Source organism: Alosa sapidissima, chromosome 7, assembly GCF_018492685.1.
Source record: "Alosa sapidissima isolate fAloSap1 chromosome 7, fAloSap1.pri, whole genome shotgun sequence".
In the NCBI taxonomy this organism is placed as follows: domain Eukaryota; kingdom Metazoa; phylum Chordata; class Actinopteri; order Clupeiformes; family Clupeidae; genus Alosa; species Alosa sapidissima.
In genome coordinates, this window is record NC_055963.1 from 29639309 (window position 1) to 29783487 (window position 144179).

At 40.9% G+C, this 144179-nt stretch overlaps 4 protein-coding genes and 5 long non-coding RNA genes across 11 annotated transcripts in view; 4 read left to right on the forward strand and 5 right to left on the reverse strand.

The window, feature by feature from the left end:
- The window catches only part of LOC121712850, a 15488-nt gene extending 2959 nt beyond the window's left edge, over window positions 1–12529 (reverse strand). The window contains exon 1 of the long non-coding RNA XR_006032662.1: window positions 12442–12529. This is a non-coding gene — a long non-coding RNA (uncharacterized LOC121712850). The remainder of the gene's footprint in view (window positions 1–12441) is intronic.
- LOC121712847 (dysbindin-like) overlaps window positions 1–17886 on the forward strand; it is a 20763-nt gene extending 2877 nt beyond the window's left edge. The window contains exons 3-5 of the mRNA XM_042096905.1: window positions 12463–12612; window positions 14071–14214; window positions 15500–17886. Coding sequence (XP_041952839.1) covers window positions 12463–12612; window positions 14071–14214; window positions 15500–15783 — 578 coding nt within the window. The 3' untranslated portion in view covers window positions 15784–17886. The remainder of the gene's footprint in view (window positions 1–12462; window positions 12613–14070; window positions 14215–15499) is intronic.
- Window positions 17887–24821: 6935 nt separating this feature from the next.
- LOC121712848 lies at window positions 24822–26892 on the reverse strand. Its single transcript, XR_006032660.1, has 2 exons — window positions 26819–26892; window positions 24822–24939 (listed from the first exon to the last, which is right to left on the reverse strand). It is a non-coding gene; the product is annotated as an uncharacterized LOC121712848 (long non-coding RNA).
- Window positions 26893–30902: 4010 nt separating this feature from the next.
- Window positions 30903–38455, forward strand: LOC121712851. Its single transcript, XR_006032663.1, has 3 exons — window positions 30903–30948; window positions 31859–31970; window positions 38398–38455. It is a non-coding gene; the product is annotated as an uncharacterized LOC121712851 (long non-coding RNA).
- A 10403-nt stretch (window positions 38456–48858) lies between these two features.
- Window positions 48859–70375, forward strand: cdh26.1 (cadherin 26, tandem duplicate 1). Of its 2 annotated transcripts, none has more exons than XM_042096901.1 (19): window positions 48859–49089; window positions 54258–54317; window positions 54419–54511; window positions 54691–54846; window positions 54952–55099; window positions 56720–56889; window positions 57378–57506; window positions 57631–57813; window positions 57898–58172; window positions 58783–58925; window positions 60267–60497; window positions 60775–60996; window positions 61145–61269; window positions 61528–61611; window positions 63055–63123; window positions 67182–67241; window positions 68488–68535; window positions 68754–68813; window positions 69924–70375. In XM_042096901.1, exons 1-19 carry the CDS (start codon window positions 49054–49056, stop codon window positions 70140–70142), a joined length of 2511 nt encoding a protein of 836 aa, XP_041952835.1. In that variant the 5' UTR covers window positions 48859–49053; the 3' UTR covers window positions 70143–70375. The 2 variants fall into 2 exon arrangements, with proteins under 2 accessions (XP_041952835.1, XP_041952836.1); XM_042096902.1 differs by having other exon boundaries at window positions 68491–68535.
- A 97-nt stretch (window positions 70376–70472) lies between these two features.
- On the reverse strand, window positions 70473–79753 carry LOC121712849. The gene is made up of 3 exons (XR_006032661.1): window positions 79646–79753; window positions 71483–71542; window positions 70473–71363 (listed from the first exon to the last, which is right to left on the reverse strand). It is a non-coding gene; the product is annotated as an uncharacterized LOC121712849 (long non-coding RNA).
- On the forward strand, window positions 73949–91826 carry LOC121712844 (cadherin-like protein 26). 2 transcript variants are annotated; one of them, XM_042096899.1, is made up of 18 exons: window positions 73949–74049; window positions 79632–79754; window positions 79875–80024; window positions 80348–80489; window positions 80648–80820; window positions 81126–81257; window positions 81609–81791; window positions 82386–82699; window positions 83093–83235; window positions 83788–84012; window positions 84175–84393; window positions 85248–85369; window positions 85450–85554; window positions 86241–86306; window positions 86400–86447; window positions 86544–86585; window positions 86765–86845; window positions 90956–91826. In XM_042096899.1, exons 1-18 carry the CDS (start codon window positions 74005–74007, stop codon window positions 91181–91183), a joined length of 2541 nt encoding a protein of 846 aa, XP_041952833.1. In that variant the 5' UTR covers window positions 73949–74004; the 3' UTR covers window positions 91184–91826. The 2 variants fall into 2 exon arrangements, with proteins under 2 accessions (XP_041952833.1, XP_041952834.1); XM_042096900.1 differs by lacking the exon at window positions 81126–81257 and having other exon boundaries at window positions 73953–74049.
- Window positions 88281–90278, reverse strand: LOC121712846 (vegetative cell wall protein gp1-like). Its single transcript, XM_042096904.1, has one exon. The coding sequence runs from the start codon at window positions 89670–89672 to the stop codon at window positions 88539–88541; it is 1134 nt and encodes a 377-aa protein (XP_041952838.1). The 5' UTR covers window positions 89673–90278; the 3' UTR covers window positions 88281–88538.
- A 14940-nt stretch (window positions 91827–106766) lies between the features above and the next one.
- On the reverse strand, window positions 106767–119652 carry LOC121712852. The gene is made up of 3 exons (XR_006032664.1): window positions 119567–119652; window positions 118898–118901; window positions 106767–106776 (listed from the first exon to the last, which is right to left on the reverse strand). It is a non-coding gene; the product is annotated as an uncharacterized LOC121712852 (long non-coding RNA).
- Window positions 119653–144179: the final 24527 nt, after the last annotated feature.

A 144179-nucleotide genomic window follows, 5' to 3' on the forward strand; every position in this document is an offset into this window, starting at 1 on the left:
AAGAGGGACAGAGACACAAAAAAGTGAGAGAGGGAGAAAGAGAGACATACATACAGACCTACACAGCAGAGTTTACAAAAAGGATTTGACAGCATTCTCTTAAAAAGAGAAGGCCATTTATTTTCCCCTTAGGATGAAAGGACATTATGTTGATCTGTTTTTTATGGTGACCATAACACTTCATCTCCACACAGACACGCTGATGCGTCAGCTTGCTCTTCACGCCCCAGCGCAGTGCATGCGTCCGTTGGCCATAAGTCACACATGCTGCAGCAAACACACGTGCCCGAGAAGGAGACAGAGAGGGAGAATGTGAGGGAACGAAGAGAAACAGACGCAAAGCCTAAGGCTAAAGGCCATAATCCTGCAACCTAGCGAAAGTGAAGTGAAATCCATCAGAATCCATCAAATTTTATCCATCACAGTCATCAATACAAAGAGAGACTTTTCTTATCGTTGGTCAGTGGTGGTCAGCTTGAATTTCCCCTTGGGGATCAATAAAGTATCAAAGTATCTATCTATCTATCTATCAGTGTGGATGCTTTTATCGGTTATAGTTATCGTTCCTGGTGTGAATGGCCCTTAAGACTGGAAGAATACTAGATGAATGTATCTGCCAGATTTCACTGGCCACTTTATGAACACACACTGAGAAATGCTCCAACTCCTGTCACCATGTGCTGCCTTCTTTCATTAATCCCTGAATAAAGGCAGTCAGGGTGCGAAGAGAATCAGCGAACAATGAAGAGGAAGACGAGGATGAGAGGAAATGATTTCAGGGCTGGCAAGTTGATGAGTTGTTACTGTTTGATGTCCTCCATCAGTTGTGCTATCCCGGTGTTGTTTGACTTAATCTTTTTTTAGCTCTGTACATTCAATATCTCTACGCATTTTAGCGCAATATAAATTCAATTCGGGGAGGTGCAATCTTTCAGCAAGCCATTACGGCCAAGCACTGAGGTCATCCGTCACTGTTTTGGACACGCCAGGCTTTTATAGTGGATTATTCCTCTGCATTGCTCAGAGAACCAGGGTAGTTGAAATATGACTCAGGTAGTAATGCATGCCCGCTTGTAATAAATTCACAAGGGAAATCACGATAGAGCAGATATTACTAAATGTCTTAGCCCTCCAACTTGACCTGATGCAATGAAACAGCTCAGTAGCTCCAATCTGAAGAGTGAACAGATTCCCAGATCCCACAGGTTCTTACCATTCATCTTTCTGTCACTGTCACTCAGTCAAATCATGTTAGACTAAACTAGAGCGCACCTCCCTCTCGGTGATGTTCTGGTAGTAGACATGTTTATAATAGTGTGTAGGTGGGTGACAGGCCTGAGGGGAGACATTTTGAAATGACAACTGAACTATTGTTATTCTGAGTTGAAATATACTGACAATGACCTGTCATGTTATACAGAAGAATTAAGTCAAATATGCAGTAAATGTTTACACAATGTACATATTTATTTGCTAAAACATAGTGTTCACTGTACTTGTTAACAGCTTTAAGCATCAGAGAACTGAGTGGTAAAGGGGTGTACATCTCCCTGGTGCTTGTTGTAAGCTGCCTTAAAGATTACACCATAAATCCACTCACTAGAAAACAGAATGTCACCCAGGACAAGGTTGTCCAGTGGAATAGCATTACATCTGACAGATACAGTATTGACCACGTCAGTCAACCTGAAGGATGGTTTCTGGAAAGATCTTCTAAAAAGGATGACACACTCGGCCATTAAACCAATAACCCAACAATCGCTTAGGGAGAGACCACATTTAAAGAGTAATATTCATTTCAGCCAAGGTCTGTGTCATACGAGGTGTGGCGACTAAATAAAGAAACTGTTATTACAGGTATAATGAGTTATACAAGTTTATGACACGGCTCTTCATAATGCTGCAGAACGCTCCATTCACTTGAATGGGCCTTCCCAACGTTTGGAGGTCTGATATGTCCCGACAGGGCGAACCTGCTTTAATGACCGGCGTTCCATACATTATCCTGTTTATTATTCGGCTATTTGCTAAAACGAAAAAATAAACTTCACTTGATATGTATGTTTACATTTATTTGTCTGATTATTTACTGTAATTGCCACACCTTGTAAATAGTACATTTGGTACACTTTGCAATAACATACTAACAAAATATATTCTGTTATTTAGTAGCATGATGTTGGAGAACTTATTAATGTATTTTATGAGTTCCAAACATATGTATGTGTAGATGAGGCAGTAAGGATATAAAATGTTCATGTATGTTTCTTCTGCTGTAATCAAAGAAGAATTATAATGCAGTCGTACCACCTGCCAGAGACGTTCAAACCCTTTCTGCAAATCAAATTAATCACACATTGCAAAGACAACGCACAGCAGAACAGCCTACATTGTATAACATTGCATTGTATGACACTCTCCAGCAGTTGTGTCACACAAGCACAAACACACATACACATACACATGCACACCTACACACAGACACACGCAATACTCTCCTTCGCAGTCTGTCCAATAAAGCCCTGTGTTGTATTGCGGTGGTCCTGTAATAGCCAATCCTGGTACAGAGAGAGATCAGTGGCCGATTATATAAGGCATCTATGTCTGTGAGGTAATTATGGCAGGCTGTGGCCATGTCTAAGGCAGGCCCCATGGCCTGTGCACTCTCCCCTGAGGTCAGGAAGCCATTGACTCTGAGCCCATCAGATCTGCCCGCCGTAAGCTCCTTACGTGGTCTTAACTCCTACGGCATTCCCGCGCTGCTCTGTGCTGGCATCTCGCACACAAACACCACACATGCAGCTAGGACTCGGCAGCCAATGAGGCCGCTAAAGCCCACTGACTTATATTTGTGTCATAGGCACACACACACACGTTACAGACTGGAGGACCCTGGGTGAAGTAATAGCGAGAGATATGGATCTAGCACCAATCGTAATGTACCAAATTGGGTTTTTGAAAGATCAAGGGTAAGGTCTAACAATACCAGAGTCGATTTTGTGGACCTGGCTTAAAGTAGAAGTGTTATATCAAGACTGTACTGTAAATAACTAGATGTACCGCATAGCGGTACAAAATATGACCGCAGCTCAATCCTGTACATCCGTTCCGCGAACATAAATTACACTAATCAATTTGTATCCATCTTCTACTCCATCCCCCACTCTTGAAACTTTTGTGTATGCTTGTTTGGCATGCCTGTGAGTGTGTGTGCGGGCCGCACAGCAAGTAGCCTACTGGCGCTGCGAAGGTGAATAGATTTGTAGCACTAGCCAAAAAATTTGTAGCATTGTTATAAAACCTCTAAAATCTCTAAACAATCACAAGTAGGGCAGTTCATCACAGTTCATCCATTGCAACTGGACTGATGAAAGGTCATGTACACCTGTAGGCTACATTGTATTTGTGGAAAGCAGAAGGTATCAGTTTTACATTTATTTATTTATTTACAAACAAAACAATCCCTGTCATTTCCATGCAGTTTTCAACAGCTATCAAGAAGAGAGGTCATGCCATGGATTTTTGTTAATGTTTCTTCTTCTACATATGCAAGATTTTAGTCATCTTTAGTTCATATGATATTCAACTTTATTGTCAATGCACAAATTAAATACCTATAGTCTAAAATGAAATCTAACCAGTGGTACAAATAACTGACATGTCCAAAAGGGCCTTCATGAAATGCGTCGCTAGACTGTTCACATTTTAACGGGCCAAGTTGAGAGCTGCGTCCGTTATTGTTCATGGGGAAAATACTGATTTCCACATTGCAACTACTGAATCCATGGTCAGGGACCAGCAGCAATGTCCTCATGGACCACAAGTGGGCCGCGGACCACTGGTTGAAAACACCTGGCTTACAGTATCAAGCAGACTTAAGCTGCCACCTCTTGGCGAAAAGTTGTAATACATTCCACCTCAGCTGCGTGAATCACAGAAAGCGCGAATGAAGTGGCCACTTCTAAATGGGACCTACTGTACAGTAGCTGAAGGTCTGTGGCTAAAGCAGCCATAATGAAGTGTTATCATTGTTTATGTAGCAGGATAGGTCTCCGCCCCTTTTTTCATCTTAATTGCTGACTTAGCTGAAGACCATCTTGCTAATTACCAGGTGGCACCTGCCACCTTATATCTAGGCAGCTGACTGCATGTCTCCCAATTCTCCACCTGTTGTGGAGAACCTACTTTGTGGTAGTGGTGTGGGAGCAGCAGGCTGTTTGGGCTGGTGCTGTCCTGTTGGGTGTTTGAGGAACAATCCTGAGTATGTTTGTCTCGTGGTTCAGCGGTGAGTCATTTGCTCTGATTCGAGCTTCTGCTTAAGGCAGCCTCGTATCCAATTCAGTGTAGAACTGTGGCCGTGCCCCTCCTCCACATGCAGGGGACAACGGTACTTCAGCGAACCCGGAACTGGTGGTTGACCATCTTCAAGCTTGCTGCTCCCACGCCACCTGATGCTGTCGCCCTGTCTTCTACTGCTGCTTATGTTTTATGTTTGTACTGTCTTTGTCCTCGTCTTGAATGTTTGTGAGTGAATGCAACCCCCTCTCTGTGCATACGTGCAGGTTGCGACCTTAAAGCTGACCAGGTGGTTGCGCTCATGCAGCCTGACCTCCAGGAGCTGTTGGGCCAAAGTGGGTGGCAAGCTGATTCCCAGGTGGTGGTTTCCCTTTACTGTCCTTTGTAATTGCTGTGCATCAAGTGTGTGGCGTGTTCACCTGTGTTGTGCTGTGCCTGGATCCTATCCCTTGTTAGCCTCTTGCTAGCCCTGGTGAGCCCACTGCCCTGTTCCCGGCCTATTGGACCTTGTGCAATATCTGTGTGCAACCTGCTTGTATGTGGGTGTATCTTGTATATGATTAGTCTCTTGTGGTTGTATTCCTGTTTGTGTTGTCTTTGTGCAGTCCATAATGGACCTGTTATTGTTATGTGTCAATAACTTGAGAGCCTAACCCTCGTGGTGTAGTCGACTAGCTCCATTCCAACATCTACCTCCGCCCTCCTACATTTGGATACTTCCCACACACACATGCTTTTTAATCGCATAGACTACAACTACCAAGCTGGAATCAAAGCACATCGATTCACCTCTCACACCCTAAACAAGCACTTCAAACAAACAAACAAGCGTCTCAGTCTCACGCATGTAAAGCCATAGGCAAAACTGTAAAGTAACGTTGGTAAATCATCCATCGCACAGAATGATTTTTGTAGCACGTGCAACAGGTACAGTACATACATCTCTCAAAGTGCACTCTAAAACATTTGGTTTAAATGGAGATGTAGCCTAGATCATCACTGGTGCGTTAATAAATCTACATGACGAGTTGACACAAATTATTCACTTTAACGAATTTATGTAGTCTAGTCACGTCGTCTCAGCCCTAGTTACTTGGAACCATGCTCTTACTTAACGAAACACCTTTGAAAATAGTGGATTGTTTGGGAATAACCGTTAGCTCAGATGCTTTTTGAAACTTTTTGTTGTCTTAATGCAACATTTTACACTGAAAGCACTGAAAGGGCCACCAAGGACTGTGAGCGGATCAACAGCATAAAAACCTATTTAGAAAAGCAGAAATGTCCCAGCTTGTTTAGGATGCTTCATAGACAGGTTATCTTTCAGGTAGGCCTATTTTCCAATAGAAAACCATCAGGTTAGCGAGCGCTTTGTGGCTAACTCACTTAGCTCCTGTAGGCTGGTCAGAAAAGAGATGACAGTCGAAAGATACAATTACAGCGTTGATATCAATTTGCTTGGTAATCGCATTTCGTGGTTTTCGCCAATAATCAAATTGGCTCCATCACTCAACCAATGCTAATGGTAGGCCTATTTTACCTAGGTTGTAGGCTATTGATACAATTACATTTCATGTGAAAATCATCCTACCCTTATTAGACGTTCTCTACGGTAAACTACAGTGTTGTCCTTGTAGGAAGCGTCTTGTCTTTCCAACCCACTTTAGATTAACTTCCAACAAAATTACGTCTCACTGCAACGATGCGCCATCTGGTGGACAAACGACTACGTAATGCCGCCAAATGATGAATATTTGGTTTTCCTTTAATCCTACTGAATTTGTAATTATGTATCGGCCGTTCTAATTGCCGATACCGATAGTATGTGCGTGCCTGTGTGTGTGTGTGTGCATGTGTATACGTATGTGTGCACCACCATCTACAGGCCACTGAGTTTAAAGTCACTAAATGTACACATAACTTATTTTTTTAGACCCCCCCCATGGAAGAAATTCTACGAAACTTGGCATACCCCCAGAGAATGTCAGGTTAATCATACACATAACATTTGGTGCAGTTCTGAACATCTTAACTGAAGAGGCGATTAAAGCCGAATGATATTGGGGGGGGGGGGGGACCAGGGGACCAAATTAAATTTTTCCGTAAAAGTCTAGTGGGGCTACATACCCACCAAATTTCATGTGCCCCGGTGTTTCGGTGTCCCGGGTATCGTTGACCAAAAATTCAGGAAGTAGATAAGTAGAAAAAAAAAAAACGTTGACAATCCCTATATGACCGCTTCGCTAGAGGCGGTCATAATAAGACAGGCAGGCAGGCAGACAGACACACAGACAGATACAGTATATGCAGAGACAGATAGAAAGATAGAGAGAGGGAGAGAGAGAAAGTATTTGTCATGCCAGTAAAGCTCACTTGAATTGAAAGAGAGAGATAGAGAGAGAGTGAGAGGGATGGAGGCTAGAGAATGGCAGAGTGATCCTTTGGGTAACTTGGCAAAAGTGGTTGTGACTAGTGGCTGTAAATGGACTGTAAAATATATCCTATTTGTGTGCCTGGTCTTGTATAACTGCATGTCTGAGAGTGAGGGCCTTGTTTGGGCTTGCGTAAGATGGCAAGTGGAGAGGGTACAGAGATGCCTCCAGGAGGAGGAGGCCAGCAGTGCCATTCCTCCCCCCGACCTCCTTCACCTCCTTCAGCCTCACGGCCACCCCTGTCTCACAACGTTTCTATGGGGGAACGGCTAGCTTAGGTTATGTCCACACATAGCCGGGTATTTTTAAGCACAGATAATTCATTTTTGTGGTTGTTTTGGCCTTTCGTCCACAAGAAAAAGGGCAAAGTGGAGATTTTTGAAAACTCAGTTTTGGTGTTTGTGTGTGCAAAAATACATTTTTTTTGCAATATAACAAAAATATTTTTTTTTGATTGTGACATGCCTTTTAACCTTTGTGTGAAATGTTTTAAGAATGTATTTTAAAATACGAGGGAGGAAAAACATCTACTTTTAAAAGTACTCGGCTACATGTGAACACAGCCTTAGAAGCTGTGGGCCAGAGCATGAACATTACTGTGATGACACATGCTACAGTGCTGAAGGGAGCGAAGCCAAACCAAGACAAGCCAAGCCGTCCCTGTACACAAATAAACATGCATCTGAGACAAACATCTTCATAACATGAGGCAGCTTAACTCTCTTCTGTCATGATGACTAATTACTTTATGTACTGTACATTGAAACAAGTTGAGGGTGGTTATGTTACTTAAACAATGCTAACATACATAGCTAAGCTGTCCTAAAAAAAACCTTGATTTCCAAAAGGTGGTATGAAAATACAGTCCAAAACATACACCTACAGTATCAGCAAATTTGGAATGAGTACTTTATTTCTTTGTAGTAAACAAAAGTACTCAACTAAGCAACTAGAGAGTGAGGCATATCATTAGCTGAAAGGATACTCAATTAAACCACAGCTATAATCCTTTGACAAAAAAACTGAAACATTTTGCTGCTGAACCAAGCAAACAGTGATGTCTTTTTTGTCAATATTTTTTTGTGTTTGCTTTCAAAAGCACATAAAAGCACACAGTAAATAAGCAAGCCCGTTGTGTAAGGGGGACTGTGAGAGGGACGCTGGACATTGTGGCCATGGGGCAGAGGAAGGGGTTTATGTAAGCTGTGTTTCTGAATCATCGTCACCGTCCTCCCCCAGTGTGCCCCCCACCCCCCCAGTGCCTGTCACTGCCCCGGCTTGCTTCTTCTTCTGGGTGGGTGGCACGGCTCTCTGCCCACTGCTACAGTATGCAGGGACTGTGAAAAGCCCCAAGTCCTCTCTGAGCCTGCAACAACAGCGGCGCTCGGGGAGCAGTAAGGGGTTAGGTGCCTTGCTCAAGGGCACTTCAGGCGTGACTGGTCACACACACCACTGGTCGGGGTTCAAACCGGCAACCCTCCGGTTACAAGTCCGAATGCGCTAACCAGTAGGCCACGGCTGCCCCACGGCTGTGTGTGTGCGTGTGTGTGTGTGTGTGTGTGTGTGTGTGTGTGTGTGTGTGTGTGTGTGTGTGTGTGTGTGTGTGTGTGTGTGTGTGTGTGTGTGTGTGTGTGTGTGTGTGTGTGTGTGTGTGTGCGTGCGTGTGCGTGCGTGCGTGCGTGTGTCTTTGTTTGTGGATCCTTGGATGGCTGAGCTCTGGACTGTGCTGGGGCTCTGGACTGATGCATGGCAAGATAAAGATATTGGCCACAAGGATGGCCAAGGGGCATGAATCATACAGTAATAACAAACAATGCTGCTGTATGAGTCCCTAGGCCATATATCAAGAATAGGTTGCATATATGCAGTAAAAGCTTACACATGTACTACTTTTTCTTGCGTATAGTATGTACATGAATTGCTTCCACATGCACTACGTTTTCTACTGTACAGTACATTCAACTACATCAACAGTTCCTGTCCACTCTATGGTGTTTTAAGCCTTCACCGTCGACTTCAAGTCAGCGCTGTGACCGTCGACTTCAAGGCACCTAACTCTAACCCTAACCCTAGTGCCTTCCATGCAGCGCTGTCTGGAAGACGACGTTGGGGGCTTAAAACACCAAGTAACTTCCTGTTCCCTGACCTCAACCCCATTGACCTTAAAAATGCAATTTCTGAAGCAGAAACAGGAACTGTGGAAAGTAGTTTGTTCATTCTGGGCGGAAATACCTGTTAATAGGTGCCAGAATTTGGTTGACTCCATGCAACACAGATGCGCAGCACTTATCAAAAGCAATGGTTTTGCAACTAAAAATGTCAACACTCCTACTTTTTAGAACAGACTAATATTCCTTTTCTTTGCTTCCTGTAAAAAATAATGCAGATTTACTGTACATTTGAAATATGTAAATAAAAACTATTAAAACGATTTTGCACTTGCTTTTTATTTGAACACAACTGTAGGCTAAAAGGTTACCAATCAGCCTTGGTTCGGTTGCGTGGCTTCTCATGTCATTTAGTAGGCTAAATCAGCTGATAAGCTTAACATTGCTATTAATTGACATAAAACATGAGGAGGAACACCCGAGGTTACCTGCTGCTGTTCTGCAATTAACCTACACTCTCATAGTTTTTTTTCTTTTCTCATGCTCGGATAGTTCTGCTCCATCTTCTCATCAACAATAAAAATACTCGCTAACTCGATGTAAGGGAGAGGAGCCTTGACTAAGGGGCCGTGCACACGACGCCGGTTTTTGTGAAACCGGTGAGGTTTTGTTAACGGTTACGCCTTGCATGTACACGACGCCGGCAGTTTAGGAGACTGAAACCGACAGCTTTTGAAACCGGCTTCCGAAGTGGGAACTTTTGAAACCGCCGGCTAACTTTCACCATGTAGACGCCTGTAGGTGCGAAGCCGGCAACTTTATGACGACAGAGCCCCACCTCTCAACTCAGCCACGGCACTCGACCTGACATGTTGCTTGTCAAAACAAACCAAACCATTTATTTATCATATTAAAATGTTTTTCTTTCCCCTGTCATGATTTATGTGCACAATGTAGCCTATCAGCCTTTAGTGGCTAAGTTAGAACCACACGTTAGCTTAACTTAGTTAAACATTAGCTTACTGCATGTTAGTGTTTTCTCCATTGGTGCTCAGACCTAATGCAATGCGTAGGCTAAGCATTTGAAATTTCACATAGCAGTCACATACCTTGAAAATGAACTTTATTAGTTTAACAGTTGAATTGAAAACCGAATTGTCTGTAGTCTCCTTATTTCATGCGACTGCTTAACCAGAGCACTTATTAGACATTCTTTGGCTTAACAAACTGTTTCAACAATGTTTTCTTCTACGCGATTCACGCGAAATTATCGTGAAGCTTCTGCACAGCGGCGCCATCGACTGGTCTGGCATATGCACTACAGCACATTTAGCCGGTTACACCTCTGTGTGTACACGCAAGGTTTTTTCTTGCCGAAGTCGTTAAAGGTGTGAAAGCGTTAAGAGAAAATCCACCCGGCGGTGTCGTGTAAACGGCCTCTAATTTGCGGATCCATATGCAACGTGGATAGTGCGCGTATAGGACGATCCGTCTGTGTAGCCTACATGTCAGGTCATCATGTCATTTCCAGGGCTGTTGTGAGGTGCCACGAGGAATCAAAGTGAAGGGCTGTAGTCGCACAGTGCAGGCTGTCTCAGGGCACAGCACAATACATGTAGCTGAGTACTTTTAAAAGCAGATGTTTTTCCTCCCTCATATGTTAACAGTGCACTATTATGTGCACTACTATGTACTGCATTTCGTTGCTGTACTGCATTTTGTTGTTGTACTGCATTTTGTTGTCTCTGTACTTGTACTCTGCACAATGACAATAAAGTTGAATCTAATCTAATCTAATGACAGTATCTTCCTGTTAAATATATAACAGGCCTTTGCTGTAAAGGGTAGGCTGTGGTAGGCTAAAAAGTTTAAAAGTAGAAAGTAGTATGTGTGAGAGCTTTTGACGGGGATGCAAGACAAAATAGGTTTATGTGCAAGCATTTAATTTGCATGCGCAAGAAAAAGTAGTGTGTGTGCAAGCATTTCATGTACATATGCAAGAAAAAGTAGTACATACGTAAGCTTTTAGTGCATACACGCGACTTGATATATGGACTAGGGGGCTCCTCATACTGCTGTGTCGTATACACACACACACACACACACTGACTCAAACACACACAAACAAAAACAGGCACACACTCACACATACAGTATACTGTACACACATGTATACACACAAGAAAACACACACAAACAGAGAGAGTGACACACACACACACACACACACACACACACACACACACACACACATTTTCTGTGTGCATATGACACAGAAAATGGCCCATCATCTTGTGAGCTACTGTGGTTAATGTGGTGAGAAGGACATGAGCACAAAAACACTGGCACTGATTGAGAAACAGACAATTGAGGCAAGACGAGGATCAGGGAGGTGTGGAGTGACAGAAGAAAAAAAGAGTCATGTCATGTATTCAAAACATTATCTAGATTGACAATGTCTTTCAGCATGGTCATCAAAAGGACTTAATTCCCCCCTGTACGTCTCTGCCTGCTCCCCCCCCCATTTCTCTCATGTCATATGAGCAGACTAAGACTCAGGCTGTCAGCTGGCTTAAGCCTCACAGTTCTCTCTCTCTCCCCCTCTAAGCTGCTCTCGCACTGCAACCCCACAGGCCTCCTATTCCTGGAATACCAGCCAACTGTAGTCCAGCCCTATCCACGCCTCAGTGCATCTCACCCTTACACACACCACACACACACACTCAGAAACACACACACACACTCAGAAACACACACACACACACACTTGAGCATGAGCTTGACAAACACAAATTCAAATAAACTCAGTTGCAGGATTACACACACACACACACACACACACACACACACACAACCATCTCATAGTAGCCTCCTGCTAGCCTCCATCACTCTCTGCCCCCCTGGGTTCTGTGTATTGATTTCTGCTCTTTAGTGCTTACTGCCCTTTGAGTCTGAGCAGCACCGACGAGCGCATTACATAAATCACACCCCCACCTCTAGTTACCGCAATGGCTGCTGCTGCCCACCACTAAGCAAGGAATGGCCTTTTTGCTTGAGGGTTTGGGAATGTCTTTACATTTTGAGGCATTTCCATGTATTAGAGTTTGTGCCTGTGTGTCCTGTGTAGGTGGGGGTAGAATGTGCATAAATGTGCATTCGGATTCTGCCATCTGTTAGTGTATATGAGAGGAAATGCTAGAGTGGATGTAGTTAACGCGTTTTTAAAGATAAACAGTCCCACTTCATGCGTTTAAAACTGCAATACATTAAAGAGGTGCTAGGGGCATGCATGCCCATTTTACTGTAAGAGGACAGTGTTCATGCACTGCACACATACCGGCAATAATTACATAACATACTTGCATACATATATAAAGAAACATTTGAATAATCTTTTTTCCTAAATACTTAAAGAGATATGAACAACTTCATACTACTTATTCATGGGTTTCATCAGGTCCCTTTCCACAGGTGTATAAAATCAAGCACCTTAATTATCAATGCAGACTGCATGGTGCTTGATTAATACACCTGTGGAAAGGGACCTGATGAAACCCATGAATACAGGCATGAGAAATGGCCCAATCACTTGTCTGTCCACTGACCTGCATTTCTCTGGTGTACAGCGGAGATGGAGCATGCCCAGAGGGTTTTGGACATGGATGCGGGCCAGCAGCTGAAGCTGAAGGAGAGACAGCGCTTCTTTGAGGAGGTCCTCCAGCACGACGTGGACGTCTACCTGTCCACATCGCACCTCCAGATCGACAACAAGAAACGTCAGTTTCAATCCATCTCCAACAGAACCAATGCTGATAGCGAATGTCTGAAGTGCAGACACACACACACACACACATACACACAGGGATGGGCAGTATTTATAATTCATGTATTTAAAATACATTTCAAATATAAAACATTTTGTAATTTGTATTCACACACACACAGACTCACACACACACAGACTCACACACACACACACACGCCATATTTAGATTAGAATGCCTTTATTGTCACTACACAGTTGTCCAATGAAATATATGAGTGATGCATACAGTGAAGACACAAGAAATAAAATCTTCAAACAGATTCAACACATACATACAAGAGCAGTATTGTGGGGGACATTATGAGCCTCCTTCCTCCCCCTTACCAGTTATTGCGTAATAAGCAGAGCTAACACATAGCTATCCCCTGTGTTATGTCTAAGGTATTTGTTGTGGTTATTCAAGGTATTTGCTGTGTAACTTGCGCCAAGATTGTCTACAATTACAACTTAGCCAACAACCCATAGCACATTGTGAATACCATTCAGTCAGATCTGTTTAAGCAATAAGCCCCGAGAGGCCGTAGGTTACACTGATTTTAGAACAGCTAAGGGTTTCGTCCTTGTTTAGTCCTTTATTCTTTTATACTGTAAAAAGTATAAAAGAACAAGTAAGAGCTAAAAGAGCAATGTGGATGTAGTAGGTTAAACAAGCAAATGTGCACCCAGATATGCACCAATACCTGCACACAGACATACTATATAAATAAGAATAAAGAGCAATGAGTAGTAAGCAAAATTTGTGCTAATTACAATCAGCTGGTTTCAAGTGAATGGTTGGAACAGATCAAGTCATAGCCATGTGTCAACATGGAGGGGTGGGGTGGGATGGGGGGCATTGAGGGTTGAACAAATTACAACCATAAGTATAATCATCATATGAACATTGCATTGGTATAGAAAAATAGGTTCAGAAAGTGTGACCAAAGTAGCAAATATTCAAAAACCTTTGAAGGAAGGACCTTTGTGCAGGGACAGAAGGTGGCATGGGGTGAGTAAGAGAGCAAAAACTAACTTATGTAGTTTAAAAAGTGTCATAGCTTAGTCTAGGGTGCAGTTGTTTTGAATACTGTTTACATGCTCACATACGAGCATGTATGACAACCCCTCCATGACATAAGACAATAGCTACAGTTAATACTTTGTAGTACATCCACCTTTTTCAATCTGTATTTTATAATTCCAATGTATTCTACAATGTTTGAGTGATGGCTCAAAGAAGGATTATTGTGACAAGTCAGTGTTTTCCTGCTAATTCTCTGTAAATCAGGTTTCTTCAGATCATCTCACCACTCTCTTTCAGTTATTTAACCATTTAGCATACCATTTTCCAGTTTGTAACAAGTGACTATTTTGGACAGCGGTGAACAGAATATGATTCTGCGTATGCCATGTGATATGTGAACTGCAGCTCCTATGGGGAGTATCTCATCAATGGAGGTGAATGTGGACCTGTTGGAGCAGATGGACCTGATGGATATCTCCGATCACGAGGCCCTGGATGTGTTCCTCAACTCTGGGAGTGACACCGGCCCGCTGGCCTCGCCCCTACCAGGTATTGTGTAATAAGCGGTGTGTTTGAGACTGATAAAGTAACTGCTCACATAGCTATCCCCTGTGTCACGTCTAAGGTACTTTTTGTGGTTATTATTAATTGCTGTGTAGCATGTGCCAAGATTGTTATGTCTTGAATCACAACATAGCCAACCCACCATAGCACATTGTGAATACCATTCAGTCAGATCTGTTTAAGCAATAAGCCCTGAGAGGCCATAGGTTACACTGATTTCAGAACAGCTAAGGACCGTAATTTAGCATGACGCGCAAGCAGAGTGCCTAACCCCCGAGTGCCTAACCCTCGAAACGGAATTATAACGTTTCTGGTTATGAGTTCCACCAATAAATTGACGTTCCCGAACCGGTTAGAACAAAAAACCGGAACGGTTAATTTCGTTCCTGTCAGCTGTTTAATGCTATAGAATTATGTCACATCTTTCTCATCCAGCTTAAACCAAATGTAATAATATTACAACCATTATTAAATAATAATAATTATATTATTAATAATAATAATAATTAAATAGGCCTACAATTATTTCAAATGTGTAGTTTATTGTTAAAAGAGAAAATGTCCACACAAACATAACAACATGATTAAGACACGTGGTTATGCCACTCGGGCAACATCAAATTCCAACTGTTGGGGGGAAAGGCCATCCAGTAGCCCTAGGCCTACTCATACCGTAACAAGCCATCTGTGCATTAGGCAAACAGAGGTGTTGGCGCCATTTAGCCAAATGTTCGCTAGTCCATCATTAACGTGGAGTCGACAAATATAGCTATTGTTATTGTGTTTGGAATGAGCGTTTTAATTAACGATGGATCGTAATTTACCCCTTATTTAAGATGTGGAGTGGAGACTTTGTAATCCACCGCTCTCTCTCCATAAAGTCAGCGAATGTCTGATGTGATGTCACACAGGAAGTGAACCTCAGTCGTCATGGTAACGTGCGCAGGAAAATAATTACTTTTTTTTTTTAGGCAACGAAAACTTTGAAGAACGAAATAAAACCGGTATTAACCGGTTACCATTATTTTTAAATAAGTGTTCCTGTTCCAGAACATAAAAAATAATAATGTTTCCGGTTTTGTTCCTGTTCCCTGTAAAATACAAAAAGTTCCCGGTTTTCGTTTTCATTCCTTGAACCGGTTCAAAGCCCTGGTAACATTACAGTTTTTACACTGAATATGTATTTGATACACTAGCATTCATAGTAATAAATGCAGCCCTTTCAAGTCGTTCAAGTCGTGTATGCTTTATGCATTGTTCTGTTTGCCAGACGTGTGCGATGAAGAGGATGATGATGATGAGGATGAGAATGAGCTGATTTACAAGGACGGAGTGGGCCCTCAGGGATCCATCAGGCGACGCCCCGGTTCTAAGAACCGAGGGTCATCCGGGTCCACAGGCTCAGCTGACCCAGACAGCCAGGACACAAGTGAGGGCGGGGATTACACACCCGTCATCCAATCAGACGAGGAGGAGGTGCAAGTCGACACGTTCCTCTTCTCCGCTACGTCATCAGGGAAGGAGGAGGAAGAGGAGGAGGAGAATGAGGAATGAGAGATTTTGAATAGGTGTGACGGTTATCCAACTACAGTTAGCAGAGTGTGAGAAGGTCACGTGTGATCCTCGTTAGCTTCCTCCCCTTTCTTTCCCACAGACAGTGTTGTACCCTTGCCAGTCTCTTCAGAGAAACTCCAAGGTCGACCGCAAAAGAACTGGTAGATGCCATGCCTTCTTCTCTAGGCTGGCACAATAGCAGCCCTGTGGGACACAGCAGTCTACTCATGCGCCAAGCTTTTCAAATGCCACTGTTATGTACATGTAATTGCAAATTTCACAAGTTGAAACAAATGATGCCCTTCAACTGCCATGCATATTTTTTTATGGAGTAACACTTTATTATGGGTGTAACAGTTCACAAAAAATAATTGGCTAAACTGACATATGGTCCACCATTTAATATGTTTGTGTGGGAAACAATTCAATGGCAAAAGAACCTGTTGATTGCTGGTAAAGACTGCATCCGGTACACATCTGCATTGAACGTCCTGTACTAAACAGTTCGGTATGAATACGTGTACCTTTACACCCCTACTTAATTAGGTGTCATATTAACGTTTTATGGCCAGAGTAAAAAAAAAAATACATGAAGAGAAGCAGAGTTATGTGTGGTTAATCAATTACCATGAGTGGTTTATTATTTAGTGGTTAAATGTATTATTCAACTCACAAGTAGATCCCAGTGTTGTAACAGCGAAACAAACAGACAGAAATCCTGACAGCTGACTGCCAAATGACATGAAAATATTTTGTCTATCTGAGAGGAGTCTATACTTTTCATTTCCTGAGACATATTTGACCTTAAACAGGAACTCTGTTGACATGACACATGCGAAGTGTGTTAGTCCTTTGAGCCTGCGGGGTGGGAGGCAGAAAACCAGGTACTGTCTCAGCTAGAGGGTGGCAAACTGTGTGGAAGAGCTGAAATGGCTTAAGCATTAAGGGCCGTTCACACCAAGAATGAGAACTGTAATGATAACGGCAAAGTATTGCTCTAGCTAATATGAATGACAATGTCCACACATGAACTATAACATTAGCTGATCCACAATATATGCGGCTCTTTGTCAAGCGGATGTCCGACCCTTTGGGTAATATGCTGCTTATATGCGGACATTATGTGTGAACGACACCGATGCACATGAACAGTGGCTGAACAGATTGAACGTGGTTGAACCCACACATGAACAGAATCTCTGGATGTTCTTCACTTTGTTCAGACATGCACTCATTTACATGGAGAGAGTTATCTACATATATATGAATATATATATAGATATAGATATATGAATACGGCCCAACCGCTTGACATCCACAGAACATGCAGACTTACACCTATGTCTGAAAGCAGCTATTAACAACATGAAGAACAATATTGTCAGGGTCACTTTCATTTCTCGTTATAGTTAACGTTCTTGGTGTGAATAACCCTTTACTTCTTTCATTTTTCTTGGCCTTTCAGCCTCAGTGTTTGTGATTCATTGATTTCTCATTGATTTACTTCCATTTGCATTGAATCATTACACATGCTGTACAGGACTCAAAGCCATTGCTTACAGTACCTCACACACAATTGCTTTACACTCTCAAGACAGCTCTCTCTACTGTATTATGTGATCTACGTGTATCTACATAATATGTGTGGGACAATTTAATGAGCATGGGTCTGAATAACTTTACTTTTGAATGCATGCCATTATGTAAGCATTTCACAGAAAGAGTACTTTCCTTTGTAGCGTATAAGTGCTTGAAGTGAAGCATGTCGCCTTGATAAAGCAGACGGCTCATTCCAACATCATGAAAAAAAAAATTGGCATGGAAAGTGGTTTGGTCAGATTTTGCAGCAAGGATAGTGTGGCATGAGTTTAAGCCTATAACTCCTGTTATAAAAACTGTTTTTGTATTGTCATGTCTTTGTAAGTGTATGTGCGTGTGGATGTGTAGTTGTGTAAATGTTACTGCGTGTGTGTGTGTATGTGTGTGTTTCCAAAAGAACACTGCGTGTATGGTGTGTCGGTGTAAAAAAAAAAACAGTTGTACGTTTCCCTCCCCACCTACCATCTTCAGGATGAAGAAATAAACATGTTCATACATATCCAATATGTGCACTTGTCTTCATCATTCACATTTGTATGAAAGAGAGACCACTTTAGTATGTGACCTAAAATCCTCATTAAAAATAATTTCCCATCGATTACAGGTAAGCAGCTCCTCCAAAACATCACATTAGACATGGTTCTGATCTGGGCCTAACTTGTTTGGATTGTTTCTAATGAAATACTTTACATTTAAGGCAAAAAATATCCAACTTTAATGTCCTTTCTGTTACTGAATTATAAAAAATGTAATAAATCATAGTTCATTATGTTCAGATAATAAACACCTTCCCCCCTTAAAACCAGTTATGGAACAGTGTGCCTTCCACGGCACACCTCCCCCCAACATTCTAAATCAATTTTATGCACCATATTGTTATGTAGCATAGTAATATTATACACCATTTGAAAGCTTTGACTTTTGGGAATACATATTATGACAACCTTTTTCATGTACAATTTGTATGGTGCTTTACATGTTAGATTAATCAAACTATGTCTCACTTAAATTTGATTAAAAATGGCCCCCTCCCCCTCCTCCGCTTTTGGTGCTTCCCTACTTTCTAGCTGTAGTGCAGCTGCAGTGCAATACGTAGATGCCATATATTGGGTCTTGACATATTCACAGGAATCCCTAGAAATGCAATATTCATGTTGTTTTATCCAATATTAGTTGTGCAGATGTATAGTCCATCTTATACACACCCATTGAAGCAACAAAGAAAATGCAAAAAAAAGAGACTTTTGTGTAATTATTCCATATTTTGTGTAGTCATTCTATATCAGAACCCCTGACATATGAGGCGCCAGTGGTGGAGGAAGTACTGAAACTCAGTACTTAAGTAAAAGTACAAATACACAGAGAAATATTTACTTTAGTAAAAGTAAAAGTACCACAATGACAACCCTACTTAAGTAAAAGTAAAAAGTACCTGCTTTTAAATGTACTTTAAGTATTAAAAGTAAAAATATTTGCATAATGATTTATTCTCTTAATATCTATATTCTAAAAGGAAAAATCAGTATGGGCTGTGGCATTTTAATTAAGCTAGTTTTAGGTTATACTCGAGATAGTTTTAAGTTAATGCAATTGTGCTTACCATCTGTGGCGCAGTTTACATTCTGACCTACAATTCTGAGACTGTAATTCTGGTTATCTACTAGGGTGATCTGCTGAGTAATATCATTCAGCAAAACATGAGAGCCTGAAGTTTAACGGGGTAGACAAGGGAAACGTCGGGTGGATCGTAATGCCAATTATGCTGATTGAACAGAAACGTTGCTGAGAAGTGTCTTTATGATTAAGTTCAGTTTCACTTGCGCAGACGCATAGACATTGAATGAGCGCTCACGTTACTACCCCCCAATTGTAGGCTATGCATCTTTATTTAATCACACACAATTAAGGAATATTTCCTAATCTGGAAAATGTTACGTTTTTTCCGGCCACCGGTTCATTAATAGTCTACCATTCATTTGTGCCGCAAATGATCAGACGTGTGACAGAAGCATGGGCATAGCCTGTAACTTCGCTGATCCGCGGATAGCAATCTCATCGGAGAGGAGGGCCTAACGCTGCAGATAACAGACAGAGAAAGGCACAGAACACAGTTGCATGTACAGTGTAGCCATGGGTCTGGTGAATATAGCCTACCGAATGCAGATGGCTACAAGCTCACGCTTTGCCTGGTCTAGACTAGAAGCTTATGTTTCTAAGAATGCACGTAGCGCTCCAGAATCTTTGGTAGCAACCCCCCGGTAAAACAAACGTGTTTGTCAGAGAGAAAAAAAAAACTGATCATAAAATGTATCGTAAAAAGGAACGATGGTGTTGTAGAAATGTAGCGGAGTAAAGGTACAGATAATTGCTGTAAAATGTAACGAAGTAAAAGTCAAAAGTATGCACTATAAATTTTACTTAAGTAAAGTACAAATACGTGGAAAATTTACTTAAGTACAGTAACGAAGTATTTGTACTTCGTTACATTCCACCACTGTGAGGCGCCAAATGTAACATGCCTTATTTCGTGGACAGAATGACTTTCGTGTGACGAAATACATATATTCATTACAAAACCATGTTACATCGTAACACCTTTTGTCCACGGAATGCACAAATTGGTTTGCATTGTGTCCACGAAACACTGAAGAGAGCACATCATTTCGTGGATGAAATTGACTGCTGGCCTTTTCCTTTCGTGGACATAATACTGTATTCACTGTCGTAGACGAAATGTTTGGTCAAAAGTAATTCTGTCTGCGTAAATACGGAATGCAACTACACGCATCATTCTGTGCATCCTATTTCAATTTCGTCCACAGAAGTATTGTGTTGTGTTACAGAAGGCATTCCGTCCACGCAATAGTAACTTAACAACTTACGAAATGCATTCAGTGACATATGCTTTCATTCTGTGGACGGAATGCATAATAGAATCACCTACAATACATTTCGTGAGTCAGCAGTTTACGAAATGAATTATGTGCAGGGGCGTAGCTACCCATTTTTTGAGGGGTATGCAACAATATTGGCGGCGCCCCCCCCCCCCCCCAAAAAAAACAAACAAAAAAAAACAACAAAAAAAACACAAACAACTAAAGCAAAACAAAAGGCCAATAATTTACACTATTACTGTGCATTATTATGTATTGAATATGTTTTTAAAGAAATGCTGCCAATTTGATGTTTAACTTGATAACAATTGATAAATGGTGCATTGTCACTTTAAGAGAGTCTAAACGGTTTTCATAACGTCCTTTTGCCAGCTATTGTTCACAGGCTGATAGGCCTACTAGCCTTGTTTGTTTACACCACATTGACAACACAATATTAAAGGAGAATTCCGGTGTGATATTGACCTAAAGTGTATTGAAACATGATACCGAGTGTGAACGTATGTCTCATAGCCCATCTCGGCTTGTCCCCTGCACTCCAAAATCTGGCGCTAGTTAGCCGATGCTACCAACAGCTTTTTCAATAGTGGTGCTTCGGCATCGGGCTAGCCATGCAAATAAATCACTGTTTTACACCCATTTACGAGGCTCAATGTATCTCCACACTTCATTGGTAGACTTCCGAGGGCCCTGACATTTAAAACGAGACATTGAGAACTTTGAAAAAGCACTGGTAGTTTACTTACAAGACGATTTATACAGACAGTATCTTCACGAAGTTTAGCGTTTGCAGCCATCTTGAATTTAGTCACGATAAGTTGAGCAACGAGTAAGAATGAACCGGTATGATAAGGGATCAGATTCCAAAAATAATTAAGTGGAAATGCATGGATTCCAGTTTCTTCCAGTAGCAGCAACTGGAATCCATGAACTCTAATCCCTACACTTTAGGTCAATATCACACCGGAATTCTCCTTTAAGTTATTACAAGGAGCCTGTTGCCTTTCACTGTCCACTTATTTAACTGCTGTTGCATTCCTTGACATGCCATCTCCTTTTCCCTCTTTCTTTTTCTATTTTTAGCCGCCAGCAACAGCTTTTTTTGCTATATCCATCTTTTTCCATAGACGGCAACTCACTACTCGTAGGCCTATCTGCCCGCTCAGCGCTGACGGCGCCCTCACTCCCTTATCTATGTCAAAATTCTATGATGGAATCTTATGAGATATAGGCGCCTACTCTAGGTTAGTCCTCTAAAATGTTATAGAACATTGAGAAAATGTTGAAATGATTTAGAAACGGACAGCAGTAGCTACATATAGAAAATACCAAATATATATATATATATATATATATATTTTCCATCGCTTTGGCGCCCCCATGGTGCTGCGCCCCTATGCGCCGCATATTCACCCCTTGCAGACACGTGACTTAAGTCACGTGACGGCTCCATGCTGGACGGCAAAAAGATAGGAGACGGACGGCAAATTACATTATGTCATAACGATTATGATGAACTGAACACCATTACTATAACATCTTTGTAGTTCAATGTATTGCTGTTTGGGGTCTGATAGTCAAGGAAAGATGCCAGTGGTGTTGTTAGATGAAATGGGTCATGATCGCAAATGTAAAGTTATTAAAACTGGTGGTAACAGCAAGTGGAGATAACGTTAGGTCATAACGTTAGGCTACTGTAATTAACATTATGGTAAATGAACACCCATAAGTATTTCTAGACTAAAATATTGCAAAGCGATTTGGTTACTTTATTTGTCTTGCTTTTATCAGTTGTAACATAGTCAAAACGTTAAGAATGTCATAACAGAACATGAAATAATAACTTAGCTGCCACACTTAGAAGCTAGCTATTCTAGCTAACGTTTATCGTAGCTCATAGTGCTAGGGCTAATGTAACTCGTCAGTTTGTACGTTGGCCAGCGAATAAACTTACTTAGGCCTACATGTCTTAAGTTAAAGAATTGAAAGAAATAGGAAATAAAAAAAACTTGAACGGTATTATCTGTTTACATTCAGATCTTGCCAAAGACTTTGCCTAAGTGCTATCTGCCGTCCTGTTCAGAGTCTATGGTTGCTATAGCAACCGCTGCTGTGCTTCATACACTGAGGAGATAAGCATGCAATTGTGGTTGAAATACTCCCGAAACACAAAGAAAACAAACCAAAATATATCTATGCAAGAACATGGGATGTTGTATTCCAAACAATAAGCCAACAGTCGTGGAAGGGCATTACTACGGTTAAATCTTACTATAATCTCCTAGCTGTGCGATATGTCCCATTACAACCCATTGATTTGATTCGTGTTCTTGCCGTCCACTATTTTGCTGTGGCGCGAACAAAACGTGACGTCACTTGCAAGGGGTCAATAGCACATACCCACTTTTTGCGCCACTGATTATGTGTCACGATAATTTCATTACGTGGACAAAATGCACAACAGAATCACAAAATCAGTTTTGTGATCTGCTGCAGACGGGCATTGAAACTATGTAGAATCAACATTGCAATGTCAACCATAAATCATTGAATCAATGTCGGATTTCGATGTTGATTTAACATCAGTTTGCACCCTCAGTTAATATTGAAACAATGTTGATTTATTAACTATAGACCAGCAGGATTTCAATTGTATTTCAATTAAAATAAATATTGAAACAATGTTGAAATTACAACCAAACTAAAGATCAATGCGATTTCAATGGTATTTCAATTCATATTAAACCGCAGTAAACCACTATAATCTGGCAAAATATTGGGAAATTCATACCCTGCTTTATCTACAGCCAGGATACATTTGGCTAGGCCTAGGTACGTCTGGTTTAGGCTACACAAGCTTGCATAAATAACCATTGACAACTTGTTATCAGTTTGAAAAGCAAGTGCATTTATTCACTCTTCTTCATTTATAAATTCCCGCTGTGCTTCCCTGCCATCCATTCAGTAGGCCTACGGTTGCAGTCAGCCTGACCATCCAGTTGAGTGAAGCGGCACATAACAGAAATAGAAGAAAGATAGACTGTGTTAGATAAATATGTTCAACTGAAGGCTACTTACAAGTGAAACTTTAGAATAATCATATTCCGTCTATGTACGTAGCCTACTAACTTACAAACTCAAAATGCGAGTCAACTTAGGCTAGCTCACGTTAGCCAGCAGCACATCATCTTCAGCCTATCATTTTGACAGTAAAGTTTAAACTCAAACATTTTATGTAAATCATATGAATATAATAAACTCTAACTTACTGACAACTAACGTTAAGGAAGGCCTAATTATAAGTCAGACTCCCGAATAACGTTAACATAACATTATGATGAACTGCCATAACGTAACGTAAAACATTAATTTGACAACAGCAACGATAAGTTGACTCAAGCATGAATGAGTTTGTAAGTTAGACAGTAGACTACGATGTACATAGACTGTAAACATGCCCGAATTTAATGTAGTACAATTTCACATTGAAACATTATCGTTAGATAAATAAATGTTTGCTTACCATAAAGGTGGAGCGGCGAGAGCTGAACACGGTAGGTCTGACTGAACCATTGCTCTAAATGATGTCCCGCCGGACAGTTCAAACGTCGTCGCGCGGTCAACTAAAAATCCACTACTTTTCAATCACCACGTCAAAATTTCCCAGTAAACCATACATCCATGACTTTTCAATATCTTTTAGTGAACTATCTATCGATGCTCTATCGATTATGGCAATATAAACTATAAACCAATGTTGTTTCGATGTCTCTCTATCTATGCTCATGCACTGTTGGGGTTTTGTCAGGATTGTAATGCTGATTCAATGTCTCCCAGATAGCAAAATGTATTTGGCCCGGATCCGGCCCAGATCCACCTTCAGATCGGTGTCTTTTGGCACAACAGGCCAATACCGTTCCGCATCCGTTTTCATGATCTGGCCCAGCTCTGGGACTGCTCTGAACCGGATGTGTTTTTTATTTGGCGGATCCGGGCCAAATGTGCAAATTATCGTCATGATCTGGGCCAGATCCGGACCAGATAAGTGTTCGATAGTGGCGATTGCGGCCCTTATTTGGGCCAAATGTGCACTTTATCATAATGATCTGGGCCAGATCCGGACCAGATGAGTGTTAGATAGTGGCGATTGCGGCCCTTATTTGGGCCAAATGTGCAATTTATCATAATGATCTGGGCCAGATCCAGACCAGATGAGCATTCGATAGTGCCGATTGCGGCCCTTATTTGGGCCAAATGCGGACCAGCTCATTTTACGTCTGGCACCCATTTGTACTATATAGTCAATGTCCCTAACAAATCAAGGAGTTACAGTATTTGTTCAGAATTTCAAGCTTTAAAAAGTTAAGATTGTCAAATGTATAAAGGATTACTAATAAAGCTTTTTAAACAGTAACATCCAATACCCCTAGTTGAACTCAGTAGCCAGTAGTTTGATCATGTATATTGAGTGTTAAATTATCAACATCTTGGAATGATCTAAAAATCAAAACCTTGTACTAATGTATTTCAGAAAAGAAGCACAAATTCAAAATTTTACTTACTTTATTAAATTTCATTTATCACACACACTTTCCCTCTCAATTTATTACACACACATATGTAGCATGCACTGGGTGGTGGGTGGATCTTGTCCTTACTGCCCCTGTTGAGACAAGAAAGGCAAATCAGCACACATGACAATCCTTGGCTAATGCTTCCTGTACAAAAATGACATTACTCAACATTATCAAGATAGTTAATGATTTGAGTTGAATTTGAGAATGAATGATTTGTGATGCAGTGTGTAATGCTTCCACTAGATTGGAAATGTAAAAATCTTGTTTGAGAAAGATGACAAGTCTTAGTCTTGGAACAAGAAAAATTGAAAAATGTGAAAATGGAGGGTACAAATTAGAAGACAAGTGGAATGTCTATTTCTATCCCTGTTCAAACAATTTAAGCAAAAAAACAGCGTTCCACATTCAGCTTTTAGAGAGACAGTTATCTTTGATTATGAGTGCACCACCGGGGACTCGAATTTCCAAATGACGATTGTCCGTCATACGAACGAGAATTTTAATCCTGATAACACCTTTATGTAATATATTTTGGTTTTTGAGTTTTAAATGTCAGAAACATAGGCATCAGGGCTACAAAAAAAAATAAGTGCTACAAGACTTACACTTACCTTACTGAAAGGCAGGATTGCAGACAGGGGACGCCGAATTCACGCCAGTCATGCCACCTCAACGCCTAGGTCCTGGGGCTGAAGAGACGGGGGAGGAGGGAGAAGGCATGATTCATTCGATACTTGGATACCCGTCTAACAATATAAAATCATTATTTTACCATACAAACACATCTCACAACATAGATAGCTCACCAACATCCAAATTTGTTCCATTGGCAGACGTAATAGAAAGTTTTACAATGATCGAACTTGTCTTAAAGATGGCGCCTATGATTTCAGTTGCCGGAACTCTAATCCCTGATAACTAGGGCTGTAACGATACACCAACCTCACGATTCGGTTTGTATCACGATTTTTGACCCACAGTTCAATACAAATCTCGATTTTTCTTATTTTGGGGGGGGGGCTAGACATTTTATTAAATAACATTTTAATAGTCTCCCTTAGAACACCAGAAGATTACAATATATCTTTTATTTTATATCCTTTATATTTTTCTGAATGACTGATATTTATGAAAGCACACTTTATGCAGATTAGCCTATAGCCTAGGCCTACTATTTTTTTATTACAACTCTACCTCTTTAATTCAGCTGTCTGGTTGAAGCCTGGAAATGTTGTAAACAAAGTAGCATAGTTGGCTAGTTTAGCCTATCATAGTCTACTGATTGGACTGTTCAGTTTCCCCATGTGTGTTTAAGTTTCAAGATAATACTTGTTCTCCTTGGGACAGGCCCTTTTGGGAAACGTTGGTATTGAGATGATCAGTCAACTTCAATGCAAGAGTTTTAAACAAATATGTGCAGCAATGATAGCTAATGATGCTAAGCGGATTTAATAGTAATTTAGCTAGTCGTCTTCTATGCGTCCTTGCTTTCACGATTGTGAATGTTTTATTTCGCGCGTGTTCGCGCGTGTGGTTCATTGAGCAGGAGAGGGAGGGAGAGGGAGAGGGAGGGAGCACGAGAGAGAACGGGGCAAGGAGAGGGGGTTTACTTCTATACTGTTTGGTAAAGTTGCACACATAGTCTACAATGAAAGCAAGGAGAGGTATGAAATTATTATTTATTTATTTGTTTTTGGACAAAGTAGACTACCGATAAGTAAAGCGGGAGATTGCTTTTCGGGCCGTGTAAGCTCCAAAGCAGTGCGTGAAACACTAGAAAGGGTGTGTCACGATTCTGCCTTTTCACACCGCGACACAGTATCGTGGATATGAGTGTCGCGATTTCGGGTTCGAATCGTATATCGTTACAGCCCTACTGATAACACCTTTATGTAATATATTTTGGTTTTTGAGTTTTAAATATCAGAAACATAGGCTAAACAGTGTTACAAGACTTACACTTACCTTACTGAAAGGCAGGATTGCAGACAGGGCACGCCGAATTCACGCCACCTCAACGCCTCGGTCCTGGGGCTGAAGAGACTGGGGATTACTTTAAGTTAGACTCCAGAGGTCTATGTTGGTCGGACGTGATAAACTCGCGTGCAGAAGACTCCTACCAGAAAATGCAGTCTAGATTTGGCGCGCCCAGTGAAACCAAGTGAAACGGTGTGTGGGTATGAAGGATTGTGCAGAACTTGCCACCACGAAAACTCAGAGAAGGTACATAAACATTTTGGTAATTTGCGACGTTCTTGCATATTTTTAGACTCAATATATCATTGAACAACCTGAGGAAGCAGCACATAAAGTTAGCTAGCTATCGTAACTCCCCCTATTTCCACCGGTCCCGTATTTCCACCGTCTTGCGTGTATGTGTCACTTAATATCCATTTCTATACAAACCAAGACAGCGGACTCCTATAGAAACGCAACCACGCACAACATAGGTGTATCTAAATTAGCTATGTACCAAAAATGACATTTTACCGTGACTCGAGGAGCTGTAAACAGTGTTGTAAGGCTGCGTGTACACAACCGCTTGGAGCTCCAGTGGAATTTTAATTTCACGACGAGAATTCTCGGTCTAACCGTCCATGTGCGTAGCAACACTTACAACTAGGCCTGTCAAACTCGATTCCTTTTAAGGATCCGGGTTATTCTGAGTAACTCACTAAACTGATCCGGGTTGAACGAGTCACTTGAGTCACTTGAGTCAGTATTGCAGAAGAAGAAATTCAGTCCTACGTTCAAGCAGTGCAGTGGGGTGCTTCATTTCGTTAAGTGCCTTCTCATGTTGGATGTGGATCCTCCATGATTTGAAACCAGGTTTTTGCAGTACTTGCATTTAGCCTAAGAGTTTTGGTCTCCTGGTCAAAGTGCATCCACACATTGTTCATCTTTTTGGTGCTCATGTTCAGAAACTTTGATCTTATTGACAGGGAGGGTAGCCTATATTATAATAATTAATTATTTGTTGTTGTTTTGTTAACAATAGACAATTTGCCTAGGTCTAATGCTACTCTGCTACAATGTTTATTACCACTACTATATACTAATAGTAGGCTACTAGGAATCTATTCTAATAGGTATTATAGGCAGCTAATAGGCCTACTAGGCAACTAATATTATTAGCCTATTAATCATAGCTATATATATATATATATATATATATATATATATATATATATATATATATATATATATATATATATCTCATGTTAGGTAGCCTAATATAATATCATATATAATATAATATAATATAATATAATAGCATCAAAATCTCCACCCACTCACGGGAAAGAAAGCAGTTTGAGCCAGACTGTTTATTTATTGTCTTAACCTAGCCTAAGCAATTGACTTTCAATGTAGACATAGAAACAGGAACGTAGAAATGCCCTGCAGTGACTAAATTATTATTATTGTTATTATTATTATTATTATTATTATTATTATTACTACTACTACTACTACTACTATTCTCATTAGGCCTATTATTATTATCACCTTGACACGAGTAGAAACTAGGCTACTTGCTCGTCTACAGATCCACTCATGACAATGTAGCCGGCTGATTCGACTGACTCGCACTCATAACAACATAATGTAACCGGTCCGCCCGCGGCTGATCCAAATGACCCAGGTAGGCTAGCCTACTCAAGCAACTCCATACAGAGCTTGCAATGTTTCGGACATTGCAACTGTCTTCGCGACCTAATTGCATTTTAAAGTAGGCTATGCGTGCAGAATATATGTTATTTCAGAAGTGAAAGCATGGCTTTTGTTGTGGATTTTCTTTTAACCTTGACGAGGAGTTACTCGTTCCTCTAAAGATCCACTCATGACAACGTAGCCGGCTGATTCGGCTGACTCGCCCTCATAACAACAACGTAACCGGCCCGCTTGGCTGATCCGACTGGCTAGCCTACTCTCCATACAGAGCTTGCAATGTTTCAGGCTGTCTTCGCGACCTAATTGCATTTTAAAGTAGGCTATGCGTGCAGAATATATGTTATTTCAGAAGTGAACGCATGGCTTTTGTTGTGGATTTTCTTTTAACCTTGACGAGGAGTTACTCGCTCCTCTAAAGATCCACTCATGACAACGTAGCCGGATGATTCGGCTGACTCGCACTCATAACAACGTAACCGGCCCGCCCTGCTGATCCAACTGACCCGGCTAGCCTGAGCAGCTCCATACAGAGCTTGCAATGTTTCGGACTGTCTTCGCGACCTAATTGCATTTTAAAGTAGGCTATGCCTACGTGTAGAACATTGTATGCTATTTCAGAAGTGAAAGAATGGCTTTTGTTGTGGATTTGCTTTTCACCTTGACGAGGAGTTACTCGCTCGTCTACAGATCCACTCATGACAACGTAGCTGGCTGATTCGGCTGACTCGCACTCATAACAACGTAACCGGCCCGCCCTGCTGATCCAACTGACCCGGCTAGCCTGAGCAGCTCCATACAGAGCTTGCAATGTTTCGGACTGTCTTCGCGACCTAATTGCATTTAAAAGTAGGCCTAGGCTATGCCTACGTGTAGAACATTGTATGTTATTTCAGAAGTGAAAGAATGGCTTTTGTTGTGGATTTGCTTTTCACCTTGACGAGGAGTTACTCGCTCGTCTACTGATCCACTCATGACAACGTAGCTGGCTGATTCGGCTAACTCGCACTCATAACGTTACCGCCCGGCCCAGCGATCCGACTAACCCGGGTATACAAAGCAGCTCCATTAAGAGCGTGCAATGTTTCGGACTGTCTGCGCGACCTAATTGCATTTTAATATGCTACATCTATACACCAAATCTAAAGTATGCCTAGGCTACATGCAGAACATTGAATGTTATTTAAGAGGTGAAGAATGGCTTTTGTTGTGGAATTGCTTTTCACTTTGAGGAGGAGCTACTCGCTCGTCTACAGCCACTCATGACAACGTAGCCGTAGCCGACTCGTACTCAATGTAGCCTAACCGGCCGGCTGATCCGACTAACCCGGCTCTGCGGGAAGTTAACCAGTTATCTCAGACTGCCTGCTCACTCAGTCGCTTGAGTTGATTTGTGGAGTTGTGGTTATCCTACTTACGAAATTGTTACATTTTTGGCAGCTATGATGGCTAGTAGGCTAGCTAATGTTGCAAGAGGTTTGTGTGTTTATCGTTTTAGATTGAATTGTAGTAGGACTCAACTGATCCGAGTTAATGATACTAGAGACTCGCGACTCATGGGTTAATTTAAAGATACGGGTGAAAGATCCGAGTGAATCACGACTCAAACAGGCGTACTTACAACAAGTCTTACTGATCCTAGCACTCACCAGCCGTTTTAAACTGACAAGTAACTGTTAAAAACAGCACTCACCGACGCACTTATTCTTACTGTACTCTAATGTTTTTTTAAACTGTCCTAAAATTGTGAGAATTGTTCCAAAACGTACTGTTTACCATGTTGTTAGTCGCTTTGGTTAAAAAGCGTCAGCCAAATGTAATGTAATGTAATGTAATGTGCCGTTGAAACGGTGTAAATAGGCGACCCATCAGGCCAGCACTATAACTCCGAGCGTGGTAAACAAAATCGGATATTTCAGGCAGTAAATGCTCCAGTTAGGAACCAAACCAGATTTTGTTCAAATCTACACAACTATGGCTACTGAAAAATGTAAGGTTCATTTAGTAAATGTTATTTTGAAGTGTTAAAAAACATCGTTGTTTTAGAATTTCTGAACAAAAGTGGTGATAATTGGGGGTGTTACGATAGTTAGCTTCTAATGTTAGCTACTTGTAAGTTACATTACTGTCTGTGCCGCTTGTATATAAAGCTAACGTTAGACAATTTAACGTTGCTAGCTTACTTTGCCTTATACAGCTTTAGTCTGTATGTTTTGAATGGTGTTAAGCCATGCTGTAGCCAAAATGCACGGAATTTTAAAATGTCTTTGGGATGTCAGTCAAGATGAGGAAGCTAACGTTATTGCCACTGGTTTGAACCGGTTCCAGCTCAATTCCACTGAAAAGAGGCAGGCAGCTTCTTAAAAAAATGGAAGACTATGCTAGACCATCAGATCAAATTGCTGAACAAACAGCGTACCAAAATGGTAAGTATATTTTCCCCCACAATATGTTCTCACTTTTGTTTAACCTGCTATAAATTACAGCATATTGTAACAGGAGTGAAAGGGCATTCTTGTAACCCAGGTAAACTAGGAAGTAGCGTTGCTGCGGTCGAGGAATCGAGAAATAGGCAAGTCAGCATAGATGATCTGCAGTCATAACTTACCAGTCAACATTTCTTTTGCAATTAATATAATCTGTAGCATGCAAAACAAACCAGCTATTAGCCTAACTGAAATAAAACCATGATATATCTAGGTATGGTGAAGGGTATGTGATGTGGGGCTATCTATCTATCTTTTAATTACAAAGGCCAAGGGAACTTTATCAGGATGCATAGTATCCTGAGTCCATTCAATAACTGGCCTTTAAAAATAAAAAATCTGCCTGCCTCTATGGGATTTTAACATAGGGGGTTCCTTACTTATGCCTCCTGTATTTTAAGGAATAACATTTATTAATTTACGATACCTGGTTCATTCACAAAGAATATTGGTGTGTTTAAAGGTTGGATTTTTTCCTCATTTTTTAATTGAGGCATTAAGATACATTTCCAACAGATTACTGTATTCCTCTTTTAGTCATTTCAGCCTGGTTGTCTTACCTTATGCACAGTTGATGGTTTTATAAATACACCCCTACACCAATAAATAGTTCATGTAGACTGTCACACAATGGTAAGTGGAACATTGGCCACAGCTTGTAACAACTTCATTTTTTACCATTCTTTGCGTAGGGATGTGTACACAAGGATGTGTATCCTTAACGTAAGGTTAACTTGGGAATAACAACAGAAAGGAACACGTTTCAGCTAATCAAAATCAATGACTGGAACTGTCCGTTTCAGAGCTATTATTACCACGCTGATAGATTGATTTTGCTTTTTATTTGCAGCCTACGTTATGCACTGTGGAACGCTCTGCGGATGGACAGCTGTGGAATCCGCAAAGGTCAAAGAGTCTTTTGTTACGAGGGCTGGAGGTTCCAAAACATCCATGAAGCTGGGGTAATTTTCTCTTATTTTAAATTATTTCCAATTGTGGTGAGCATTATTGGTGGGCTTTTTTATAAAGGGTAGGCCTCTATTGCACTAAAAGTATTCAACTTTTATACAGTTAACGTCAAACTGTGTAGCTACGAAAGCTACAAAATCACATTGTCATAGAAATGATAGAGGCGAAATTTTAAGATATTTTACAGATGGGCTGAACATACATCAAAAGTAAAAAAAAATGACATGGCCAAAATGATTAACTCACCAACAATATTTGTTGTATGGTGTATACTGTATTTTCTGTATTTTGTTTTTGTTCTTGACAATTGTCAGTGTCTCTTGAGTGATCAGAGCTAAATGTTTTGGGCTAATTTAGATGTAATATTGAGTCATTGTCTTTGATTTACCGGATTGACCCTAAAGCACTCCTTACCTACTTGTTTACAAATCACTTAAAGGACAAATCCGGTATGAATTGATCCATAGCTCTTGTTGGAAATCACTGTGTGCTGTTCATAGGAAAAAGAAAATGTGGCACCGGCAATTCTGAGTTATGGACATGGAAGTATAGCCCAGAGCCGTATAGAAGTACTTTTGGTATTCCTGACCTAATGCAGGGTAGCCGCGGGGTCTTAAAAGTCTTTAAACGGTCTTAACCCTTATTTCTTGAGTATAATACATACCATCAATGGGATATACATACCATTGTAATCAGAAGGGTCAGTTCTATCAAATGATGTAAAATACATATGGTAATGTTGATATAGTAATGAACAGTCTTTGAAAATCCTCTCCAAATGTATACCGAAATTCGTTAAAATTGAATTTCATTCTCATAAAAATGAATTTTCATCATATTTCTATACGAGATAGAGACAAATATAGAGTGTATGACATGTTCAGCAAGTTGTGGGCTATTTAACAAAAAAGACTGAATTGGAATATCACTAACCTTTCAAAAGTTATGATAAATTAAGTGATAAGTGTAAAAAAATGCAGGAAACGGGATTTAGAATGTTGACAGAATTCACATTCTCTTTCTCACCAAAAACATAAAAGTATGCATAAAAACTAATAATGAAGTCAGACACAATGGTTTAGATTTATTTGGTCCATAAGAATAAACCATTTATTTGTATATAAGCAAATGCTACAGTCAACAATAATGATATATAAAAGAAAAACATGTACCTTACCAGTAATACAGGATAAGTATACTGTATATTTCTGAATAGAGACATAGAATACATTTGATTCAACAGATACAACTTCCTTATATAAATTAGTGTAATATGAAAATGATATACATCTATAACATTTATTATTTATGAAAAGCTACGAATACAATCAACTTCAACATCACTCAAAAATCAATGTGTCTAAACATTGATTGAAAATTTGAAAGTGGATTACATAGAACAAGCCTGTTGAGAATAAACATATACACACATATACACACAAACTCACACACACACACAGAGGAGGATAGGGAAAGGTGGGGTGGGGAACCTGAAGGTTAAACACAGAAGACCTATGACTCATAACGAAACGCATCCCCTTCTGTAGAATGCCAAATCTGACAGCAATTTTGTTTACCAAAAAAGCAGTCACCTACCGCTAAACTCCAGGCCATACAAGCTACTTTAGTGTTATTATGTATTGTTTTTATAACAAAGCCAACAATTTTTCTTTGGCTCCTGCTGTACAGGAATATGTACTTGATGAAAAGACGACAGAGTAGTAGTTGGAGCAGCTGAAGGCGAGGCTGAAATTTTGACGGAAATGCCTGCCAGCTGTTGTGATAGATTTTCGCCAAAGTCTTTCTGGCTGTAGCTACCAAACCTAGGTTCAACACCAGATTCTGCATTGCCAAACTTGAAATAATAAGAAACTACTGAAACAGCAATGTCAATGGAGAAAAAGTGTACACAATATGTATTTCTCATTTGGTCAACGCTCCCTGATCCCTTCAGAGACTTGGTTCCCCAATAGCAATGGATATTAGGGAGGGAAGTGAAGTCCCATGTCAATGATCAATCCCAGAAAACTGTGAAACTCTTCTGGGGTCTCTTCGTCCCATGCCCCTGCACTGTGTGTTTGCATACGACGGCCTACTAAGCACAACCTTCCACCCGTTCCGGTTGATAAAACCACATATGCCTGGGACAACAACATAAAAATCAACATAACAAGTCTATTTCACAGTGTTTTAGTGGCAGTCTACACCACCCTACGCACGCCACCTAAATCTATACCTTCTTCCTCCATCCTCACATGGTCTTCAACATTGTGAGCACAAGCTCATCAGCAGTCAGCTACCTCTTCAGGCCTGCAAGGAGGTCTGTGTAGGTCTTGTCATCCTCCATCTGAAACAACAGTAAAATCATACAAATGTAATACATTTATTAATTTAAAAAATAAAATCACAAAACTACAGATGTGTGCGTGTGTGCACATACATACACAAGAAGAGGTAGCCTAAACTATTGAAGCATTTTGAGTAATTCAAAAATATTTAGAAGTATGAAAAGTCATTTTATTACACATGGGTTTAGCTACCCTAAATCTGATTGCCTGGCTGGCATTAAGATAAAGACAGATTACATTTCACCTAGTAACTAACTGCTTAAATGCAATAATGACATTTCTGACATAATATGTGATATGTGTTTTCTATAAAACTACATATTGAGAAGAGTAGAATATCAAGTCATGCCATCTTAGAAAATGTTGAGACAAGCACGTCTGATGTTTGTCATTTAGAAGTTAGCAAGGTAAAACAGTTCACTACAAACTGCCTGAGGTAACAACCCGAGGAGAGGCAATACGTTAATTAGCACTACATTTCTGACAGAATCCGTGATTTCACATCTTGTTTTCTACAACTACATATTGAGAGGAGTAAAAATATCGCTCAACCTATTTCATGTAAGAGAACGCAACTTAGAAACGCGGCGCCCATTGATTTATTCAGCTTTGGTATGCTATACTGACTTGCCAATATAATGCTTACTTAACAAGCAAATTGGTACTAGAAAACAAACTTACTTACAGGTTATATACTAACAGGTTTTTAAATGAAGTTGTCAAATGAAAATAACTGATCTCAAAAGCAAACGAGAATACTGCAAGCAGTTCAGAGTAATGCAGCTAGCTAAAGTTACATGAAGATGCACTTAGCCCCCGCTATGCCATAATGTTGACGCTGATGAGAAAGCATATTACTGTCAAATAACATGATTTTATGACTACAAATTAAGATTAACCATAACTAGAAACGATGTAAAATATATATTACCTCAGTTTATCCAGCTGTGTGGTTTCCAGTCGAGGTAAACTCCAACGAAGTGCAGGTGGCATCTGGCGGTCCATGTTAAAATGTACGACTGAAGGGAAAAGTTTTTTTCACGACTCATCTTCAAGTATCCAAAACATTTCGCGCCATAAACCCCTTAACCAATCATATCAAATTGAAGCTTATGTTGTCAGCATTACGGGGAAGATTTCAGAAATAAAATCAGTCATTGGACAGCTGAGATATTAGATGATTGGTCATCGTTAAAATTTTAATGAAATTAGAACGGTCGGGCTTGTAAGGGTTAAATGTCATGTTCCTTAATTAAGGTCTGAAAAAGTCTTAAATTCTGTTGCCGAAGTCTTAATTTTTTAAACGAAGGTCTTAAATTTTAATTATACTAGCCTGCAAGCAAGGAGAAATGGGGGGGGAAACAACAACAATGTGAAAATGGCTGCTAGTTTAGCTTAAGTGATTCTGTGGTAACACATAATAATAGGCTAATATCAAGTTGATTTGCTCACTTGCACCTCTCAACTTTGTGTTGCTAACCTACCTAGGCTATGAGATGTACGTAGGTCTACTATTGGGTTTAATGTCATTTAGAAATAGGCAGCGCAAACTTTTACATCTGGAGAGAGCTCCTTGTTAACTAATTCTGCTAGCTCAGGTCATGTATGTCATTCGTCATTAGTGCTAAAATTATTATTGAACATGATCCCTTCTATGAACTTGATAGTTTTTTATTTACATTTATTTTATCTAATGACAGACAACAATGAATTGCATCCACATATACTTATACATTATGTGCAACTATTATTCACTAGCCTAAAACCGTGAGACTGAAGGCTACAGTAATTACTCACGTATTTCTTAAAGTGACAAGCACTCAATTACACCTAGGCCTACACACCACATTAAAATTTGCCTAGGTGTAATAGTTTAAAAATAAATATTAAGTATTCAAATGACTAAATATGTTTAGCAATTAAGCAGATTAATAGTAATGATGCAGATTAAAAAAATACTATACATTAACTGTACACTTTATATGAATTTGAAGGTATATGAAATAGAAACATATGAAATAAGCCATAATTTTCTGTGTGTGTGGAAAGAGTCAAGCAGAATCTAAGATGCCCACTGGTGTGAATGATAACACTATATTCAATATTACTGATGATGTCAAGGTGGTCTGGGCCCCCAAATTAAATACATTTTTTAAGAATTATCGAAGAAGTATCGAAATTTGTTCGCTATTCTTGATGTGGTATCGGTATCGAAACAATAATTTTGGTATCGTGACAACTACACTAATCTAATTATGACCGCCGCGCAGCAAAGCGGCGGTCATATAGGTTTAGTCAGATTTTTTTTTTTTCTTTTTTTTTTCGCATGCCCAAATTTCCGTCAATGATTCCCGGGACACTGAAAGACCGGGCTACACGAAACTTGGTGGGCATGTAACCCCACATGGATAGCATGGAACCATTGTTTTTCGTTTTGATCTGTAGCCCCCCCGCTGGACTGGACCCCCGAAAGGAGGGTAGGGCAGACACAGTTTTCTGTGAATATCTCGAAAACCGTGGGGTTTAGGAGGACCTTTTTTTTTTTGTATGTTGATCTCAAGGGGCCATGTCTACCCATTCCATAACCACTCATTTCATGTATAGCACCACCTAGTTAAACACAAAAAAGGAAAAATTAGGTGTTGTAATTGAAGGTATCTGTGACCTAACATAGTCGAAATTGGAAGTGTAGGATCATTATGACACCCTCTGTATGCACGCCAAGTTTTGTGGAATTCCGTTCATGGGGGGCCACACAATAAATTAATTTATGTTACTATACAGCAACTGGCCTGTAGGTGGCCGGAGACAGTTTTCTGTGAATATCTCGAGAACCGTAGGGCCTAGGAGGTCCACCTTTTTTATGTATGTTGGTCTTAAGGGGGCATGTCAACCCATCCCATTACCACTTATTTCATGTATAGCGCCACCTAGTTAAAAATTAAAAAGCAAAAAATGAGGTGTTTTCATCACAATATCTCTGGCTGACAAGGTCAAAACTGCACAAAATTAAAAGTGTAGGATCATTATGAGACCCTCCGAATGCATGCCAAGTTTTGTGTACTTTCGTTCATGGGGGGCCTTACAATAAAATAATTTATGTGTACATTTAGTGACGTACACCAACAAGGATTCCCAGGACACTGAAAGACACTGAAGGATTCCCGGGACACTGCTGTTTTACAACCACATAATGGGTGTGATGTAGGTCTTCATTTTCATGTAAGTGGTCTTAAAAAGGTCTAGTCTTATTTGGGGTGGTCAAACCTGGTGAAACCCTGTAATGGAAAGAAGATACCGAAGGCTTTTTTGCCATATTGAGTCAGCTTTACTTTCTTGTCCATAACTTGTCTAGGTTATGACACATTTTATTGTTCTTTGTCCTTTGGACAGTGCCTGGTGAGCTCGAACAACAAGGCTTTGAATCAGTTTACACCAGATTTGCCCTTCAATGAGACTGTGACATGTTCCAGCAATACTCATTACTTAAACCTCACTGATCACAGGAGAAATGTTCCTGTTGAAACCCACTATCAGAACTAAACAAGGCAACGCTGCATTTAGTTGTTATGTGTTCTGACTATGGAGCCAGCTCCCAGATGACAAAAAAAAATTGCCCACATTACTTTTTTGACATCAGGACTCTGAACTAAACTATTTTCAGATGCCCATTTTTTTTTTTACACTGAATAGGCTTAGTCCAACCAAAACAAGGTTTTGCCTAGCGGTAAGCTGGATAGGGGTTAATCCTTGCCTGACAATACAGTTTACTCACTAGATGAGGTGAGGGAATTCAACAAACTTGTTTAAGCTTGACAAATATATCAATAAAATCTGTTTTTCAATTGGGCAACATATAGCAAATGTGAGTGGTAGCTATCACATCCCCCATTCTGTGTTTAAGTGATTAATAAGGTGTGTCTGATCTTTGTGCTGTATCAAAATTCCCACAGTTATGAAAGCAGACGGTCAAACAAATGTCTTACTTTGTATTTTTGAGTGGCTCACAAACTAACAATGTTCTATTTTCTGCTCTTCTCTCCCTTCTCCCTTTGGTTGGTTCCACCACCAGGATAAAAGACGCAGATTGACCAGCCCACGCTTTCATCCACCATTGTACACAGTATGGCACGCTTTGGCACAAGTTCAGTTTGTTTATGTTATTGTTTATTAGTTCATTTCTCCATGTTGTATGATTTATAGATAGTCTTAAATTGTCATTGTGCAGTTGGTCCGTACAATGCAATTTGCTTGTGCAGCTTTTAAAAATAATACTCACATACACACTCACACACAAAAAATAAATAAATAAGAATACACATTATAAAAAGAACATATCAAGGCATTAACATGGTTCCATTGCTTGAAGTCCATTTTTAAGTGCATCTGTGCAAGCTCCCATTGCTTAAAGTCCATTTTTAAAGCACAACTGTTTTGCTTTGTTTTATAAAATAAAAGTTTGAAATGCTATGGAGTGCCCTATTTTTTGACCCTCAAACTGATATCTCAATTGTAACTCCTACTTCTCAACAGTTTCTCATTGCAATGTCTCCTCATTTGCTCTATTATTTCTCCTAAGGAGAAACAAGCTGTAAATGAGACTACACTCAAACATATAAGAGATCTCCTGTATTTCTCCTGCTTCTCAAACTAATATCTCTTATGTGATTCCATCTGCTCTATTATTTCTCCTAAGGAGAAACAAGTTGTAAGTGAGACTACACTCAAACATATAAGAGATCTCCCGTATTTCTCCTGTTTCTCAAACTTATATCTCTTATGTGACTCCTACTTGTCTTATTGGTATGTGTCTCATCTTTTGCTTGTTTTATCTCTCCTAAGGCAAAATTAGGAGAAATAATTGTGACAAAAGTAATACTTAAATGATCCTTAAAAGAGAATCACCATTTTGCCTCTTTAGCAACAGAAGGGATACAAATGAGAAGCAAAAGTTTCCTCTGGGAGGGCTCAGTTGTGTTTGTAAGTCATTTGTAAGTTCAGAGGTACTTGTTATCCGGCAGAAATACTGTATAAAACAGTATTCTAGCCTCTGTACCTCTGTGCCAGTACTTCCCACAGCTATTCTGATTGTTCCCTAAGAAACCGCAAGGTCTCAGCTTTCTAAAGAGACCAAGCATTTGATGGTAGGCCAAACTAGGTGGGAACAGTGGCCTCTGAAGTAGGTACAGTGCAATTTCGAGGGGGAAAAGTCTTAAAATGGCCATCCTATATGAAGTTAAAATAAGCTGCAAATGTATTCTATTCTGCATATTCTAGTTTAAGGATAGGTTACACCCTATATGATAGGCCTACAAAATAATTACTACTCTCTACTACTTTTGTGTAGCACAAAATCTTCTCACACCTTTTCTTTATGATTCAGATCAGGGTGCAGTGTTGGGTGTGGAACTATGGGGAGGCTGCCCAGTACACAAAAGGGTCAACTGTTGTTTAGCACCAGCCTCACAAGCTCGGATAAGCACCCGCCTTCAGCCTTTTAGATAGCTAGCATAGTTAGCTAATCACTGCTAATGTCCAAATGATATTGGCACTGGGTGGCCAGTTATTGTTATTAATATCCAGCTTAAATGATTACAAATGTAATAACCATTCATTGCACTGTGGATGCTAGCACCATCATGCTAGCACCACAGATAGCATGCGGTTCTAGCCAGATCACAAAAAACAAAAAATTCAAATATTTCACAAAGGAAGACCGCCTATACACTGCACACACACACACACACACACACACACACACACATATATTTGAATTCTTTATTTCAATCCACTAATCACATTTTTTACACAAAGGATTTAAATATTTCACAAAGGAAGACCACCTATACAGTGGTGTATACACACACACACACACACACACACACACACACACAGGGGCTTTCAACCGTGGGGTTTAGGAGGACCTTTTTTTTTTTGTATGTTGATCTCAAGGGGCCATGTCTACCCATTCCATAACCACTCATTTCATGTATAGCACCACCTAGTTAAACACAAAAAAGGAAAAATTAGGTGTTGTAATTGAAGGTATCTGTGACCTAACATAGTCGAAATTGGAAGTGTAGGATCATTATGACACCCTCTGTATGCACGCCAAGTTTTGTGGAATTCCGTTCATGGGGGGCCACACAATAAATTAATTTATGTTACTATACAGCAACTGGCCTGTAGGTGGCCGGAGACAGTTTTCTGTGAATATCTCGAGAACCGTAGGGCCTAGGAGGTCCACCTTTTTTATGTATGTTGGTCTTAAGGGGGCATGTCAACCCATCCCATTACCACTTATTTCATGTATAGCGCCACCTAGTTAAAAATTAAAAAGCAAAAAATTAGGTGTTTTCATCACAATATCTCTGGCTGACAAGGTCAAAACTGCACAAAATTAAAAGTGTAGGATCATTATGAGACCCTCCGAATGCATGCCAAGTTTTGTGTACTTTCGTTCATGGGGGGCCTTACAATAAAATAATTTATGTGTACATTTAGTGACGTACACCAACAAGGATTCCCAGGACACTGAAAGACACTGAAGGATTCCCGGGACACTGCTGTTTTACAACCACATAATGGGTGTGATGTAGGTCTTCATTTTCATGTAAGTGGTCTTAAAAAGGTCTAGTCTTATTTGGGGTGGTCAAACCTGGTGAAACCCTGTAATGGAAAGAAGATACCGAAGGCTTTTTTGCCATATTGAGTCAGCTTTACTTTCTTGTCCATAACTTGTCTAGGTTATGACACATTTTATTGTTCTTTGTCCTTTGGACAGTGCCTGGTGAGCTCGAACAACAAGGCTTTGAATCAGTTTACACCAGATTTGCCCTTCAATGAGACTGTGACATGTTCCAGCAATACTCATTACTTAAACCTCACTGATCACAGGAGAAATGTTCCTGTTGAAACCCACTATCAGAACTAAACAAGGCAACGCTGCATTTAGTTGTTATGTGTTCTGACTATGGAGCCAGCTCCCAGATGACAAAAAAAAATTGCCCACATTACTTTTTTGACATCAGGACTCTGAACTAAACTATTTTCAGATGCCCATTTTTTTTTTTACACTGAATAGGCTTAGTCCAACCAAAACAAGGTTTTGCCTAGCGGTAAGCTGGATAGGGGTTAATCCTTGCCTGACAATACAGTTTACTCACTAGATGAGGTGAGGGAATTCAACAAACTTGTTTAAGCTTGACAAATATATCAATAAAATCTGTTTTTCAATTGGGCAACATATAGCAAATGTGAGTGGTAGCTATCACATCCCCCATTCTGTGTTTAAGTGATTAATAAGGTGTGTCTGATCTTTGTGCTGTATCAAAATTCCCACAGTTATGAAAGCAGACGGTCAAACAAATGTCTTACTTTGTATTTTTGAGTGGCTCACAAACTAACAATGTTCTATTTTCTGCTCTTCTCTCCCTTCTCCCTTTGGTTGGTTCCACCACCAGGATAAAAGACGCAGATTGACCAGCCCACGCTTTCATCCACCATTGTACACAGTATGGCACGCTTTGGCACAAGTTCAGTTTGTTTATGTTATTGTTTATTAGTTCATTTCTCCATGTTGTATGATTTATAGATAGTCTTAAATTGTCATTGTGCAGTTGGTCCGTACAATGCAATTTGCTTGTGCAGCTTTTAAAAATAATACTCACATACACACTCACACACAAAAAATAAATAAATAAGAATACACATTATAAAAAGAACATATCAAGGCATTAACATGGTTCCATTGCTTGAAGTCCATTTTTAAGTGCATCTGTGCAAGCTCCCATTGCTTAAAGTCCATTTTTAAAGCACAACTGTTTTGCTTTGTTTTATAAAATAAAAGTTTGAAATGCTATGGAGTGCCCTATTTTTTGACCCTCAAACTGATATCTCAATTGTAACTCCTACTTCTCAACAGTTTCTCATTGCAATGTCTCCTCATTTGCTCTATTATTTCTCCTAAGGAGAAACAAGCTGTAAATGAGACTACACTCAAACATATAAGAGATCTCCTGTATTTCTCCTGCTTCTCAAACTAATATCTCTTATGTGATTCCATCTGCTCTATTATTTCTCCTAAGGAGAAACAAGTTGTAAGTGAGACTACACTCAAACATATAAGAGATCTCCCGTATTTCTCCTGTTTCTCAAACTTATATCTCTTATGTGACTCCTACTTGTCTTATTGGTATGTGTCTCATCTTTTGCTTGTTTTATCTCTCCTAAGGCAAAATTAGGAGAAATAATTGTGACAAAAGTAATACTTAAATGATCCTTAAAAGAGAATCACCATTTTGCCTCTTTAGCAACAGAAGGGATACAAATGAGAAGCAAAAGTTTCCTCTGGGAGGGCTCAGTTGTGTTTGTAAGTCATTTGTAAGTTCAGAGGTACTTGTTATCCGGCAGAAATACTGTATAAAACAGTATTCTAGCCTCTGTACCTCTGTGCCAGTACTTCCCACAGCTATTCTGATTGTTCCCTAAGAAACCGCAAGGTCTCAGCTTTCTAAAGAGACCAAGCATTTGATGGTAGGCCAAACTAGGTGGGAACAGTGGCCTCTGAAGTAGGTACAGTGCAATTTCGAGGGGGAAAAGTCTTAAAATGGCCATCCTATATGAAGTTAAAATAAGCTGCAAATGTATTCTATTCTGCATATTCTAGTTTAAGGATAGGTTACACCCTATATGATAGGCCTACAAAATAATTACTACTCTCTACTACTTTTGTGTAGCACAAAATCTTCTCACACCTTTTCTTTATGATTCAGATCAGGGTGCAGTGTTGGGTGTGGAACTATGGGGAGGCTGCCCAGTACACAAAAGGGTCAACTGTTGTTTAGCACCAGCCTCACAAGCTCGGATAAGCACCCGCCTTCAGCCTTTTAGATAGCTAGCATAGTTAGCTAATCACTGCTAATGTCCAAATGATATTGGCACTGGGTGGCCAGTTATTGTTATTAATATCCAGCTTAAATGATTACAAATGTAATAACCATTCATTGCACTGTGGATGCTAGCACCATCATGCTAGCACCACAGATAGCATGCGGTTCTAGCCAGATCACAAAAAACAAAAAATTCAAATATTTCACAAAGGAAGACCGCCTATACACTGCACACACACACACACACACACACACACACACACATATATTTGAATTCTTTATTTCAATCCACTAATCACATTTTTTACACAAAGGATTTAAATATTTCACAAAGGAAGACCACCTATACAGTGGTGTATACACACACACACACACACACACACACACACACACAGGGGCTTTCAACCGTGGGGTTTAGGAGGACCTTTTTTTTTTTGTATGTTGATCTCAAGGGGCCATGTCTACCCATTCCATAACCACTCATTTCATGTATAGCACCACCTAGTTAAACACAAAAAAGGAAAAATTAGGTGTTGTAATTGAAGGTATCTGTGACCTAACATAGTCGAAATTGGAAGTGTAGGATCATTATGACACCCTCTGTATGCACGCCAAGTTTTGTGGAATTCCGTTCATGGGGGGCCACACAATAAATTAATTTATGTTACTATACAGCAACTGGCCTGTAGGTGGCCGGAGACAGTTTTCTGTGAATATCTCGAGAACCGTAGGGCCTAGGAGGTCCACCTTTTTTATGTATGTTGGTCTTAAGGGGGCATGTCAACCCATCCCATTACCACTTATTTCATGTATAGCGCCACCTAGTTAAAAATTAAAAAGCAAAAAATTAGGTGTTTTCATCACAATATCTCTGGCTGACAAGGTCAAAACTGCACAAAATTAAAAGTGTAGGATCATTATGAGACCCTCCGAATGCATGCCAAGTTTTGTGTACTTTCGTTCATGGGGGGCCTTACAATAAAATAATTTATGTGTACATTTAGTGACGTACACCAACAAGGATTCCCAGGACACTGAAAGACACTGAAGGATTCCCGGGACACTGCTGTTTTACAACCACATAATGGGTGTGATGTAGGTCTTCATTTTCATGTAAGTGGTCTTAAAAAGGTCTAGTCTTATTTGGGGTGGTCAAACCTGGTGAAACCCTGTAATGGAAAGAAGATACCGAAGGCTTTTTTGCCATATTGAGTCAGCTTTACTTTCTTGTCCATAACTTGTCTAGGTTATGACACATTTTATTGTTCTTTGTCCTTTGGACAGTGCCTGGTGAGCTCGAACAACAAGGCTTTGAATCAGTTTACACCAGATTTGCCCTTCAATGAGACTGTGACATGTTCCAGCAATACTCATTACTTAAACCTCACTGATCACAGGAGAAATGTTCCTGTTGAAACCCACTATCAGAACTAAACAAGGCAACGCTGCATTTAGTTGTTATGTGTTCTGACTATGGAGCCAGCTCCCAGATGACAAAAAAAAATTGCCCACATTACTTTTTTGACATCAGGACTCTGAACTAAACTATTTTCAGATGCCCATTTTTTTTTTTACACTGAATAGGCTTAGTCCAACCAAAACAAGGTTTTGCCTAGCGGTAAGCTGGATAGGGGTTAATCCTTGCCTGACAATACAGTTTACTCACTAGATGAGGTGAGGGAATTCAACAAACTTGTTTAAGCTTGACAAATATATCAATAAAATCTGTTTTTCAATTGGGCAACATATAGCAAATGTGAGTGGTAGCTATCACATCCCCCATTCTGTGTTTAAGTGATTAATAAGGTGTGTCTGATCTTTGTGCTGTATCAAAATTCCCACAGTTATGAAAGCAGACGGTCAAACAAATGTCTTACTTTGTATTTTTGAGTGGCTCACAAACTAACAATGTTCTATTTTCTGCTCTTCTCTCCCTTCTCCCTTTGGTTGGTTCCACCACCAGGATAAAAGACGCAGATTGACCAGCCCACGCTTTCATCCACCATTGTACACAGTATGGCACGCTTTGGCACAAGTTCAGTTTGTTTATGTTATTGTTTATTAGTTCATTTCTCCATGTTGTATGATTTATAGATAGTCTTAAATTGTCATTGTGCAGTTGGTCCGTACAATGCAATTTGCTTGTGCAGCTTTTAAAAATAATACTCACATACACACTCACACACAAAAAATAAATAAATAAGAATACACATTATAAAAAGAACATATCAAGGCATTAACATGGTTCCATTGCTTGAAGTCCATTTTTAAGTGCATCTGTGCAAGCTCCCATTGCTTAAAGTCCATTTTTAAAGCACAACTGTTTTGCTTTGTTTTATAAAATAAAAGTTTGAAATGCTATGGAGTGCCCTATTTTTTGACCCTCAAACTGATATCTCAATTGTAACTCCTACTTCTCAACAGTTTCTCATTGCAATGTCTCCTCATTTGCTCTATTATTTCTCCTAAGGAGAAACAAGCTGTAAATGAGACTACACTCAAACATATAAGAGATCTCCTGTATTTCTCCTGCTTCTCAAACTAATATCTCTTATGTGATTCCATCTGCTCTATTATTTCTCCTAAGGAGAAACAAGTTGTAAGTGAGACTACACTCAAACATATAAGAGATCTCCCGTATTTCTCCTGTTTCTCAAACTTATATCTCTTATGTGACTCCTACTTGTCTTATTGGTATGTGTCTCATCTTTTGCTTGTTTTATCTCTCCTAAAGCAAAATTAGGAGAAATAATTGTGACAAAAGTAATACTTAAATGATCCTTAAAAGAGAATCACCATTTTGCCTCTTTAGCAACAGAAGGGATACAAATGAGAAGCAAAAGTTTCCTCTGGGAGGGCTCAGTTGTGTTTGTAAGTCATTTGTAAGTTCAGAGGTACTTGTTATCCGGCAGAAATACTGTATAAAACAGTATTCTAGCCTCTGTACCTCTGTGCCAGTACTTCCCACAGCTATTCTGATTGTTCCCTAAGAAACTGCAAGGTCTCAGCTTTCTAAAGAGACCAAGCATTTGATGGTAGGCCAAACTAGGTGGGAACAGTGGCCTCTGACGTAGGTACAGTGCAATTTCGAGGGGGAAAAGTCTTAAAATGGCCATCCTATATGAAGTTAAAATAAGCTGCAAATGTATTCTATTCTGCATATTCTAGTTTAAGGATAGGTTACACCCTATATGATAGGCCTACAAAATAATTACTACTCTCTACTACTTTTGTGTAGCACAAAATCTTCTCACACCTTTTCTTTATGATTCAGATCAGGGTGCAGTGTTGGGTGTGGAACTATGGGGAGGCTGCCCAGTACACAAAAGGGTCAACTGTTGTTTAGCACCAGCCTCACAAGCTCGGATAAGCACCCGCCTTCAGCCTTTTAGATAGCTAGCATAGTTAGCTAATCACTGCTAATGTCCAAATGATATTGGCACTGGGTGGCCAGTTATTGTTATTAATATCCAGCTTAAATGATTACAAATTTAATATCCATTCATTGCACTGTGGATGCTAGCACCATCATGCTAGCACCACAGATAGCATGCGGTTCTAGCCAGATCCGGTCATGCTTGACCGACATATGACTTTTGAGGACAAAAACTAAAATCTAAAGACTAAATGATATCTGTAATAAAGGGATCAGTGTGATAAAACAAGCCAAACAAGAAACATTTTCAAAGAACTGCAAGCAAGATGAAAGTGTGCAGCGAGCACTTAGGCCTACAAGTTGCTCCCCAATATAAACAATAGCATGGTATGACCTGAGGTGCTGTGCGTGTTCATTTCAACCGTCGGTGATTGCTCTTAGATTGGGAAGCTCAGCCTCCTCTAAAATATCCTGGAAAATCCCATCAAATAACACTATTACATTAGCTTCAAGCCTACTATTCAAACTAGAACATAGAACATTTACTAGTTTGCTTAAAGTATAGTTCTCAGTACTTACAAGTTTACTATTATAAACTGAAAGTGGGCCAATTTAGTCCAAAGAAGTATAAATATAGTACATGTACAAGTGTACCACAAGTACATTTATACTAATAAACTTACTACTTTAGGTAAACTTGGGAATTATACTTAAACTGCACTTCAGTTTACTTGATAAAATTAACTTTAAGTAGGCCTATACCTTTTTTGGTAAGGGTAATTTACACATTTACACAACTCACTAAAAAAAACAAAGTTTTAGAAATTGGTGTGAGGGGATTGTAGGAGATCAGTACAATGCCCAAGAGCAAAAATCTGGTGTGCATGTGTCTTTATTGCAGTTGCTTGAAAAACTTGCATGTTAGCTATCACTTTTGGTTAGCATGTTGTTATGGCTGCAAAGTACTCCCTCATTTTCTGAATGATTTTTCAAACCACTGGCCCCTTGGCCAACTTTGCTTGTGCCAGGCATGAATATAGCCTGAAAGAGAATGTGAGTCATATAATTTGCATATAGGTCCGATCAGATCAAGTCTCAACAGTTTAGCTTTTCTTCAAGGACTGAAGATTGGAACAGACTTTCTCAGGCAATATGATACCTGTGAAGATGGATAATTAACCCCTTGAAACAGAGAGTGTCTATGATGACTAGGCTTATGAATTATGTATGCATTTGTTTTCAGGTTAATCTTGCACAGTGCATGGTATCCTTTCATCCTTTCTGTTTTCGTTGTTTAAACTTGTGATATCCATGATGAGTATTGAGTTAGTGAATTAGCTCAACATTGTGTGCTGATAACCATAGCCTATATAGATAGCCGAGTAAAAGAAAACAACAAGTAGCCTATTGCGTTGCGTGCCTGCGTGCGTATTCTCTCTCCTGCTCAAACAAAATGTGTGCATGTTAATTTTGATAACGTGTTCACTAACTTTACGTAATAGAAAATGGTAAATAGCCTGATGGCATACAGCTAATGGGATACTGTGCATAGTTGGGAAGGTATGGTAGGCCAATTTGGTGTGAATACACACACACACAAGGGACATTTTCTCTCGCTGTTGAGTAGCCTGATGTTACGCACAGTGCGTACGGACGTACACCTGCAGGCGCGCCTGTCACACACACAAACACACACACACACACACATATTAATTCTTTATTTGAATCCACTAATCACATTTTTTACACAAAGGATTTAAATATTTCACAAAGAAAGACCGCCTATACAGTGCACATGCACACACACACACACACATTAATTATTTATTTCAATCCACTAATCACATTTTTTACACAAAAGATTCAAATATTTCACAAAGGAAGACCGCCTATACACTGCACACACACATACACACACACACACACACACACACATATATTTGAATTCTTTATTTCAATCCACTAATCACATTTTTTACACAAAGGATTTAAATATTTCACAAAGGAAGACCACCTATACAGTGGTGTATACACACACACACACACAGGGGCTTTCACTGAGCTCACAAGGTGTTGTGCAGTCCAACAGGTTTTTCTGTCTCAGGCCAGAATGCTAATGAGGTTCATATTTTGCACAGGAGTCTGAGTCTGCCTGAGGCAACATGGCTAGAAATGTCACTGAACACCTGGGATCCATGTAACCACTCCCTCTTTTCACCCCTCCGGGGACGACCAGTTGCCAGAACTCCAAGTGAACACATACACCCACACCAACTCACAGACACACATTCTGCCTCAAATACATTCACATCTCCTCACATACTTGTTCTCCGCCTCAGTCAAGTTAGGGATGGCCCTCTAATATCTTGGCAGAGAGGAAGGTCTCAATAGGTCTTAATCCACTGTGACACTGCCATTGTCTTGACACTCACTCAGAGATTTCGAAGAGGAACGGATCGCAATGAAACGAGGCATCCTTTTCCTGTTCTTCTTGACTGTGAGTAGAGCGCCACTGGGCAACTTTCAGTATGCTTTGCATTTTTGGTCTTCCACTTTGAAGAATATTTGTTTACATTTGTCTTTAAAGCTGGTTTGTTCCACAGGAAGTTAAAAGAGAAAATACATCAAAGGGTTATGTCAGAGAGGAAATAAGTGTTCAGTGATATCCATACACAGCAGAGAGGAGACAAGTAGTAGTTTTTACATTTACTGCATATAATAATAAGAGAAAAGAGAAACTGAACACTGCTTGCTCTACAATGTAACCAGTTTATTAATAGACTGACGTTTCGGTCAGTCAGACTTTCATCAGTTCAGTTAGTCAGACTCTGATGAAGGTCTGACTGACCTAAACGTCAGTCTATTAATAAACTGGTTACAACGTGGAGCAAGCAGTGTTACACTTTTCTTTCCTCTTACTCTTGTGAAATAGCTGTACCTAAAGTATAATATCTCCTTTGTATCTTTTGTTGAACATTTACTGAGCTCATTATTCACAAGCTTAATGCTAAAGAAACATTTCAACCAGTTCGGCAAATAAAGATTTGCTTAAGGCACAGTGTTTTTCTCAGTGCACTGTGTTAAAATTAGGGGTGTGCAAATGGCTCCAAAAGATAAAATTCTAATGAAAAAATCCATAAACATACTGTAAACATAAACATAAACAAACAAATGGACGGACACCCTCTTCCCTCCTACAAGAGAATGTCCCCAGCTGTTTGTGTGATGTGCAAGTAAATGTGTATTTTTGTGTGTTACATTTTACACTTCATTCACATTTGGATGACATTGTATTCTGACAATTACAGTAAAAACACTAAAAAAAAAGAGCTTATATTACCAGCTTATATTAATTTGCACAGATACAGTAGAAAGGATAATTTCTCTAACTACTTCCTTGCCATTCCTTGCCTTTGTCTACTGCTTTTTCTTAGTGTGTTCAATACTTTTTCCCTGTGCCATTCCACTCATAACTCTACTTTTAGACTAGCCTGACGAGCCAGACCCACATTAAAATGTAGGGTCTGGGCACTCACCGTTCGCAGTGCTCAGTCCGAGGGGCGGGATAATCAGTTGTCTTTCAAATTCCCTCTGCACGCAATAGGACAGCGGCAGCGCTATGAGTCCCATGCGTTTCCCACCAGCGGAGCTAGTTGGCTAGTTCAAACGTTTGCCAACTTAATAAAAGCTTAACTCGAGTCACACTGTTCGCCAACAGCAACATCCATCTAATTTTTTTTCAAGTAGCAGGGAATTCAAGCCAAACCGTTGCAACTCTGCCATCAATCATTATGTTAAGCCCACCTAACGACTCTATACACGATTTCATTGGCCTGATTGAGTTTCGATTTCTGGAGCTCACAAGCCAACAGAGAGTTGCTAGACTAGCCCTGGCAGCAAATGTAATTTGCTGCCGCTAGGGGCGCGTCTAGATTTCTAGACTACTTTTAGACATTAATGTTTGGATTTCTATATATGTGTGGATTACCTAAGTTAATACTGGTGAAAATTTCATGTGAATAGCCTCACTGGAAGTATACTTACTGAAAAAAAAGTTGACGTGTTCAATACTTCCCCGCTGTATTCTTTTTGCAAAGCATTTAAAATCAGACAATTTTGTCACAAGTATGATGAAGCTTGAACTGATGTCTGGGTTGAGAATTCACCTGCAGCATAATGCCTGGGTTACGTAATTAATATCAAGGAAATAAAATTCATCATTCATGAACCACAACACAGACAGTCAAGAGTTGATAAAGACTCAACATGTAGACTACACTTTAAAATGTTTTTAAGAGGACAGCGCCACAACTGCCCAATGTCATCTCTGAATTTAAAGATAAATACCCTCGTAATCCTCAGTACAAGAGTAGGATTTAGAGAAGGAGCATTGCCCTGGGTTTTTCCATCTCCACAATGCAACAGCATATGACTTAATGTTTGTTCTCACATAACCTTTACTAAGGGTGCTTCAAGGACAAGGTCTTGACTAATTTGATCTGTTAATGTTGCATTAAAGATATTTAAAGGTGTTGTTCCGAAAGCTCTGTGCGGGTGCATGCGGTATGAGAGAGGTGCGTTTGTGGGAGAAACATAATTCACTGCACTCCCGCCAATAATGTATGCGTAAAATAAAATATAGAAATGATTAAAGTAGTGTACATAATTATAGTTGTGCTATAGCTGTTCTGTTTGGCAGCAATAAAAAACAGGGTTTAAGCAGTTTAATGAATAACTAACTAGATGTACCGCAGAGCGGTATACAAAATATGACCGCCGCCCAGTCCAGCACATTTTTTCCACAAAAATAAGTCACGTTTGTCAAATTGTGTTCATTTCCTGCTTTGTTCCTTTTATGTGTTTGTATTTGAGTGTGTGCAGAGTGTGTGGTTGTTTTTGTGTATATGTGTGCTTATGTGTGTGTTTATTGAGTGTGTGTGCCTGCATGTCAGTTAGTTTTTTTGTGTGTGTTTTTGTGTGTGTGTGTTTGTGTGTGTGTGTGTTTGTTTGTGTATGTAGGTGTGTGAGGGTGTGTGTGTGTGTATGTGGGTTTATGTTTTTGTGTGCGTGTGGGTGTTTGTGCGTGTCGTGTGTGTGCATGTATGTGTGTGCACATGTGTAGTGTGCTATTCAACCACTTTACCGATAACATAGCCCATCTGTTACAATAATGCATACAGAACTGGTTCCTTCCTTTAGAATACTGTAGGGGACTAGTGAATCACCATAATTTAACAATGTTAACAAACATCATCAAGTATTTAGCCAGCAAATCAGGGAACCACCTACTCTTTGCGATAAGTGCCTCTTTAACAACCATGGTGAGTCAGGGCCACAATTTAACATTCATGCAAGGGAAAACATCTCCTGCAGTACAGTGTCCCTGTCACTGCAATAGGGCATTGGGATTGATTTTGTTTGGTGGCTTTTGGCCACAGGGAAGAGTGCCACCTATTGGCCAGCCACCAACACTTCCAGCAGGAACCTACTCTTCCAAGGAGGTTTCTTATCCAAGTACTAACTAAGCCTGCTTAGCTTCAGTAATTCAGCAAAGTCAGGGTATCTGCTGCTCTCGCTGCTGTGTGCGTGTGTATCTGTTTATGCACATGTGTGCATATGGAATGGGTTAACATGGCTCCTGGAGGCAAACATACACAAAAAACTGGTCATCCTAGGCCCTACGGTTCTCAAGATATTCAAAGAAAACTCTGTTGGTGTAGTCACTAAATGTACACATAAATTAATTTATTGTATGGCCCCCCATGAACGAAAGTCCACGAAACTTGGCATGCATTTAGAGGGCATCATAATGATCCTACACTTTCAATTTTGTGCAGTTTTGACCATGTCAGCCAGAGATATTGTGATTACAACAATTTTTTGCTTTTTCATTTTTAACTAGGTGGCGCTATACATGAAAAGAGTGGTTATGGGATGGGTTGACATGGCCCCTTAAGACCAACATACAAAAAAGGTGGTCCTCCTAGGCCCTACGGTTCTTGAGATATTCACAGAAAACTGTGTCCGGTCACCTACAGGCCAGTTGGTGTAAAGCAACATAAATTAATTTATTGTATGGCCCCCCCATGAACGGAATTTCACGAAACTTGGCGTGCATTTAGAGGGTGTCATAATGATCCTACACTTCCAATTTTGTGCAGTTTTGACCATGTCAGGTCACAGATACCTGTGATTACAACACCTCATTTTTACTTTTTAATTTTTAACTAGGTGGCGCTATACATGAAATGAGTGGTTATGGAATGGGTTGACATGGCCCCTTAATATCAACATACAAAAAAAAACGTGGTCCTCCTAAACCCTACGGTTCTCGAGATATTCACAGAAAACTGTGTCCGCCCTACCCTCCTTTCGGGGGTCCAGTCCAGCGGGGGGGCTACAGATAAAAAAACAATGGTTCCATGCTATCCTTGTGGGGCTACATGCCCATCAAGTTTCGTGCACCCTGGTCTTTCAGTGTCCCGGGAATCCTTGATGGAAAATTGCTCATGCGAAAAAGAGTTAAGATTTCCGCACGAGTCTCCGAGTCATTTTCCCTTTATCGGAGGTTGGAATTTCCATTTATCTGATGTGGCATGAAGGCGGCAGTAGTCTATTCTTTCCTCTTGCGCATAGACCTCTGATGTCTGAAGACCTCTGAAGTGCCTGCAAAAAGGAACCAAAGCTGCAATCTTTGACCATATAAGGAGATCCGGGTGTTATTTGAAGCTACCTATGCAAGCTTAACTACCTACAGTATGGCAAGTTGCCTTGCAAGTTAACTCTGATCTAAGTTTGCCGTCTTAATGTACCGAAGGTCCCAGTATCCACTAGAAGGCAGAGGACAAAAGTGTGTAGAGCAAAACGTCTGCATTTCCGATTTCTTTGTCCCTGCGAGAGTTTAACAGGTGCGATAATTCAAAATCCCCATGTTATTTTCCAATAGGTAAAATAGCAAGATACCGGATCTCCTTATATGGGCAAAGATGGTAGCTTTTTTGAAGGCGAACTTCAGAGGTTCCATTGTCGAAACTCAAAGTCGAAAGCGTGACGGAGAAAAACAGCACCACTAGGCTAGGCCTACAGTACCTAGGCTATTTCAGATGTTAGTGCCTTTCTTAAGAAAGGTAGGCTACCCTACATTCAGAACCAAGAAACTTAAAATCAGACATCTGGTCTTTCTCAGTTGTGTGTGTCAAATGCTCATTTTGAGAGACAGAAAGCAGAACTGAATATTCCTCCTGTATATAGGTCTATATCTAGTGCGGGCTTTAAGTGGGCGGAAGCGGGACATATTACAGATGTGACAGGACAGAACAGAGTGGCCGGTAGCAGGACTGAAAAATCTGTCCTGCGCAGTGTAGGCCAGTGTAGGCTGCTCCACTGCACCTGCTGACCCTGATGGACTTGTCAAACTTGACTGTGTCATACCTCACAATGACTATGTAAAAGATTGTGTTTTACATTCTGTTGCAAGGAAGGAACACATTGTTGAAAGTCAAATTTATTATGATGCCTGTAAACCATATGAAAGTCAAATGCACTGGTCAGTCTGGCAAAAACATATTTCTATATAAATCACTGGAACACTACAAAAGCCCTACTCTACAGACCACTCCCCTCCTCTAATTTTACTTGTCCTTTCTAATCTACTATTATTACTAGCTTGCCATGGAGTCAGGACTGGGTCAAAATCACAGCCGCATAATGACCAGAGAAAAGAGGGTATGTACTATATGTCATCTATGGAGCAGAAATCTTGAAATCCCTGACATTATTAATGTTCTCCAACTGTCAACAGTAGAATTTTGCATTCCTCTTCTCAGGAACTACTGTATCGATCTAAGAGAAGATGGGTCCTGTCGACTATTGAAATAGAGGAGGAGAGTCCTGGACCATATCCAAGGGAGGCAACAAAGGTACACTGCGAGTATTCAGATCCATTTGTGTCCAGATCTGACAACAAATTAACACGCAAACTCTTCAGTTGGCTCATATTTTGTGCAAAATGTATTGAGCATGTATGTATTTGAAATTATCTCTTTCTGTGGGATTGCTCTGTGATAAATATATTCTCTTGTCATATCATCAATACTAGTTGCACAATGATAAAAAGCTTTACGACCATCACTATTTCCATATCTCTGGAATGGGTGTGGATGAGGAGCCCGTTGGTGTGTTCACCATTGACAGAAAATCAGGAGTTGTCAGTGTACATAAACCCATCGACAGGGAGCAGCACCAGTACTTTCATGTAAGTCTTTGACCATCTGTCTTAAAACATAATAATCTGTTTCCAGTTCTTGACCTCATTTTGTTCTTGAACTCACTGATTTGTTTTCCTGTTGATGATGAACAGATACGTTTTGATGTTATCGATGAAAAAACGAATATAGAAGTAGACAAGACCTTGGCCTTTGACATTGCGATACAGGACATCAATGACAATGACCCAAGATTTGAGCCGCCTCACATCAGAGTCCCTGTGCGTGAAGACACTCCAGAAGGTATGGTTTAAATGTTCTTTTTGAAGAATATATGATTTTTCTAAAGTATTACAGATTGCCATGAAATTAAATATGTGCTGTTTTAAGAAAGAGGAAGCAAAGCTAAATAATCAAACACAAAATAGAGGAAATCGTATGGTTATGATTACAACCTCGGTTCTCTGAAGGAGAACAGAAGACGTTAACCAATGGGAAGTCACTCTAAGATGATGTCACCTATCTGAACCAATCTCCAACCAGTCTCAGGGACCTTTTGGGTTAATGTCTTGTAACGTCTTCAGTTCTCCTTCAGAGAACCACTGTTATTCATAACCATAGGTTCTCTATCAGTAGAGTTTGTTTACCAATGTGAACACATATACCACAGCACCATATTGGCAATGGTGGACAAGCATGCATTAATGAAACTCACCACCTGGGTGCTGCACACACTTGGTTGGTGGTCGTGAAACAAGCCAACAACATCATACAAGCTGAGCACTGACAAGTACGGGGAGACCGGGGCTGGTTGGAACAGGAGCAGGTTGGAACACTGTTTATATAGGCAACTAAAAGGTGCATCCACAAAATGTTTACACTAAAATAAGTGTCCCCTTAACTGGAGCACACACACACAAATAAGAAAAAATATTTGAAAGTCATTAACCCTTTAGGTGAGGGCAACTTTTTGATTTTGCAGGGTCGAAACTTAGAAATCGCTCTTCCCACTAAATACATTCTAGCATTGTGATGGGTAAGGATATAGAAAAAGTATTCATTTCACTTGGAAGAGACAGGACTCTGAAACTGAAATTTGTAAGCCTGTGGTGACTGGTGCCTGTGGGCTAACGCCATTTCAGTGCTAATGAGTGTCCAAACGTGGATGGGGCAGGTTGGCACACTGATTTTGGGGTTGGTTGGCACATTATACATTCTCTATGCTATTTTGTGACAAATCTATAAACTGTGTATTTTACACATAAAAACTTTATTTTACCATTGTTATTGTAACTACTGAACATAGTTTTACATTTGGAAGCATTTCAGACATTTTTAAACATTTGATTTGAAGTTAAAAAAAAGTCGATAGGGACCAAATTGGTCTTGATAGTGGGTCTTACTGAAGAAAAACATACAGGAAAGACATCACCAAAGCCTTAAAGGCTGTGGGATAGATGAGTACTTCAAACAAAAGCAAAAGTACTGCAAAGTACTGCAAAGGACTATTACATAGGTGTTCTAACCAACCCTGACTACATGTGCCAACCAACACCGTGCCCGCACACCACTTTAAGCATATATAACTCAAAACAAGGAATCATTTGTTGACATTGAATGTAGACATTTTTTAGCTGAGATCCCAATCTTTTAGTTAATCACACTTTGACAGTTCTAATGCATTGGTAAGACGGAGAAATACACCCGAGAGTGAAAAGTGTTCCAACCAGCCCCGGTCTCCCTCCTACTGGTGTCTGGTTGCAGCATTGCCCCAGTGTCAGTAAAATAGTGACTATTCGCTAGCGCAAGCTGAAAGCACAGGGCATCCACTCATAATATTTAAAACCGGGGTGCGGTCTGCAAAACTCCAATAATGGATAATAAACTTCATTGACTGATTTTTTTCCATTCTTAAAACTATAGGTGGCCTGCCTGTCAACCTGCAGGCATTTGACAGTGATGAGGAAGGCAATGACAACTCCCGTGTGACCATGACTATAGTGTCCAAACCAACTTCTCCTAAGTTCTCCTTAAAGGAAGTTCAAAACACCAAGATGCAACAGCTGACCTTCTCTGGATGTTTTGATTTTGATGTGAGTCATAGACATAAATACTTAAAGAATTATTTAGCCTTGTAATATATTTTGTAGACAAACATTTTCCTAATGACCAGAAGTCTTTCCCCCAAAATGCTTCTGTGTCATTATTTAGCTGTGCCATATACTCCAGAATTCATTTTGACGCCAATCATATTTCAAATGACTGTTAACAATGATAGCATTTTATTTTGAAAACATCTAAAATGACAATAAAAACTGATTTCTGTCACATGGTCAGAATGTTGTAGTATGAAGCATCAGTTATTACACTGGTATGGTATACACTAGGCCCTAGTATTTTTACACACCGTGGCGTGCACAGAGCTCTTTAATAATGGACTCGGTGTAGCCAGGCTGTCTGAGTTAGGCTAATAAAAGCAGTCATTATGTCAGTTATCAATGTTACTAAATGCTTACATCAGTCATGATGAAGGGCTCATGTGGGTGTTTTGCACCTAAAGAAATCCATTCCTGTTCTTTAGAAAATCAAAGAGTACAAAGTGATTGTTGAAGGGAGGGATCATGGAGTACCGCCGCGGTCTGCAACGACAACTATCACTCTGGACATCTTAGATGCTAATACTCACCCACCTGTTTTCACCGAAACAACTGTGAGTAGTTTACCATAATCCAAAAACTCCACAAGAAAGCAGCTTTAAAATCATTATAGCTACTTTCGATAGGCTTCATTTTTATGGTAGCAGTGACCTAATAATTGATTTACTTGTGCTTCAGTATTCTACCTCAGTGCAAGAGATGGAAACAAAGGAAATCCTGAGAATGAAGGTGGCAGATAAGGATGAACCCAACACACCAGCCTCGCGGCCTGTTTTTAAGATCCTGAAGGGGAACGAGGACGGGAACTACATGGTTACAACAGACCCTAAAACTAATGAAGGAATTCTAAGTGTGGTTAAGGTAGGCCAAATAATTCGCATTAATCTTTGGTTCCGCTTGAAGCCAGATATCATTCCTGACTTATTTCGTCATCACGCTCTGCAGGGAAAGGATTTTGAGAGGACGGCACTGGTCAAACTGGAGGTGGCTGTGGAAAATGAAGTACCTCTCTTCGTATGTAAAGATGGGGTTCCGGTGGATCCACAGAATATGCCAACTCCACAGAGCGTAACTGTAGAAGTGGTGGTGGTGGACGTTAATGACCCACCGCAGTTTGAGAGAACAGCTGAACGTGCATTTGTGAAAGAAGAGGGGCCACCAGGACTGACACTTTTCAGGCCCAAGGTAACTGATGAGGATTCTGACCTTGACAAAATCAGGTAGGTCACCAAAGCCACATGACATTTGCACAAGGCACAGATGCTTGTAGATTTAAAAGTGGGGTAAGCACTACTGGACAAAGAGGGTTATGCTTAGCATAACTTACCCTTTAAATGTGTCAACTCTGTCACTGTGGTTTACTAGCCACTGGTTAAATTGATAGTTATTGATTAGTTAGGACTGTCTGTCTATATTACACCCCACTGCTGAAATATTGGTGGCACTTTATTTGAAGGGTTAGTGCATAGCACATTTATAAAACCTTACATGAATGCACCATAATAAATTTAGCAATGTTTCATAAAGCATGAATCATACACTTAGACACATAACTCTGGAATACTGATGTATGAAAAACCACATTGATTTGTAGCACAGCACTTGACTGCAGAAATAGTTTGAACATTAAAATATTATTGCATTGCACTGTAGGCTACTGCAGTTTTTGTCTCATAACTGCAGTTATTTTATATAAGGGATATATTGGACATGGAATCACTACATACAACATCACCACTGTTGTCACACATATTTGTCTCCTTTAAACAGGTTGCAATTTCTTCTGTCACTTTCCGAATTTATATTTCCATATTATTTTAATGTTTATAGGTATGAACTGGTAGAAGATCATGCACATTGGTTGTCCATCGATAAGAAGACTGGGGTTGTCACTTCAGTGAAAACGATGGATCGAGAGTCACCATATGTCCATGACAGTGTCTACACAGTGAAAGTCTTGGCCATAGATGATGGTATGTGAACAAAGTTTTGTATTCTTCTGCACTGCCTGATGAATAAATTCATCCCAAGTCAGAATTGCCTGGATGCGGGGAGAAAACAGGTGTTTTCATGCCTCTCTAATTGACCCCCCTGCTCCCCATATGGTCTGCCACTGGGGGCACAAGGTCGATAGCTGGTGCTCGGATCTATTTAGTGTACATCAGTGGTCCCCAAACTTTTTCTTCCGAGGGCCAGCTCACTATGCCTAGCTCCAAGAGAGGGCCAGAGACTTAGTGCTGTGAACAACAGCAGTCTACCTTAGTTGAATATCCCATTACATTTAATCATAGGCAATTTAATACCATTGCTAGCTGTGTTTATGTTGCCATCATACCATATCAGTGTAAAATGTAGCTCACATGAAATAATAACTAATAAAAAGACTCTGTTTCTTTGCATACATAGCTCAAGTTGTGAACAAGCAATATCCTACAAATAATTTAAAGTGATCAAACTATGAGAGTTTTACGAAGTGCTGGCAAAAACATCTGTAATGACCACCATTCTAACTTTCACTCACCTGATGAGAACTTTGTGAACTCTGTATGATCATTTGAACGAGTGAATAAAAAATAGAAATAATTATCCCAGAAATATGACTTGAATAGAGGTTAGTTATTAACAATTAATTGATAAACTTTTAGAATACTTTGTGCACTGATGCAGTCAGCATAGGCTTCTTACTGTACATTGCTTGCAGATAGGCCTACATGTCATTCCGTTTTCGATGGCAAACGTGAAACAGCTCCAAAACAACCACCAGTGGACAAAAAGAGTATTACATGTGTACTGTTAAGACTCGCCATAGAGAATGAATGGGGGAAATTACGGAGGTTATAGTTTGACGATGTCGTAGGCTACTCCCGTGTGGGCCAGATGCTATATACCACGGACATGTTTTGGGGGGCCACCCAAAATGAGGTGGCGGGCCGTAGTTTAGGGACCACTGGTGTAGATGGTTGTCCACTCTAATGATCCACTGAAATGTTTTGAACAGAAGAGAACACGTTTTCTTTAACCTGTTAAATTTGAACGAAAGTGTGCAAATGTGTGCAAATTAAGAATTCTTACACTCCTCTGGACATTTCTCTCATTTTATGTTATTTCACTGTGTATGTATTCATCTTGTTAGGTCTGATGTCTTATGTGTTGGTAAATATACCAATTATAATATCTACTTTCCTGTTGGACAATTGTAGTGTCTTAAAAATATCAATCTCATGGCTTCTATTGTCAGTAATAGCAAGAGTACCTGAAGCATGGTTTGTTTGTATTTCCCTTAATTTGTTTATTTATTTATTTATCATTCTCAGGGAAGCCTCCTGCTACAGGCACATGTCCTCTGAGGATTGTTTTGGGAGATATCAATGATAATAAGCCACACTTGGTCACCAAAAACACAATACTCTGTAATCATATGGACCGTGTACCTGTGAATGGCTGGGACTTTGATATTCCTCCATATTCGGGACCCTTCTCTTACGATTTTGGGGGGGACAATGTGGAAGAGTTGAAGGAATATTGGAAATTGTTCCCCACCACGGGTGAGTAAAGTGGATCCATGTTTTTGCACTTCAGAAAGTCTTGTTGACTTTCCACAGTCTTTTTCGTCAAAGAAAATAATAATCCCAATTAGATGTAAGGTCTCCCAATAGACACACCCTGGCCACAGGAGTATTTACTGAAGGCTTGAAAAGAAGTGTAATTGTCACATGCTTATTACTTGTTAAGAATCAACAATTACTGTGGTACATCACAAACCATTCAATTGGAAAGTTGTAATATCTAACATGTGTCTACCTGTGTTGGCTTCTTGAGCAGGCATAAACATCAGCCTTTTGAGCTTGACATCCTTGTCTTTTGGCAACTACACCATTCCTCTGCTGATAGAGGATCAGCAGGGTGTAGTGGGAGAGGACAAGCTTACTGTGATTGTGTGTGACTGCGCTGGTGGGAGTGAGTGCCGTGGCCCTCTGCCCTCCACCATCCAGCTGGACGGACCAGCCATTGGGACCCTGCTAGCTGGACTGATGCTGCTGTTGTGTGAGTTGCTGTGATAGGTTCCAGTTATGCCCTATTAACATCACATTGGTAATTCACTAAGCGTTATGGCCACTAAGGGGTTGAGCCTTAGCTAAGTGTTCTAAGTCAGTGTGTCTGTTAAGTACTTGCTCCGTTTGTCTTTCGGCAGTGCTGCTGTTGCTAGTCTTCATCTGCGACTGTCAGGGGAGCAGCTTCAAGCCTTTGAACACGCAGGATGAGGGCCACCAAACGCTAATCAAGTACAACGAGGAGGGAGGTGGCACCATCTGCAAGGTGTGTGTGTGTGTGTGTGTGTGTGTGTGTGTGTGTGTGTGTGGTGTTCTTCCTATGCAGGACATGTGACAACTGCTCCAGGCAGTTTCACTCTGGTGCCAGCTGCTGGGGAACCAGCAGAGCCCTGCTAACAGACCTCCAAATGCACGCCTGCGTGTCTCCCACAGGGTGTGGCATTTGCTTTGCAGCAAGGTCGTAAATAACTTCAGTGGTCATTTTTACCACTCTAAATCCCTCCTTTCCTCTCTTTGCCTCCAGGCGGAGCCGACTCAGATCCGCAGCCCCACTACCTATGTCACGACTGTGACAACGGTTGATGGGCTCAAACAAGCAGCCGTACCGGTAAGCAGCATCTGTTGCCACATGCCAGTACAGTGAAGTTTTGTTTTCTTACCCCTGGTTTCATGGAATTGTTCAAGATGATAAAACTTCACTGAGATACAATGCAGATAAACTACAGAAAGTCCGCGTACTACAGATCTACAGTCTTCCCCCATTCCATCAGTCCTCTCAGTCTGCATGTTTAAACATGTGGGTAACCCACTAGCTCAGGTCATGTCTGGCATTCGTACTGTATAGTGCTCACTAACATCATAAATGAACATTGCAAGACACTTATCTCTTCTATGATCCCAGGAAGATTTTCTTCGACACGTTAGTTTTTTGAACATTTATTTTATCCAATGACACAGAAACCACAGAACACCACCAATGCACACTCACACACACTCACACACATTAGACAAGTGTATGTAATAGTTTTAAAATCAATATGAAGTATTCAAATGACTAAATATTTTAGCTACTAGTAATTATGCAGATTATACAATACTAAACATTGTTAACAAAATATATACACTTATATATGAATTCCAAAATATATGACATAGAAACATATGATAAGCCATCATTTTCCGTGTGTGTTTGTGTGTGTGTGTGGAGGGCCGAGCAGAATCTAGTATCGAAACAATAATTTTGCTATCGTGACACTAGTGAATGCTAACTTAACATAGTGTAACTTCACTACTAAGAAGCATTTGTTTAATTGCATTTGTAGCACTTATTACAAATAGTAGATAAGTTAGGACCAGGCTCTAGGTTCGGAGGAGCAGTTTGTAGTTAAATAATAACGATACCACAGACCAAAAACTAAGTTTGAATGCCGGCTTGTTTATATAAAAGAGTAGCACACAGTACTGTCTACCAGCTGGCAAACAGTAGGCCTATATGATGAAGTCTGAATAACATTGAATTGCCAATGAAATAAGTGAGGTATTCACCTAAAGTAACATTGACATAATGTCTAGCTCATTATGAATTCGTCATGTGTTCAGTATGTAAACATAAGGAATTATTAATTAGTTTACTGCTTGTACCTTATGAATTAATCATGAGTTCAGTATGTACACATTAGGAATTATGAGTTAGTTTACAGTTTGTACCTTATGAATTAATTCATCATGAGTTCAGGATGTACACATTAGGGATTCATAATTTATAATAAAGGAAAACACTACTAAATAAGACTCTATTAATGAGGAAAAGCACATGTGTTAATCATTAAGTAATGTTGAAAACATACTTAACAATTATGAATTAAGTGTTTGTTAATGCTTAACTAATACTTAATTAATGCTAAATTGTGTAGGCCTACCCTTATTGTTAAGTGTTATCAACATGTGGAACAGTAGAACCTGGAAGTTAAAAATCTGTTTGGCTACTCATATATTTTCTTGTGAAATGCTGATGCTTACCATTGTTATTATTCTTGGACAACTTCCTCAGGTTTCCTCCAACACCTTCCAGGTTCAAACCCAAAATACCACAACATTGAGAGGTCAGGCAACAGGCATGGTGAGTCCACTTCCCTGTTGCACTTGAATGAACCTGAATTAACACTGAGACAGTAAGAGTAGAGACTTTCTAATTAGGAGACACAGCACTCAAAAAATCCTCCATAGAAGGAATGGGTCACTGCTGGAGCGAGGTTGGTGTTGTGAAGCCTTGCGCTCGCGCAGTTCTGCCTGAAATAGATGCCTGATAAGTGCCCAAAATACGTTGCAATATGGCCGCTGAGTGGAGGGACTTTGGTAACAGTCAAACGTTTAGATACACCAACACACCAACATTGATGGGTTTTTCTTTAATCTGACTATTTTTACATTCTACAAACCTGGAGGTCATATCCTACAGAATAAAATAACAGATACGGTATTATATAGGAAGCGAGGACGAGGACGAACAAGTTTACCTGTGCAAGTTCACCGAGCACAGGCGCCGACAAAGGCAAAAATGTGCCATTCCACCATATCTGTTATCACCGGCCATCGCAGAAAACGGCATCATGCCAAAAGGGGCAGAAATCGCCTTCACCTCCAACAACTTAAACAGTCCTCACCTACAGAAACCTCCTTCTCCATGGGCTTGTGGAACTGTCAATCCGCACTCAACAAAACGGACTTCATAGCTGGCTATGCCAACCACCTTTCTTTGGAACTCCATGCTCTCACTGAGACTTGGATCAAACCTGAGAACACTGCCACCCCGGCTGCACTCTCCACTAACCTTACACTATCCCACACCCCTCGCCCATCTGGACAAGGAGGTGGGACGGGCCTGCTGATCTCCAACAAATGGAAATTCACCCCGCTACTGCCTTCAAACAAATCCATCGATCCAAACACTCTCATCCATGGCTAAATTATACCCTCCAATCGCAGCGCACCAAGCTCAGAGCCGCGGAGAGGAAATGGCACAAATCCAAACTAACTGATGACCTCAAAAACTACCAGACACTCCTGACCTCCTTCTCAGCCAGCATCACTGCTGCTAAGACGGCTTTCTACAATAACAAAATCAACAGTGCTACAGACACTCGAAAACTCTTCTCAACCTTCAAATCGCTACTCAACCCTCAGCTGCCTCCTCCTCCATCCTGCCTTACTGCAGATACCCTCGCCTCATTTTTTACAAACAAAGTGGCGGCAATCAGCAGTCAATTCTCTACATGCCCACTCAACGCATCTGACTCAGATACCGCACTCAGATACCGCACTCTAGGGACTGCTGGAACATCTTTTTCAGCATTCACGCCTCTCTCCGAGAGTGAAGTATCTAGACTCCTGACATGCAGCCGTCCTACCACATGCTCGCTGGACCCTATACCTACGAGCCTACTTCAGTCCATCAGCCCGACCATTGCACCGGCTATCACACATGTGATCAATGCCTCGCTAACCTCCGGCACATTTCCAACAGCGTTCAAAATGGCCTGTGTAACACCGTTACTTAAGAAAGCTTCTCTCAATCCTGCTCGAGAACTACCGCCCTGTCTCACTCCTGCCTTTCCTATCCAAAGGCATTGAACGAGCAGTCTCCAAACAGGTCTCTGACTTCCTTTCACAGAACAACCTTCTGGATCCAAATCAGTCTGGGTTCAAAAGCGGCCACTCTACCGAAACGGCTCTGCTGTCTGTAACAGAAGCCTTAAAAGAAGCCAGGACGACCGCTCGGTCATCAGTACTCATTCTGCTTGATCTATCGGCTGCCTTTGACACGGTTAATCACCGCATCCTTCTCGCTATACTTGCTAACATGGGAATCTCCGGTTCTGCTCTCTCCTGGTTTGAATCCTACCTCACAGGACGCTCGTTTAACGTATGATGGCTTGGTCAGCTATCTGCACCTCACCATCTCACCACAGGGGTCCCCCAGGGCTCAGTGCTGGGCCCCCTTCTCTTTGCTATCTACACCACCTCCTTGGGACAGATTATCCGTTCGCATGGCTTCTCATACCACTGCTATGCAGACGACACACAGCTCTATCTGTCCTTTCCACCTGATGACCCCTTGGTTTCAGCACGGATCTCGGATTGCCTCTCAGACATAGCTACATGGATGAAGGCACACCACCTCCAGCTGAACCTCTCAAAGACTGAACTGCTGGTCCTCCCAGCTAAACCTACCATACACCACAACATCAACATCAAATTTGACTCCCTGTCTGTTTCACCTACCAGGACTGCAAGAAATCTAGGAGTTGTTCTCGACAACCAACTAAACTTCTCAGATCATGTTGCCTCAGTCGCCCGGTCATGCCGTTTCGCACTCTACAACATACGGAAAATCAGGACTTACTTGACTCAAGATGCTACCCAACTTCTGGTTCAGGCAATAGTCATTTCACGACTCGACTACTGCAACGCCCTCCTGACAGGGCTCCCAGCCTGCGCAGTGAAACCACTTCAGATGATCCAGAACGCGGCGGCACGCCTGGTCTACAACCAACCCAAAAGGGCACATGTTACCGCGCTGCTCATCCAGCTACACTGGCTACCTGTACCTGGCGGCCCGCATCAAATTCAAGGCTCTAACACTTGCCCACAAAGTAGTCTCTGGTTCTGCTCCCACATACTTGAATGCCCTCATACAGACATACGCTACCTCCAGACCGCTGCGCTCCTCAGACGAACGACGTCTAGCTCTACAACCAGTACGCTCAGGCTAATCCAAACTTTTCTCATCTGTTGTTCCTCGTTGGTGGAACACACTGCCAGTTCCTACAAGGGCAGGGACATCCCTCTCCATTTTCAAAAAACTCCTGAAGACCCAGCTCTTTAGAGAACATCTCCTCTCATAGCAACACTTACAACAAGTCTTGCTGATCCTAGCACTCACCAGCCGTCTTAAACTGACACGTAACTGTTAAAAACAGCACTCACTGATGCACTTATTTTTACTGTACTCTAATGTTTTTTTAAATTGTCCTAAAATTGTTGAGAATTGCTCTAAAACTTAAACTGTTTACCATGTTGTTAGTCGCTTTGGCTAAAAAAGCGTCAGCCAAATGTAATGTAATGTAATGTAATGTAATGGAAGCAGAAAGTATAAACAAATACAAATAAAAAACAAATATTTGATATTTGTTATAGACACTTCAAAACACTTGGAATGGTTTTACAACAGTCCTGAAAATAGTTGGAGTTACACTCTTTTTGACTGTTACTGTATCTTGAGGATTATCTGTCTCCAGTTGTGACGTGTCCTAAACTATCATGAGTATGGAGGGCTGTGGGTCTGGGGCCCAGTTGAGCCCTCTCGAGGTGTCATGGGTCAAATTTTAAAAAACACCAATAAGGGAGATACCTGCTGGGAAACCCTGGTGAAATGTTTACATAGGCTACTTTGTTGGTGTTTGGTGTATCATGTCAAAGCCTATGATTGGGCATACACAGAGCAATGTAGCCTAGCCTAACTTATACAAACAAAGTGGGGGCAGCCTGTCACCCAAACAAAAACGATGTTTCACTGGGAATACTGAACGGAGGGGTGAGCTACTTTTTTTGGTGTGTTTCGTTTGTTCCTTGGTTAAAATATAATGTACGTTTTGGACAAAAGACATAAAAACATGACTTCCTGTCTGGGGGGTACATGGTTTAGTGACAAACCTGGGTAAGTTAACTCAGAGTAAGCGGTAAACCTCTTAATAGAAGTGCTGTATGGCTTCATTCTCCTAACAAAACAATAGGGCTCTTGTTGTAGGGGGTTTGCCACTTACTCTGAGTTAACTTACCCAGGTTTGTCACTAAACCACATACTTGGAATAACTCCTCGCCCCATGCAATTGCTGACTGCACCTTTAAGCTAGCTATTGTTAATTGGCTGCTGTTAAATAATTTGCTCATTTATATATCAGACCTTGTCTTATGAAATATATTTTTAGTTACATTATTGATATATTGAAGATCACATTAGATCACTTTAAACTCCCCAAACCTAAATTTTCTGTTCCCCTCCCGTTCTTTTTCTCTTCATCCCTTTGTTGCCATCCTTTTCTCTTTCTCTCGCTCCCTTTCTCTGTTCTGTTCTCCTTCCTCTCTTTCTCTCCTCTACCCTCTCTCTCTGGCAAGCAGCAGTACTCTTCAAGTGGGCTCGGGCAAGCCTCTCTACCCAACAACACTACTTTAAAGCGGGTAAGTGCAAGAAAAGAAAAGTTAGGTTTAACACCCATGAAAGTAATTGAGTATTAGAGGAATAATATTGCAGCTGCACCCATACCATACAATGTGTAACTATCGCAAGTCATGAACATTGTGTGCAAATTGTTGTGATGACTCTGTGATGTCGCAGAGGGTACACATGCCATTTCCCATGTCACAGCAGTATTAAGTTGTCATCTCCCTTCTCATCAGGACAGCTAGGTGTGCTCAGAACAAGTTGAGGTGTTAAGCACAGCTGTAAGAACTTGGTAGCCTTGTGAACACTAGAGACAACTCGTGATACCATTTGGGTACTGATTCACTGTGAAGTACAATGATTGTAAGGATAACTTCCTGTTTACTTCCAGCCTCTCATGTGAATCACTACACCACCCCTTTGAGCTCAGCCTCAAAAAGGCAGTAGATTGCTTGGGCCAATATATGTCACTTTCACAATTCAACTAAGCTCTATAAAATGTAACTAGCCTATTATATATAGTTGCAGTTTCTCTATGGTACTGACTAATCCACCCTGCCCTAGAGGCTTGCTGTTTGTCTCCACCTGTAAAGCAAAGATTCTAGAACAGCTCTGTTCTAGAATCTTTGCTGTAAAGTATGGATACATCCAGCCCAACCTAATCTAATGAGGAGTCTATCCAGTGCTATTGGTTTAACTAGCCAATATCACACCCTCTCTCACACACTTATGATATGCATATGATATGCTATGAATAACACACCCTCTCTCACACACCTATGATTTGCCGTTGGGAATGGGCATGTGTTCAGACTGGAACTGAAATGGAACTGAACGGCAGACAGTCTGATAATTTCCTATATTCTATGTCATCGAGATAAAATCTGTCTCTCACTCCATTCCCCACAACAGTCACAAATCATAGCTGATAATAATGAAATATGCCAACTATATGATAAGAATCAATTTCATAAAAATGTGTGGGTGGCGAGAGGTAATTGGCCTTGGGTGTGGCAGGGCAGGTACAGGCATCTCTTGGGAGGGTACTGTTGTGAGAGTATGGGGGAGGGAAGCAAGGGAAACAAACACGGCTTCTTTAAAGCCAAATCTCAAAGGAATACTGACAGGGCAACTGGTTTTGTCTGAAATGAGAACATGCTCCGGGCAAATATATCAAGAGGTGTGACACCCACACACACACTTACATCTTTCTGTCAGGTTGTTTTTGTTTGAATTACAGCAGGTGTTATGTGTTTTTCCCAGCAGCAAATATGGAACTCCAGCACAATGAACAGGAGCGGCACAATGAGAGTAAGCCATAATGTTGTCCACCACCTAAACAACGCCCTCTATGCTACTAATGGCAGTATAGGCCTACATAGGAATGTCCACTGCCAGACATATGAACTAATGTTTTCTAAATATGTACACAAATACAAAATTTACTGTATATTTTATAATGGTGAAATCTTAATATGGGATATTGTATTAATATGGATTACTGTAATTAATGTGTCTTTCATTTACAGACTGGATTTTACAGATCCATTAGCACCACTGATCGCTACATTGCAGACCACATTGACAGAGTAAGATATTATTACCATCCTTAAATAGGTCCTAATCTATTGTTTGCCAAATATGACATTCATTTATAAATGCTGTAGCCTAATGATACAAATTGTTCAAGCTTTCAAGAAGTATTCATTCTTTAACTATGACTTTGAGAAGGTTTAGGGTTGTTTTTCTGCTGTTTTTGACACCTGGAAGATACCCAGGAAACTGTGGTTAACAGGGGTTAGGTGGGAAACCAGTTCCTTCATGTTATGCTGTTGTGCTGACATGAAAATATTTAAATGCATCACTTGTAAAGAGACTAAAAGCTGAGTAATAATTAAATGCCTGAAGCACACACTTTAAAAAAAATATTGTCTCAGCACTGTAACATTATCTCTATATGGTAAGTTAGTACCAGACCTGACACCAAAGTAACAAAACAGCACTCCCTACAGTTCCAAAGTGACATAGCACCTTTAGTTATTCGTTCTGGAAAAAAAAAAATGCTTTCAATGGGGAAGTGGCACTCTACCACCATCTACTGATAAAATTGACACACTGATTTTTCACCTAGTAAGTAGATCAGTTCACCCTGGATAAATAAAGTCTTCCATTTAATCATTTGTTATCTAGAAACATTAATGTATATATTGAATACTGAATAGTATAATGAAACAAGATGTTTAGTGGTAGGCCTACAGTGTATGTATTTTTTGTGTGTGACAAATTCACATATAGGCCTACCAGCAGATACAAGTTTTCTGGATGTCATTTTGCTTAAATAACTAGATGTTAGTAGTTAAAGCAACATAACCCCCCCCCCCCCCCACACACACACACACACAGACACACATACAACAACATACAACATACCTGTTAATGTCAATTCTTGATGCTATTTTATATAATAGTATCAACGTTACAAAGCAGCTTATTGTTCAGGTGACATGGGATTATTTTGGATACTAGTCTTCTTAAACTTGAGGTTTATGAATTATACACCAATCAAATATCACAAAGCCTTTAAAAAGTGGACATCACTGGCAATGATAGTGACATGACTGTGCTTTCACAACATGGATCAAAGAATAGACTAAGTGTGAGTGAATGACAGCATACTCTTCTATTTTTAATGTTTTTAGAGACTCTACGAGATCGGCGAGGAGCAGGTGGATCACCCAGGATGCTCCCTGCAAGTGTTTGCCTACGAGGGGGATGGGAGCAGGTGCCAGTCGCTGGATGAGCTTTCGTTTGACGAGTGGGAGGAAGGCACAGATTTCCTCCAAAACCTGGGGCCTAGCTTTAAAACCCTTGGTGGGATATGCAAAAAGCACATGCAAGAGAAAAACATGGAACACTGAGAAAGATGGTCATTGGAGTTTTCTTTCTTCACCTGAAGGTGGTGATGTGGGGAGGGAATATTCTGGGAGTACAGAAATGGAAAGTCAGAAACCTGCTCTAATTTTTGTTAAGCTTTTTGTACTATGCATTTTGATGCCTGATTCAGGCAACGATGAAATGGAGACTTTGGGAGACTTTGGATTTGCTGTTGCCGGAATGTTCAACCCCCCTGGGGGGGGGGGCACAATAGAGACAATATAATAGTCACATAGCTCCACTGGACTGCAACTACACACCTTGGTAACTTGTCCTTGCGAAATTCCGCTGCATAGTTTTCAAAAGTTTTTTGGCTACACCCAAATGTTTTTGCAAGACACACCTCTCTGTAGAGTGACATGTCTGAACAAACACACCTCTCTTTCATCCTTCTAAATGTTGTTTCTTACATGGAAGGTAACTTGTGCTCTCTGACTACTGGTATGCTTTGCTCATTTAATTCTGTGTATAAAGGTGTAAATGTTTTTGTTACATAAAACATAACATAAAACACAACACAACACAACACAACAACACAACACAAAGTAGAAAAAAGAAGAAAAAGAGAAAAATCTTCTAGATTTAACAGCTATGATGTACATTGAATAGTAAATAAGGATACTTTTCAACACTCTTGTATAGTCTCTGAAGCTTGCATCTTTGTTTTCTTACTTGGATAAATGTACATAGAAAATGCAATACATTGACTTAAAGAAAGACACAAGCTGCATATAATATAGAACAATGCAACAAACCTCCACTATTATGTAAAACTGCAAACTGGAAGCTTTAAAAGTTTTTTCGTTTTACATTTTGAGACAAGCTAAAGAACTTATGAAAGTTGCAGATGACACTCTTTGCCATTATGTCCCTATTCATTCATACAGAACAAAAATAGTGTACAGCATGTTTGGAACTCATTTTCATATCTTTACAGTGTGCTAGCTGGGTGGTAGGGCAGAGGTAGTGGATGATTTATTAAATATTATTTTAAAATGGGTGATTACTCAAAACTGTCATGTTGTTATTACATTTCATCATGAATGTTACAGGGCAATTCCACGTAAAACTGTCCATCTCCACCCTTCCTATGAAAACAATGGGTGCAGTGTGGAAGAACAGGTTTAGCAGTGGAGAGAAAGGGCCGAGGAGTGATTTTTGTTACTGACAACAGAATCGCAAACTGGAATTCAGCAACCCATGAGCTACAGAGGGAGAGAGAGATAGAGAGATCTGTATATAATTTGTTTAATCCATATCTTAGAAACAACTTAAAAAACGTACAGTTTCAGGCTACCCTGAACTGCCATCTTTGATTTTGTACCTTTAATGGGAGAGGCAACACTGCATGAATAACCACATAGATAAAGAGGCCTGCTGGAACCTGGAGAGAGATCAGAGAGAGAGAGAGAGAGAAGAGGGCAGGGAGATTTTGAGGAAAAAAGACAAGGAAGCAGCTGACAACAAGCAGCAAACTTCAAACTTGGAACTTCTTTAATCAAATCAGTTGAATTAAATTTCAATTTTCAATTAAAAACTACAAACTCTGCTAAAAGGTTACAAAGCACATTGATTCATCATGCCCCTTTTATATCAGTTAACTTAAAGCTATGTCAAAGTCTGTGCACATGGCTGTAAGTGTACAAACATTCATTCCAAATTATACGCCAAATCGTCAATCATAGTCATCAATATTTATTCACATTTCATAGTTTGCTTGTCATGTTGTATGATGTAGGCTTGCTGCAAGGGAGAGTGAAGGAAAAGGGCAAGCTCTCTGCAGTACTGAATGCCTCCATATTTTAATCAAAGGAACATGAGAGATGTCCATTTGTTGGCCGGGAGTTGAACTTCTGCTGCTGATGATGATTAATGCCGTCCCGTAACCAGGACAACCACATGTGCAGCTCATCAGCTCATTCTGTAATGGGATTTACTAGCCAGAAGACATTGAGGAGACCACTCTGGATTTCAGCAAGTGGTTGCTACCACCATGAAGTGAGGTGGATGGAACGGATTTGTTTGGAGCCAAGCTTGTGGTCTTGTATTAACAGTACCCTCAAGTTCCATTTAATTGGAAGTAATTTCCTCCATTTTCTTTTTCTGTTTTTAGTGTTTCCTCATGTGAACCCTCGCAAGTCAAGGTGTGTCCCTGTTCTGTTAGTAGATCAGACAAACATGATTTGTGGTGTGGCACATTGTCTTAGCTACTGCACAATAATGTCAGGAAACTATGAAATGGAAAAAGGGTGGCGTGTCCGCCATGTGTTTTATACAAAATGCATTGTTCAGTTAAGATAAATGGAGATTGCAGGTTTGAAAACAAAATACTCAGAGATCATATTACTTATACCATGTAGGTATGTCTTCACGCCAAAATCCTCTATTTTCATTCAACCAAGTTATCTGATTTCTGTACTTCTTGAGAAGTCTGAAAAGACTGATAAGCACTGCTTAGCAACAGTTATGAGAATGCAGAGCAACCGTTTTGAGAGTTTTGAGTTTGTTCAGAGCAGGAATTTGCAGATGATGAGTAAGGATGAGTAAGTTCTAATAGGCAACATCATTTCCTTTTTGTAAGCCACGCAAACAAATTTTATCATGTGACAGAATTTTAAGGGAATCATTCCTTACATGTGGAAAGGTTGCATCTGTAAGATTTTTAAGTTTTAAGTTTAAGTTTTCATAACAGTGTTATGTCACTCTTATGTCGATACTGTCAAGTAAAGTGTAACCAAAAATGTTATAGACCTAAATTCTCAGTTGAATCTATTTGCCAAATTCTCGGTTAAATGTTGCCGTTTGTTACTGTTTGTAGAAATTAAATTATCGTTTTAAGAAAATAAAAATGTTTTACCTGAAATCTTTGTTTTGGACCAACTTACCACACACCTAGGCTCATCTTACCCCAGATATGGGGTAAGTTGTACCAGAAGAACAACTTTTTTGCAGAGAGCATATCTCTTTACCCTTATAAGTTATCAAAGAGTTGTTGGTTACAGAAGTTGTATACCACTTTGGATTTTTGTTTGGTGTGAAAGTTACAAAACAAAGTCTCTTTGACACATTAGAATAATGAAGAATGTAAAAAATGGCCCGTTCTCCCCTATAAATTGATAAGCAAGACATTGGGGCAAGGTTATGCAGGAAGTAAGTCTGTGTGCTTGAATACTGTCTTGTCTGAGCATGTACTTCATCCCCAAGTTCCCTGGAAGTAACTTTGACAATAGTGGTAACCACAGGTCTGCTGACGTCTTAATTCTGTTTAAGTGTGAACATTATGTCAGGACCTACAGGGACAAATCCATGAATTTGATTGTGCCTCTTTTTAATAAGGCCATGTAAATTAAATGAATTCGCAGGATGCCTGAGAAATGTATACACCTTTTTGTTGCTTTTTATTTTACAGAACTGAAATGCCAATGTTCATGAAGGATATCCAACTTAAGAATAGTCACTGTGAAATGTGACATTTACAAATGTTTTTATTTTGCTGCAATTAGGATTACTGTCATATTCCAAACAAAATCATTTATATAAATAATCCATAAGGATTAAATAGAGACACTACACCTTTGAACACCCTCACATTGGATTATATGGTTTCACCCTGTTATTACTGAAGTCTAAAACCACATGCAAAGCGTGTCCACCCACACACTGAGGGTATTGTATTTGCATATGCACTCCGGTATCACTGGAGTAGACTGCATGATGTCATTTTTGAGCGAGCCTTACATTAAAATAGGACAACCCACAAGAGTACAGTCCAGTGGCAGGTAGGCTGTCGTGGAGGAAGGAACCTTTAATGCACTTTGTTGCCCCGGTGTGACTTTCCTGGTATCTATGGCCACAATGGGAGCTTGGACTATTAGCGTGCTACTGATTCTGGTAAGTTTACACACACACTTCTATACTGAATGTCAATGTTAGGATCAAAACAGCATGGACCTTCAAAGACACTCTCTATTTTAGATCAAATACCTTTTGCTTTTTCTTTTTTTTTTTTAAACAATATTTTTTATTCAAGAAAGGTAATACTGTACAGGATGCATATAAATAGAATATCTTGAATTGGTTTAACTTTACTTTGTCAATCAAATCCCACCCACCCACCCACAACAACCACTTACTGCCATTAAAATAATTGGAATTAAGGATAATAATAATAATAATAATAATAATGAAAATAAGTACATAATAATAATAATAATAATAATAATAATACCAACAATAACTTTAACAGTATAAAAAAAATTAAAAAAAATAAAAATAAAGGGGCATTCCACACTCTTACATTTTACATGCCTTTAGCTACACATGGTTGAAAAACACATCAGGGCCCTATTGTCTTACGGGAGAGTATTGAGCTTATCAAAATACAAAATCAACGGGTCCCATATTTTGTGAAATTTACTAATTGATCCTCTGGTGAAGTACTTAATTTTTTCTAATTTCAAGAAAAACATTAGTTCACTGAGCCAGACAGACCCTTTAGGTGGATCAGGAGATTTCCACTGTAAAGCTATTCTTCTACGGGCTAACAAAGAGGCAAAAGCAAAAGCATTCTTCTTATCAGTGGGCAACAAGATCTCATTAATCAAGACTCCAAAGATGGCCATGTCTGCAGAGGGTTTCACTTTGGTATCAAAAGCATCGTTCAAAATGTTGCAAACATATGACCAAAAATCTCTTAGTTTAGAACAGGTCCAAACATATGTGACATATCTGCTGGTGTAGAATTGCAGCGCTCACACCTATCTTGAATGTCAGAATAAATTCTGGATAGTTTAGATTTTGTGTAGTAAATTCTGTGAAAAACCTTGAACTGTATCAAGCTAAGGTGGGCACAGGATGAAGTGCCATTAACTCTAGCCTGAGCGCAGTCCCAGACTGCATCAGAGATTTCCCTCCCTAGTTCTTCAGCCCATTCGGTTTTAAGCCGCTCTAGTGACGTTTTCTGGAGAGAAGTTATTATATTTGAAATGTTTGAGATCAGTCTCTTGTGCTGAACCGGATTCCGCAAAATTTTCTCAAGTCCTGAGTCTGTTGGTAAAGCAGGAAATGATGAACTCTGGCTTTGAATAAAATGACGGACCTGAAAGTATCTAAATAAGTCTGACCGCTGTAAATGAAATTTCTCAGAAAGATCAGTAAAAGTGGCAAAGACACCGTCTATATAAAAGTTGTAGCATATAGTTAGACCATTCCTACGCCACAGTGTGAAGGTATGGTCCATTCTGGATGCAGGAAATAGATGGTTGTCACAAATTGGGCTATACACAGAGAATTCTTTCAGCTTAAATTTTTTTCTGAATTGTGCCAATATTTTAAGAGTGGAAATTACCACAGGGCTAGATGAGAATTTGGATGGTGAGAATGGTAATGTTGCTGTAATTAAAACAGGGAGTGAAGTAGAAAAGCAAGAGTTGGTCTCAATTTTGCACCAATCCAGGTCTGGGGCCTGATACCAGTATGATACTTTTTGTATATTGGACGCCCAGTAATATTTTTCCATATTGGGAAGTGCTAGGCCACCCTGGTCTCTAGGTCTTTCCAAAAGTTCTCTACGGATTCTAGGATTTTTGCCAGCCCACAAAAATGAGGAGATTAATTTATTCAAAGACTGGAAGAAAGATTTAGACAAAAAGACTGGGAAACATTGAAATAGATACAAAAACCTAGGTAAGACGTTCATCTTTATACAATTAACTCTACCTACAAGAGATAAATAAAGGACAGACCATCGCTTTAAATCTGATTCCAATTTGAGTAAGAGAGGTTTGAAATTAATTTCATAAAGATCAGAGAACACACGGGTGATCTGTATCCCTAAGTATTTAAAGCCAGTCCTTGACATACGGAAAGGGAGCGTATTGTCTGATATATGAAGGGCTAGATTATTGACTGGAAAGCATTCGCTTTTGGAGAGGAGGTTTAATTTGTAACCTGAGAACAGCCCAAAGTCATTTAAGATATTAATAATATTAGGAACGCATGACACTGGGTCTGAAATATAAAGAAGCAGGTCATCTGCATATAAAGAAACTCTGTGCTCAGTTTCCAACCTATGAATTCCAAGGATGTTGGGGGCTGTTCTGAACTTAATTGACAGCGGCTCAATAGCTAGTGCAAATAACAAAGGGCTGAGGGGACAACCCTGACGTGTACCCCTTGACAGAGAGAACAGATGGGAAGATAATTTATTTGTAAGTACTGATGCTTTAGGAGCAGTATATAATAAGCGGATCCAAGAAATGAAATTTGAGCCAAAACCAAATTTCCCCAAGACAGCAAATAAATAACACCACTCAACTCTGTCAAATGCTTTTTCAGCATCCAGGGAGACAACAACCTCTGGTGTCTCCCTGGATGCCGGTGAGTGTATAACATTTAGGAGTTTGCGTATATTTGTGAAGGAGTGACGGCCTCTCATGAATCCAGATTGTTCCATTGAGATGATTTGGGATACTACACTATCCAATCTTGAGGAGAGAAATTTAGCTAGAACCTTGACATCTGAATTTAGCAAGGATATAGGTCGGTAGGACCCACAATCAAGTGGGTCCTTGCCTGGCTTTAAAAGAAGTGAGGTGGATGCCTCAGTCAAAGTCTGTGGTAAATGATTCTGATTAAAAGAGTGATTAAACATTTCAAGTAGGATGGGGACAAGTTGAGAAGAGAACTTTTTGTAAAATTCCACAGGATAGCCGTCAAGTCCCGGTGATTTGCCACTTTGCATTTTCTGAATGGCATCAACAATCTCCTGCAGTTGTATGGGCTTATCAAGATTGTCTTTAGCAGCTGCATCTATGTTTGGTATGTCTATACTATCCAAGAAAGTGGTCATGTTTGAGTTATCTTGTGGGGATGTAGACGTATATAGTTCTGAGTAGAATTCTTTAAAAGTATTATTAATTTCTACTGGATCTATGGTCAATGATTGTGAAGTATTGCGAATCTGTGAGATTAAACGAGAAGCGGATCTACATTTCAGATGATAGGCCAGAAGACGGCCTGCATTCTCCCCATGTTCGTAATAATGACCTTTTGACCACAGATGATGTCTCTCAGTCCTTTCTGTTGATAATAAATCATATTCGGTTTTCAGTGCAATCCTCTCTTTATATAACTCTGGAGTAGGGGTGATGGAATATTGCCAGTCTATGCTTCTAATTGACGAAATGAGTTCTTGTTCCTTCTGCTTTCTCTCTTTATTGCGTGAAATAGTGTATGATATAATCTCTCCTCTTACAACTACTTTAAGCGTCTCCCATAAAGTGGATGGAGATATAGAGTCTGACTTATTAAATAGCATAAACTCATCTATTGCCTTAGATATGAGATTGCAAAAGTGACTATCTGTTAGTAGGGCTGTGTTCAATCTCCATGTGCTACGCTGTGTCAGGTTTTGAGCAAACAAAAGATCAAGAGACACTGGAGCATGATTTGACTCAACAATAGCACTGTATTCCGCCTTCTTTACAGCAGGAAGAAGTGTTTTGTCAATTAGGAAAAAGTCTATCCTACTATATGTATGGTGAACGTTTGAAAAATAGGAGAATTCCTTTTTATGTGGATAGAGGAACCTCCACGGATCAACACTACCAGTCTGCTCTGCAAATTCACTAAGAGCTATAGACATCTAAGAGCGTACTAAAGTCTTTGGGTTGGAGCGGTCCATGATCTATGGCTGGGTCCATGACGGTGTTAAAATCACCTGCAAGAATTAGTTTATGTGAATTCAAATTCGGGATAAGAGAGATACGTTTATTTATGAAGCTGACATCATCCCAATTTGGGGCGTATATGCTTGCTAGTACTACTGGAGTGTTAAAGAGTGACCCTGATACTATTATAAATCGTCCTTGGGGATCTGAGATTGTCTGAGATGGAGTAAATAATATTTTTTTATGAATTAAGATCGCCGCCCCCCCCCGTGCTCTAGTGTTGAAATTAGAATGAAAACTCTGCCCCACCCAGTTCTTCTTAAGCCTGACTTGGTCTACTATTTTCAAATGTGTTTCCTGTAAAAATATTATTTCTGCATTTAATTTCTTTAAGTGGGAAAATATTTTTGATCTCTTATTCGGCCCATTCATTCCTTTTACATTCCAAGTAATAAAATGAGTTGATGTTGCACCTACTTCAGCCCTGACATTAGTTATGTCATATGACATGTTCTGTTAAAAAGAAAAAGAAAAGAAGAAAGTGTGCCCCATAATATTTGCCAAAAACCTCCAAAAACATAAGCATCACATAAAACAAAATGAGATACCATTGGGCAGTATACAATCCCCATCCAGTACTAAATATACCATCAATTGCTTTGATGGGCCCCCTCCTAACCCTCAACACTCCTATGTCTGCCGCTAGAACAAGGGCAGACTGCAGGCTCCCTCCTAACTCTTGAACCTTCCGGTACATCCTATCCTACCGTAAACAGTGAAGAGCCTTGACCATTTAGCAATAACATTATGAAACAGAATAGCATAATACAAAGCTCTCATATTATAACCTTAACCACAAAGTACAAATAATCAAATAACCAAAATCCTTCACCAGTCACGTACACCACTATACACACACATGTATAGAGCTACACATATATAGCCGGAGAGGCTATTGCTGTTAGCTTATTAGCAATTGTGTTTCGTGTGGTCACCAAAGCTGTCTGTTTTTGCCTGGTAGAAGCCATTAGTTGCGTGTGGCCATATAACGCAATATAATTCTTATATAACTTCAGTCCTGAGATCTTAAAATTAAATTCGATAAAGTGACATGCAAGTTAGGTCGGAGCTCCTCACATGTGCTGCCTACACCAACATGACCGGAAACCGGAAGTCTACCTCTTGCTTTTTCACATCCTTGAATAAATGAAGTAAATGAAGGAATGAATATTGCTGAACCTATATAAATGTACACCTTGGTGATGGATGGGATTGAGAATGGATCAAATTGATTGTTTCATCAATGAAGTCCTAAGATATAATAACATAACATAAAAAAGGCGCACCTCACTGCAAAAACAGCCTCTTACTGTATCTGATCGCCCCTTAAGGGTGCACAAGTTGTGTGAAAAAGACCAAAGTCAATTTTTTTTTTTTTTAACCATTCAAAATGAAATAATGAAAAACAATACTATACTGATACTGCTGCAGAGGGTCCTTAGTGGCAGCACTGGGCAATTGTCTGGGGTATGTGAACAACAACCTAACATGGTTTAATATCTTTCATGCAGGGGCGGATTTAGCAATTTGGGGGCCCAAGGCGAACACAGCCAAGGGGGCCCTCCATATTCATTCTTTTAGTACAAAAATGCAGGAAGGGCCACCCCTAGTGCATCTGTCAATATATAACCTTGCACCAAATGAAGATGGAGAAGTAAATAAGAAATGAAGTTTCAGTTTAGTGTAGGTGGTCATAACATGGTTTAATATCTTTCATGTGATCTTTGCTCTTACTGACACTAGGCAGTAGTACTTACGGATTCTGCCACGTCAAGGGGTAAGATCCGACAGAAGCGAAACTGGATCATAGACTCCTTTGACATGGAGGAGGAGTACCCAGGTCCTTATCCCTACAAACTGGGGATGGTGAGGATAAGACAACTCTACACACAGACTGATCAGTGGTCCATGAATCTGAAGATTGTACATTATACTGCTTTTTCTTTACATGTGTGTTTGAGTTCAATTGTTTTGTATTTATTTCAGATACAGTTAGATGTTAAATACTTAGTTAACTTACACATCCATGGACAAGGTGTTGACCTAGATCCAAAGGATGTGCTTGAGATAGACCAGAGGGATGGCACCCTGTGGAGTAAACGGAAAGTGAACTTTGAGGAATACAAACTTCTCAAGGTGAATACTCACTATATGCATTTTCTTCACAGTGTGTGGTTGACTGATGCCATGAAGTAGCAGGCCATGTCTCATCAACATAGATCTTGCATTTTGCTGCTAAACTGGATAATTGTAGGCACTTTGTAGCACATCTCATCACTTAACTTGGAACAGTCACCTCAGTAGTTAAGTTCTGAACTAGAAATAAGTTGTGACCCTGATAAGTTGTGAGCACAACACTTAGAGGCAGCTGTGTTCGATTTGTTTGAGGGTCTTGGACAGCTTCTCTTCTCTTTCCTTATACATCTCAATGTTTGTATTCCTTACATGTCGGAATTAAGCTTAATTTTGAAGCCAAAAACGTGTCAAATGGTGAAGTTGACACACGGCTTGGCATTGAGATACAAATCAAAGATGTGAACGATAATGCTCCACAACTAGAAGGGGAATATAAAATCAGCCTGGATGAGTCAGCGAAGCAAGGTTTGTTGTTATGGTAGTTTTGCTTTTATTGACCATAGATGATATGTGATTGATTTTCATAGAGTGTACTTGTTAAGACAATTCTTTATATTATTCATATGAATTCTTAGGTATTTCACAAATATACCATAATATTAAACAGACTGACACATCGACAGGTAAAGACGTTATCACAGTGCGGGCAGATGACCTGGATGATTCAACAACTTCAAATGGAACCTTTGACTTAAGAATTGTGTCTGTTACCCCACAAGATCCTGACATTGATTTTGTCATAGCGCAAGAAGATACCATAGGAAAAATAACTTTCAAGGGATGCCTAAATTATGAGGTGGGTGTGACCAATGCTAAGTCTCTTCTTCTCTTTGCTGTTCAATCTCTTTTGTTGTTCATATTCTATAGCTGACAGAGAATATTACACAATATATTCACTTGGATTTACTGTGGAGAGACAGCTTGCAATAAACATGAGGGGGTTTGCCTATTTACTTTTGAGGACCATGTCTTAGCATTTCGTTCTAAACCCTTGTGGGGTGACTGTGAATTATAGATGGCATAGCTTATAGTTCTTGTACAACTCATATATTTGGCTTATGACATTTAGGAAAGGGTTTTTAATTTCATTTCTCCCCCCAGAAATACCAGAAGTATACTATCTTGGTTGAAGCAAAGGACAGGGGAGAAGTAGTTCAACTTTCCAGCACTGGCACTGTAACAATCAATGTAAACGACCAAAACAACCACCCCCCTATCTTCACCGGTCAAACTGTAAGTTTGGACTAGCACCTATAATTACTTTAGCTCTGAGATGCGCTCACGATGCACCAAAAAATGTAATCTGTCTAAAGTGTAAAAACTTCAGTTACTTCAGTTTCTCACCTCACTGTTTTCAAATAGCTAAAGTAATCTCAGTCTTTGTCTGGTGGGCTTTTTGTAGGAAACACATGAATTTTGTTTATCACAGTATGAGTGAGGCTAACAGGATGCAATCTACTTTTTGGTAGAGAAGTGGCCAACATAAACCTTTTGCTTTTGCCGAACCTAAAAGGTTGTTGGCCTTCTCACAGTCAAGTAGCCTACTAGTCTGTGAGAAGTGATATGTTCTGCTGTCTCTTATAGGGCTCTGGCATAGTCAAAGAAGGAGAGAGTGGGATGACCATTCTACGAATTCAAGTCTCCGATGAAGACACTGAAGGCACGCCTGCCTGGAAGGCCAAGTACATGCTCCATGGAGACCCAGGTGGATATTTCAAGATCACGACTGATCCAGAAACGAATGAAGGAGTTTTGACAGTTGTTAAGGTACATATTTAGCTAAGATTAACAGTCAGCATTAGCTTTTTGAGTATGTATTGAGATTTCATGGTACTTGTAGATCTCTAAAACACACACATAGTGAGCACAACTCAGGTGTTGAATTAGAAAGGATATAAAGGTAATCGTGTAACTGGTTATATAAGAAGGGTTCATTTGAAACTATTTAAACTATTAATTAACTATTAAGAATGTAATGTGTATATTCTGTCAATTTGGGCAAAAGTGTCTCCCAAATACCACAAACATAAACATAAAACTAAACAGAAAATAATTCTAATGATAATAATATTATCATTATAATTAATAATAAATCATTATTTAATTTATATAATTGCAATCCAAAAGTTTTTTTAAGTTTACATGGCACCTTGCATTATGTTTACCTTGTGTAAAGTAAATTATATGGAGTATAAGTATGATGTTAGCCATCACAACATGAATTACTTCCTAGTCATGAATGACATGGAATTGTTGATACAATAAAATAATAAAAATAAAATTGTAATAACATATCACAAAAAAACTTGCCTAAGGAAGTCTGATCTACTTAAATAGCTTAACGTTCTGTTTGTACTTCAGCCCTTAGACTATGAAGATGGTCAGCTGAGAAAACTGTCGGTCACCGTGGAGAATGAAGAGCCTTACTTTACCTGCCAAGTCAATGGTCGCCCTCAGCAGGGACTGTGGGATGTGGCATGGGTAGGAGGGGACTCTGATAACCTCCCTCCTGTAATCTCTCGGCCAATCACCATTACCGTTGAGGACACCAACGACCCTCCTTTCTTCCTTCCTGATGTCAAAAACATAAGGTTGATGGAGAACTCTCCTGTTGGAACGCCCCTGGAGAAATTTACTGCAGATGATCACGATGGGGTCTATGCCAGTAGTTTTGAGTAAGAGCGGGGAAAAAAGAGGGGGGAAATTCAACAAATTATGTGGTATTGAATAAAGGATCAGTAAGCCAAATGTCACATTTTAAATGTAAAATGTAAAGAGTAATCTAGAACATGACAGCATCTAAATGATGAATTCTTTCCGATTCCGCTGTCAGCAAACTCATGAATCTATAACATTACATGTCAATGTCAGTACTAACATTACTCTAACATGTCCTCTGTGTTGCTTGGCCTGCTTAACCCTTTAGCTCTAGTTTTGGTTTTTGGATGAATGGTTGTAGTTCAGTTACATCTACATGCCACAAAACTTTTGGCCTTTTAAAAACCCAAGGGTCTCTCTGCCCTAGCTCTCCCCTTCAGTCTGTTTGTCAACCTTTGTCTCTTCCTCAGATATCAAGTTGGGAAAGATCCAGCTGGTTGGGTTACGGTGGATTCTAAGACAGGCCAAGTCAGCACGACAAAAGTCCTGGACAGAGAGTCACTCTATGTGAATGACAGTCTCTATACTGCAATCATATGGGCAGTGGACCATGGTAAGCAATTAGATGTGTGGCATTTCTGGATTAGTCATAAACCTGGGAATTTTGATTTTAAAGAAGGATACTAACAGAGTTGAGTGATAAACTGTATACCTGTATGCATAAGTACAAGGGAGAATTCCCTGAACATATGCTTCCATTCAAACTAATTTAATGCATTATTAATGTATTCACAGCACACTGGTTGAATGCCACCTTCTTGTAAAGTACATTTCTGTATCTGCATCTTGTTTTTGTACCTGCTGTGGTAGTGTGTGTGGGGGAGGGGGTTAAAAGATTTACATGAGGTGGGTTGTTTGCACAGCAGCTCAGATAGCTATCTACAAATACGGGCATTGCACTGCCCATATGCATTCATGCATGCACTCATCTCCTGTTCCTCCCAGCTTTACTGTTGTGTAATTTTTAACTAGTACATACGCTGCACTTTCTGAGCTGCTGCAACTGTTGACCTTTCATGACAGAATGTTTTAAAAAGACAAGCACATTTAACCATAACTGATTTAAATATTAGGAAATGCCTTTTTCTCTGTCTGTACTTGGCAGGGGAACCCCCTATGACTGGTACTGGAACGCTTAATATTCACCTGATTGATGAGAATGACAATGTGCCTGTCTTGGACGAGAATGCGCTGGCCATGTGTTTGTCCGATGAGCCCATCTCTGCTAGCATCACTGCTCAGGATCTGGACCTACGCCCTTACAGTGACCCCTTCCATTTTGAATTGCTCGGAGATGTCCATGGGAGGTGGAAACTTGACCCTAAATATGGTATGAATCCACATTATCCCAGGCCTTGCCCTATTTTTGTAGATAAGAAAAACAAATTCTAAATATGATTAAGGCAATGCATGAGCATCTGATATTCTCTTAAAAGTCAAAACAAATTTGCTTCACATAGTTGTGTACGGTTTTCTAAATTATTCTGAACAGGAACAAAAGTAAACCTGGTGAAGGACACGGCAGTTTACGCAGGTCACCACGAACTGACTTTGAAGATCTCCGACTCTCAAGGCCAACATTCCCTACAAAATCTGTCTGTCACAGTGTGTGACTGCACAGAGTCACAGGATTGCATATCGCGGAGCAGATCCACTGAAATGGGTGGGAGTGCCATTGGCATTGTTATCCTCGGTCTGTTGCTCCTACTAGGTGAGGCCATGCAGAATTCTTTTTTTTACCTAACATAGTCATTCTAGGTTTTTCATTCACTGACAGAGGTATTCAAACAGACATGAGTGAACAGCGCACAGAAACTTGTAAGAAAGTAAACACAATACACAGTGTGACTGAAGTTCAGAGGGTTGTACCACAGAAGAGCAAATACATGTTCACTGTGTAGCGGTTAGCTATGCCTGCTTACTTAAACGATAATAATATAATAATTAAATAATTAAATAATAATTAATAAACTGGTGGTTTTTGGCATAGACTGATGGCACTTGAGAGGTTCTCTTTGTGTTTTGACGTGACGCGATGACGTGAGTCTGAGGTTAGGCCTGTCATTATAAGAATGAAGTCTATGGCGAAGACAGTGTGGGCCGATGGCGGATGAGTTGCGGCGAGAGAGAAGTTGACTGAGAAGTAAAAAGCTGAACCTGGAAAGGTTGTGTGGATTCTATTATCACTCTAGTGGATTATTCTATACCCTGGGAGCGCTTTTGGACCCCGACACCCTTTTCTGAGAATTCAGCAGGAGTAGGAGTACATTGGAGCTATCTACGAACAAACAACACTGAATGCTGGGTTTGATCCAAACTTTTTCTGTTGCTGTGATCGGCTTCCCTAAGCCTGTTTGTAGCCTCCAAAAACCCTTTCACCTGCCCTCCACACCTACCACTTCCCTAATCCCATTTAAATTCTCACGTCTCACTTCTTTCACCTCTCTGACTGTGATAATAAAAGGTTGTAAGTCTCTGAATCGTATTTATCAACACAGAATTCATCTTCAGTGAGAATATGTTTTGATTGTGTCTGTTTGTCTGTCCGACTTTGTGTGTTTACAGCTTTGCTGTTGCTGGCAAGTCTAATCTCCTGTAAGTCAGAAAAAGTCTTCATCCAACCAGAGGAAAGTCCAGGATGGCATCTACTACCCTCCAATATTGAGACACCTGGAACTGATTGCAAGGTACAATAGAATGTGATAAGATCTTGGCATTTCTGCTGAAATGAGCTTCACTGTGATGAGATACATTTGTGTTTGTTCAGGTTCCTTACCCAGTCGACCAGGTTGATATCGGCAAAGCTGTGAATGTCAAATTGATCAACTCCACAAACCCTGTCATCGTAATGCAGGAGTCTGACATGAAGAGTGTAAGTGTGTGGAAGTTGACCAAATAGACACACAAAACATGCAATTCAGGGTTTCACAATAAACATTGACAAAGTACAGGATAGTCTTTCTGTAAACACCAGGGGCTCTAATTTGAAACTGCAATACGTCCCACAAACAGGCTTTTGGATTGCGAGAACCACACAGTGAGAACAAGCGGTGATACCAATTTAGCTCATTTATTGTCACGGTGCAGGGTGCAATCAAGCATACATGAGTTGATAAATAAGTGATAGAAATAAGTTTCACATTGATTATGGGGCTTTGAAAGACTTGGTTTAGAGAGAACACGCTCATGTGAGTCTGGAGACACAGAGTGTTGTGCTGACCCATCTGTGTCCATGTAGGGTCGGCTGCATGGTATTAAATTAGCAAATGATTTTTCAGCCATGCCTAGTTAAAACACAATGCTCTGACATGTTTTAATTCCCGTGTCTGACCCTGTTGGTGAAGTACAGTTGGGCAAGCACACTTTTGCAGTTTTACAGAAGTGCAGTCTAGGTACATTAGCCTGCTAAATTAGCTTCATGTGCCAATATTGCCTACTGTGTTGCACGTTATACAAATCAGAGGCCCAGGTCTGAAGAGCGCTTTGCTCCAAGTTATTGAGGCATACATATTAATAAAGAACTTCACATAACTTTGATTTAAACCCATTTAAATCCAGAATGTCCCAGGGTTTTCACAGTATGCGAATGGAGTATCTCTCAATCAGCAGTCAACCCAAGAGATAGTAAGTCCAAACTGTCAATATGAAATTTATCCATTGATCCACTAATATCCATCAATATCCAGTTCATCACCTTTTTTCCCCTCTCCAAAACAGGCTTCAAGTAAGAAATCATTCTGGGATATGGGATTTGGATATGAGGAAGTATGTTCACAAATGTTGAATGATATGAATGTGAATGAATGATGAATGAATCGAATGCAGTTTATCACATATATATTTTTTCCTCTCCAAAAACAGGCTTCAACCAGGAAATCATTCCGGGAATTTGGATATGCTGAAGTATGTTCACAAATATTGAATGATATGAATCTGAATGAATGATGAATGAATTGTTTTGCATATTGAATTGGTATGCCTGGATGTCCGTGTGTTGTAATTTAGGTTGTTGTTAAATAAAATGTGAACATTTATTGTAACTGAAAATGTATCATTTACTAATTTGCTAAATTATCAATAAGGGATCCATGATGAACAGAAAGTTTTCCCATCAAGAGTCGTCATCCATAAGACGGGATGTTTTAAATTCTCAACTCATCCAGGTAACAAACTCGCAAATGAACTCACAATCATATTGTTTATGATACATTAATTCCCCAGTATAAACCTCAAGCATTACCTTCTTAACTGAAGAGATAATTTCTGTTATAACTCGCTCATGCTACTTGTAGAATCTCATATTAGGTTTCCTTTTCTATGGACTGTAAATAAGTGAAATATAACTCTTTTTGATAGAAATTGAACAATTATTTTCTTTGACACTGTAATTCTATCTTGTTGTACTAACATGTAAACATCTAATGTGCTAAAAGGGGATTTTTTGCTGACAAGATTAATTTTTGAATGTCTCATATTTGAAAAAATACTCTTTCTGATTATTAACTTAAAGGTGATATGTGATGTTACGCAGTTTCTAAACTAAAACATTTTTTGTCACATACTGCAAACATCACTCACCATCCGCTAGCTGCCTGTGCCCTGAATACACTTTACACCTGGATCATAAAAGCATAACAAACAGTTCCAGCAAATCACCAACGAGATGGTGAGAGTTGAGAGTTTCAATTGCATGGGAGGGAGGTAGCCTGGAGATTCCAGACCCTAATCCGAAAGATTAAGGGTCAGGCCATGAATAATGTAATGGCCCAACTCGAGGGGCGGCACCAAGCATGCATTTGAAAATCTCATCTCACTGAACGCAATTGGATAATACTATACAACCATTGTTTACTGACTGATTCTGGACTTCAACGCAATTGGATAACACTACGACTGTCATCTGCCTATAGGAGAAACACCGATGTGATTGGTGCCCCACAATACAAGGGACATAAGTAATGAGCATCATTACTGATTGCCAGAGTGACTCGCTAAGCAATTTCGAATTGTGGTCCCGCAAGAACTCGCTTTCCAGGGTAGGAGGGAGGGGGAGAGAGTAGCGAGCTAACATCAATAGAAGTGATGTTACCCAACATCGCTTAGAACACCTTTAAAAATTCTCCTCCAAGTCAGTGTTTCCCAAACTTTTTTTCTGGGGACCCACTTTTTAAAAATGACAGACCATCGCGACCTGCATTCACTTCAGAGCAAACAAATCATCCACCAATATTGTTTTAGGCCACAGGTTCTCAAACTTCTATGCCCCCCCCCTCCCCAACTAGATCTGGCCTACTACCACTACTATTACAGGTATTGGTGATGCATCTTCAGTTTCCCACAATCTCAATTACACATGAAACAATGTTAAATACTTTCAAAGCTGTAAAAAGTTTTGTACAAACACACCTCAGCTTTTTCTCATCCTGCTTTGAACACAGTTGTGTTGCATTTTGAGCATCATTATCGTGGTGTCAGGGTTGCAGTATGGAGAGCTGGACCGAGGCGCAGGGCAAGTCGAGAACGAGGCACACTCGAACTTGAAACCCGGAATCTTTAATGCGAATGCACACTACAACCACGAAACAACATCAACAATGACCGACAGGGGACTGAGGGAGACAGAGGGTTTAAATACACAGGGGTTAAACAAGGCTAACAAGGCACAAGTGGACAAGAAACAAGAGACAGGTGAACACAGGGCTGGAAATCATAATTAAACTAGCAGACTAATAATGAGGAACAGGTGAGGGGCGGAGACACTGACAGGTGACAGGCAGGTAAACACAAAGCACATGGGGAACAAACAAAGGAGCACGGACAGGACCCTTACATTACCCCCCCTCCAAGGGCCGGATTCTAGACGGCCCAAACAAAAAAAAGGTCCAAACAGGGTGGGCGGAGGGGGCTAACGGCAGGAGGGTCAGGCGGGCGGCCAGGTGGATGGCCGGACAGGGACAGAGGGTCAGGCGGACGGCCGGGTGGATGGCCGGACAGGGACAGAGGGTCAGGCGGACGGCCGGGTGGATGGCCGGACAGGGACAGAGGGTCAGGCGGACGGCCGGGTGGACGGCCAGTCAGAGACTGAGGGTCAGGTGGACGACCCGGTGGACGGCCGGTCAGAGACGGAAGGTCAGGCGGACGGTTGGCCAGGGACGGAGGATCAGGTGGACGACCCGGTGGACGCCCGGTCAGGCCTGTCCGGTCAGGCGGGCGGCCGGGTGGACGGCCGGACAGGGACAGAGGGTCAGGCGGATGGCCGGTCAGAGACGGAGGGTCAGGCGGACGGTTGGCCAGGGACGGATGATCAGGTGGACGACCCGTTGGGCGGCCGATCAGAGATGGAGGGTCAGGCGGACGGCCGGTCAGAGACGGCGGGTCAGGCGGATGGCCGGTCGGAGACGGCGGGTCAGGCGGACGGCCCGATGGACGACCGGTCAGAGCTGAAGCCCGAGTCGGAGCTGGATCGGGAGCTGGAGCCAGATCTGGAGCGGGAGCCGGAGTCGAAACCGCGACTGGAGCCGGAGTCGAAACCGCGACTGGAGCCGGAGTCGGAGTCGGGACTGGAGCCTGAGCCGGTGTAGGAGTCTGACTCGGGGCCGGAGTCAGAGCAGGATCAGGAGCCGGCACAGGAGCCTCACTCGGGGCTGGAGAGCGAGCTGGAGCCGGAATCGGGGCTGGAGCCGGCGCAGAAGTCTGACTCGGGGCTGGAGAGGGAGCTGGAACCGGAACCGGGACTGGAGCTGGAGCCAGAATAGGGACTGGAGCTGGAGCCAGAATAGGGACTGGAGCCGAAATAGGGACTGGAGCTGGAGCCAGAATCGGGACTGGAGCTGGAATAGGGACTGGAGCTCGAGCTACTGGAAGAACTGCAGGCCCAGGGCGTTGGGGAGCTGGGACTGGAGAGGGACCTGGTCCATCCTCCTCAGAGGACCAGTCGTCCTCAGTGGTTTCCCCCTCCTCTTCATCCTCCCAGAACAGCTCCCAGGGCATTAGGTGCAGTGGCAAGTCGGAATTAAAATAAAAAAAACTTGCCTTCTTCCATGTTTGTGGGTCGGTTATTCTGTCAAGGTTGCAGTATGGAGAGCTGGACCGAGGCGCAGAGCAAGTCGAGAACGAGGCACACTTGAACTTGAAACCCGGAATCTTTAATGCAAATGCACACTACAACCACGAAACAACATCAATGACCGACAGGGGACTGAGGGAGACAGAGGGTTTAAATACACAGGGGTTAAACAAGGCTAACAAGGCACAAGTGGACAAGAAACAAGAGACAGGTGAACACAGGGCTGGAAATCATAATTAAACTAGCAGACTAATAATGAGGAACAGGTGAGGGGCGGAGACACTGACAGGTGACAGGCAGATAAACACAAAGCACATGGGGAACAAACAAAGGAGCACGGACAGGACCCTTACACGTGGAAAGTTGGAAATGACTACCAAAAAAGATATGCCTGTCACAGTATGTTGTGACATGCTATGTTGTAAGAATGGAACAAGAGGCTTATTGTAGGCTAGCTTAGTAGAGTTCACAAGGTGGAAAACGAGAGGAAATAATAGCGTTTAAAATGTTTATTTAAATTGTAGCCTAATATAATGTGCTGTAGTGTGTTTTTAAATCCGAAATTTTAAGGAATGTGAGGAGGTTGCTATTAACTTTAAAGAGTGCATCTACAACTGAAAATATCTACAGCCTATGACGCAAATTGAATAGCCATGTCCGGTATACAGATGTCTGCTTTAGTTGACTAGATTTGAATCGGTGAAGCTGAAGAGATGGTGTCCGTTAATGTTTGTGCAAAAAGGCTGATTCATGTCCCTTGCATTTTGCAACTGCGAGGTCCATGGCAGGCGCCCCACAGAAATGTTTCATTTTGTGAGCGAGATGTCCACGCTGTCCCCTCTGTGACGCGTTCGCCCCCCAGTTTCAGAGCTATTCTAAATGCAAATTTGCACATAGGGCCGTGACTGTAGTTAACAAACTAGATCCTAATAGAAAACTGTTAGCTTTCCTGGCTAAATGGTATAAGTTAGGCCTATTACACAACATAAATTGTGCTGGCGACCCAAATAAAATCTCCTGCGACCCACCCATGGGTCGCGACCCAGTCTTTGGGAACCAATGCTCTAAGTAATTAATAGGTTTGTTTATATTTATTATTTTGTCAAATTTGGTCTAGTCTGTTACTTATTGTATTTTTTAAATTTATGCAGTATAAAGGAACCCTCTGAAAATGGCTACTGTATCACACCTGCTCTTGCCTCTGCAGAGACTCGACATGTTGGAGACGTTTGAAAATGAACTGGGGGACTATGATCCCCATGTCTACGCATATGAAGGGGAGCCAGCATCAGACGCCCAGCTGGATGCCATCTCCATCCCCGGCAGTGAGGTTGACGGCAACCTACTCCAGAATCTGCACCCAAAATTCAGAACTTTGGCCAACATATGTAGACCAGATCTAATGGAGGGAATTTACAGTAATGGTACAGTGTAAAATGTGTGAATGTTCTCTTGATATACTATGGGTTTGGCTGATTAGCTGCTGCTTATGAACATTCAAAACTGATACAGAATGTGATGATGGAATGTGACAACAAACTGTGTCTGGCCAGTACAGGGTATTCTCTTGTGCTTTATGGAATAGCATTATATAGTCGCTTTGGCTAAAAAGCGTCAGCCAAATGTAATGTAATGTAATATGTGACAACAGGTAATCGAGGAAACATTCCAAGCCTTGAGGCAAGCACACACTGACAAACTTCAATTCAATGCCAAATGCAGTATCCCTATTTAGAACTTTGATTAATGCTGGGAAGGCAACATAATGTACTAAAAACATTAGTAACAAAAGAATTCTGTGTTTCCAATATTATTGATATATGATTGAGTCTTGTCCTGTCAATGCAATAATACTGTAGCGTCGGTGGATGTACATGTCTAACGTTGAATGAGTGTCTCCCAGAATGCAGTGCGAGTGAATGCTAGAATGTGTAATGTCGGTTATAATAGTTGTAGTTACGTTTACCATGTTGTGTATTTGTTAGCATGTTAGTCTCTTTAGTTGTACCTCTTGTGTTTATCCTCGTATTGATGTGTGTGGTAAACCCTTATTGTGTGTTACATGTGCAGCTGAGACTACCCCTTAGTGATGGGGACGAGACCGCCTATGCCGAGTCCGAGTCAAGACCGAGTCTTTGAAGGGTCGAGACCGAGTCGAGACCGAGTCTGTTGGTTTTCAAATACAGTCGAGTCCGAGTCAAGACCGAGTCTTTGAGGAAGCAAGTCCGAGTCGAGACCGAGTCCTTTAGGAGTCGAGACCGAGTCGAGACCAAGACCATAAAAGAATTTCAGTTATTTTTATATTCATAATTTAATATCACCCCAGTTAATAATCAACAGTTAGGCCTACAGACTAATGTAACGACCCTCTCTTGTGCAGGTGTTAATTGTGATGATAATGTATGACTCCACACGAACTCTTCTCACTGTTTTTATTTCTCTCCAGCAGACTAGTTCTGACTGCTAGCATTGTCTATGCTATTCCTGAACATAGATAAAATAATGCATAGCTTGTTCAATTCAGTTTAAACAAACATAAAATCATGCAGAAGAAACAACATACAGAGTTGGCACACGTTTCACACGTTGTGATCGTATAGTTTTTTTCCATTGAATTCACAACAAGCAATGATTCATTAACAGTATAAACAACGTACCTGCATTCACAAATAAAACAAAGAATCCACTGAGATTAGACGATGACGACTGCATACCCAAATCTACAGTATAAACGTAAAAAGGAAATCAAGAAATTGCAAGTGTTTTCTTCATAAAGCTAGCTAACATAACGTGGCTGCCGCCAAAAAGACGTAGGCCACAATGGCTCAATTAGATACCATCTTAGACAACACTCTAGCATTACTTGCAGAAATTATCTATTAATACAACTTATGTATATACGTATTTGAACCAGTGTGGAAGACAAACATGTTATTTTATATTAAAACACAAAATTATTCACGGAGCACTCTCTATGCACAGCTTACCTCCAGCAGACTAGTTCTGACTGGAGTACGGGAAGCGCAAATGCTCAAAATATTGAAATGCAAAGTAGAAATGAAAATACAATTGCAGTCGCAATGTCTCATGTTTTAAACTCATGTGAATGGGTACGACATATGAAAACATTTTAAACATAAAAACCAGTGTATATAAAAATAGAGATTACAATAACAATGTAATATCATAATTTTGAAAGAATTCACTTTATGTAGGTGAGGTTATTTTCAACTCTGTTACACTAAGCTAGATTGGGAATTGTTTAGAGGAGCAGTCTTAACGTCTTAATATGGACTATGCTGACCTACAGACACTCACCGGCAGCAGAGCCATAGAGATAAATAAACGGCTCTGACGGCAGTATCTTTGCATTGCACCATGGGATGTCATATTCAAATAATGCCGGTCCAACATTGCATTTTATTATTATTGTTGTTATGTGTTGTCTGTTTTTTTATATGAACATAAAAAATGCGTTGGTCTCGAGGACTCGGTCTGAAATTACGAGTCCTTCTCCTCCCACTGTGGTCCGAGACCGAGTCAAGACCGAGTCTTTGAAGGAACGAGTCCGAGACGAGACCGAGAAAGCAGAAATTGGTCTCGAGACCGGACTCGAGTCCGAGACCGGACTCGAGTACTACATCACTACTACCCCTGTGTTGCCCTATGTAGTTATCCGTTGAGTATGAGTCTTCCTGTTCCAATAAATGGCCGTCCTGGCCAAAGGTGATTCTTGTCTGAGGGTGAGATCACTACAATACTATCAAATGATATATTATTATCTTTATGATAAATATAATATAATTATAATTAAGATGATCAAGGGAAATTTATTCTGAATGCCTAATTTGTTATGAAAATACCACCCTTACAGGGAGGCTACACCAGACACGTAACCGAAGCATTCCGTTCGCGCAGCGTCTGCTGCAACAATTTCCTTCCCCTATATATCAGTAGAGCTGGATACACCAGACGTGATAGCGGCACGAATGTTAAAAAAAAATTAGACCAGTCTTCTAAAACTATTTTTACGCTCTGGGAACGGAGCACTTTATGGCCCCCTTCCACCAAACAACTTTGACAAGATTTGGGAAAGATTCTTGAAAGATTGGAGTCTTTTGAGTAAAGCTGGAATGGGGGGGCATTAGTTAAAAGACTACAATCTTTCAAGAATCTTTACCAAATCTTGCCAAAGTTTCTTGGTGTAAGGTGACCATTAGTTGCGTACCCAGTGTAGCCCGGGTGATATTGTAGGCTATAAACTGGCTCCTTCTAGGAACAGTGTTGCTTACAGTAGGTGTCTATGAAGGTTCATTTAGGCATCCAGGTTATAGTTATTTTAAAAAGTTTAATTTAACACTGGAGTTAAAGGAATAAAAGGTGCAAAAAGTTTTGGTGTTCATCCAAACATCATCAGTTGTAATTAGGGTTGGGCACCGAAACACGGTTCTAATATGGCACCGGTGCCGACGCAAACGGTAGTAACTGCATCGAATAACAACGTGGATTTCGGTGCCTCATTTCGGTGCTTAAATAGCGTTTTTTTTTTTTTTTTTTATTTTTTTTTTATACGAGGCATCACTGCATGTCATGCGCCATCTCTAACGTCTTGCTCTGATAGCAACACATTCAGATACAGTTAGCTAACATAAACACTGGATGTATAAACCAGAGGGGTGCACCACACACAAGTAGACCGTGTTTGACAGCTTGCGTGAGCCCAGGTAGCTTACTTTAAAGCGATATTGCGAGCTCCTGTCAAAATCTAGCAGTGGGCCTAACTACAAGCAAAAGGCTATGAAACAACATCAACAGTAGCCTATATGTTACACAATATCCTTGCTAATGTGCTAACTGGCATTTATTTGAAATGTTATCAGCAAAGTTGTAAGGTGAAAACTTTATTTCACGGTGTGTTATAAACAACATGATGGCATGATATTAATCTTTCATGTGCATGAGGCCCATATAGCATCACAATGAATATGAAGATCATGTTAAAAGTTAGCTGGCAAAAACATAAATATGAAGGTTACATACCTGATGTCATTGAGCTGTCAAAGAGGCTACGAAACCTTCTCCAGTAGCCTACGTTATCGCTAATTAAACTCAGCTGACTGGTTTTAGCGCATAGTTGCTGTTAAAATGCCTACTAGGCTAGCGCTGGGAATCTAAACACTTCAACACCGACATGTAGCCTAACATGTTAAAAACTATTGCGTGTTATGGGTTAAGACATGAAATTTCTTGAAGCATTTGGGAACACACTGAATTAACTGGAAAGTAGAGTCCCTGTTAGATTATCTTGCTTGCAAATGCCGTTGTCCATGACCTGGCAGTTCTATGGCAAGCGGTTTTAACATACCTTATGGCAAACCGCCTACACTGGGTAAACTTGAAAGCAGAGCTTACCATTGTGTGTGCATGCGTGGCAAGCTGTTTTAACATTTAAATGTATTATTCGTAGGAGCAATGAGATATTGATAGTAAATATAACAGTTCAATTTCATGTTCAAATTTGTCTTATCAATAAAAAAAGCAATTCATGCTTTAGACTATTGCTTTATGCTTTAAAACATTTTAAAAACAAAGTACCGGTTCAGGCACCGTTTCGGCACCGGCACCGTTTTAACATAGGTGCCAACTCTCACGCATTGGCCGTGAGACACACGCATTTGATTGGTTTCACACACTCACACGCCACACCCCCGATTTCTCACGCTGAAGTGTCAACCCGGTCGGTCAGATGCCTGAAAAATGAGTTTAGCCTATCTATAGATCTACCTGTTGAGCCACGGTTATGCTTTCAGAGACGGTGAGAGAGTTCAAGAGCACCCCCTGTCTGTGGAATTTTATACATTTTCTCATTTGCGATGCTACTTCAGGAACCGTCCCAGGCACATTCCCCCCGCATTTCCCCGGCTTCAGGTATGCTTTGAGTATTATTGAGTATTTTTCACGCTGAAGTGTCAACCTGGTAGGTCAAATACCTGGCAGATGAGGTTCAACTAAACTAAACCTATACATACGATATCACACATCAGGTGAACGTGCGGAATCTAAGCTATTATTAGCGCCAAGTTGCTGTGATATATGGTTCGCGAGAAAATTAACATTGAACCGACGTGCAATTTAGGCTAATCATATTTGCATTTTGCACACAGTGCACACCCATTACTCTCGTTTTAATATTTCACTAACCCTTCACACAACATGTGGCAAACCCAATATCACAATAAACAGCAAACCGTACCGAATACGAGGATATAAAGCATGCCTTTGTGCAATAAGTGATTCCTGAGTAATCCGGTTTGCAATTGCAACACATTTCTACATAGCCTCATTGGGGCGAAATTCTAATGTATTCTAATGTAAACTATTTGTCAGTAGGCCTACATACATTTTTGTAAATTGCTCAGCCATAGATTATCCCACTATCATGGTTCTTATATTGTCAGGTCCCAGCCAATCCCATTACAGATAAATGAATATATTTATATTGCCATGCTTCCTAGTGACATTAATGCAAAAATATGAAGAAAATCAAATAACGAGACACAAATATTGATATAAAGCCTGACATAAGCCATATGCAAACATTCACATCATGCAGATATGGGTACATCCTGAAAAAGGAATAGCATGTAGGCTATGGTCATTACAATGACCAATATATTATATTAAATAAACTAGCTGAATAACACAGGTGACCACTTCTGCATAATTTCATGGAGTGCTGAAATGTCAACACATTTTTTAACATTTCTGAACTGTGAAATGTAGCATATGTTTTTGTGGTTGTGAACATATTGCAATATCACCACTATTCCACCTGTGTGTGCATGGTTATAATTCTGAAGTGCAAAATAGCTTAGGCTACAGCACAAATATTTCCATAAAAATAAGCAAGTCTGACCTCTTACAAAACACCCACCCACTTTTTAAAATGGTTAGTTTGGACCCCCTCACTTTTGCCGTGCGAAATACCAGTGCTGTTTTCAGCATCTGTTTAGCGCTTCATTGTCATTTTCATTGGATTCACGGTTTAGTTTGATATCTAATTTACTTTTGGACTGTTTAATTATATTGTTAAATGTTGGGACTGATGGGCACTGAAATCTGGGGAGGTATTTGATAATCACTATTACGTTCCATGTAGTTGAAAGAGTGTCGGGATTTCAAACAAACCATCCGCTTTCATGCGTTCATTGAACATCTGCGGTGCTGTAATGGAAACCTTATTGCGTAGCCAAGTAGCCTATTGAGTTATTTTTAAATGATGCATGATTTACTTTTTATTAATTTCGTAGGCTGGCTTTATTTTGTTATATAGAAGTATCTAAATAACCTGTTAAAATGTACCAGAATTCAGGAAATTGCATCTAGTCCAAAAAACAATTTCTGGGGGAGGACCCCCATAGCCCCTCTCTGAAATCAAGCCCTGAAGCCCAAGCCTTTGCATGGAATCATTGCCTCAATATCAACACATCAGGATGTAGGCTATGAATCTGATTGAATTTAGTATTGGCCATCCCCAAAATGCTAGCCTGACGAGCCAGACCCACATTAAAACGTTCGCAGTGCTCAGTCCGAGGGGCGGGATAATCGGTTGTCTTTCAAATTCCCTCTGCATGCAATAGGACAGCACTGAGTCCCATGCGTTTTCCCACCAGTGGAGCTAGTTGGCTAGTTCAAACTTTTGCCATCTCAAAACAAGCTTAACTCGTGTCACACTGTTGGCCAACAGCAATATCCATCTTCTTTGTTTTCAAGTAGCAGGGAATTCAAGCCAAATCGTTGCAACTCTGCCATCAATCATTATGTTATGCCCCCCTAACAAAGTCAAAGTCAAAGTCAAAGTCAGCTTTATTGTCAATTTCTTCACATGTTCCAGACATACAAAGAGATCGAAATTACGTTTCTCACTATCCCACGGTGAAGACAAGACATATTTTACCAATTTAGGTCCACAGACAAACATAACATTCAAGTAAACAAAAAAGTAAGTAAATAAGTAAATAAAAAAGTAAGTAAATAAGAGGGCACATATAATAATGAAAAAATAAGAGCAGCAAAATGTGGTTGAAATTGTGCATAGACAGTCAATAAAAATACTAGTGCAAATTCAGGCCAATAAAAGGCTTGGGTAGTTCTGTTTGACCTAAGTAAGAAGAAAGTGGCATAGTGGTGCAAGTTGTGTAAGAGCAGCAGAAGTGTTGTGTTTTCAGGACAACAACACCAGTTGTAAAGTGTACAAGTGTGCAAGTGGAGTAGTGCAGGCGGCCATTTTGGGTCCAATGTCCAGGATGTTATGTAGCTGAGGGTGGAGGGGGGAGAGGAGGGAGAGAGTTCAGCATCCTTACGGCTTGGTGTATGAAGCTGTTGGTGAGTCTGGTAGTGCGGGAGCGCAGGCTTCTGTACCTCTTCCCAGAGGGCAGTAGATCAAACAGATTGTGAGCGGGGTGACTTGCATCACTCACAATTTTGGTCGCCTTGCGGGTGAGGTGGGTGGTGTAAATGTCCTTCAGGGAGGGGAGTGAAGCACCAATAATCCTTCCAGCTGTGTTCACTATGCGCTGCAGGGATTTTCTGTTGTATTCAGTGCAGCTTCCGCCCCACACAGCGATACAGCTGGAGAGGATGCTCTCGATGGTGCCTCGGTAGAATGTGGTCATGATGGCTGGTGGAGCACTTGCTCGCCTGAGTTTCCGCAGGAAGTACAGGCGGCGCTGAGCTCTCTTCGCCAGTGATGCAGTGTTTGTGGTCCAGGAGAGGTCTTCACTGATGTGCACCCCCAGGAATTTGGTGCTGCTCGCTCTCTCCACCACAGCACCGTCGATGGTCAGTGGCAGGTGTTGGGTGTGACCTCTCCGGAAGTCAACAACAATCTCTTTGGTCTTGCTGACGTTCAGCAGGAGGTTGTTGTCCCTGCACCACGTGGTCAGATGGTCGACCTCCAACCTGTATTGAGTCTCGTCGCCCTTGGTGATGAGACCCACCAGAGTTGTGTCGTCAGCAAATTTCACTATGTGATTGTTGCTGTAGGTTGCAGTGCAGTCATGCGTCAGCAGGGTGAAGAGCAGCGGACTGAGCACGCAGCCTTGGGGGGCCCCTGTGCTCAGTGTGATGCTGCTTGAGGTATTGTTGCCAACACGTACTACTTGGGGCCTCTGACAGAGGAAGTCCAGTAGCCAGTTGCAGAGGTAGGTACTGAGTCCCAGTTTGTCAAGTTTGCAGATGAGTTGTTGTGGTATTATGGTGTTGAATGCAGAACTGAAGTCTATAAACAGCAATCTCACATATGAGTCTCTTTTTTCCAGGTGGGTGAGGGCTGGGTGGAGGGCAGAGCAGATTGCATCCTCTGTAGACCGCTTGGCTCGGTATGCAAACTGGAAGGGGTCCAGGGTGGGGGGGAGAATGGCTTTGATATGTGACATGACAAGCCGCTCAAAGCACTTCATGATGATGGGTGTCAGTGCCACAGGGCGGTAGTCATTGAAGCAGGATGGAGCAGTTTTCTTCGGCACAGGTATGATGGTGGCAGCTTTGAAACATGATGGGACGATGGCTTGCTTCAGGGAAGTGTTAAAGATGTCTGTGAAGACATCCTTAAGCTCCCCTGCACAGTCCTTCAGCGCACGACCTGGGATGTTGTCTGGACCTGTTGCCTTACGGGTGTTGATAGCAGCAAGTGTCCTCTTCACGCTGTCGGCAGAGAGGCACAGGGGCTGCTCATGTAGAGGGGGATGGGTCTTCTGTGGGCAGGTGCTGTTTTGTGCTTCAAAGCGAGCAAAGAAGCGGTTCAGGTTGTTGAGCAGAGGGATGTTGCTCTCACAGCTCTGTGGCGCGGGCTTGTAGTCCGTGAGGGCCTGAATGCCCTGCCATAGGCTTTGTGAGTTCCTGCTGTCTTTGAAGTGGGTGGTTATCTTGTGTGTGTATTCCTTTTTTGCTTCCTTGATGCCACGGGACAGGTTGGCTCTCGCTGTTTTCATGCCAGCTTCATCCCCAGCTCTGTAGGCTTTGTCTCTGGCCCTCAGCAGCCTGAGGACATCCCCTGTCAGCCATGGCTTCCAGTTAGCCCGAGTGATGATGTCTTTTGTGTGGGTCACATCATCGATGCACTTGGTGATGTAAGAGGTTACAGTGTCTGTATACTCCTCTATGTCTGTCCGGTTGTTGTAAGTGGCTGCCTGCTTAAACATTTCCCAGTCTGTTGTGTCAAAGCAGTCTTGAAGAGCATCGGAGGCTCCCTCAGGCCACACTTTTACCTGCTTACGAACCGGTTTGTTCGCTTTTACCCTTTGTCTGTATGCGGGCATTAGCATAACAGTGATATGGTCTGAAAGTCCAATGTGGGGGAGGGGGGTGGCTTTGTATGCTCCTTTGTGTGTAGTGTAGACCAGGTCCAGGATGTTATCTCCTCTTGTTGGAAAATCAACATGCTGGTGTAGCTTTGGAAGTACAGTTTTGAGATCAGCATGGTTGAAATCTCCAGTGAAGATGGTGAAACCGTCTGGGTGTGCTGTCTGTTGTTCACTGACAGCCTGGTACAGTTCGCTAAGAGCCGACTCTATAGACGATTTGATTGGCCTGATAGAAGTTTAATTTTTCGAGCTCACAAGCCAACGGAGAGTTGCTAGACTAGCCCTGGAAGCAAATGTAATTTGCTGCCGCTAGGGTGTGTCTAGTAGATTTCTAAGCTACCAAAATGCACCAGAAATCACATCAAACAAATGAAAAGAATTCTGGGGGAGGACCCCCAAACCCCCCTTCCACATATGCGACAATTAGTGGGGAGCCCTTCATACATGTGGGCCCAGGGCCCCGAAAGTTCATAATCCGTCCATGCCTGGTCCCTACACCTGAGAACCACTGATGTACGTTTTTTTTACTGTACGGTATAATGCTGAATGAGCCAAACAAAAATTTCCGCAGCAAAATGTTGGTTGGCCCCACCAAATCTCACTCCAAGGTTTTTTGAAAAGTTGGCAGCCCTGACTAACGTTATAACGTTAACGTTTTAACATTAGTGAAATAGGCTAGTGGACGTTAGCACCTTGCTACGTTGATTAAGGAAACCCACTGTTAATCAACGTTAATATGTCGTCAACGTTACAGTGACCGGTTAGCTGTAGGTTTCGATAGATAACGACAATCAAACGTAGGCCTAATGCACTAACGTTAACGTTACATTTGTTCATTAGGCCTACTAACCAGCAGCGTTTTAACTAGAACGTTAACGTAAACCAGAGAAGTAAGTAGGCCTACAGATACTATGGCTCTGATTTTATTCGACATCAGGTCACTAAACACGGGTGTATAGAATCAAGCACCTAGAAATTTGTAACGTTGTTTACCGCTTGTCTATTGATGGGTTTCATCAGGTCCCTTTCCACAGGTGTATACAATCAAGCACCTAGATTATGAATGCATTTGGTGCTTGATTATACTCCTGTGGAAATGGACCTTATGAAAGCCATGAATAGGCTACTGTTAGGACAATTGCAGACAGTCCTTGTATTGTTTTGGCATAACTGTTAAACTTGTTTGCTTTTGTCTTTTAGGTTCCAGACCAGACCAGTGGTGATGACCATGTATGACATTACGTGTGTGCCTGTCTGTGCACACCTGTCAACCATACATCTCTGACAATGTTGCTAGCAACATACTAACATACATTCTTACAAACATGTAACCATTAGTAAATAGAAAAAAGGGGGTCCAAGGCACTCTTCTTCAAAAATATAAAAAGCTTTATTTAACTGGCTAATTCATCATAGAAAGTTTAAAAACATAAGGAGAAGCAACCCACGCGTAGCGGCACAAGCTGCCTTCTTCAGGGTGTGCTTCACAGACAAACAATTTCCCCTTTTGTAGGCTAATTGGAAACACCTGAGTGATATGGTGAATTACCACATGAAACATGCCAGAACAGTCCACTAGGTGGCTGGCTATAAATGTTCACATACAAAAAAGACAAAAAATGAAGACAAAAATAATCCACTAGGTGGCTATACATCGTAAATATAAGCCTCCAGAGAGAGTACAAGGTATAGAGAAAGACTATTACCAGTTAAGCCTAAGCAAATATATACAGAGAAAAGATGATCACAAAAAAGGACTGAAATCTATTTCTTCATTCAACCCAGGGTAAACTGTGGCCTGTAGATTGTATATGTAGAATGTTTCTCTTTGTAAAAGTAATTTTAATCGGTCACCACCCCGAATGTTCTTTTTAATAGTTTCTAAACCCTCTACCATAAGGCCTTCTGGATTGCAGTTGTGCAAATTTTGGAAGTATTTTGCCATAGGGTAATCCGAATTAGCTTTTCTAATGGTGTTTTTGTGCTCACATACTCTGTCTTTAAGGCGTCTCTTGGTTCGACCAATGTAAAAGCATCCACATTTGCATGATGGCCTATATACCACAAACGTAGTATTGCAATTAATGAATGTTTTTATATTATGCGTCTTGTTTGTCTTGAAATCACAGAATTGTTTGCATTCTTTAATGTTGGAACAATGATTGCAAGATCCACATCTGTAGGTACCTTTTAACTGTCTATGAAGCCAAGTAACCTGTTTTTTAGCAGGGAGATGACTTGGTACTAGCCTATCACGTAGTGTGGGAGCCCTCCTAAAGCTGATTATTGGTGGTGCAGAAAACATTTCTCTGAGTACTTGGTCACTCTCGATGAGATTCCAGTTTGAGTGTATTATCCTTTTTATAGGATTAGCTAAAGAGCTGTATTTTGTAACAAAATAAGCCTGTTTTTTTCCTTCAGAGGACCGCCTTTTCTTTTTCTGGAGTAGCTCTGATCTAGGAATGGACTGAGCTTTCCTATAGGCATTTTGTATAGTTTCTGTGTGGTAGCCCCTTTGTGAAAATCGGTTAGACATTATCTTTGCTTGCACTTCATATTCGTTATCAGTATCACAAATTCGTCTAAGACGTTGGAACTGGCCAAAAGGTATATTATTTTGAAGCCAATTTGGATGGAAGCTATCTGCTTTCAACGTAGTGTTCCTATCTGTAGTTTTACGATATACAGTAGTATGGAGCTTACCATCATTACCACTAGAAATGGTTAGATCTAAAAAATTGATAGTAGTTCTGGAATATTCCATACACAATTTTACATTCCTGTTATTGTTGTTCAGATGATCATAAAACAGCAACAGTTCTTCATAAGAACCACCCCATATCAAAAAAATATCATCAATATACCTCCCCCACCATTTTATCTTGTCACTGTATTCGTTTGAATAGACAAAATCCCTCTCCCATAAACCTAAAAACAGGTTAGCATAGTTAGGGGCAAAGCATGCACCCATTGCTGTACCCCGAACCTGAATGTACAAAAGGTCTTGGAAAAGGAAAACATTGTTTTTTAATGTCCATTCGGTGAGCTGGATAATAAATTCAGAGGGAGGCAAAGAGTCTGTAGGCCTATTCTTCAGAAAATGCTGTAGGGCTTTCAGTCCATCGTCATGAGCAATATTAGTGTAAAGAGACTCCACATCTAACGTGACTAAAAAACAGTTGTCTGGGACATTCAAATCACTTAAAACCTTCAACACATGAGTAGTATCTTGTATGAAGGAAGGAAGCTGTTGAGCCAACGGCTTAATGTGAAAGTCTATGAATTGCGAGGCTGGCTCTGTAAGAGATCCATTGGACGATATGATAGGTCTGCCAGGAGGAGATACAAAGGACTTATGAACCTTAGGGAGCATATAGAAGGTGGGTATTCTCGGATGTTGACATAAAAGGAAACTATGTTCCTGTTTTGAAATCCACCCAATGTCCTTAGCTGTGAGCAACAGTTCTTTCAAGCTCTCTTTTGTATTATCAATTGGATTGGATAACAGCCGTTGATAATAGTCTTGATTGTTCAATTGCCGTAGGGCTTCTTCAACATATTTGTCCTTGTCCAACGATGTACATGTATAGCCACCTAGTGGATTATTTTTGTCTTCATTTTTTGTCTTTTTTGTATGTGAACATTTATAGCCAGCCACCTAGTGGACTGTTCTGGCATGTTTCATGTGGTAATTCACCATATCACTCAGGTGTTTCCAATTAGCCTACAAAAGGGGAAATTGTTTGTCTGTGAAGCACACCCTGAAGAAGGCAGCTTGTGCCGCTACACGTGGGTTGCTTCTCCTTATGTTTTTAAACTTTCTATGATGAATTAGCCAGTTAAATAAAGCTTTATATATTTTTGAAGAAGAGTGCCTTGGACCCCCTTTTTTCTATTTACTATTGGATTCCCGAACCCAAAGAGCACCTTTAAATTTCTGATTGGAACTTCCTGAGCACCCTGGACTTCTTTGTCTCTTCAAACATGTAACCATATCTGTGCACATACCATTTAACCATACTGAGACTTATCTGAGATCTACACTGAGACATTCTGAGAACTATATTGTTGTGTGAGGACTATACTCACTAACTATATGGAACATGTATACCTGTGAATCATATTGTCAACCATTCATACCTTTGAATCATTCCTGTGCTGTAACATCTGTGAAACATAGCTGTGCTGTTAGACCTCTCTTTTTAGACCTGAGCTGTGCTGTGTGAAAAATAAGATTCTAACCTAAGTTCTGTCTAAAACTGATCATCTGAAGGGCTGACTTTTATTCTTCAGTGTATATATCGCCATCAAATTTGACCTAATACCATTAACTGAGGCCTCTAGCTGTTGCTGCCAGTTCAGAGTTACCACTGATAAATAGATCTGTCTTAGGATAATATGATAGGCATTATCAAGTTCTGTGTTATTTATATATATATATATATATATATATATATATATATATATATATATATATATATATATATATATACACACACACACACACACACACAACTGTGATTTTTACTTCAAGCTTACATTGGTAAGTGTTCATTAGTGTATTCTGAGTATCATTCTGCTGTATTAAAACAAAGAATGTTGATCAATATTGAATTGACCATTTATTTTTACTGACTGTCATATACTCTAAGCTAACATCTAACCAAGTAATGGTTTTAAAGAATACTGTAAGACTGTGTAATCTGAATAATCATACTGTAAGTAATATAATGTTATACACAGCAGCTTTTTTGCATTTACATGCAATGGTAATTCCCTGGAATTGCATTTTCTAGTTATTATTATTATTATTATTATTATTATTATTATTATTATTATTACAGTGCATGAAAATGCACTGTACTGTTCTTCCAAGGCATTTTATTATTATTCTTCTTCTAACGCACTTAATGCAGCTTCAACCGTTTAACGTAGAAACTTCATTCAAACTATGTTACGTAGGTCTTACTTAGGACATGGGTGCTATGTATTTTTCAGCTTTGTAACTTTTATACTTTTTAAACTATTAATTAAAAACTGTTCAAAATTTCCCCATAGACTTAACATTGGCTGATGACATCACAATAGAGCCGTTAAGCAATTAGAATCCTATGGCAGGTGTTCGGGCCACCTGGACCAACTGCCAGTCTCAGGCTTTAAGCATACAAACTGGCCCTATTAAGACTACACATCCTGTTCAACTGCTTCCTCTGCCAAAAACTGTTTCAAAATAAAAGTCCTCACTATAATATTTTACTGTTAAACAATTTAACCCTTTAAACTACTAACTGTTCAGCCATTGTAACTGTTACTTGTCATCAACTATGACTCCTACCCACTGTAGCTAGTTAGCTAAGTTAGCTAAGTCACATGGTTAGCATAGTTAGCATGTTAGCATGCTAGTTAGCATTTTTAGCAAAACTGCTTAAAATGATTAACTAAGTTAGCTAAGTCACATGGTTAGCATGCTAGTTAGCATTTTTAGCAAAACTGCTTAAAATGATGAGCTAAGTCAGCTAAGTAATATGGTTACCATACTTAGCATTTTAACATTGTTAGCATGCTAGTTAGCATAGTAACTTGGTTAACATTATTATCTTTGTTAACATAGTTAGCATAATTGCTAGTAAACATTAGAGCCATTCCAAGTGTCAGTTATCGTCAACTATCTACCTAAATAATTTAACCATTTAAAGTATCCACTTATTTAACCGTTCAATCATTCCACCTATATTAAACCTTATCTACCAAGTAAATCATTTACCTATATAAACTATCCACCTATTTAACTGTTCAGTCATTCCAACTATATTAAACCTCATCTACCTAGCAACCAATATAGTTTGTTTTTACTCTGTATGATATTTGACATCATATTGTTTGCATTTTCATGCACTGTATTTCCTTCAGGAAATGCTTTTCTAGTTATTATTATAACCATTTTTTCTTTTTACCTTTTCAAGAATTAATGCGACTCTAACCGCTTAACGTACAGACATGTTGAAATAACCGTTTTGTAGGTCTGGAGTTGGACAACAGAGTAACTTTTTCAGATTTTCCTAAAAGTTTATACTTTTTGAGAAATAGGGGATTAAAATGGTAAAAAGCTCATTTTTCCCGCATAGACTTGAATGGCTGTGATGTCATAATGGCCTAAAGCCAGCTGCGCTCGTTAAGCTCCCAGAGTAGTTCCCGGGCTAATTAGAACACTGGCACAGGTGTCACCTGTGAATCAAACTGTCTCAGCTTCTAATGCATACAATCTGGTGCTCTCTAAAACTACAAGTGTTTGTATGGACTCAAAGATGAAGTGAGTTGATGTTGGAGGTCAAAGGTCAAGTCAATGAACACTCTAAGTGCGATATCTTAAGAATGCCTTGACATACATGCCTGAATTTGGTATGAGTATTTGTATGGATTCAAAGATGAAGTGAATTGATGTTGGAGGTCAAATGTCAAGGTCAAAAACACCTTGAGTGTTATATCTCAAGAACGCCTTGACACACAAGGTCTTTTGGTACGAGGGTTTGTATGAACTCAAAGATTAAGTGATTTTAATAATGTTTTTTTTTTCAGGAATTTCCCCACCAACATTAAGCCAGCAGCTTTCCATCCACTATTGTAATTCCTCTGGCATTACATTCTAGTTTCTACTTGATGTTTCCTGTTTTGAGGCGAAAGTTTGATTTTGCAAGAGGAGTCAGAGGTTTTGTAAATAGTGCTTGTAAATAGGATTTTATGTTTAATGCTTTAAGAAAATGGAGCAAAGTTTCAGAAATTGTGTTTTAGCAATTGAAAAAAACTGTAATTGTCGTCACTTGTGTTTACCAGTATGGATGACATGTGCATTAGAGTTCAGAATGTGTTTTGAGAATGCGAATGTGTAAGTGGGATCTGCAAATTGTGTTTTACCATGTGAAATGGTTTAAGGTATTGACAACAGACTGAACAATTAGCTAAATGAGTTCAGGCAACTGAGAACCTTCTTTAGCCAATGAGTTTTAGTGTTTTAGCAACTGAGAAAAACAGTGAAAAACTTTAAAAAGTATTTCATAATGAGGGGGGAACTAATGTAGCCTAAGGTGTCTCTTATTTCATGTTGAGGTTTGCTTCCCAGCATGCATTGCCAGTCAGTTGCCTCGTTTATAGGCTATTATTGTTATTTTGAAACAATATGGTTGAAACAGTTTAGCTTAGGCTCAACTCTTACTGATGTTTTGAACAATAAATTGAATAGTTTATTTTTTTTTAAAAGAAACCGTGGACGTGAAACTACTAGTTCTGACCCAGTATAAAAGTCCAGCTGACAATTCCATTGTGTATCTTGTTGGAGGACATAAGCCTGAATGGTTGAAAATCAGCTACACACATAAGGTAAATTCATACATAGACTGTATGTAATTAATAGCAAAATGGATAACCATATGAATTGCGAGGCTGGCTCTGTAAGAGATCCATTGGACAATATGATAGGTCTGCCAGGAGGAGATACAAAGGACTTATGAACCTTAGGGAGCATATAGAAGGTGGGTATTCTCGGATGTTGACATAAAAGGAAACTATGTTCCTGTTTTGAAATCCACCCAATGTCCTTAGCTGTGAGCAACAGTTCTTTCAAGCTCTCTTTTGTATTATCAATTGGATTGGATAACAGCCGTTGATAATAGTCTTGATTGTTCAATTGCCGTAGGGCTTCTTCAACATATTTGTCCTTGTCCAACGATGTACATGTATAGCCACCTAGTGGATTATTTTTGTCTTCATTTTTTGTCTTTTTTGTATGTGAACATTTATAGCCAGCCACCTAGTGGACTGTTCTGGCATGTTTCATGTGGTAATTCACCATATCACTCAGGTGTTTCCAATTAGCCTACAAAAGGGGAAATTGTTTGTCTGTGAAGCACACCCTGAAGAAGGCAGCTTGTGCCGCTACGCGTGGGTTGCTTCTCCTTATGTTTTTAAACTTTCTATGATGAATTAGCCAGTTAAATAAAGCTTTTTATATTTTTGAAGAAGAGTGCCTTGGACCCCCTTTTTTCTATTTACTAATGGTTACATGTTTGTAAGAATGTATGTTAGTATGTTGCTAGCAACATTGTCAGAGATGTATGGTTGACAGGTGTGCACAGACAGGCACACACGTAATGTCATACATGGTCATCACCACTGGTCTGGTCTGGAACCTAAAAGACAAAAGCAAACAAGTTTAACAGTTATGCCAAAACAATACAAGGACTGTCTGCAATTGTCCTAACAGTAGCCTATTCATGGCTTTCATAAGGTCCATTTCCACAGGAGTATAATCAAGCACCAAATGCATTCATAATCTAGGTGCTTGATTGTATACACCTGTGGAAAGGGACCTGATGAAACCCATCAATAGACAAGCGGTAAACAACGTTACAAATTTCTAGGTGCTTGATTCTATACACCCGTGTTTAGTGACCTGATGTCGAATAAAATCAGAGCCATAGTATCTGTAGGCCTACTTACTTCTCTGGTTTACGTTAACGTTCTAGTTAAAACGCTGCTGGTTAGTAGGCCTAATGAACAAATGTAACGTTAACGTTAGTGCATTAGGCCTACGTTTGATTGTCGTTATCTATCGAAACCTACAGCTAACCGGTCACTGTAACGTTGACGACATATTAACGTTGATTAACAGTGGGTTTCCTTAATCAACGTAGCAAGGTGCTAACGTCCACTAGCCTATTTCACTAATGTTAAAACGTTAACGTTATAACGTTAGTCAGGGCTGCCAACTTTTCAAAAAACCTTGGAGTGAGATTTGGTGGGGCCAACCAACATTTTGCTGCGGAAATTTTTGTTTGGCTCATTCAGCATTATACCGTACAGTAAAAAAAACGTACATCAGTGGTTCTCAGGTGTAGGGACCAGGCATGGACGGATTATGAACTTTCGGGGCCCTGGGCCCACATGTATGAAGGGCTCCCCACTAATTGTCGCATATGTGGAAGGGGGGTTTGGGGGTCCTCCCCCAGAATTCTTTTCATTTGTTTGATGTGATTTCTGGTGCATTTTGGTAGCTTAGAAATCTACTAGACACACCCTAGCGGCAGCAAATTACATTTGCTTCCAGGGCTAGTCTAGCAACTCTCCGTTGGCTTGTGAGCTCGAAAAATTAAACTTCTATCAGGCCAATCAAATCGTCTATAGAGTCGGCTCTTAGCGAACTGTACCAGGCTGTCAGTGAACAACAGACAGCACACCCAGACGGTTTCACCATCTTCACTGGAGATTTCAACCATGCTGATCTCAAAACTGTACTTCCAAAGCTACACCAGCATGTTGATTTTCCAACAAGAGGAGATAACATCCTGGACCTGGTCTACACTACACACAAAGGAGCATACAAAGCCACCCCCCTCCCCCACATTGGACTTTCAGACCATATCACTGTTATGCTAATGCCCGCATACAGACAAAGGGTAAAAGCGAACAAACCGGTTCGTAAGCAGGTAAAAGTGTGGCCTGAGGGAGCCTCCGATGCTCTTCAAGACTGCTTTGACACAACAGACTGGGAAATGTTTAAGCAGGCAGCCACTTACAACAACCGGACAGACATAGAGGAGTATACAGACACTGTAACCTCTTACATCACCAAGTGCATCGATGATGTGACCCACACAAAAGACATCATCACTCGGGCTAACTGGAAGCCATGGCTGACAGGGGATGTCCTCAGGCTGCTGAGGGCCAGAGACAAAGCCTACAGAGCTGGGGATGAAGCTGGCATGAAAACAGCGAGAGCCAACCTGTCCCGTGGCATCAAGGAAGCAAAAAAGGAATACACACACAAGATAACCACCCACTTCAAAGACAGCAGGAACTCACAAAGCCTATGGCAGGGCATTCAGGCCCTCACGGACTACAAGCCCGCGCCACAGAGCTGTGAGAGCAACATCCCTCTGCTCAACAACCTGAACCGCTTCTTTGCTCGCTTTGAAGCACAAAACAGCACCTGCCCACAGAAGACCCATCCCCCTCTACATGAGCAGCCCCTGTGCCTCTCTGCCGACAGCGTGAAGAGGACACTTGCTGCTATCAACACCCGTAAGGCAACAGGTCCAGACAACATCCCAGGTCGTGCGCTGAAGGACTGTGCAGGGGAGCTTAAGGATGTCTTCACAGACATCTTTAACACTTCACTGAAGCAAGCCATCGTCCCATCATGTTTCAAAGCTGCCACCATCATACCTGTGCCGAAGAAAACTGCTCCATCCTGCTTCAATGACTACCGCCCTGTGGCACTGACACCCATCATCATGAAGTGCTTTGAGCGGCTTGTCATGTCACATATCAAAGCCATTCTCCCCCCCACCCTGGACCCCTTCCAGTTTGCATACCGAGCCAAGCGGTCTACAGAGGATGCAATCTGCTCTGCCCTCCACCCAGCCCTCACCCACCTGGAAAAAAGAGACTCATATGTGAGATTGCTGTTTATAGACTTCAGTTCTGCATTCAACACCATAATACCACAACAACTCATCTGCAAACTTGACAAACTGGGACTCAGTACCTACCTCTGCAACTGGCTACTGGACTTCCTCTGTCAGAGGCCCCAAGTAGTACGTGTTGGCAACAATACCTCAAGCAGCATCACACTGAGCACAGGGGCCCCCCAAGGCTGCGTGCTCAGTCCGCTGCTCTTCACCCTGCTGACGCATGACTGCACTGCAACCTACAGCAACAATCACATAGTGAAATTTGCTGACGACACAACTCTGGTGGGTCTCATCACCAAGGGCGACGAGACTCAATACAGGTTGGAGGTCGACCATCTGACCACGTGGTGCAGGGACAACAACCTCCTGCTGAACGTCAGCAAGACCAAAGAGATTGTTGTTGACTTCCGGAGAGGTCACACCCAACACCTGCCACTGACCATCGACGGTGCTGTGGTGGAGAGAGCGAGCAGCACCAAATTCCTGGGGGTGCACATCAGTGAAGACCTCTCCTGGACCACAAACACTGCATCACTGGCGAAGAGAGCTCAGCGCCGCCTGTACTTCCTGCGGAAACTCAGGCGAGCAAGTGCTCCACCAGCCATCATGACCACATTCTACCGAGGCACCATCGAGAGCATCCTCTCCAGCTGTATCGCTGTGTGGGGCGGAAGCTGCACTGAATACAACAGAAAATCCCTGCAGCGCATAGTGAACACAGCTGGAAGGATTATTGGTGCTTCACTCCCCTCCCTGAAGGACATTTACACCACCCACCTCACCCGCAAGGCGTTAATTATATTTTGCATTAATGTCACTAGGAAGCATGGCAATATAAATATATTCATTTATCTGTAATGGGATTGGCTGGGACCTGACAATATAAGAACCATGATAGTGGGATAATCTATGGCTGAGCAATTTACAAAAATGTATGTAGGCCTACTGACAAATAGTTTACATTAGAATACATTAGAATTTCGCCCCAATGAGGCTATGTAGAAATGTGTTGCAATTGCAAACCGGATTACTCAGGAATCACTTATTGCACAAAGGCATGCTTTATATCCTCGTATTCGGTACGGTTTGCTGTTTATTGTGATATTGGGTTTGCCACGTGTTGTGTGAAGGGTTAGTGAAATATTAAAACGAGAGTAATGGGTGTGCACTGTGTGCAAAATGCAAATATGATTAGCCTAAATTGCACGTCGGTTCAATGTTAATTTTCTCGCGAACCATATATCACAGCAACTTGGCGCTAATAATAGCTTAGATTCCGCACGTTCACCTGATGTGTGATATCGTATGTATAGGTTTAGTTTAGTTGAACCTCATCTGCCAGGTATTTGACCTACCAGGTTGACACTTCAGCGTGAAAAATACTCAATAATACTCAAAGCATACCTGAAGCCGGGGAAATGCGGGGGGAATGTGCCTGGGACGGTTCCTGAAGTAGCATCGCAAATGAGAAAATGTATAAAATTCCACAGACAGGGGGTGCTCTTGAACTCTCTCACCGTCTCTGAAAGCATAACCGTGGCTCAACAGGTAGATCTATAGATAGGCTAAACTCATTTTTCAGGCATCTGACCGACCGGGTTGACACTTCAGCGTGAGAAATCGGGGGTGTGGCGTGTGAGTGTGTGAAACCAATCAAATGCGTGTGTCTCACGGCCAATGCGTGAGAGTTGGCACCTATGCGGTAGTGTAGTTTATATGTTTCATACATTCACACATGTATAGGGAGGGAAAGTGAAAACCAGCGCCCCAAGTGGTTGCGAAGAGCAGCTCCAATGTTAAGTCCCATAGACCTATGTTTTAAAAAAATACTGTGAAGCCAAATCAGCGATCTTATCCACCAAAAATATTTTTCAGTGTCTATACAGTAATAATCTTCTAACTGTGAAAATGTCAGACCATATTTTGCCTTATTTAAAAAAAAATCGAAATCGCTCCTTTTGTTTCATAAACGAACTACAAAAAAGCCACGTGACTTTACCCTTCGACGTTACTCACGGTAGCATGGTTTGTTTATTAGCCTGGTTAGCATTGCCACTTAACACTTACTGCTAGCTCTTCATGTGAGTAGAAGCACAACACCAGTTATCCAGACATAAAGGTTATCACCACGCGGTTTACATCACCTTCCGTTATTACAAAAATATGTAAGCCAGTTAAGCAAATTGCTGTATTGATCAGTTAGAGATTAAGCGCCCAAACCTGTGACGTCACATGCAACTGTAGTTTGTTATCACCATGTTACGACAAAAACTCAAAACAATTCAACTGATCCTAAAAATAAGGTATGACCACTTGAAGCAATAGAGGTGACCCCAGTGCCTAACATATGGAAGGCATTAAATTAAGATCCCAATGTGCACCGAGATATATTTTTTCTAAAAAAAAAAAAAAATCCCATCCCTCCGCTAAACTCTAGGAACGCAACCACTAGATGGCGATGAGATTACTTTCCCTCCCTATAACGCGAGGGTTACATAATGTTTGACGACATAAATGATTCAAATACCAAAAACCGGAACACTTACCTTGTCTGTAATTAGAGAAATGTGCCTCTGAATGAGAGTTTCACGAGCATATAAAGTGACCACGGCACAGCAGCCGAAGACGTTCAGCAGATTCACAGCTCCAGGTAGCTCTGCTACTGTTGATTGCTTTCAGGTGGAGGTCACGTCATAATGCTAAAAGTTGCCGCCACGGCGGTCAATGTTAACTCTATGAGAATTTCTTGCTCTTTTATCATAAATATCTAAAAAAGTATAAAGTTCACAAATGTGAAAAAACATAGAACAAATCTCCGTTACAAGACCTTTGTAGGAGTGGTTGAATGACGTCGAACGGTTCAGTGGTTTTAGAGCCTTTGAACGTCAAATTTGGTCGGAAGAAGAATAATAAGTTTGCTTGTGTTGCAATTTGTTCAACCCTTTCTCCTAAAATGACTGGACTATAAGGTTACCAAATGCCGACCGAGATTTGAGTCGCACAAACACTTCAGCGGTGTTTAGTAACGTTAAAATAAAAAGGAGCATGGCTTTTACTAAAATGTGAGGGGTAGCTTCTAGAGGCTAAAAGTTACGAGCAAATATCAATAACGTTAACGAACATTTCTAGCTTCTAGGCCTGTAACTTAACCTGAGCCAGAGTATCCGTACTTTATTTGGTTAACGTTAGTAATGAGCAAATATAGTGCTAGCTGAGGTTTGATTGTCGTTAGCTAAATATAGTGCTGACGTTAAACTTTAGCCGGAAGCTAACGTTAGGGTTGACTGTCGTTATCTTAATATAGTGCTAACGTTAACGTGAGGTTTGATTGTGTTTAGCTATTTATACTTCCCTACAGCTAACCGGTTACTGTAACGTTAACGTTTGACGACATATATAACGTTAATTAACAGTAGGTTTCCTTACATAACATAACACATATCAACGACCACTCATTTCGCACATCTATAACGTTAATGCTAACTTAAATGATATAATGTTTGACGACATAGTTCTAAATAAGTCAGATACCAAAAAATGTAACACTTACCTTGTCTGTAATTACAGAAACCCTCTGAAAGATAGTAGGAGTACAGCAGGCGACAAAACGTTAACGTTCAGGTTTACCGCAGCTGTGGAATGGTAGATTCTAGTGCTACTTCAATGTTAGATTGCTTCTAGTGTTGGAATGTTTTCACAGCTGTAGATCTAAAGCTTAACTAGATGTACCGCATAGCGGTACAACATATGACCGCCGCTCAGTCCTGTACATCCATTCCGCGAAAATAAATCACACTTCAATTTGTCTCCATATTTTACTCCATCCCCCACTCTTGAAACTTTTGTGTATGCTTGTTTGGCATGCCTGAGTGTGTGTGTAAGGCTGCACAGAAAGTAGCCTACTGGTGCTGAAAAGGTGAATAGATTGTAGAATAGCCAAAGAAGATGTAGCATTGTTATAAAACCTTTAAAATCTCTAAACAATCACAAGTAGGGCAGTTCATCACAGTTCATCCATTGCAACTGGATTGATGAAAGGTCACTTACACCTGTAGGCTACATTGTATTTGGGAAAAGCAAAAGGTATAAGCATAATGTTATTTATTTATTTATTTATTTATTTTATGTATTTATAAACAAAAACATCTCTGTCAGTTCCATGCCGTTTTCAACAGCTATCAAAAACAAAGGTCATTTTTGGATGGATGGATTTTTTGTGAATGTTTCTTCTTCTACATAAGATTTTAGTCATCTTTAGTTCATTTAATACTTTATTGTCAATGCACAAATTAAGTAACAGTAGTCTGAAACGTTATTGTTAATGCACAAATTAAGTAACAGTAGTCTGAAACGAAATGCTGTTTTACATCTAACCAGTGGTGCAAATAACTGACATGTCCAAATGGGCCTTGATGAAATGCGTCGCTAGACTGTTCATACACATTTTAACGGGCCAAAGTTGAATAGCTTTTGTCCGTTATTGTTCGTGCAAATATAGGCTGATTCATGTTCCCTTGCATTGTGTAACTGAGGTCCATGGCTAGTCTGGCTTTCATCAGACCAAGCTCAATCTTTTAAGAAATCAAAAAATAAATAGCGGGCAGATCAGGCTGGGTTCACCCAGCCTAGTCCATAGGCACCCGATATTGTTTAATTTTCAGATTGAGATATACACGCTCTGGCTATTCTAAATGCAAAAATGCATTAGGGCGTTATGACAAAACTGTAACTAACAAACTAGATCCTAATAGAAAGCTGTTAGCTTCCCTAAGCTACAGGTAGGATTATAAGGTAGGCCTATTTACAACATAAATTGCCAATAGGCTATGCTGGCGACACAAATAAAATCTCCTTTGGAAACCTATGGCTTACGACTTACAGTATCAAGCGGACTTAAACTGCCATATCTTGGCGAAAAGTTGTAGGCCTAATAACATTCACGCAGCTCCATGAGTCAAGGAAAGCGCGAATGAAGTAGCCACTTCTAAATGGGACCCACTACACAGTAGCTTAAGGTGTGTTGCTAAAAGCAGCCATAATGAAATGAAGGTGTCATTGTTTGGATACTTCACACACACGTGCTTTTTAATTTCACAGACTACAACTACCAAGCTGGAATCAAAGCACATCGATTCCCCTCTCACACCCTGCACGCACTTAAAACAAAATAAACAGTCGTCTCAGTCTCACGCATGTATAGGCAAAACTATCAGACCGGTGTAACGTTGGTAAATCTTCCATTGCACAGAATGATTTTGTAGCACGTGCAATAAATGACAGTCGAAAGATACAAACAGTGCTTCTATCAATTTGCTTGGTATAACCGCATTTATAGTTTTCTACAAATGCAATCAATCAAATGGGCCTCCATCACTCAACCAACGCTAACGGTAACATTACCTATAGGTCCTTATTGATATTACAAGATTAACGTACCTGCAGTAAAAACCAAGCATGTCCGATAAACATCCTCAGATTTATTTCGGCTTCAAGAAGAAATGGGAATTACACTTCATGTGAACATGGTGTCCTGTCCTTATTAGTCCTGTCCTTATTAGATGTTCGCTGCGGTAAATTACAGTCCTTGTAGGAAGTGTCCATTGTTTTTCCCCAACCCACTTTTAACTTCCAACAAAATTACGTCTCACTGCAACGATGCGCCATCTAGTGGACAAACGACTACATATCGCCAATACTGAAAATGCAGCCATGATGATGATGATGATGATGATGATGAATATTTATTTTGGCTTTCTTTTGATCCTACTGAATTTGTAATTATGTATCGGCCGTTCTAATACCGATAGTATGTGGGTGCCTGTGTGTGTGCATGTTTATATGTTACAGGCCAATGAGTGTACAGTCACTAAATGTACACATAACCTAATTTGTTTAGACCCCCCCATGGATGAAATTCTACGAAACTTGGCATACCCCCAGAGAATGCCAGGTCAATCATACACATAAAGTTTGGTGCAGTTCTGAACATCTTAACTGAAGATAGGGGCGATTAAAGAAGAATAATATTGCATTTTCATTTTGTACCGGGGGGTGGGGGTGCAAATCACAAATGAGTGATTATGAGCCAGGTTGATGTGGGCCCTTGAGACCAACATACCATAAAAGATTCTTCATCCTCAGTGCCACGGTTCAGGTAGTTATTTAGGAAAAACTGTTTTTTTTTTGCGGTTCAGGGGGCCCAGCACGGGGGGGGGGGGGGGGGAGGTTGGTGGTGGTCCCCGGGGACGAAATGAAATTTTTCCGTAAAAGTCTAGTGGGGTTACATACCCACCAAATTTCATGTACCCCGGTGGTTTGGTGTCCCGGGTATCAATGACCAAAATTCAGGGAGTAGATGACGGGAAAAATTCTTGAATTGTGTGCATGTGTGCGTGTACAAATTTATGTTTATGTGTGTGGGTGTGTGTGTGTGTGTGTGTGTGTATGTGCGTGCTTGTGTGTTTGCCTGCGTATGTGTGTTTGTGCATGTGCATGCATGCGTACATATGTCTACTGTGTGAGTATGTGTCATACGTATGATTACTGTAAATGTATGTGTGTGCGTGTGTATCTGTTTATGCACATGGAATGGGTTAACATGACCCCTGGAGGCAAACATACGGAAAAAATTGGTCATCCTAGGCCCTACAGTTCTCAAGATATTCAGAGAACTGTGTCTGCCCTACCCTCCTTTCGGGGGGTCCAGTCCAGCGGGGGGGGGGGGGGGCTACAGATCAAAACGAAGAATGACGGTTCCATGCTATCCATGTGGGGGTACATGCCCACCAAGTTTTGTGTACCCCGGTCTTTCAGTGTCCCGGGAATCCTTGTTGGTGTACGTCACTAAATGTACACATAAATTATTTTATTGTAAGGCCCCCCATGAACGAAAGTACACAAAACTTGGCATGCATTCGGAGGGTGTCATAATGATCCTACACTTATAATTTCGTGCAGTTTTGACCTTGTCAGCCAGAGATATTGTGATGAAAACACCTCATTTTTTGCTTTTTAATTTTTAACTAGGTGGCGCTATACATGAAATAAGTGGTAATGGGATGGGTTGACATGCCCCCTTAAGACCAACATACATAAAAAAGGTGGACCTCCTAGGCCCTACGGTTCTCGAGATATTCACAGAAAACTGTCTCCGGCCACCTACAGGCCAGTTGGTGTATAGTAACATAAATGAATTTATTGTGTGGCCCCCCATGAACGGAATTCCACAAAACTTGGCGTGCATACAGAGGGTGTCATAATGATCCTACACTTCCAATTTCGTGCAGTTTTGACTATGTTAGGTCACAGATACCTTCAATTACAACACCTCATTTTTACTTTTTTGTGTTTAACTAGGTGGCGCTATACATGAAATGAGTGGTTATGGAATGGGTTGACATGGCCCCTTGAGATCAACATACAAAAAAAAATGGTCCTCCTAAACCCTACGGTTTTCGAGATATTCACAGAAAACTGTGTCTGCCCTACCCTCCTTTCGGGGGTCCAGTCCAGCGGGGGGGCTACAGATCAAAACGAAAAACGATGGTTCCATGCTATCCATGTGGGGTTACATGTCCACCAAGTTTCGTGTAGCCCGGTCTTTCAGTGTCCCGGGAATCATTGACGGAAATTTGGGCATGCGAAAAAGAAAAAGAAAAAAAAAAATCTGACTAAACCTATATGACCGCCGCTTCACTGCGCGGCGGTCATAATAATAAGAACAGTGATAATAGTCCATTGCATTTACATGCAATGCAATAACTAGAATGTAATGCCAAAGGAATTACAATAGTGGATGGAAAGCTGCTAAAGTTGGTGGGGAAATTCCTGAAAAAAAAACATTGAATCACTTAATCTTTGCGTTCATACAAACCCTTGTACCAAAAAACCTTGTGCGTCAGGCATTCTTGAGATATCACACTCAAGGTGGGTTTGGCCTTGACATTTGACTTCATCATTGAGTCCATACAAATGTTCACACCAAATTTGAAGCATGTGCGTCAAGCCGTTCTGAAGTTGTGACACAAGCATGAAAGCTGGCCTTTGGAAAATGTAATTCAGAGTATGCAATGCAAGACTACTGTACCTGCAAAACGGGGCTTTCAGTTGGTGTTGATGACTGCTTATTCTGCAGCCAGCTAACAATTACTTTGTCAACGTTAAAATAATTGAATCAACGTCGCACTGCAACATTTATTCTACATCACTTTTGCACCCTTCATTAATATTAAAGCAACGTTGAAATTCTAACTACAGATCAATGGGATTTCAATGGTATTTCCACTAAAATGAATATTGAAACAATGTTGAAATTACAACCAAACTAAAGATCAACGTGATTTCAGTGCTATTTCAATTGATATTAAACCTCAGTAAACCACTATTAGCCTAATCTGGCAAAATTCAGGGAAATTCATATCCTGCTTTATCTACAGCCAGGATAAATTTGGCTAGGCCTAGGTATGTCTTGTTTAGGCTACACAAGCTTGCATAAATAACCATTGACAACTTGTTATCAGTTAAGCAAGTGCATTTATTCACTCTTCATCTAGAAATTCACATGTACTGTGTTTTCCTGCCATCCATAGCAGTTGCAGTCAGCCTGATCCTTCAGTAGCAGAGTGAAGCGGCACCTAACAGAAATATTAGATAAATATGTTCAACTGAGCAACAAACTAACAGCTAAGCCTACAATAAAGTTATTTTACGCCAGTGGTTCTCAAACTTTTTCTTTTATTCCCCACTTAGATCAAGGGGGCATTTTTAAACCCCACCTGTCCCTCATCGCTCTAAGAAAGTGGTAGGTCAAACTTAAAATTGTCAAATTTATTGAAATAATGACAAGTTCCAAATATATCCTCGGCAGCAGAATTAAAATCAGCTGGTGCTGCAGATATAATAAATAAATACATAATGTGCCATTGTAAATTAAACACACATATTTCTGTTTTCCAGCAACATATTAGGAAGCATAGGCCAATATTTTACTAGCCTGGCTAGCGGCACCACTTCTCAAAGAGACGTGGGCTGGGAACCAAACGTTCATTTTCTCGTATTTGAAAAAAATGCCCAGATCCGTTTATTGGGTGCCACGGATGTCTATCAAATGCGTCTGTGCATAGCTCATCATCGTCTTGCTTTCCCACCTGTTCTGTGATTGGTTCCCTATCACAGGCGAAAATTTGCTCCATGGTCTCCAGGCTGCCTAACGGTGTGTTTCCACACAGCGAAACACCTTGCGATTTTCGGCCAGCGAAATTTCGGTAATTTTTTAAAAATCTGAAAAAATAATTCTTGCCCCACTCCAGACCTTCAGAACGGTTATTTCAACATGTCTGTACGTTAAGCGGTTAGAGTCGCATTAATTCTTGAAAAGGTAAAAAGAAAAGGTTATAAGAAGAAAAAGAAGAAGAAGAAGAAGAAGAAGAAGAAGCCAGGAGATTAAGATAGTGGATTCCATCCACTATAATTAGTTAACGTAGCTATAATGTTCCAAAATGTACCAGCAATGTAGGTAGGTAGTATAGCCTACAGGAATAAAATATTTCCAGCAACAGCCCTGTTTATTTCGTCTTGTTTCAGTTGTCCTACAGTGATTTATCTCTTTACACATAGGCTTCAGTAACTGTTTGGTGCTGCTGTCAGTTGAGCATTGTATAGTTTAAATGTAGCCTATTGAATAATTTGAAATGATCATTTGAATTCAAGCAGAAACTCTTCTTTAATAATCGCTTGTATAGCCTAGGCTACTTGAATATGGAGATCATGTGCTCCATGGCTACCTCTGATCAGTCAGATCAGCCAATGAGGCCTACATCACTTTCAGTTCTCCATGGCAGCTGGAAATTTAGGCATTTTGTATTTAATTAGGTGTGCCCGACCGATTTGAGGGCCGCTTGGGCCAAATATGCCAGGGCCGATTTTTGGTCCCAGTCCGCCCCTGACCAGAGTGTCCTTTCAATAAAAGCTAGAAAAGCCCAAAAGTAAATCTTTCAAAAAAGCACCAGGTTCAGTCATGAGTTAAAAGCAATTTGCAGGTTGATTTCATAACTGAATGTTTTCAGACTTCATCTTGTCTGAAAATGTATTTTTAAAAATGTATATTTACGAAATGTTTTACAAAACCTACGTACAGAAATTCTGAAGAAAGTGTGTCCATTTTAAGCTAGGCTCCTAAATATGCCTCTACAGCACAACGAGTCATATTACATAGTTGAAGGTAAATGCCTTAAATGGTCACTTGAGCTCTGCTTTCATTGTGGGTGTAGATATGAGCTGTGGTGAGATAGAGTTTGTCCGAATTTTGGAAAGTCATGGTTGATTATTGTGTTTGTGCTGGTTGCACTAATTCCAGCCTGTCAGGACATTGTATCCACCATTTTCATAACCAAAAAAAAGCAAGGGTTTTCATGCTTGGGTGCGTTCACCGCCTCATCTGTCAGAAAACACTGAGTAGGCCTAGGGCACGTTCTGGACATGTAAACACCTTATTTGCTATATGATGTCCTATTGGAATATTTGCAGTATTTCGCAACAATTAAGTGCAGCATTACGACAAATAACAACAAACTGTTTGATGGCCCATGGTATTTATGACCGGAGCTATGTGCAGCTTCAGAAAAGATGTTGTGAATGAAGAAGTTAGGCTAAACTTTTGTGGCGAGGAAGAAACATAGGCCTATGTTAAGACTGCATAGTACTGACATAGTGGCAGCACCATCAGAGCACCTCTCCCTACCCTGCAGGAGACCTACAAGAAAAGACTATGTACCAGGGCCCAAAGTGTCTTAAAGGACTCCTCACATCCTGATCATGGACTTTTCAAAAGACTGAGGTCAGGCAAACGTCTCTGCTACTACAAGATCAGAACAGAGAGACTGAGGAGGAGCTTCTATCCTCAAGCCATCCGTATCCTGAACACACACAAGACTATATAAACTGCTTTTTTTTACAGTTGCACATGAACTGTACACACACTTTTTATTCTCTCTTCCTATTTATTAAAATATTTCTTGATCTTTCTTTCTTCAGTCGCACAGAAAAAGCTAGAAACACCTAACGAAATTTCACTACATGCTTTATCAGTCAGTATTGCTGACAAATAAACCTCCTTGTATCCTTGTATGCAGTAGCTTCAGTAGTGATAACGTTACTATGGAAACATTCATGGAAGGAGCGTTTAGGACTTTGATAAAGTGACATGTAAACAGAAATATAAACGGAATGTGCTTTTGTTTAGACCTGTGTGTCAATTCTTTTGAAAACATCATGCCAGAGGTGACACCAGCATTAAAGCGATCAAGAAAAACTGTAATGTCAATGTAAACGTACTCATAGACGCAACGCAGACACAGCGTTAGTCACCATTAGCTATCACTGGGTCACTCACCAAGCCTGTGCTGCTTTATCTTTGTATATTAAGGATCTTTGGTTGAATTCACAGGTGACACCTGTGTCAGTGTTCTAATTTGCCCGGGAACTACTCTGGGAGCTTAACGAGCGCAGCTGGCTTTAGGCCATTATGACAATCAAAATTAGCTTTTTACCATTTTTAATCCCCTATTTCTCAAAAAGTATAAACTTAAGAAAATCTGAAAAAGTTACTCTGTTGTCCAACTCCAGGCCTACAAAACGGTTATTTCAACATGTCTGTACGTTAAGCGGTTAGAGACGAAGAAGAAGACGAAGAAGACGAAGAAGAAGACGAAGAAGAAGACGAAGAAGAAGACGAAGAAGAAGAAGAAGAAGAAGAAGAAGAAGAAGAAGAAGGGAGATTTCAAGATAGTGGATTCCATCCACTATAATTACTACTTTGCTTTGCTCTTTGCATTTTTTTGTTCTTCCTCCTTGTACCTCTATTTTTACAGTATCCTGCATCTCACAAACTTGTCCTTTGATTCTTGTTCTTTGTTGATATGAACTTGCACCAGTCAAAATCTATTGAGCAGTCAGTACTGTAAACAAATGGCAGGGCCATACGATTTGTTTACAGTATTGTACAGTATACAGCCTACAATGCACTGTACTACAGTGTCCAATAAAAATCCTCTTTCTTGCCATCCTCCCCTTCCTCCTCATCCTCCACCTTGCATATGCACTCGTCCTAGTTTCTTCTATCCATTTTCATTCCCACCTTCAACAACCTGTTTGCTTTCTGAACTGGCGTATATTGGTTTTGTCACATCATTTGAAAAACGTGAAATCAATTTTGAGTGGTTGTGTTTAATCGATGACGTGTATGTCTATTTCTATTTCATTTTTGCCACTTGTGTTTACCAGTATGGATACAGTACATGAGCATTAGTGCAGAATGTGTTTTGAGAATGAGTGTTTAAAGTTTTTCTACAAATTGTGTTTTAACATGTGAAATGGTTTAAGGTATTGACAACAGACTGAATAATTAGCTTAATGAGTTCAAGCAACTGAGAACTTTCTTCAGCCAATGGATTTTAGTGTTTTAGCAACTGAGAAAAACTGTAAGTACTCATATATTTTAGATGTTACATGTAATGTACATATACTGTATATATCACCACATATGTATTGTGCATACATTGTATGTGCATGGTCTCTCTCTATATATATATATATATATATATATATATATATATATATATTGTAACATATATGCACAATATATGTTACAATATATATATATATATACATACATATATCTTTACAAATATTACCAATACATTTCCCCATATACATCTGAATACATTATGGTGGATATTTCTAACTAATTTGGGGCAGTCATGGCCTACTGGTCAGGACTTCAAACCGAAGGGTTGCTGGTTCGATCCCCTACCAATAGGTAAAATGCTGACCTGATCACGATGTTGTGGCACCATTCTTCATGGCACCAAATGGTAACGCCATCAGCTGACCAGTTCACAACGTTGGGTCAACATCACTCACAGTACTACATGGCAACGTCATCGGCTGATGTCGTGGTGACGTTTCCCACGGCATCAAATGGTAACGTCATCAGCTGACCAGTTCACAACGTTGGGTCAACATCACTCACGGTACTACATGGCAACGTCATCGGCTGATGTCGTGGTGACGTTTCCCACGGCATCAAATGGCAACGTCATCAGCAGACCCGTTTACAACGTTGTGGCAACATCACTCCAAATACTACATGGCAACGTCATCGTCCAGATGGGGAATAGGGTTGCCACCAGGATTTTCCTGATTGTCCAGGATTTTCATGGTCTGTCCAGGAAAATAAAAATAAAAATCCTGGACACTGAATGTCCCGGATTTTTGTACATGATGCGCAAAATGTGTATTTCAGTTTAATTGAAGCGTGCCTACGTCCATAAACGTATGCAGAGCCTTATTGGCTCTACAAAAATGATGTAGCATAACATGGGTGGTGGTGGTGGGGGCACGTACCGTGGAGGTTCATTAGAAATGGTAAGGTGGAGACGGAGAGTGTTACCCTGGAAATCCAGAGTTCTCGTGAGAGCACAATTTGAATTGTGCCCGCAAGATACTCTGGCCACGAGCAATGATCCAAATTTCTTCAATCTCTCGAGCGAGAGGGACCAATCAAATCGGTGTAGGCGGGACAAAGGCGAGCTACACTGATGACTGACACTGATGAATTGTTGTGATTGGTCGTAGCGTTATCCAACTGCGTGCAGTGAGAGTTTCAAATGCATGCTTGGTGCCGCCCCTCGAATTGGGCCATTTTCATTACTCGTGGCCAGACCCTTAATCTGAAAGATTCCAGGGTCTGGTTTACCAGGCTAAGAGAGTGTGTGGGACAAGGAGAGACAGAGAAAGGAAAGTTTATTCCACATAAGCAAAAAAGCAGAACCTAATTATGTATTCCCCTTTTTTCTCAATACTGCCCCCAGGTGTCTACAACTAAAAACTGTTGAAAATATAACAAAATAAGGACCAACAAGTAGCACCCAAGAGCAACAGGGGCAAGGAAAAACTCCTTGGGCAGATCCACGGCTCAAGGAGCTAGCCCAACTGCCAGGGGTCTTGGTGTGTGTGTTGGGGGGATGACAAGGGAGATGGGATAGTGTGCTGTGTGGGGAAAGGGCAGTGTGCAATATGTCATGAGACAATGTGCTGTGTATTGGGGGGGGGGGGGGGGATCTTCTATGGAGATGTGCAAAAGTTGGAGAACGTCAGATGTGTGTGTGTGTGTGTTTTGACGTGCGATGAAATAAGAAAATAAATAAAAAGGTCTGTAGCATAGGGAGAGGGATGTAAAAGTGCTAAAAGTCATGTAGGTGTGTGTGTGTGGGGGGGGGGGTCATGAGTGCTAAGGAGTGAATGAGTGCAAAGTCAGTATAGTGTGAGTTCAGAGTTCAGATGGCCTGGGGATAAAAACTTCTCCTGAGTCTCTCAGTTCTGGCTTTGTGACTACATAGGCGTCTTCTTGATTTCAGCGGTAGGAATAATCCATTGTTAGGATGAGAAGAGTCCTTCAGAATCTTTTGGGCTCTTAGGAGTACTCTTCTGGAATAGATATCTTGTAGAGCAGGGAGTTGACTTATAGTACATTCAGCTGAGCGCACTACTCTCTGCAGAGTACTACAATCTCTAACTGTGGAGTTCCCATACCAGATGACGATGCTACCAGTTAGAACACTCTCAACCGCTGAAGTGTAGAAGGCCTTCATGATGGATGTAGAAACTTTGAATTTCCTTAGCTGACGAAGGAAGTAGAGTCGTTGTCTGGACTTCTTCAGAACATATTGAGTGTTAACAGTCCATGTTAAGTCTTCAGTAATGTGGACACCAAGGTATTTAAAACTTGTGACTCTCTCTACAGGTTGCCCGCTGATCATTAGTGGGGTGTAACTGTAGTTCTGCTGCTGCCTTCTGTAATTCACTACCATTTCCTTGGTTTTATTTACATTCAGTGTCAAGCTGTTAGATTGACACCACTGTGCCACCTCATCAACCTGATCCAAGTAGAGCTGTTCATTGTTGTTACTAATCAGGCCCAAGATCACTGTGTCATCTGCAAACTTGATGATGGAGGTATGACTACTGTTGGCTTTGCAGTCATGTGTGTAGATGTTGTACAGCAGTGGACTCAAAACACAGCCTTGGGGAGCACCAGTGCTGATAGTTAATGTGTCAGATGTCAGACCCCCCACTCTAACCACTTGTGAACGGTTGGTGAGAAAGTCAAATATCCAGTGGACCTGGAACACACAGAATGTTGCAACAGAAAGTTGCCTTTATAATCAACTAGGCTACTATTTGTTCCAACAGCATTCAAACAATGCCTTTATAAAAGTGAAAAAAAATATTCCATAAGAAGTAAAATAAAATACTGTTACTGTAGTAACTGCACCACATTATCCCAAGCTTCAAAGAGCTCCCCACGTCTGTGACAGGCAGACGTGACACCGCTAAATTCTCAGCTTGTTTATACCCCACACTGAATGCGTAAGACCGCTAGGCCCATCACTGTGGGGTGCGGTAGCCTACTCTCTGGGATTTAAGTCAAGCAATATAGGCTAACCATACAAATGCGCGACCTGCTCACTCATTGTTTCAAAATGAGTAATTTCAGCTTTGTCTGAACTGGCCATTGTAGGCTACGTAAAAATAAACAAGTAGGCCTATCCCCCATCCAATGATATCGGCAAATGTTTGTTTTCCAAAGTAAGAATTTCACTTCACCATGCACCTTCGACAATGAATAGCTCATTACACTTGGCTCATTACACTCGGCTCATTGGCTGATGATTGTAACGCGGGAATGATTCCAAACACCTCCCTTAGGCTACGATGACGAGTGACACGTGATAGGTCTGAGAATGCGCTACACAAGGACGGAAGATAATGAATAACTAAATAAAAAGGCCTAGCCTAAATGAATCAAGAGTAAGGCAAAACAAATAGCCCAGTAGCCTAATGAAACATATGGATTGATGTAGTATCTTTGTAACATTATTAAATTAATGTTATTATGCCTATGTTTGCAAAAGAGAACATTTTAATTTGATTCACAATAATGTTAGGCTACATTTAATTTACTCAACATGTAATCAACAATGAGTAGCCTAGTTTTGGTTGTTGGTGGCGTTATTGCATGTTAGTTATATGCCTACAATGCAAAATTGCTTCCTCACGATTGGAAGCTCCTGTAGCCGCATAGGATTTCAAAACATGGCGAAATGCCAGAAAAAATGGTTTGTGAATAGGTCCAGAGACTTTCTAATGTGGAGACACAGCACTCAAAAAATACTCCATAGAAATGCATGGGGCTAGTTTGTCACGCCTGGCCGTTGTCTACACATATCCAACCCCTTCCTCAGCAAAACGTCGACATGTGAATACATTGAGCCAATCATGTGGTGTGATGTGAAGGGAAAATAGGGAAGGGTCATGTCTTTTTATTCTTTGTTGAGGGGAGGATCACCCAACTTTTTTTAGTGTAAGGGGGGGGCGGGGGGGGTACCCAAATTTTGTAATCATGAAAACAGCAACATTTCAAAGTGGCCTAGGTGCATATTTTTCCATGTAGCTCTCAGTCTCAGTCTTCACACTTCGGGCACCCCTCTCTGCACACCACGTTTACCCCTTATTTCCTTCTTTCTTGCAGAGTAGCAAGATAAAGGCCTCGCGCTGCGGCTTTCGTAGAGACCCAATGGAGACTGAGGAACATAGGCACTAGCAAAGGTTCTAGAGGGAATGTGATTTCTGGTGCCATATTACGTTCTCTTTCGTCCCATAGCTGTCGACATTGAACATTGAAAATAAGGGAGATGCCCTGGGTTTCTCACCCAAAATATGGGAAAATGTCAACATAGTCCCCATTAACGTCGGAAGGGTTGTAGCAACAAAGTAGCCTACTTTATTCACGCCTAACAGCCTATATTACAGCAATTTGGTCAACACAGCCCTAAAAAGCTACATTTACCTTTGGCTTACTTTTAGTATACCGTGCAGAGGAGGCCCCTCATTGTCCATTATAAATGCCTCTTGCGCCAGCGGCACGTGAATCATGTCGTTTTCAATGGCCAAGGGAGGAAGCTCCTCCGTACAGTAATTTTCAATTGCGATAGGGGGTGCTGTTTTTAGCAGAAACAGTGAACCAATGAGCAGCTAGCTCTGCAAGAACGTTTTCTGCAGTCATACAGCTAAGAATCTTGTGTTGAACGGAACGCTTGTTTTTTGCTTGTGAAATAAAGAGTACAATGGAATCAGAGGACAATGTCCATATTTTATACATTTAAATACAGTGCGAAGGTTAGGATCAAAGCAGGAAGACCAGTTACAAAATTCATATTCCAAAAAAAGATGGTAAGGCTTGTGTAGGCTACTGAATGCTACATAATATGACAAATACTCATGGCTAACTGGTAATGTTAGCACAGAAAACAATCAGCTATAGACTACTGCTGGCCTGTCACAAACGTGGACAGTTCAGGGATTTGGTGATAAAACATTTTTGGATAGTTATGCGTTGTTATAATCATCCAAGTTATGCCTAACGTTAAACAGCGTGCATGGTTAACATTAATAAAGCATACTTGCGCTTCATGCATCCAGCTCCTGCATTTTGACAAGCATATCTACCAATTGACCTTGTTCCTGCCCAATCTCTAGCTTTGCGGTCTCCATCCTTTCTGTTTTTGTTGTTTGCAAAAATATATAGTATTTATTCAGGGGTGAAGTGGGGCACTAAAATCTGACCCTCCCCCCCCTCAAACACGCACACACATCAATAGCACAAACAAAATATATGTCAATTTAAAATACTAATAGGCTACATTTGGAGAAAGGAACTGTATTGCTAATGCAATACAACAAGCCTACATCCTACAAGCCTGTATCAACCACAAACCAGGCACTTTCAATAAATGTGTGTAATGTAACAGCTGGTTATCGATTAGCTGCCACCACCTTTTTTTTACCGGTATGATCCGGTTGTCGTCCAAAGTTCCACACAAAACCAGCACAGACAGAAGTTAGTATAAGTAAATCTGTTTATTAATGATAATTCATTTATAAAAATACTAGATTGAAGCCAGTCAGCAGTCCGGGTCTGTTATCAGATATATTGCACTAAGCCACTTAATATTAATATATTGCACTAAGCCACCACTACAAATCAGAAACCATAGGCTAATTATTACACACACACACACACACACACAAATAGGCCAATCATTGCACACACCCTAGGCCAATTATTGCACACACACACCATAGGCCCAACAGGGGATAAACACACATAGAAACGCTAGGAGCTAAATTACGTAATATTAGGCATTCCAAGTGCATCACAGCAATCATTAAATTCATGGCTTAAATAATCAACACATCCTAAAAACATCCCCAAAGAACCACCCGCGATTTCCAATAGCCTAGCCTACTCAATCATAGTTGTCCCTCCCCTCCCAAAACACACACACACACACACACACACACACGCGCACGCACACAATTCATGAAACACGGTTTCGAGACCCTCCCTTATGGTTGTACGTTCAGTCTGCGAGCACCGGCGTCCCGGATACCCACAAAAAAAGTCACAAAAAATATAGCGTCCCACATTGATTCTTGCCTTCCGATTCAGGTCAATAGCATAACTTCAGATGTCCTGTCCATACAGCAACTACCGTATTTTCCGGACTATAAATCGCACTTTTTTTCATAGTTTGGCTGGTCCTGCGACTTATAGTCAGGTGCGACTTATATATGAAAAAATATATAATTGAACATGTTTTTAAATGTTAATTTGTATTAACTGACATGAACCCTACTTGAAACATTATGTCTACAGCCGCGAGAGAGCGCTCTTAAATGCACAAGTCCTGTGCACTTTCAGTCAGAGATTAGTGCTTGCACTAACACACGTGCATACCTAAATCGTCAAATTATGGCAGGGATTCTATTTATAGACGGGCCTCAGATTTGGACAAATAAAAGCCAGCATAATTTTGTTTCAATTTAACTCATAAAAGAGCTCTTCTTAATATTTTATATTGTTGGTTGGTATTGTTGCCAATGAAAAGTCATTGTCCTACACCATGGGTCTCCAACACGTTGCCCTCATTGCTTAACATTGCTCTTAAGCTAGTCACATGTCGCCCCTCTGAGCTAGAGGCTGAAGCAGTAACCTACATTTAAACACAATTGTTGCTGCCAGGCATCAGCCTATGAATTTTATAAAAAAAGTAAATCATGCATAATTTAAAAAATAACTACATTTAGGCCATCTTAGACCTCTTTGGCTAGGTTTCCCTTGCAGCACAGCACACGAATGAATGAATGCGTGGATACCTTATCTCGCAATAAGTGGATGGCAATCGAAATCCCGACACTATGAAACTTAATAGTAAGCCATTAAATACCCCACAGATTTCAGTGGTCATCAGTCCCGATATTTAGCAATATAATCAGCAGTACAAATGTAGCCTAAATTAAATCTCAAATTGAACATCTGCTTTTGATAGCCATGCCGCTCCAAACGAAAAGTAGGCCCATGTCTCACAATAAAACGCAAGAAATAAAGGACTATATAGCTGACTCAATACAAGCCATGGCCAAATAAAGGTGCTGTGCTTTGCGCAGCCTAAATTTGAGGATTTACGAGTCTCCTAAACATTCCTCACCCGTTATCTAGACATGCATGAAAACATTTGAAAACAAAACGCACTGCCATGTAATATTTGATCGCTGTTTTGCTACTAATTATCTTTCAAGTAATGAATACGCACAGAAAGTGAAGTAGGCCTAATGTGCGCTCCTTGTCTGTAGCTGTCTGTTCACGTCCGCAATCGAACGTCAAATAGAGAAGTCATCCATGTTCTCTCGCGTTATAGCGTTCATGCTTCTGTGTTTGCAAAATTCCTGACGGTTCCTGATGTTTGTTGTTGATGTTGAAGCACCTATAATTTGACTTCAGCGGTGACAAATCCTGCTGAGAGAGAGAGAGCAACGAAAGAGAGGCACCCCCAAAGTGGTCATGCGTGCGCGCGTGTGTGTGCGTGTCTCTGCATGGGGTTCAATTGAAGTCAGAGTTGGTCCGTCAATAGTCCCGCATGTCAGACAGGGTACAGGGTAAAATGTGTGGGAATCTCTCGCATTATGATGGCTAGATTTGCGGGACTTTTATTATTATGCTCAATACTAAGTAATAATTTATTCGCAATACCCGCAATTCCGCGCTGGAATTTAGACCCTTTTAAATGTGCATATTTTTTTTCCTCTCTCGCTCTCTCGGAGGTGGCCAGCCAAGCAATTGTTCTGCTGCATGCCAGCCTGTGCCAATATATCGTACAAAATGATTGATTGCATTGCATTCTCCACATTTTTAGCTAAATTTTCATGTACCACATCAGCATTTGAGTTCAGTGTTTTTTTTGTAAATTGCTTTAGCGTCAGGCCTTGTCAGCAGCCTTCGGCTTGCCTCTTGCCACTATTCACTCCTTCGTCTTCATTAACATTCCCTGTAGAATTCTCAATATTTTTGGCCTAAATGTGTACAGTTATAGTCTGTTCTTAGTCTTGGATTTTGTAAAATACATTTCTAAATATCACCTGCTTGCTGCAGCTTCGGTCTGCACGTCCATTTAAACTCGCATTTTTTTCTCTCTCTCGAGCATTTAATCTGCTGCCAGCTTGTATCTCCACGTCCAAAATGCTTGATTGCATTGCATTCTCCACATTTTTAGCTACATTTTCATGTACCACATCAGCATTTTTGTTCTTTGAATCTTTTGTAAATTGCTTTACAAATACCGTCGGGTCTATAGGCCTATTGCCATGGCTTGCCTCAGCTTCGGTCACGTCCTTTTAAAACCGCCTTTTTCTCTAATCTGCTGCCAGCTTGTGACTCCACATCGCCCAAAATGCTTGATTGCATTGTATTCTCCACATTGTTAGCTAAATTTTCATGTATCATATCAGCATTTTTGTTCAGTGAATCTTTTGTAAATTGCTTTACAATTACTGTCGGGCCTATAGGCCTATGGTTTCGGTCACGTCTAAAACTGAAACTAAATCTTTTTCTCTCATGAGCATTTAATCTGCTGCCAGCTTGTGACTCCACATAGCCCAAAATGCTTGATTGCATTGTATTCTCCACATTTTAGATACATTTTGGTGCACCTCATGGCATTTTCTTTCAGTGAGTCTTTTGCTTTGCAATTACCTTCCTGCCCTCCTCTCGGCTGCCTTCACTCCTTCATCTTCATTAATCTTTTTGGCCTCAATAATCCAGTTACATAGTCTCTGCTTTTGGTTTTGGATTTTGTGAAATACATTTCTAAATAAATGCGACTTATAGTCCGGTGCGACTTATATATGTTTTTTTCCTGCTCATGACGCATTTTTTGACTGATGCGACTTATACTCAGGAGCGACTTATAGTCCGGAAAATACGGTAACTATGTCCACGCTAACCCATAATCTCTGCCCGTCTTCAGTCGTCTGCCCTCTCCTTTCTCTCTCCCACCAGGCACCGTGTACTGTTTTTAAACTTCTTCCTCTCCAGGTGTCTCTCATCGCTCAATCAATACACGTTCCTACCCACGTGAGCAGGCAATCAATTACATCATTATGTTCATCACACTACCCCCCTCTTTGACAAAAGACTCGTCCCGAGTCTCTTTTACACTACATAATCTCTAACCCGTGATGGGGGTTTACTCGTCCTTCCAGACCGCATCACGTCCTACGTTCTGATTCTGTATACCAGCGGAGTTAATGGCAGAACCCAAAGCAGGAACAGGGGCAGGGAGCAAAACAGGGGTGGAAGCAGGGGCGAAAGCAGGGAGCTGGTTTGGAATGTCTGAGTTCTGCATGGGAGGGTCTGGCTGCTGTTGCAGGGGGGGGTTCTCTAAACCACCGGACAGAGGGGTTCCTGGAAAGGTAGAAGGCACAAATGGTTTCAATCTATTAAAGTGAACAGTCATCTCTGCGCCACCCCCCACCCGCTGTATTCTATACAACACTTCTGAAATACGTTCCAGAATTTCATAGGGTCCACAGAACTTCCTCTGTAACTTTGGGCATACGCCCCGTCGTCTTGTTTTATCCCTTAACCAGACCCACTCCCCCACAGAATAATACTGGAAGTTAACCTTGAAGTCAAAGTTCCTCTTTTGGTTGTCGGAGGCCTTCGCCTGATGTTTCTTTACCGCTTCTACAACAGTAGATAAGACCTCACTCACTTTGGTAACATAATCATTAACAGATGCAAACTTTTCCTGATTATCCAATTTTAACATTACATCCACTGGCAAAATAATTTCTTGGCCAAAGAGAACCCGAAAGGGAGAGAATCCGGTGCTTGCATGTACACTGCTCCTATAGGCCATCATAACATAGGGTAATAGGGCATCCCAGTTAAGTTGGTTCGCATCTACAAAAAGAGCCAAGATGGATAGCAACGTTCTATTAAATCTTTCTACCATCTCGTCTGATTAAGGTGAATATGGGGTAGTCCTAGTTTTATGCATACCCAGCAAGCAACGCAATTCTTTGAATAGGTGTGACTCAAAGTTTCTACCCTGATCGGAGTGAATGGCACGAGGTGCACCATACCGACATACCCATTGCTCTGTCAGGATTTTTGCCACCGTACACGCCTCTTGATTTATCATCAAGAAGGCTTCAGTCCACTTTGAAAAATAATCGCTAATGACCAAGATGTATTTATTTTCCAAAAGAGTTTCAGGTAAAGGTCCCATAATGTCTAATGCCACACGCTCGTGTGGGCGTGATGTGATAGAAGGTTGTAAGGGCGCACAGGGTGCTTGGCCTGCACTTTTGCATGAAGCACATTCCCTGCATTCCAAGCACCATCTCTTCACATCCCCAGACCACCCTAACCAGTAAAAACGACCCTTTACCTTGCCTCTCAATTTCTGTACCCCTAGATGGCCTGCCGTCACTTCATTATGTAACTGAGAAAGGACATAGGGTACCATGACTTCAGGAAGAACCACTTGAACCCTAGGGCTCATACCCCCCTGAACCACTGGTATCCGCACCAACATCCCATCCCGTACTGTGAGCTCTCTCCTGAGAGCTTTCTGCTGGGAAATCGGTCTCAGTCCCCGCACCCCCCATAGAGGTTTTAAGTTGAATTGTAAGCATAATGTCTGGGTCATTTTGTTGAGCCTTCTGAAGCTCCGCCCCACTTACATCTACATCCCTTAATACCCCCACAGTTCCAATTTGATATGAAGATCTAGCCCCCACCTCCCCAGAGTCCCCCTGCAGAGGGCACTGTTGATGCATTTCTTGTAATGTCCAAACCGAGGTAGCAGTTACTGGTTGGCTTACCGACAGATCAGGTGTCTGCTTGACCATACTAGTCACCGAGGTGGGCATTCGAGACCATGCCGTTTACCCGGCCGGTGCACAATACGATAATGAAAACTGGCCAGTTGTTCAAGCCAGCGAGCCAACTGGCCCTCGAGCCCCTGGAAATTGTGTTGCCAGTGAAGGGAATTATGATCAGTTCTTAAAACAAACTCTCTCCCAAGTAAGTAATGTTTAAAAAACTTTGTAAATGTTACCATCGCAAGTAGTTCTCTTTTAGTTGTTGCATATTTACGTTCTGTTTTTGTCAATGCGCGACTAGCATATGCAATAACTCTTTCAAACCCATTATCCTCTTGGGACAAAACCGCCCCTATCCCACAATCACTCGCATCAGTGTCAAGAATAAAGGTCTTTTGAGGGTCCGGGTAGGCCAGAATTGGAGCGGATATCGAATGGGTCTTCAGAGCAATGAACGCATCATGACATCCTTCATCCCACTTGAACCTCCTTCCTTTTTCTGTCAGTGAATGTAAGGGCCGAGCAATCTCTGCAAAGTTAACAAAACGGCGATAATATGAGGCTAAACCCAAAACTCCTCACCTCGGTCTGGTTTGTGGGTTCTGGCCATGAACGTACCGCTTCTAATTTAGCAGGGTCTGCCATTACACCTTCAGCTGAAATAACATGGCCCAAGTACTGTACGTCAGTAGAAAAGAGATTGCATTTGGATGGTTTAACTTTTTTGCAAAAAGAGATTGCATTTGGATGGTTTAACTTTCAGATTTGCTTACTTGCTTACTTATTTACTTATTCTTACTTGAACTTACTTACTTGAACTTATTCAAGACCTCTCCCAATCTACTCAAATGCTCCTGAAAGCTGCGACCAAAGACGATGATGTCAGAGGTACACTAGACAAGTAGTCCGCTGTAAATCGGCCAATACGAGATCCATTAACCTCTGGAAGGAACTGGGCGCATTAGGCCAAAAGGGAGAACATTAAACTCCCAAAGACCACTCTTGGTGGCAAAGGCAGTCTTAGGTCGATCCTTAGGATCCACCTCGACTTGCCAGTAACCACTAGACAAATCAAGGGTAGAAAACCACTTGGCATGAGTCAAGCTGTTTGCGATAATCTACGCAAAAACGTAATCCCCCATCCTTTTTCCGAACAGGAACAACAGGCGCCGCCCAAGGGCTTACAGAGGGTTGAATTATTCCACGGTCTTGCATGTCTCTAATGTGCTCAGTGACTTCCTGCTGTAGATGCAACGGCACACGGCGGGGAGCCATTTTAATGTGAGGGGCTTGTCCAGTGTCAATTTGGTGAAGGATTGGATGGGTCCTTCCTAAATCAGTCATCTCTACTGAAAACAGACAAATGAGCTGATAAAAGGTTACGGATACCCTGCATATCAGATTCACTTGATCCTCTATCGTGTAGACCAAGGGCCCGCACCAACGACTCCGTAGACCACCCCACATGAGTTTGCTGACTCTCAGCCATGCCTATATGTTCTTCCTCTACACAAACATCAGGGCAGAAGGTGCCCAATGACATTCCCCGTTTCAAATTGTGTGCACTCTCGGTCATGTTTATGAGTCTAACTGGCATCAAGCCCTTATCCACTTTACTCACCACTCTAGCGACTAGTAAATCAGTGATTAGATAGAGACGCTGAGGGTTCCAACATGCCTTCCATACCTTCTAAAAAGGCCCCACTGACAGTCCCTGGAATGATCACCTCACTCCTGGGGGGAATGACGAGGTCCTTTTCGATGGTCACTGGTCTGTTCTCCTTTAAAGAATGGACGAATTGTAAAGGCAATTTCTTTCCCATTAACACACAAAAGCCCCCCTTTAAATCAACTACAGCCCCAAACTTGCATAGAAAATCAGTTCCCAACAACCCCTCGAGATATCAGCTACTAAAAAATCAGTTATCAATGCTAAATTATTAAACTCACACACCGTTTGCCACTTCCCAAATATGTCCATGTGTCCCCCATTAGCCACAGACACTTTGCCATTATAACCTGTTAGCTGAGCATCCGCTGGTTTATTTCTTAACCAGAACGCATGAGATATAATAGACACTTGAGCCCCTGTGTCCACCAGGAGGGAACAATTTACACCACCCACTTTAGCCAACAAATAAACCCCAGCACCACATGATTGCCCTAAGGGCTCCATCCTTAGGCCAGAATAAACACTACGAGGGGCGGGCATTTGGCCTTCTGTACCAGCCTCCTCTAGTTTAAATAGGGGCAATTTCTTCTAATGTGTCTATTACAGCCACATTCCCAGCACCCTTCCATCCGTTGTTCACTATTTTGATTTTGAATAGGGTCTACTCGAGAGGGGTTTTGGCCAGATCGTAATGGTGGATGATTCCACTGACTAGGAGTTTGTCTCAAGTTTGTCTGAGTTTTTAATTTCAGATACACTGGCTTGTAGAACTTTCATTTCTTGCCTCAAACCCTCCACAACTCCCAATAAGACGCCCATCTGTGATTCCTCTGTAACAGGTCTACCACTCACCCCCATTACTTTAGATTCAGCTTTAATTTCTGTCCGTTCCAAATCACGAACAAATCTAAAATCTAATTCTGTTGCAATATTAATTGCCTCCTCTAGGATGGGTGGTTTAGCACTTCTCAGCTGGATCCGCAATTCCCCATTCCCCACATTAGCCATAAAATGGTCACGTGCCAACAGGTCTCTGGTCAATGGGTCTATAGATGAGTATGCTTTAGACACTAGTCGTCGCAACGCATTTCCAAATTCTCTAGTGGTTTCAGTTGGTAGTCTTTTTCTAGAGAAGCTCACTCTGTGCCACTCCTCCCCACTTGACTCCAAATATTTCCCCATTGCCACTATTAACTTTTCATAAGTGCTTTTATCAACTGGACTCAATCCTGCATATATACACCCCTAGCTCGACCTGAAAATAACAGACATACATTTTAATTTTAATTCCCTGCTCCACCGATTAACTTCTACTGCCAATTCAAACTGTTCTGACCAGTCAAACCAATCCCTCCCCATTCCTGTAAAAAAGTTTCTGGCATAAAAATTGGCCTCTAATGCAGGTACAGGTGGTTGTGTTCCAGGCTCAGATAGCGGGTCTGGCATATCAGGCGGATTTTGTATGGAATCAGGGGACGACATTTTTAAACAGATCCCACCGCTGCCACCAGTGTAATGTAACAGCTGGTTACCGATTAGCTGCCACCACCTTTTTTTTACCGGTATGATCCGGTTGTCGTCCAAAGTTCCACACAAAACCAGCACAGACAGAAATTAGTATAAGTAATATGATAATTCATTTATAAAAATACTAGATTGAAGCCAGTCAGCAGGGGTCCGGGTCGGTCATCAGATATATTGCACTAAGCCACTTAAGCCACGAACACCACTACAAATCAGAAACCATAGGCTAATTATTGCACACACACACACACACACACACACACACACACACACACACACACACACACACACACACACACACACACACACACACACACACACACACACACACACACGGCCAATTATTGCACACACACCATAGGCCCAACAGGGGATAAACACACATAGAAACGCTAGGAGCTAAACTACGTAATAATTAGGCATTCCAAGTGTATCACAGCAATCATTAAATTCATGGCTTAAATAATCAACACATCCTAAAAACATCCCCATAGAACCACCCGCGATTTCCAATAGCCTAGCCTACTCAATCATAGTTGTCCCTCCCCTCCCAAAACACACACACACACACACACACACACAATTCATGAAACACGGTTAAAACAATCGCCACTTCCCTTGTCCGGCAGAAATCGAGACCCTCCCTTATGGTTGTACGTTCAGTCCGCGAGCACCGGCGTCCCGGATACCCACAAAAAAGAGTCACAAAAAATATAGCGTCCCACGTTGATTCTTGCCTTCCGATTTAGGTCAATAGCATAACTTCAGATGTCCTGTCCATACAGCAACTATGTCCACGCTAACCCATCATCTCTGCCCATCTTCAGTCGTCTGCCCTCTCCTTTCTCTCTCTCCCACCAGGCACCGTGTACTGTTTTTAAACTTCTTCCTCCAGGTGTCTCTCATCGCTCAATCAATACACGTTCCTACCCACGTGAGCAGGCAATCAATTACATCATTACGTTCATCACATGTGTAAGGAACTAGATATTTAAGTGCAGTATGAAAACAGCTTTGTGGGTGGATGGAAATTTCAAGCATCATGCAAGGACATATCTGGGTATCATAGCACTCCAATAGTTGCCTGTATAAATTTAAAAAAGTCCTAGCCTCAACCTAATAACACAGGTAATTAAATAATTGAAAAACCAGGCACTTTGAATAGGTAGATTAAAGTTTAGGCCTATAAAGGCTTAGGCTACATATAGACAGTTCCAACGAGTTCCACAAACCATTTATCAGGTTGATTGGGCCATTAACCCTTAAAGGAGGAATGTTGAAAAATGAACGTTCTAAAGAATATCTGGGTTCATTGAATTCAACATAGAATTTTAGAACCTTCAATTGTTGCGGAACTTAGAACGTTCAAAAACCTACACCTTTAAGAGTTAATTAGTCATAGGCTAGGCTATAGGCTACATATCAACATAAGACTAGCTTGTGCTAGTTTCTGCCTAGCAATAACGTCAATGCTTTAGCTCCGCTAACCTTTCTCTCTGCCTTTCATCCATGTGTAAAACAGCAAGCAACCACGCAAATCCGTCGACTGTCAAAAAACCTGTAGTTTTCCCATAGACAGTAAGAGTTTCCTGGAACTTGATCGCTTGTAAGGTCATGCCATTAGACGAGGGGCCGCTCATTTATCCCTCTACATTTCTGTAAATAGATTTGACCTGCAATCGGTTCATTGGATAAACCAGAAACACATTCCCCATTCCCAGGAGGCTTTGCTCCATTCTAGCCTAGGCCTGCGTTATTTTAAGAACAAACAAACAAATTAAATTGTCATTTTTTTTATTTGTGACCATGAAAGTTCTGTAACGCCTGAATAAGACAAAAATGAATTAAAAAATGAAGGCTTGGGAGAGATGAGGAGGGTAACCATGAATGACATATAGACAGTGAGCGAGTGGTATAAATATTGGTTGGACTTCTTAGACCTCCAAATTGAATCTCGGAGATTTTCGCGGAAAATTCTGATTTCTCATGTGAGACTCACGGTCGCGTTAGAAGCTCCATGGGCCGGCCCGCATCTCGACCAGCCCACCGGGAAAACTCCCGACCGTCCCGATTGCCACTCCGCCCCTGTATTTATTGGTAAACAGCAAAAGTGCAATTTGTTAATCGCGGTCATTCTCTCTCCTGCGCAAACACAAATGTGTTACGTTCGAAGAGGTCCCAGATGGATGTGAGTGAAGCTAGGCGGAGCTAAGCGGAACGAAATTCATCTGGTGAGAGTCAGGTTAAGACAGCGGGGGAAAGTTAAAATACGCGATAAACACGGAAAAAGTTGCCATGCATTGTTTCGGTCCCCTTGCACAGGGATTATTTGTCACATTATTAATCACATATGATTATTTGTGAAATTGTGCAAACAGGTGCAACACCTTTGAAAAGAAAGGACTGGTAGCATGCAAGCTCCCGGGAAAGATTGATTTAAGAACGTTATCACAGTGTGTCTTCGTGGCGCAAAGCAGCGCGGGCGGAAGACAGCGACAATTGGCAGGGGAGGGTCATGTCTTTCACCTTTGCAGCACCAGTAGGCTACTTTCTGTGCGGCCCGCACACACACAGGCATGCCAAACAAGCATAGGCCTACACAAAAGTTTCAAGAGTGGGGGATGGAGTAGAAGATGGAGACATGTGATTTATTTTCACGGAGCGGATGTACAGGACTGAGCGGCGGCCATATTTTGTACCGCTATTCAGTACATCTAGTTTATGCTATTTATGTGTTTGTTTCTTGGGTGGCATATTCATGGTCCAGTGCATGTAGTACAGACAATTTTGACATTTAAACATGTCATATTTGTATTTGTTCGTCTCTAGTTTATATCAGAAAGTGACAATTCTGCAAGCAGCCGCATCTGTCAAAGACTCGTCATCAATCGTGAAATGTCATCAACGCTGCCAGGTAACATGGGATCCAGCTGCCATATAACACCGGTGCACGCACCTCATGTGCCTGGATGTCAGTGGTGTTTGTGTCGAAACAGGCGTAGAATGTATTGAGTTCGTCTGCCAACGAGGCGTCAGTGCTCACGATGGTGGAAGCAGGTGCTTTGCAGTCTGTCATCACATGTAATGGTACGTGTCCATTATTGCGGCGCGTAGACGCTTGCAGACGCCTAGCCCTCTCCACCGTTGCCCCTGTGGGCGTGTAGTAGGCTAAAGTGTATGGTGCAACATTTTATTTTATTTAATTACACAATGGCAGCTAACGAAGGCTACTAAAGTGGAGGTAGCCTACTTAAGACGTACAGTAATACCAAAGATGCTCTGTTCTAGAATCTTTGGTAATACTGTTATTATGACGATTATCAGGCGGAACAAATATTTTTGGCAGGCTATTCTTCCAGACCTGTAGAGAGCAAAGGAGAGAACTTGTTTACTGAAGATGTACTTTCATTGGCTAATCGCTAATGTCAGAATAGCCTCCCCAGAGCTGCTGCTTCGATGTGAACTGCCTCCCACCCTCATAGATCTTTTGCTTGATGATGCTCCAAAGGTTCTCAATAGGGTTGAGGTCAGGGGAAGATGGGGGCCACACCATGAGTTTCTCTCCTTTTATGCCTATAGCAGCCAATGACCCAGAGATATTCTATGCAGCATGAGATGGTGCATTGTCATGCATTAAGATGATTTTGCTACGGAAGGCACGGTTCATTTTGTACCACGGAAGAAAGTGGTCAGTCAGAAACTCTACATACTTTGCCGAGGTCATTTTCACACCGTCAGGGACCCTAAAGGGGTCTACCAGCTCTGTCCCCATGATTCCGGCACAAAACATGACTCCGCCACTTCCTTGCTGACCTCTCAGCCTTGTTGGGACATGGTGGCCATTCACCAACCATTCATTACTCCATCCATCTGGACCATCTAGGGTTGCACGGCACTCATCCGTAAAAAAAACTGTTTGAAAATTAGTCTTCATGTATTCCTGAGCCCACTGCAACTGTTTCTGCTTGTAAGCATTGTTTAGGGGTGGCCGAATGGTAGGTTTATGCACACTTCTTGATGATCCTACACCTTGAAGTTCGCAGGACTCCAGAGGCACCAGGGCTTCAAATACCTGTTTGCTGCTTTGCAATGGCATTTTAGCAGCTGCTCTCTTAATCCTATGGATTTGTCTGGCAGAAACCTTCCTTATTGTGCCTTTGTCTGCACGAACCCGCCTGTGCTCTGAATCAGCGACAAATTTCTTCACAGTACGATGATCACACATAAGTTTTCGGGAAATATCCAATGTTTTCATACCTTATCCGAGGTAGTGCACAATTTCACGCTTTTCAGCAGCAGAGAGATCATTTTTCTTATCCATATTGCTTATCAATTTGCATAATAATTTGGAACACGGTGTAGACGCCAAAAGTTAATGGGGCATCAACCTTGTTTTGAGAAAAAAATGTTCGCGATTTAACGGAAAAATACACTACCCAAAATCCTAAATCCTAAAAAAGTTTGATTGGTAGAGATCGCCGTTGCCATTGCAATGTTTATGGTCAGTTTTCCTGCACCTGTCTTCTCGTTACTCGCTGGAATCAAGATGGATACCAAGGCTGTCAGAACTGATGTGTGGCCGTCCAATAAAAATTGTTTCCTCATCTGAGTAGTACTTACACTTAGAAAAGAAAATAGGGACACAGTCTTTTACCTTAGCCCTTTTTTAGTTTTCCTGTTATTTTTTTTGCTTGAAATGATATGTTGTATAACTATGAGTCACGTTGTAGCTGGTTAGCCTAAGGAATTATCTAAAACTCTTTTATATACAGATTTTTCCAGACGTAGATTGGAGAAATTAATGGGGAACTTACTTCCGGAAACTAAGCTCTCTCAGAGGAGGGGCGGAACTGTCGAGGTCTATTCTTCCAGAGGCAGATGATTGTACTGATCACTTGCCATGGGGTCTCCTGGTGTGTTTGGCACGGGCTTGGCATGCCCAGGGGGTCGTTTCTAGAAAGCATCGTTTGCTAACTTGCGTCGCAACCTTGGTAGTTCGCTCCATCGTTCTTGGATTTGGTGTTTCTAGAAAGGGTAGTTCGAACTCTCAATCGCAAACAAGGACGCAAAGTTTGGTCGTTTGAACTACTGCCGAAGTGAATGTTTTCTCGTGACTCAATGATTGATCTATCCTGTAGCTTAATTTTGATTAAGACACTGACTCCCCTACTTGGCTCATTCTTGCTATTTATGTTTATTCAAGTATTGCCTTGCTTTTAGTATTATAATCTTCACAGACCCTTACAACAGTAGTGATAAATGGTGTAGTGGCTAAAGCATATGACTCATTATCCCAACGTTGTAGGTTCGATTTTCTTATGATGTGAGATTGTCCTCTTGCTTCTCGCTACCTGCAGGTGAACTAGTGTGACATGTAGATTCAATTGTTTTTGACTGATGTCTTGTACCTATGGTCTCTCGATGTAGAGTAACTATATACATAAATATGTATGGTCAAAACCTATTGTTGTGTCTTGTAGGCCTACTCTTACTCAGAGATGAAAAGAAGAGATAGGATGCGAACTCCGGCCGAGCGCGTAGTGCACTGACGCGCTGCCATCAAACCACGAGACAATTGATAACATTTGCGATACCCAGACATTCGTCCAGGCTATACAGTACATTTTTTCCAACATACAGTGTAGATATTTAACACAAATAATGGCACATAGGCTATTGGTCGGCTTCAGTAAAATGTTTTATATACTTGCAATTAATAGGTTTAGGTTTTTGCAGATGACAATGACAATGCCAACATTATTTACTCAGTTTAAATGAGAAAAATGTCAACATAGGCTGTGGCAGAGAATTTCTAGGGGGTGGGGTATTACACGTTGCCACTGTTTCCACCAATGATATCTATCGCTGCATCATCAACAACGTTGTTGGAACTACAGTGTTTGAAGGTCGGAGGTAGCGAATTGCGACACAGGTACGATGCTTTCTGGAAACAGGTGTAACAATGTCTTTGTTTGGTTGCAAGTTGCGTCGTGCCATGGTGGTTGCTCAACGTCATTGCTAACTTTTCTAGAAACGACCCCCTGGTTGACTGGGGTTCCCCAGGATGGTTCCCCAGGGCTTGGCGGCTTTGGCAGCATCTCCTGGCAGGTCGAGGAATAGCAGGTTGAGGCATGACACTCCAAGTGGATTTCATTTTATGGTAATTTATAGAGAATGTGACTAGAACAACATTCAGATGCATTACACCTCAATTGGTGCCCCTTTATGCTATGATGTGAGGGCTAAACAAAATCATGAATTTTACCTTAGCTTGTTGTGAGAAGCATATTCTTTCAAAATGGTGGCTATGGGGTAAGATGAGCAAGCTAACTAGTACTTGTATTGCACCTGTAAGATTTTTAAGTTTGCCTTAATTTTGTGACTTCATTCTATATGGTTCCTTAGTGTTACTAAGAGCTAAAGAGACTAGGCAGCAATTTAATCGGACTAATTTTAAGTCAATTAAATGGGTGAATTCAAAGGTAAACAGGTGACAAAAAATGTTATAGGCTGAAATTCTCAGTTGAATGTATTTGGCAAATTCTCGGTTAAATGTTGGTGTTTGTTACTGTTTGTAGAAATTAAATTATTGTTTTAAGAAAATATATATTTTTTTTACCTTAAATATTTGTTTTGGACCAACTTACCCCACACCTGGGCTCATCTTACCCCACATATGGGGTAAGATGTGCCAGAAGACCAACTTTTTTGCAGAGAGCTTAGCCTATCTCTTTACACTTAAGTTATCAAAGAGTTGTTGATTACAGAACAAAATCGACACCCCCTCCCCCTGTAAAACTGGCTGTATCTTGGAAAGTATTGATCTTACATAAGAGTAATTTTACAGTGTGTCTCCTGGGTAACATAGGTACACCTGGTAATTTTTTCAGATTTTTTTGAGACCTAAGTACGTGGGCCCTGGTTGAACTGACGTGGAATGACCCTGAGGGTATTGTATTTGCATTTGCACTCCAGTGTAGAGTTGATTGCATGATTCCATTTGTGCCCTACCTTAAAATAGTCACAACAACCCACGAGAGTGCAGACCAGTGGCAGGTAGGCTGTCGTGCAGGAAGGAGCCCTTAATGCACTTTGTTGCACCGGTGTGACTATGGCCAC

Coding starts and splice junctions, on each gene's coding strand:
- LOC121712846 (XM_042096904.1), bottom strand. CDS start 89,672: ATGCCCTGGGAGCTGTTCTGGGAGGATGAAGAGGAGGGGGAAACCACT.
- cdh26.1 (XM_042096901.1), top strand. CDS start 49,054: ATGAAACGAGGCATCCTTTTCCTGTTCTTCTTGACT. Junction 60,498..60,774: donor GAAATTGTTCCCCACCACGG/GTGAGTAAAGTG, acceptor CTTCTTGAGCAG/GCATAAACATCAGCCTTTTG. Junction 61,270..61,527: donor GAGGTGGCACCATCTGCAAG/GTGTGTGTGTGT, acceptor CTTTGCCTCCAG/GCGGAGCCGACTCAGATCCG.
- LOC121712844 (XM_042096899.1), top strand. CDS start 74,005: ATGGCCACAATGGGAGCTTGGACTATTAGCGTGCTACTGATTCTG. Junction 85,370..85,449: donor CACCTGGAACTGATTGCAAG/GTACAATAGAAT, acceptor GTGTTTGTTCAG/GTTCCTTACCCAGTCGACCA. Junction 85,555..86,240: donor AGGAGTCTGACATGAAGAGT/GTAAGTGTGTGG, acceptor ATTTAAATCCAG/AATGTCCCAGGGTTTTCACA.